The sequence below is a fragment of the Humulus lupulus genome, chromosome 1 (assembly GCF_963169125.1).
Source record: "Humulus lupulus chromosome 1, drHumLupu1.1, whole genome shotgun sequence".
NCBI classification, from domain to species: domain Eukaryota; kingdom Viridiplantae; phylum Streptophyta; class Magnoliopsida; order Rosales; family Cannabaceae; genus Humulus; species Humulus lupulus.
The window spans coordinates 53,352,871-53,497,049 of NC_084793.1; the positions used below are offsets into that span (position 1 = coordinate 53,352,871).

At 38.1% G+C, this 144,179-nt stretch overlaps 3 protein-coding genes, 3 long non-coding RNA genes and 3 other non-coding genes across 12 annotated transcripts; 1 reads left to right on the forward strand and 8 right to left on the reverse strand.

Moving 5' to 3' along the window:
- Nucleotides 1–34,177: 34,177 nt before the first annotated feature.
- Nucleotides 34,178–35,605, reverse strand: LOC133827080 (uncharacterized). Its single transcript, XR_009889832.1, has 4 exons — nucleotides 35,477–35,605; nucleotides 35,252–35,339; nucleotides 34,821–35,039; nucleotides 34,178–34,359 (listed from the first exon to the last, which is right to left on the reverse strand). It is a non-coding gene; the product is annotated as an uncharacterized LOC133827080 (long non-coding RNA).
- A 2,283-nt stretch (nucleotides 35,606–37,888) lies between these two features.
- On the reverse strand, nucleotides 37,889–38,635 carry LOC133827185 (probable UDP-N-acetylglucosamine--peptide N-acetylglucosaminyltransferase SEC). Its single transcript, XM_062258824.1, has 4 exons — nucleotides 38,557–38,635; nucleotides 38,312–38,478; nucleotides 38,060–38,170; nucleotides 37,889–37,975 (listed from the first exon to the last, which is right to left on the reverse strand). Exons 1-3 carry the CDS (start codon nucleotides 38,596–38,598, stop codon nucleotides 38,071–38,073), a joined length of 309 nt encoding a protein of 102 aa, XP_062114808.1. The 5' UTR covers nucleotides 38,599–38,635; the 3' UTR covers nucleotides 37,889–37,975; nucleotides 38,060–38,070.
- A 100-nt stretch (nucleotides 38,636–38,735) lies between these two features.
- On the reverse strand, nucleotides 38,736–39,200 carry LOC133827340 (uncharacterized). Its single transcript, XR_009890086.1, has 3 exons — nucleotides 39,119–39,200; nucleotides 38,956–39,032; nucleotides 38,736–38,845 (listed from the first exon to the last, which is right to left on the reverse strand). It is a non-coding gene; the product is annotated as an uncharacterized LOC133827340 (long non-coding RNA).
- A 356-nt stretch (nucleotides 39,201–39,556) lies between these two features.
- On the reverse strand, nucleotides 39,557–41,108 carry LOC133827446 (protein NETWORKED 1A-like). The gene is made up of 2 exons (XM_062258829.1): nucleotides 40,094–41,108; nucleotides 39,557–39,706 (listed from the first exon to the last, which is right to left on the reverse strand). The coding sequence occupies exon 1, from the start codon at nucleotides 40,699–40,701 to the stop codon at nucleotides 40,219–40,221; it is 483 nt and encodes a 160-aa protein (XP_062114813.1). The 5' UTR covers nucleotides 40,702–41,108; the 3' UTR covers nucleotides 39,557–39,706; nucleotides 40,094–40,218.
- An 11,972-nt stretch (nucleotides 41,109–53,080) lies between these two features.
- LOC133813386 (U6 spliceosomal RNA) lies at nucleotides 53,081–53,181 on the reverse strand. Its single transcript, XR_009884401.1, has one exon. It is a non-coding gene; the product is annotated as a U6 spliceosomal RNA (small nuclear RNA).
- Nucleotides 53,182–62,504: 9,323 nt separating this feature from the next.
- LOC133813517 (small nucleolar RNA R71) lies at nucleotides 62,505–62,610 on the forward strand. The gene has a single exon (XR_009884526.1). It is a non-coding gene; the product is annotated as a small nucleolar RNA R71 (small nucleolar RNA).
- Nucleotides 62,611–63,156: 546 nt separating this feature from the next.
- LOC133827602 (uncharacterized) lies at nucleotides 63,157–92,618 on the reverse strand. 4 transcript variants are annotated; one of them, XR_009890461.1, is made up of 4 exons: nucleotides 92,476–92,618; nucleotides 91,709–92,379; nucleotides 91,126–91,254; nucleotides 63,157–63,239 (listed from the first exon to the last, which is right to left on the reverse strand). It is a non-coding gene; the product is annotated as an uncharacterized LOC133827602 (long non-coding RNA). The 4 variants fall into 4 exon arrangements; XR_009890356.1 differs by lacking the exon at nucleotides 63,157–63,239 and adding an exon at nucleotides 66,721–67,386; XR_009890408.1 differs by lacking the exon at nucleotides 63,157–63,239 and having other exon boundaries at nucleotides 90,725–91,254; nucleotides 91,709–91,853; nucleotides 91,973–92,379.
- A 1,636-nt stretch (nucleotides 92,619–94,254) lies between these two features.
- Nucleotides 94,255–96,523, reverse strand: LOC133792515 (probable LRR receptor-like serine/threonine-protein kinase RKF3). Its single transcript, XM_062230427.1, has one exon. The coding sequence runs from the start codon at nucleotides 96,448–96,450 to the stop codon at nucleotides 94,579–94,581; it is 1,872 nt and encodes a 623-aa protein (XP_062086411.1). The 5' UTR covers nucleotides 96,451–96,523; the 3' UTR covers nucleotides 94,255–94,578.
- A 30,502-nt stretch (nucleotides 96,524–127,025) lies between these two features.
- LOC133813707 (small nucleolar RNA R71) lies at nucleotides 127,026–127,132 on the reverse strand. The gene has a single exon (XR_009884711.1). It is a non-coding gene; the product is annotated as a small nucleolar RNA R71 (small nucleolar RNA).
- Nucleotides 127,133–144,179: the final 17,047 nt, after the last annotated feature.

Below are 144,179 nucleotides of genomic sequence, written 5' to 3' on the forward strand. Positions count from 1 at the left end.
TTGGAACCATCTCAGATGCGAACTTGGCTAAACGGTCAAACTGACGAGCATCCTCTGCCACTGATAAATTACCCTGCTTCAAGTTGGCGAACTCCTCAACTCTCGTAGCGAGTACAGCCGAATTGTAGTACTTCTTGTGGAAGAGCTCCACAAATCGGGTCCAGGTCATGGTGGCAACATCATGGGATTCCTGGACCAAGTCCCACAATATCCTGGAATCCTTCTTGAGCAAAGACAAGACACAGGATATGCGGTCTGCATTACTGAGATTCATGTGCGTTAGAATCGGCTCCACATTCCTTAGCCACTCTTCTGCCTCAAAGGAGTCTGTAGTCCCTTCGAAGTTTGGAGCATGCTGCTTGCGGAACCTCTCATACACTGGCTCCATGTTTGGTACTGGATATGGTGCGTAGTTCATCACTGGCCATCCCCCATATGGACCAACTTGTTGGGGTGCTGGGGCCATTTGCTGTGGCTGCGGCTGCGGCTGTGGCAGAGGCTGAGGCTGAGTTTGAGCCTGTTGGCGTTGTTGCTGCAAAAGTTCCTCGACTTGCTGTTGTAGTCTGGCGATCTCCGCAGTGTTGTCAGCTGGTGGTGCCAGCGCGTTGCGGCGGGCAGTAGCACGCACTCCCCTTCGGCGAACTGGAGGGACTTCATTGGTCGCTGGGACGACGTTGGAGGTGTTTCCGTTGGTGCGTGCGGATCTTCGGAGCGACATCGTAGCAGAGTTCTAACAGTTGAAAGAAACATGTTAGAACTTTACCTAATAGGCTCTAAGGAAAAAACTTATTCTAAAACAAACATATCTCGGACCTATTTATTATGACTTCTTATGAAAAGTTATATAAGTCTTTATTTATTTTTTAGAGTGGGTTTCTATACTTAGAAAAACAAGTCATCTTTATTTTCTAAGTGTGTTTCTAATCATCCTATATGACTTTATTCTCAGGCTCGAAACTTATCTTTGTTCCAAAGTTAACCATATTGAGGGAGGGCTGGGATCAGTAAAATCGTTCCCACTACTATGGCCCCCTAACTCTCAATAAGGAAACTTGGTTCATTGATTTATATTCACCCTCACCGAACTTAGTCATTATTCATTTTATTTAGTATTTATTATGATTGCAAAATAAAATCAAACTCATACATGATAATAAAATAGCATGTTATTCATTTGGAATTTTTTTTTTCACTTATTACAATCATAAAAATAAAGAAATAAATAAAACAAACAATGAAAAACTAACTATTCTAAAAATCGGGATCTTCTACATCCGATCCTTCATCTAGCATATCATCATCTATCTCCTCATAATCGTCGTTGTCTTGAGCCTCAAAATTTCCTCGGGGAAGATTCAAGAAGATCCTATGTTGTTGCTCATTAGTGAATTGAAACTCTAAATCATAGGTGAACTTAAGTATGAAAGAATAATATCTTAGGGCTACTTGTAAGTCATCATCATTATTTATAGTCTCCCATATTTCTTCTAAAGTTGAAATTACTGAAGGAAAATCTTTTAAAAGCCTAATTACTAGGACATATTGTTCTGCAGCTCTCATCATGATTTTCTTAGTAATCTGAAGATGGTCTATCTCCTTGTGGAACAAAATCAATCTCCGAGTGATTTTCTCTAGTGTGCCTATGGTGTTCCTTGGTTCCCTTATTCTCTTTAAAGCCTTAATGGCTCGGATATCCTCATTGCTTAATGCTCCGTTCATACTTAACTGAAAACATAAACACTAAAGTTGTTAGCTATACACATAAGCAAAATAACTATAACTTAAATACTTACTTGGCGGTCAGATTCAGAGCTTTGAGCGTGTGTATCGAGGAGAACTTCATGCGAAGGAACCGTTTGCTTTGATACCAACTGTAATGACCCAACTACTCTAGACTTTTGGACCATTAACGAAAACTATACATAGACCCTAATATTTAATAGAACTTACAAGTGAAAAAGATCATACTTTATTAAAAACTTGTAAAAACCAATGTTTAAACTTACATAACTCAAAGCAGGATATGGGATCCCATTGTTTTTAAAAAAAAAACATATCTTAATTGAAATGAAAAGAGATTACATAAATAGGTGCGAAAAAATACACATAAACCATAAATAAAGACTACATCCTCGAAATCAAACTCTCGACTCCTTGAATCCATTCATCACCGATACACAATCCCCATGCATCCACGAATCTTACCCGCCACTATAGCTATTTTCCTGCACATATAAACAAAAAGGAATGAGCCTAATGCCCAGCAAGGAAAATTCTAACACATAGATCATATACATAAATTCATAAGAAACATAAAAACATATCATAACACTTATATCATACACATACTATAATGGCCATTATTACTTGGGGTCCCATAGACTAAACAAGTCATATGCCCATTAGATTAGTGGGGTCCTACTAGCTAAGCAGGTCATATGCCCAAGCCTACATACATACATAACATAACACATTACATAACATAAAAAAAAACATAAGATAACATATAAAGCATATAACATATGAATTCTATCCTATTTTCCTTACCAAAATACCGGGATAAGAGGACAGAGTTGGGACTTTGGAACACTCCTAAGAACCATTTGAAAAAGAGTGAGTATAGTGAAGAAGAGAAATGGAAGGAATGGAATGACTAAACCATTGAGAAAATACTTACCAAAAACTTATGTGCAAGCTCTTAGATTCCCTAACCAAAATAAATATTAAGGTTAGAAGGCTGAGTAGAAGACTATGAGAACTTAAAATAAAATAATACCAATGAACTAAGGTGTGGAAATACCTTGAAGACTTGTAAGACCAATCTAAACCTCGAATCGAAATACTATAAAACCTTACTTCCCCAAATGTTTGATAAGCTTGTGATGATCAAACTTATGATTCCCAACCCAAGTGTTTACACTCTCACACTCACCTAGCAACTTGCAGCCTCTGAACTTAGAGCAAAAGATGAATAATGGCTGGGTACTAGGTCCTATTTATAGATTTTAGCAATGAAAGGATCTTAATTTTACTTGAATAAAAATAATGGCTTTTTAAGTGAAAATAATTTGAATTATCGTTCAGCAGAGGCTGAAGACTCGTTCAGAAAGGTGCTGGACTTATCAAGAGGTTAAAGGGTTGAATGGAAAATGATTTCAAAAACATTCAAAATATGTTGAAGGAGGCGATATATCGCCCCCTATAGGCGATATATCGCCTGGACCATTATGCCCGAGGCAAACGTGCATCGTTTCGTGTTTTCCGTATCTACGTGCTGCGATATATCGCCCCCTATAGTTGCGATATATCGGCATACGCTGATTATTTAAACACGAAATTACACATTTTTAGCTTAATTCAAATTGAGTAAACAGCCTTGACTAAGCCCTCAAACGTATTCAAAGCTGCTGATTGACCTTAGAGCATTCAAATTTTACCCTTATTAAATTTAATCCTCAAAATACTTAATCCTTAATCACCCATACATACCATGTGCTTAAAATCCTATTGGTTCTTATCTAAACCTTATAGTATAATAAATATTATCCTCAATATCAGTCATATTAATCAAACCTTAGGTTAAAATTAATATTCTTAAACTATAGGTTAAACATAAAAAATCTACAAGTATTACTATGAGTGTCCAAATAAATCCCAGTCTGAACCAAAAATCCACAGTCATAAAGATAATACTATAATTACTATAATACTACTATCTAACTAGCTAAGTAAAGTTCTTGGACTCTACAACCAAGATTTGAGCGCTATTTTCGTGAGTGTGTGAATAGTTCTTCCCAATCAATCCCTATTCCCTAAATCAAGTTAAGCAACAATCCTAAGGTTCAATTCATGCTTTCATATGTTGAACTCAAAAACCCCTCTCCACTAATGTAGTTAGCTTAACAATCTAGATCAATATGTGTTTATTTTGGTTGTAATGTAGGCTAGGCTAAAGGTATGGATGAAATGTAAATTTGTAAGCTAAAACCTCAACCTAGCTTGTCTTGGACCTCATAAACATATTGCTTTCTATCATTTTTCTCAATTAAAATGAACCCTCAAAATCACCCAATAATTCCAGTTTTCCTATTTCTTTGAATACAAAACATATGCTCAATTATTACAAATGCAAACTATATAAAAATAACTTATTTATTTACAACACACATTTTATTTTTCTTCTTCTTTTTTCTTTGAATAAGTAATGAAAATAAAATAAAAATGACATATTCTTAACTAAATTAACATTGAGCATATGCATGTATATGAATAACAATGATAATCAAGAAAATGATACCCCAATTTTCACTCCCCCAAACTTACACAAGGTTGTGTCCAAGACAAAATAATCCTAAGGTTTGGTAGAGAAGAAAAGAAAGATATTCACAAAGGAGTGGGCTATTTGATTTCATGGTAATCAACAAAAAGATAGGCCATTAAGCTCAAGATGGGTTTGTTGGGAAAACTTATACATGATCTTTATTTATTTTCATGTAGATCTAATATTAAACAAGTTAATATGAGACAACCTAGAACAAGTTTCTAAAATTGAATTCAAAGAGAAATAGTGATAAGAACACTTACATTATACAGCGGAATGAATGAGTCATTCCTTTAGTTTCTCTAACCCTTGTATCCTTTCTGTCGTAGAGTATTACAAAGAAATTGAACCGATCTTCAATTTCTTCACAACCTTCCAAAGTATCCTTAGAATTACCTAAACTATAGTGGGCAATTCTCAACACATGAGATAGATACAAAGAGAAGAAGAGAAAATAACAATAAGGCTTAGAAAATGACTTATGTTTAGAGAGAATCTAAAACCTATTCGATACTTGTGTTTCAGAAATTTGAACTTCTGACTTGTGTTTTCAACTCTCTCTTAACATTCCTTTTATAGACACAATAAGGTCATTTATTTAATTAAAATATCAATAAAATAATAGCCAATAATTAGCCCTAGGTCGAAATTATCATGGGCTTTAGGCCTGTGAAATTTCTGATTTGATTTTAAGCCCATTGGACTTAAAATCAAGGCATGTATTGTTTTCTATTGATTTAATTAATTAAATAATTATTCAAATCCTTTATCAAATAATTTTTTTATAATTTGAACCTTGATTTAAACTTATTTATTGTTATTCCCAAAAATTTTGTTCAATGATGTGGCAATCGGATAGACAAGTGGCAATGCATGGTCAGTAAATAACACATTGATAGTCAATAAATATGTTGATTAAAGAAGTGAAAAGGTTGGGAGTTGAGTTGTGATATTACTGGCCAGGAAATAGATTTACTTGGTCAGGAAGTTGTTTGCCTGACCAGGAAATGTGTCTTGGCCAACCAGTAATGTGCCTTGGTCGACCAGTAAGGTGTCTTGGCTGACCAGTGAGGTGTCTTGGCCGACCAATCACTTTGGGGAATGGAATTGGTCAACTGGACGGATCAGAATCTCATGAGTTAACCATCTAGTGACTCTTCAATGAAGCCTCAGTAACAACTTCAACCCGAATCACTCGTAACTGCCGCATGAATCTCTCAGATATCCTGAAGTAATAGCTATATTGTAGTAATTTGAATTTATTTATATTTTATTAATTAAATTTGGTTGAAACAACCACAGACCCCATCAAAATGGGATATTTCTCATGTACGATCTATGAGCTTATAAATAAAGGGCTCATGGCATCATTCTGGGGACGAATTTTTTTGGGGGGAGACTTTTAGGACTGTGATTCTGGGAGCATTTTCTGAGAGTTTAGAGGGAGAAACCCTGTACTTTTCTACTTATACTTGAGAAACTCAGTTGACTAAGGTTCATCTGATCTTAAGTGTAGGTTACATATATCACAACTCTAAGTAGATTAGGCTATTACCAACAAATTGGGGCTGAACCACTATAGAAATTACTTGTGTTATTTATTTTCTATTTAAGGTTTATTGTCGTTTTTGCGTCTACTCGCAGTTGGCCAAAATCGTGGTCAACATTTTTGGTGCTTTCATTGAGAGCTTGAATAGAAGAAATACAATACTATCCTACCAATATGGCACCTAGCAAGCCCGGTACATCAAAAGATCCTGTTAGATCAGAAGGTCTTGGACCTCAGAATCCTGAGACTGAGCCCAAGGCCTTTCTCGAGGAGACAACTCCAATAGTCGAACAACTCCAGAAAGCAATGGGGGCTTTCCAAGAGGAGATGATGCAATTCAATGCTCAACAGGAGTCTTTCGCTGAGGAAATGGCCAGGCAGAAGGCTGCATTTGAGCAGCAAAGACGGGAGATGGATGCCAGAAGTGAAGAGATCAGGCGACGATAGGAGGAGGCCGACTGGCGACATCGCGATGCTGCACTTGCTCTAGAAGCGGCTACTCAGTTGACCCAGGCCAATGCCCAAATCGCAACACGAGGAGCAGCCACCCAGGGAGCAAGGAATAATAATGCTGGTCAGAGGACCACTGGCAGAGCCGATTCTCGGGGGTCGGACAGAAGTAGGAGTAATCCCACTGGTCGGGGAGATGATAGGGTCCGCTCTGGGACTGCCTCGACGCAAATGGAGAATTCTAGAACCCCTTCCAGAAGCCACCAGTCAGAAACTTCTAGATCAAGGAGTCACCGTTCAGGCGGTAAGAAGACTCCACCCAGGCATAATCAGATCAAGACTCCTCGAGATAAGAAAACTTCACAGTTTAAAGACGGATATGGTCGTGATGAGGCTGATAGTCATCACACCGATCAGTCAAAGGAGAAAGAGGGCAACGACCAACAAGGAGGAAAAGACTGCCCGAGATGTACCAAAAGGCCGTAACAACATCCCGGCCAGCAGCATAGTAGGAGAGAGCAGGTCCCGCACAGTAAGCCTTTTGAAAAATCTAAGAGCATAGTGTTTGATCGGTTAAGAGGACGCACTTCCCAGAAGGATCTAAGGGAAGTTATCAGCGATAAGAGGAGGACCGTCCTGGTTGAAGGGAAAGATCTGAACCGCCCTGCCAGTCAAGTAGAAATACTTATTGACAGTGCACCAAATGGAAATGTTCGACCAGGGGGTCAAGACCTTGGAGCCCCGTCGGTTGCACCAGTCATCCAAACCCAGCTTGACGCGCTAACGGCTGCAGTGCAAGGTTTATCAAAATGACATTCTGGGATGGATGTGGTATACCATAGAAGTGGCAGTCCATTCTGTGCCTGGATCAGAGCAGCCCAGTTGCCGGCAAAATATAAAGCACAGGTGCTACCAGTATATACAAAAAAGGCAGATCCCATTAGACATGTTGCGAAATTTGAGGACCAAATAGAACTGCTTGGGGGTAAGTGATGATTATCGGTGTAGAGTTTTCCCGACTACATTATCCGATACTGCCCAGGAATGGTATTGGAAATTCAAGTCAAATTCCATTACCTCTCGGGAAACTTTCAGGAAGGAGTTTTGTAGACAGTTCAGCGCTGCCCGGACTCCACCAGTTTATGCCAACCACTTGGCAGATATCAAACAAGGAAAGGATGAGTCTCTAAAGAACTATATACAGAGGTTCATGAGAGAAGCTAACTGAGCAAATGTTGTCGGAGATGAGGGAAAGATGGTTGCCATATCTTCTGGAATCACGGATAGGAGCCCTTTGTGGGATAGTATACATCGAAATCCAATTTCAACACTTCAAAAATTTCTTGACCAAGCGGACAAGTATATGAAATTGGATGACGCGATCGAGAAAGAGGAGAAAGGCATAAACAATCCAGGTGGATCAAATGACCCTCCTAAGAATGGAGGAAACGGTCAAAATGGTGGAAAAAAACATGGGAATAACGGGTCTGACCGCCATGAAGAAAAGAAGGCTAAGTTGGGTCCAAACGATAAGCCAACCGAGTATGAGCCTCAGTTCACTAATTACACCACTCTCTCAGCCAGCCGGACAGAAATATATCTCACAAGTCATCAAGAGGTTCCTTACCGGAAACCCCCACCCATCCGGAAGGAGATGAGTAAAAGAGACACAAATAAGTTTTGTCATTTCCATGGAGATTATGGTCACGACACAAATGAATGTAATCATCTCAAGGATGAGATAGAATTTCTTCTCCAGTCGAGAAAGTTAAAAAGTACCAGGCAGAGAAAGCCCAAGGAGAAGGGAGCAACAACAATCCTGGGTTCAAACGACAGCGGTCTCCACCCTTGCAACCCGAGCCTGTGGACTTCACTTTAGACACTATATGTGGAGGTCCACACTTGGCTGGAGATAGTAATAAGGCAAGGGAAAGATATGTCCGGACTCTTCGACATGAATTGGATGCAACATCAACATCAGAAGTCATGACTGTAGAGGAACGGCCTCCAAAGAATCCACGGTACGAAAGTGACTCTCTTACTTTTACGGAGGATGATGCTAAACATGTAAGGTATCCTCATAATGACTCGCTCGTCATTACAGTCCAAATTTCAAACATGAGAGTGAAGGGATGCCTAGTTTACTGGAGAAGGATTGTCACTGGCCAGAACAATCAAATTACCGGTCACAGCAGGAGACGCTCCTAGGCACGAGACGATCATGATAGAGTTTTTGATAGTACATTGTTTGTTAGCATACAATGTGGTGATTGGTCGACCACTGTTCATGGGTCTACACACGGAAATGTCTATATGGCACCTTTCCATGAAATTCTCGACCAGTGCAGGCATAGGCTATGTCCAGGGAGACCAAAGAGAAGCTAGAGAATGCTATAATGCTTCAGTGGTTAAGGCACGGAGGGGAGCCAAGGAGAATAACATGATTATGTGTGGAGAGAGAGAAGAAGTAGTAGACGAGATGGACATCGACCAATATAGCATTGTGAATTTAGCCGACCAAGAGAAAGTTTTAAAGGTTACCAGTGAGGACTGTACTCCTGGTGTCAATGAGAAACAGGTCCCATTTGGTGATGAAGTCACCAAATACGACGTTGCCCAAAGCGAGGGAATGGACATTGATCCTCACTTTGGGGATTTGGAGAGTGAAGTAGGACCTATGGAGGACTTAGAGGTGGTCCCGATAGATGAAAACGAACTGACCAGAGTGGTCAAAGTTGGACAGAATTTAAAGATGGAAGTGAGAACACAGCTGGTAGAATTTTTGTGAAGGAATCAAGATGTCTTCGCCTGGTCTCACAAGGATATGGTGGGTATCTCACCAGCTGTGATTAGCCACATGCTCAATGTGGATGAAAACTACCCAGCAGTGCAGTAGAAGAGAAGGTTTCTTGACAAGGAAGGAGCGAAAGCTCTAAAAGAAGAAGTTGAGCGACTGAAGGAAAATGGGTTCATAAGGGAAGCTTATTACCTCGCCTGGGTTTCTAACCCAGTGTTAGCGCCCAAGTCCAATGCGAAGTGGAGGACCTGCGTGGACTTCACCAATTTGAATAAAGCATGTCCCAAGGACTGTTTTCCCTTTCCCAGGATAGACCAGTTGTATGACGCAACTTCTGGTCATGAAACTTTGTCCTTCATGGATGCTTACTCTGGGTATAATCATATAAGTATGCAGCCTCCCAACGAGGATCATATCAGCTTCTGGGCAGACATAGGATTATACTATTATAAGGTTTTTCCATTTGGCTTAAAAAACGCATGAGCCACCTACCAACGTTTAGTGAATGGCATGTTCTGCGAATTGATCAGCAAAAACATGGAAGTGTACGTCGATGACATGCTAGTCAAGTGAAAGGAAGTTGGGGGGCATGTACGAGATCTGGGGGAGTGCTTTACAATACTTAGAAAGTACCGCATGAAGCTGAACCCCCTCAAATGCTCATTTGGAGTAAGTTTTGGAAAGTTTCTCGGATGTATAGTTAACTAGTGAGGGATAGAAGCCAATCCTGAGAAGATTAAGGCACTCATGGAAATGAAGTCTCCGACCGGAACCAAAGATGTACAGAGTTTGATCGGGTGGATTGCTGCTCTAAGTAGGTTTATTTCCAAATCAACGGACAAGTGTGTCCCATTTTTTAACTTACTAAGAGGAAGCAAGAAATTTGATTGGACAGAAGAATGCGAGTAGGCATTCCAAGCCATAAAAAAATATTTGGCTTAGCCTCCAGTTTTATCGAAGCCCATAGATGGAGAGGGCCAATTCATTTATTTGGCAGTCACAGAACATGCTGTCAGTGTTGCTCTAATACGGGAGGAAGAAAAGGTGCAGCATCTGGTCTACTACGTCAATAAGCAGTTGGTAGGAGCAAAGTCAAGGTACCCTAATATCGATAAGTTAACATATTGTTTAGTGCTTGCATCTCGCAAATTATGACCATACTTCTAGGTGCATCCTATAAAGGTGCTTACCGACCAGCCCTTATGCCAAGTCTTACAACAACCAGAAACCTTTGGTTGTTTACTTAAATGGGCTGCCGAATTAGGCCAATTTGAGATCAAGTATCAACCTCGATCAACCATCAAAGGACAAGCTCTAGCAGACTTCATTGCTAAATGCACCAGAATTCCTGATATTCCCGACGGGATAGAAAATGTAGTTGGGCAGAGAAAAGTTTTTCCTACTGGGCAACTTTATGTGGATGGATCTTCGAATGAGTATCGTGCAGGGGCTGGACTTATATTGATCACACCAGAGCAAAATTGAATTAATTGCGCGTTAAGGTTCAAATTCAATGCCTCCAATAATTGAGGCAGAATATGAAGCCCTGTTAGTAGGATTACGATTGGCCAGAGATGTACATGCCCAGTCGATTGAAGTAAATAATGATTCTCAGCTGGTGGTTTACCAAATTTTGGGAGAATATCAGACGAGAGGTTTGTGTATGGTGGCTAAGGACGTGTTAGCACAGTTTGAAGAGTACACATTTAAGTTGGTGCCACGAGAGCAAGACTCCAATGCAGACGCCTTGGCAAAATTAGCCAGTTCGAAGGATGCTGACACTTTGAACATAGTACTAGTTGAATACTTAGCAAACCCAAGTATTACCAAGTAGGAAGCAATGCCAATTACTGTAACTGACACTTGGATGACACTCATCATCACGTACCTCGAGCAAGGGACCTTACCAGATAACCGCAATGATGCCAAGAGGATGATGAGACAGGCTGCTCGGTATGTCATGATGGAGGGGGTGTTGTATAGAAGATGGTACTTTATGTCACTACTCAGGTGTGTGACACCCGACCAGTCAAAAAACCTGTTAGCTGGAGTACACGAGGTATTTTGTGGAGATCACGTTGGGTAGCAAAGTCTCTCTAAAACGATTTTGCGACAAGGATTTTTCTGGCCTACAATGAACGAGGACTCCATGGAATATGTGAGGAAATGTGATAAGTGTCAGAGATTTTCTGTGATAGTCAAATCCTGTGATCCGTAAGGGGAAAGATCGGGTAAAGCTATGCAATCCCACACCGCTTGGGGAAGGTCAAGTGTGATGATTCTAAGACTGTGTAGGTATGGGACTACATAGTTGAAGAGAGCTTAAATGAATTGATGGGTACTACCTATATCAACAAGATGCATCTTCTTTTCGGTAGCCCATCACTTGAGAACTCCAAAGTTAAGCGTTCTTGACTTGGAGTAATCTCAAGATGGGTGACCTCCTGGGAAGTTTTCCCAGGAAGCGTGCGAGTAAGGACAAAGCACACTGGAATGACTCGTGTTGGTTTGTAGGGCCAGTCGTCATTTCAGGAAGCAGCCATAGTGATATGGGGCGTTACATTTTCTAAGATACCCAGAGCACCTCCAAATATTTCAAAACAAATGCAAAGTCCCTGGCCCTTTGCAGTATGGGGAATTGATCTGATCGGGAGGCTATCAAAAGGAAAAGTAGGAGTGCAGTTCGCAGTAGTTGTTGTGGATTATTTCACTAAGTGGACTAAAGCTGAACCATTAGCCACAATCACGTCAAAGAAAGTGTTAGGTTTTGTGGTGAAAAATATCATATGTCGCTATGGCCTGCCAAAAAAGATAGTGTCAGATAGTGGTACACAGTTTGATAGTGATCCATTTACTGATTTTTGTGCTAGGCATGGCATCACGAAGAACTTCTCCTCGGTGGCTCACCCACATGCGAATGGGCAGGTAGAAGCGGTAAACAAAACGTTGAAGGACACCCTAAAGAAGCGGCTCGAACAAGCTAAAGGATGTTGGGCGGAAGAATTACCAAAAGTTCTCTGGTCGTACAGAACCACTGCTTAGACAGCAATTGACCATACTCTTTTTTCCTTGGCATATGTTTATGTAGCTATGATATCAGTCGAGATCAACCCCCCATCCCATCGAAGAAACACTTACGACCAGAATGAGAACAATCAATTACTGGTGAATCTTTGGATTTTATTGAAGAAAAGCGAGAAAAGGCGAGCATGAGAGTTGCTGCTCATCAACAAAAGGTGGCCTACTATTTCAATTCCAGAGTTAAAGATCAAAATTTCTAGGTTGGAGATTTGGTTCTTAGAAGAGTGTTCATCAAAGACTCAAGAGCTGGAGTGCTAGGACCAAATTGGGAAGGATCGTATCAGATTGAGCAAGTCTTACCGCCAGACACTTACAAACTTTCTAGGCTGAATGGTGAGTTGATCAGAATTTACTAGAATGGCGAGCACCTCAGGAAATATTATCAATAAATACCACTTGCACAGTGGTAGCTTAGATTCAAGTGTTTTACTTGTTATTTAAGTATGTTTATGATTTGGTTATTTGCTGACCAGTCATTTGTTTTTAAACAATTTTTGATTGTTTGAGACTCATTATTAGACACGTTTTGTCCTTTTCAAATTTATGAATAATAAAAGAGACTACACGCAGCGTGGTCGATTCTTGCTACTGTTTACCGACTTTTTCAGAAACTAGGATTATGAAAGGTAAAAGAGTTTAGAAAGTACATAATATAGATTATCACACAAGGAATTTTACGTGGTTGGGGCGTTAAATAGCCTTAGTCCACGAGTCAATTGTATTAGAGCTTTAATGGAACTTAAGCAATGAAGTCTCTCTGAATTTGAGGAGAGTGTATGCTTCTCAGAGAAAAATCTTCCTTCCCTAGTGCACCACTATTCATATTTATAGGCAAGCGAGTGCACTAGGCTTGGGCCGGACTAATCCGGGCCCAATAAGGGAATAAATATTATTTGCTCTCTGATGGAGACTTAATACAAAGTGTTGAAGTATAAAACATATATTAACCAGGGCCCATTGGGCCAGCCCAAACTGTTAGGAAAAATTGTTTTGCCTCAATGGAAATGATAATAATATGTTACAACTCTATGCAAAATATTACAATAGACAAGGATTGATTAAATAAAATGTTACAACTTTATAACTGAAAATACAAATAAAAAGGAAATGAAGAAGATGATGAAGAAGAAGAGAATAGTAAAATACAACTCTAAGCAAAAGGTTACAAATAAAGTAAGGTGTTTGAAACAAAAGTAAAGAAAAGATTACAACTCTTGAACAAGAAATACAAGTAAAAGAACAAGAGAATAAGAAGAAAACAATACAATAGAAAGAAGAACAGAAATGCAAGAAACTCTCACTTACACAACCTAAGTGAAGAGGGTTGGGGATCACCAACTTGAACAAGGTTTAAAACCTTTGTCCAAAAGCTTATTTCCCCCTAACTCAAGCACTAAGGGATCTCTCTCAGATATTGGAAAAGCTTTATGGAATTATCAAGCCTCAAGGTGTTTCTCGCCAAGTGCTCTAATGGATAGAAATGTTGTGTCTTTCAAGTGAGCTATATGCTCCTATTTATAGAGTTTAGAGACACCCTTTGAATTTAAAATTCCACCAACCCCCATGGCCGTTACCAATGTTTAATTGGATTAATATGGAATTAAAAATGAGATTTGGGAGTTATTTGGGTTTTTTGAGCCGTTCAACAAAGATTGAAAAAACTGAAAAATTGGTCAGTTTTGGCCTGTGGCCGCGGCTAGAGACATTAGTGGCCGCGGCCACTGGTCTCTGACCCACAGGCCGCGGCCACTAAATTTGTTGGTGGCCGTGGCCACCGACCAATTTCAGCACAAAAAATGTGTTGTTTTTCCAAACGGTTCCAAACCCTCCCAAATGATTTTGTAACTCCCAAAACACATTATTGGGGTTAAAATCATATCTCTAACAGCCATATCACATATGGCTTTATGAAATTCATCTCAATATTGTGTAACAACAAATTTACACAATAAAGGGTAATATTTGGAAGTTACAAATTTGTAACACCAAATATGTTACATTATTTGGATATATCTTATATATCTAAATATTGTAACTCTTTATTATATGTTACAATATGTGACACACTTTGTCACATTTATTTAATCTAAAACATTATATTATAATATAATATAATTTTACATTATATTATAAAATAATATAACACAAACATCACCACACTATAAGACTTGCGACAAACTGTTGCTCCAGTCTGGTTGTCGTGTGCTACAAAGAAGATTCGGGGGACATGATCTGTGAGTGTAGTGGCAGTATAGTTCTGAACTGACTGCGTATATTCCCCATATAACCTCCTCTGCAGGTTAAATATGGGGACATAGCTCCACACTTCTTGAGATGATGTCAGCATCGGGGATACTTTATCACGCCGAACTTGGCCATCCGATCCAGGCCCGTTTACCAACATTCCTCTTCATTTACCAGGGTCCCAGTTCGTTTACCAGGACTCAGGTTCATCTACAGTGATCCTGACCTAATCTCGGACCTGGGAGCCATGACCTCTTTTACCGCATCTTAGGAGACATCCCGGGACGCGGTCCCGGGTTTATACAACATGCCCCAGCGATGGTCCTGGCTTATATTCCCAGATGCCCTTTGGGCCTTACCGAGACTTGGGCTGCTGATATTCGTTCTCTCTTCATCTACTGGGCTTGATCTAGGCTTTAACCCCCTGGAAGGTGACCCATAAACTTATAGTGTGGATCCGTACACTTTGGAGAAACAGGGATAACAGCTACAAATATGCATACGTGTTAATTTTTGAACAGTGTTTAACTGGTCAGTAAAATTGTGCAGTGTTCAACTGCTCGGTGTGTTCAAGCAGTGTTCAACTGCTTGAATATTTTCTTTATATTCAATGTGTTTCATGAGTAGTAATTTCTCAAACATATTCGGTCAAGTAGCAAGTGACCAAGGATCTTACAACCCTCGATCACTTGGGGGGCACATGGGGTATACTGGTAAATAATGCAACACAAGCAATGAGAGCACAAATTAATATATTTCTTTTTAGGCCGACTTTTAAATTTTCGAAGTCGAAAAGGCCATTGAGCTAACTTGTTTATCAAAGCTTAAGTAACTTGGCATCTTTCAAAATTCCAAGTTAAAAGCAAATATTCGTGTGAAATTAAAACATTAGGCTCACAAAATGTTAGAGCAATAAGAGTGTGAGAAAGTATACTTAGCAGGGACTTATGAAATGTCTATAATTTCTAAGTTAGAAAACTAAGTACTCATGCAAAAAATTCATGGCATAGATCAAAGAGATTTTACTATTCACAAAAAACTTGGGACGTTTTAAGAAAAGTAAAGTAAAGTGTCAGGCAACTCGGCCCTACGAGCAAAATATAATAACTACTGAGCAGTAATTTTCTTCACAAAAGTATGAGAAAAAGAAATAAACTACTGACTAGAAACAAAGTTTTCACTAGTCAAGTTGAGCATGCTCTCTAGTCGGCCCAAAATATTCATTGGTTGGGTAGACTGTTGCCTGGTTGGTCAACACCGTCCTCAGCATCAGGGACATCCTCTGGTCGAAATGATAGAGCGGGAGAAGTAGGCACAACACCAGCTGGATTAGCTGCCTCCTCGGCAGCCTTGGCCTCACATTTGGCAAGCTCTTCCACCCTTGCCTCTTCTGAGAGAAAGTCGAGGTTGAGAGGCTTGTTTAGCTTCCATATCTGATAGAAGCAATTGAAACTGATCTCTTCATAATGGGCAAGATCAACTTCTTTGTCTTGTTTCAACTCTTCATTCTCATGAGTCATTTTCTCTAGCTAGTCAGTCAACATCTTGTTGGTTTGGATCTATTTCTTATTTTCATCAGCCAAGTCCCTTAGAGATCTGTCTCGCTCGGAAATTTTCTTCTCTACCTGCTCAGCCTTGGATTGAAGATCTTCCTTAGATTTAGTCAAAGTTTCAATCTTAGTTTGGGCTTCCTCCAACTGATCATTCAAGACCTTGATCAACTCTTTATAGTCGACTGCTCGGCGTTGGGCATGACTAACAGTGATAAGTCCCTGGAATAAATAACCAGGAAATATTAAAATAAGAGTGATCAATGAGAAAGTAAATGTTTCTGATAAGATGCTTACCCTCATAATTTAAGCAAGGCCTTTGTGGAGGACAACTTCGACCCTTTGTTAGGGTAGAGTCTCAAAGGACTGAGTTGTAGTTGCATGGTGAAGAGTATGGTCTAATAACTCTTTGTCATATTCACCAACGACGCGAAGAGGCTCACTTAAGCAAGTTGACCGAGTAGTTTATAGACTAGCAGAAAAGGGAATTAATGGAGGAGCAAAGCGTGGGATAATGATTGACTGGTCACATGGTTTCCCCTGGCTATATGGTGTAGTATTTATAACCTTGATCGGAGGAGTTAAGTTGCTACCTTCACCAGTTTTCCTCTTTTGGGCAGAGGGGGTGTTGAGTTTCTTGAACATGGTAGGATCTTCATAAAAAAAAAACAAAAATTGGGTCAGTAGAAATAATAAATGAACGTAGGTGAAAAATAAAATTCTACAAATTCATCACAAAATCTAATTATGGTTACTATCAGCAAAACCTGAGTTCAGAATTTCGTTAAAAATCTCGTCATCATCCTTTGACGATGAGCTGTCTTTTCTAAAGAGCTCGATACTTTTTCCTTTGCTAGGCCTGACGTGGAAGGCGGGTCGGTGAGGATTTTCAAAAAGAGGCTCTCTAATAATGGGACCAGCTGATCGGCGTGGATGAGGGGATGGTATAGGAGAAAACTGGTCGGTCACTACTTCGGTAAAGGCATTAGACTGATCAGTGGTGTCTGTTTCATTAGTCGTACTGGCCACCACAATATCTTGGTTGTTTGGTAACAATCCCACTGGTCGGAGATTCTCCAAGGAGACCAAATGTTCAACGTCCTTTTCTTCTAGGGGAATGTTGGCAAGTTCTTCTGCTCGAGCATGCATTTCCCTGGTTGGTAGAGGTTGATCAAAAGGGCCGGCATGTGTAAAAGCCAGGTTGTGGGCTTTAATATTTGTAGTAAGGAAGTATTCTGTATAATATTTCCCAGGATTCAATTTATGGGCTATACCTTGAAGGTACTTAACCCCTTCTTGCCTATGAAAGAGGTGGAAAAAACTTGTATTCTTGTGGCTGGGGTTAGTCCTAAAATTGAATAAATAGTATACCTCGTGAGGAATAAGCGGGTTCCAGCTTTGGAAGTGGTAGAGAATGTATAGAGCAGACAAGGCTTGTACCCCATTTGGAGCAATCTGGAAGGGAGACACATTGAAGTAATCTGCTATTGATAAAAAGAAGGGATGCAAGGGGATTGTAGCTCCGGCATAAATGTGATACTTAGACTAGACACAATAGGCTCCACCAGGATTATTGGATCTTTGGTTTGGGTGTGGCATGTCACATTCACTCCTTCGAGACCCAAGGTCTCGATATGCTTATCAAACATTTTGGAATGTAGCTTAGAAGGTTTAGCTACAAACCAGGAAGGCACACAATCTTCTTCTTTCCTTAGCTTAAGTGTAGCAATTTGTTGGATTTCTGTGGAGAAATTCTGGGTAATCTTTCTCTTGGGTTTTCCAGTTTTTTGAGCTTGGCGAGGGGGTTTTGAAGAAGCTTCAGTCTTGGCTTCTCCTAATAAATTTTCTCCCACACAGGGTACTCGTTCTACCATCTTTTTTGTTGCTCTACGAGCAACTTGGGGATCTTGTTCTTGAGGGAGTCGATTAGACTTCTTCACCCTCATTGGTTAGTGCTGGTGTTGTTGCTTAAGGAACTGATCTTCGTGAAGAAAATATAAAGCTGACCGCGAAAGGATTTTCTTGAGACGATAGAGACGGTCTTCAGGAGTTCGTTTGCTCGGGGATTTGGAAGAAGAATCACTGCTCGAAAGAATGTCTCTTGAAGCGGGAACTGAGGAATCAGAGTCTGTTTGGTTGTCACCTCCCCTGTAGTTGAAGTGATTCATCTACAAAAAATAAGGGGAGGTGTAATGACCCAACTATTTCTAAGACCTTGGACCATTAAAACTACTAGACATAGCTACTATTTTTGAGAAAACATACATAAGAAATAATCATAACTTTATTAAAAATCCAAAATAAATATTGTATCAATAACATAAAATTTAAAATTTAAAATGTAATATGTCATGGGTACCCATTGTTTATAAAACATAAAACATAACTTTAAATACTAATTGCGGAATTACATCAAAACATAATTTTAAAGACATAAAATAAATAACGTCATCCTCAATCGACACACAGTCCATTCATTCCATTCATTCTCAACACACAAGCCAAGCTGCCCAAAATCCTTCCGCCTCCATATTTATTTTCCTGCATCATACTAAAAATAAAGGAGTGAGCCTAATGCCCAGCAAGGAAAATCTAGTAACACATATAAGCATAAAACTATATCATAAACATATACTAGAAAACATATGACTATAAAAACATATATCATATAGGACTACAATATTAATGGCCATTTACTCATTAACATGGCATGTGATAAACCATCTAGGTCCTCTGTCTACTAATCGAGGTAGGTAGATCACATGGTAGTATATGATAACCCATCTAGGTCCTCTACTAGTCGAGGTAGGGTAAATCATAACTCTAACCAATGAAATGATAAATAATCTTGGGGCTTGCTATCTAAGCAAGTCATATGCCCAAGCGACTAAAAACATATCATACATATACATATCATAGCATAAACATATCATAACATATAAGCACATAAAATCTATCTTATTTTCCTTACCAAAAGCCGGGATATTTGGGAACAAGAACGGGATTAGAAACTCCTATAAACCAATAGTAAAATGGTGAGAATCTCTAAAGAATAAAGATGAAATGAGAACCTAACCATCAAGAAGAGACTTACCAAGAAGAACCTTAAATTTCAAGAACTTAAATACCTAATCAAGAATCATAAACAAGAGTTAGGATTCGAATAAAGAAAACTAAAGAACCATATAGAATTGAACTTAGGAATAGAAATACCTTGAATGACCTTATGGATTGGTCTAAACCTCAATACCGAAATCACACTATTTCTCACTTCCTAAGTGTTTATAAAAGCTTAGAATGATAATGCTTTAACCCAAAACCCAAGTGTATCTCTCTATAGTAACGCTAGCACCTTGGAGGCTCTGATCAAATGCTTGAAGAATGAAGAAAATTGTTGAGCACTAGGTCCTATTTATAGAGTTCAAGGAGTGAAACTAACCCCTTTTAATTTGAATAAATAAATGATTATAAAATGAAACAAATTTGAATTTTTGTTCAACTGACGCTCGGTCAAAATTGTTCAAAGCCAGGTCTAAGTTGTTAAGGGTAATTTTAAAATTAAAAAATCAAACTTTCAAAAATACATACATGGAGCCGATATATTGCCCCCTATAGGCGATATATTGCCTCCTCCTGTATTCCCGAGCCTCGTTCGATCGTTCGTGCAAAGTTGACGTGTTTTCTATATCTATCGTAGGTGATATATCGGCCCCTATGCTGCGATATATCGGCATACATTGATATATTAAACACATATTTTCACTTTTTCAGCATAATTTTGAATTGGATAAACAACTTTGACTAAGTCATAATATGATCCTAACAGCTGCTGGAAGGTTCTAGAGCTTCTAGATCTTTCTTTTATTAAAACTATCCAAACAATTCCGGATACCGGGCTAACATGTCTTCCTCCAACTCCCACGTTGCCTCCCGTTCTGAACTATTACTCCATGGGATCTTGACTATTGGAATACTCTTAGACCATAATTCCTTCATCCCCCTATCTAGGATGCTAATCGTTCGTTCCTCGTAACTCAAGTCTTTCTGGAGTGCTATCGTATCGTACTTGAGGATGTGAGATGGGTCTAACACATATCTACGTAGCATCGAGATTTGGAACACATTATGACTATCTGCTAGAGCTGGTGGTAGGGCTAATCTATATGCAACTGTTCCCACCTTGTCCAATATCTCAAAAGGACCTATAAACCAGGGACTAAGCTTGCCTTTCTTCCCAAACTGCTTCACACCTTTCATAGGAGATATCTTTAAGAAGACTTAATCTCCAACTTTGAATTCCACATCACACCGCTTGGCATCTGCATAACTTTTCTGACGGCTCTGAGCAGCGAGCATATGCTTTCTAATCAGTGCTACTGCATCCTGAGCTTCTCTAACAGCTTCGGGTCCAAGAAGTTGCCTTTCTCCTTCCTCGTCCCAATGTAATGGCGATTGGAACCTCCTTCCATAAAGTAATTCATAGGGTGCCATCCCGATCGTTGACTGGTAGCTATTGTTGTAGGAGAATTCTATCAGTGGCAAATACTTACTCCATGATCCTCCAAAATCAAGTACACAAGCACGCAACATATCTTCTAAAATCTGTATGGTATGCTCGAACTGACCATTGGTCTGAGGATGAAATGTCGTGCTAAGACTTAACATGGTACCCATTGCTTGCTGCAAGCTTCCCCAAAATCTCGATGTAAACATCGATCCTCTATCAGATACTATGGTCTTAGGGATTCCATGCAGTCGTACTATTTCTTGGACATAAATGTCTGCGTATTGATCTGCTGTGTACGTAGTCTTGACAGGAAGGAAGTGTGCTGACTTGGTTAGTCTATCTATTACTACCCAAGCCGAGTCGTGCTGCTTATTTGTTCGTGGTAGTACTGTCACGAAATCCATGGCTATGCCTTCCCATTTCTATTCTGGGATAATAAGCGGTTGCAATAAGCCTGCAGGTCGCTGATGTTCTGCTTTCACTTGCTGGCATACTAAGCATTTAGACACATACTCTGCTACATATTTCTTCATTCTTGGCCACCAATATAACGCTTTAAGGTCATGAGTCATCTTGGTCGACCCTGGGTGAACTAAGTATGGGGTATTGTGCTCTTCTTTTAAAATCTTCATCTTAATTCCATGATTATTTAGCACGCATACCCGATCCTTATATCTCAAGAACCCCTTTTCTGATATAGAGAAATCTGTGGCCTTGCCTTCTTTAACTGCACCTATGTGAGATACTAATGTGTCATCATGCCCTTGCCCAATCCACATATCTTCTAATAGACTTGACTAGATGGACAAGTTAGCCAGTTTACCATTAACTACTTCTATTCCGGCATTGATCAGCTCTCGCTGAAGCAGCTTTTCTATTCCGGATAACGCTGCTAGATTCCCATAACTCTTTCTACTTAGCGCATCAGCAACTACGTTTGCTTTTCCCGGGTGGTATAGGATTTCATAGTCATAATCCTTCACTAATTCCAACCACATGTGTTGCCTCATGTTGAGCTCCTTCTATGTGAAGAAATACTTTAAGCTCTTATGGTCCATATAAATCTCACACCGTTCTCCATAAAGATAGTGGCGCCAGATTTTCAATGCAAAGACTACCACTGCCAACTCCATATCGTGCGTTGGATAGCGTTGCTCGTATTCCTTCCGCTGCCTTAAGGCGTAGGCTATTACTTTGTCATTCTGTATTAGCACACAACCCAAACCTTGCTTCGATGCATCACAATAAACTACAAACGTATTGTTGGGTGTTGGTACACAAAGTACCGGTGCTAAGCATAGCTTATCCTTAAGCAACTGGAAGCTCTCTTCACACTTGTCTGTCAAGTTGAACTTTTATTGTTTCCTAGTCAGGTTGGTGAGTGGAGTGGCTATCTTAGAAAAGCCCTCTACAAACCTCCGATAATAACCTGCTAATCCCAGAAAAATTCTTACCTCTGACGCGTTCTTGGCCAATCCTTCATAGCCTCTACCTTAGATGGGTCTATAGAAACTCCTTCCTTGGATACTATGTGGCCGAGGAACGCTACTTGCGAAAGCCAAAATTCACACTTCTTGAGCTTGGCATAAAGTTGATGTTCTTTTAGTCGCAGCATGGTCATTCTTAAATGTTCCTCGTGCTCAACTTCGTCCTTAGAGTACACCAAAATATCGTCAATGAACACTACGATGAATTTGTCCAAATAATCCTTGAAGACCCTATTCATTAAGTCCATAAACGCGGCTGGAGCATTGGTAAGACCAAAAGACATAACTTGAAACTCGTAATGTCCATATCGAGTTCTAAAAGCTATTTTAGGAATATCCTCTCTCCGTACCTTGAGACGGTGGTATCCGGACCATAAATCAATCTTAGAAAACACGGTCGCTCCTCGGAGTTGATCAAACAAGTCGTCAATCCGGGGTAGCGGGTACTTATTCTTAATTGTTACCTTATTTAACTCGCGGTTGTCTATATACATCCACATGCTTTCGTCCTTCTTCTTCACAAATAGAACTGGTGCTCCCCATGGAGAATAGCTCAGTTTAATGAAACCCAAGTCTAAGAGTTCTTGTAGCTGTGTCTTTAACTCCTTGAGTTCGGTAGGTGCCATCCGGTATGGTGCCTTTGAGATAGGCTCGGTACCCGGTACTAATTCGATTGTGAAGTCTATTTCCCGAGTCGGCGGCAACCCTAGTAAATCGTCAGGAAATACTTCTTGAAATTCTTTTATGATGCGGATGTCTCCAACTTTTAGTGGTGTTTCCTTTCCTTTTTCTATCATCCTTTGAGCTTTGAGAGATTAAATAAGCGGTGTCCGTAGTCCTGAAACCTTTCCCATAAAGCATAGTCTCTGACCATCAGGAGTTTCGAACATCACTTGCTTGCGTCTGCAGTCGATGGTTATGCCATGATTTGCTAGCCAATCCATGCCCAGTATCACATTGAAGTCTTTAATCTCCAGCTCTATTATGTCTCCTTCTAGTTCTATGTCCTCAATTTTGATCGGTAGGCCTCGTACTATCTGTGATGATAGGACCACTTCGTCTGAAGGCAATTCTATCACAAACCTAGTTCTAAATCTTTCACAGGGTTTGTCTAATTTCTCCATCATTCCTAACGAGATATACGAGTGTGTTACTCACGAATTAAATTATACTGAACATATATTATCGAGGATAGGAATCTGACTTGTGACCACTTTATTACTAGCTTCCACTCCGCTTCTCCCTAGGTCAAGGCAAAGACTCTGGCAAGAATCATCTTGTCACTACAAGAAAAACTACTTTCAATAAGACCGAAAAAGTATTATCAAATATATACAATAACACTTTTTGATGTGTTAAGGAAAGCGGTGTTATAGTAGGTCAGAGCACTTTGCATAACACTTTTCCATAGTTATTGACATGTGTTATGGTATAGCCTACGATAATACTTTTGTTGTGTTATTTTAATAGTTAGATAAGTATTTCATTATGCTATTTATTAATAGATTATATAACACTTTTTGGTACTTATAAAGTAGTGTTATGATACACTTTATAATAACACACTTTCTGCATTATAGAAAATAGTTTGCATAACATAATTTTATGCTTATAAATCAATGTTATTGTAAAAGATACAATAACACATTTTTTGTATTATTCTAATATTTGGATAAGCTTGAATTATTATTAAATAAGCCAATACATCGGCTCCTATGCTGCGATATATCGGCATACGTGAATATATTAAACACGTACTTGTACTTTTTCAGCATAATTTGAATTGATTAATCAGGTTTGACTGAGTAATACGATATTCCAGCAAGTTCTAGAAGAGTCTAGAGCTTCTAAAAACTTCTATTTTTGAATTATCCACTTAAAATGCTTAAATCCTCAAATAAACAAGATTGTGACAAATGTCATGCTCTTAATGGTCTTGGAAGATTCTAGAGCTTTCTTGAACTTTCTTTTATTTAAATTATAATTAAATCCTTAAATAAACATACACACGACAAGTGTCATGATCTTATTAATTCTATCTAAACCTTATAGTATAATAAATGGCATCTTTATAATCAGCTATATTAATCAAACCTTATATTATAATTAATATTCTTAAACTATAGGTTAAACTTATAAAATATATTAGTGTTGCTACGAGTGTTCAACTAAGTCCCGAATTGAACCAAAATCCACAGTACTCCACAATACTACGACTACGACTACCACTACCACCACCACCACCACCACCACCACCACTACTACTACTAGCTAAGTAAAGTTCTGGGACTCTACATAGCCTGAAAATTTGTGCAGTGTTGTCAACCGGCGGCGACGGTGCACTTCGGTTAGCAGCAGTAGTGGTAGCACACACTCCCCTTCTGCGAACTGCAGGGGATTCATTAGTCTCAGGAGCGACACTGGAGGCATTGGCATTGGTGCGTGCAGACCTTCTGAGTGACATCTTCAGCAGAGTTCTAACAGTCAAGAAAACATATTAAAACTTACCCTAATATGCTCTAAAACAAAACTTAATCTAAGCAAACATAACTCAGACTTATTAATTATGATTTCTTATGAAAAAATTAGATAAGCCTTCTTTATTAGTAGGGTGTGTTTCTATACTAAGAAAAATAAGCCATCTTTATTATTTTCTAAGTCTGTTTCTAATCATCCTATATGACTTAATTCTCAAGCTCGAAACTCGTCGTTGTTCCAAAGTTAACCATATTGAGGGAGGGTTGGGATCAGTAAAATCATTCCCACTACTATGGCCCCCTAAACTCTCAATATAGAACTTGGTCCATTGATTTGTATCCACCCTCACCGAACTTGGTCATTATTTATTAAATTTATTATTTATTATGATTGTAAAAATAAATCAAACTCATACATGTCATTCAAAAATAACAATGATATTTATTTGGAAAAAGGTTTTCACTATGTACAATCATAAATGCAAAATAAATAAATAAATAAATAAACTAACATAACTAGGGTGAAACTAAAAATCAAGATCTTCTACATCTGACCATTTAACATATCATCATCTATCTCCTCATAATCATCATTATCTTGAGCCTTAAAATTTCCTCGGGGAAGATTCATAAAGATTCTATGTTTTTGCTCATTTGTGAATTGAAATTCTAACTTAGAGGTGAACCTAAGTATGAGAAAATAATATCTCATAGCTACCGGTAATTCATCTTCATCATCTATAGTCTCCCATATTTCTTCTAAAGCTGCAATTACAGTAGGATAATCTTTAAAAAGTCTAATCACTAAAACATATTGTTCCGTAGCTCTCATCATGATTTGCTTAGTTGTTTGGAGGTGAACTATCTCCCTGTGAAATAAGAGTAATCTCCGAATGATTCTTTCTAGCACTCCTACTGTATTTCTTGGCTCTCTAATTCTTTTCAAGACCTTAATGGCTCAGATATCCTCATAGGTCAAGACTCTATCCATTCTTAACTGAAAACATAAGGCTAAAACGTCATCTATACATATAAACATAATAACTATAACATAAACACTTACATTGGCGGTTAGATTCGGAGCTTGAGCGTGTGTATCAAGGAGAACTTCATGCATATGAACTGTTGCTCTGATACCAACTGTAATGACCCAACTATTTTTAAGACCTTGGACCATTAAAACTACTAGACATAGCTACTATTTTTGAGAAAACATACATAAGAAATAATCATAACTTTATTAAAACTCCAAAATAAATATTGTATCAATAACATAAAATTATAAATTTAAAATGTAATATGGCATGGGGGCCCATTGTTTATAAAACATAAAACATAACTTTAAATACTAAGTGTGGAATTACATTAAAACATAATTTTAAAGACATAAAATAAATAACGTCATCCTCGATCGACATGCAGTCCATTCATTCCATTCATCCTCAACACACAAGCCAAGCTGCCAAGAATCCTTCTGCCTCCATATTTATTTTCCTGCATCATACTAAAAATAAAGAAGTGAGCCTAATGCCCAGCAAGGAAAATCTACTAACACATATAAGCATAAAACTATATCATAAACATATACTAGAAAACACATGACTATAAAAACATATATCATATCGGACTACAATATTAATGGCCATTAACTCATTAACATGGCATGCGATAAACCATCTAGGTCCTTTGTCTACTAATCAAGGTAGGTGAATCACATGGTAGTATATGATAACCCATCTAGGTCCTCTACTAGTCGAGGTAGGGTAAATCATAACTCTAACCAATGAAATGATAAATAATCTTGGGGCTTGCTATCTAAGCAAGTCATATGCCCAAGTGACTAAAAACATATCATACATATACATATCATAGCATAAACATATCATAACATATAAGCACATAAAATCTATCATATTTTCCTTACCAAAAGTCGGGATATTTGGAAACAAGAACAGGATTAGAAAATCCTATAAACCAATAGTAAAATGGTGAGAATCTCTAAAGAATAAAGATGAAATGAGAACCTAACCATCCAGAAGAAACTTACGAAGAAGAACCTTAAATTTCAAGAACTTAAATACCTAATCAAGAATCATAAACAAGAGTTAGGATCTGAATAAAGAAAACTAAAGAACCATATAGAACTGAACTTAGGAATAGAAATACCTTGAATGACCTTATGGATTGGTCTAAACCTCAATACCGAAATCACACTATTTCTCACTTCCCAAGTGTTTATAAAAGCTTAGAATGATAAAGATTTAACCCAAAACTCAAGTGTATCTCTCTATAGTAACACTAGCACCTTGGAGGCTTGATCAAATGCTTGAAGAATGAAGAAAATTGTTGAGCACTAGGTCCTATTTATAAAGTTCAAGGAGTGAAACTAACCCCTTTTAATTTGAATAAATAAATGATTTTAAAATGAAAAAGATTTGAATTTTTGTTCAACTAATGCCCAAAACTCGGTCAAAATTGTTCAAAGGCAGGTCTAAGTGGTTAAGGGTAATTTTAAAATTCAAAAATCAAACTTTCAAAAATACATACAAGGAGCCGATAAATCGCACCCTATAGGCGATTTATTGCCTCCCCCTGTATTCCCGAGCCTCGTTCGATCATTCGTGCAAAGTCGACGAGTTTTCTGTATCTTCCGTAGGCGATATATCGGCCCCTATGCTGTGATATATCGGCATACGTTGATATATTAAACACGTATTTGCACTTTTTCAGCATAATATTGAATTGGATAAATAGCTTTGACTAAGTTATAATACGATCCTAACAGCTGCTGGAAGGTTCTAGAGCTTCTAGATCTTTCTTTTATTAAAACTATCCATCAAAAATACTTAATTCCTTAATAATCATAATTATGACAAGTGTCACACTCTTATTAGCTTTATCTAAGCCATAGGTTATAATAAATATATTTCTAGATCCAACAATATCAATCAAACCTTATGTTATAATTAATATTCTTAAACTATAGGTTAAACTTATAAAATCCACAACTGTTGCTATGAGTTTCCAACTAAGTCCCGACTTGAACCAAAATCCACGATAACTAACATACTACAACTAATACTAACTATTACTACTACTACTACTAATACTACTACTATCTAGCTAACTAAGTAAATATTTTGGGACACTACAGGAGGTGAGTAAACCAAACAGAAAGTGAATGAAAAACAAAAATATTCACTACACAGTGAAAAAATTTCTTTGAGAAGAGAAGTCAACTTACCCCAGATAAAGACATTTCGTGGGAAATAATGATAATTTTGAGAGATTCACAGAAAAGGCAAGAAAATTGTTTTGAATGTTTTGTGGTGTTTGGGGGTATAAGGCCTAAAGTGTGTCCGAGCGGTTGTGCGGTGCCCGAGCGACTACGGGAATGTCCGAGGAGCTTGGGACGTGTCTAAGGTGTTGGGGCATGTCCGAGGCACTGGGGCATATCCGAGGTGTTGGCGCGTGTCCGAGGAGCTGGGGCGTGTCAGAGGAGATGAGCGCATGTCCAAGGTGTTGGGCGTGTCCGAGGAGCTGGGCGTGTCTGAGGAGCTGCCATGTCCGAGCTACTGGGCGTGTCTGAGCAGTTGGGAGGCGCACTCGAGGGCCAAACAAGGATCTGAGCGGCTAAGAAATTATTTGGGTTCCGAGGGGCCAAAGGAATCTGATCGGTTAGGTATGGCAAAAGAAACAAGTTTGATGGGATAAAGGGTGTGGGGCATAGCGTGATGTATAAACACACTTTCTTAATCTTGGACTATGCAAACAAGATCAAAAAGTGGGATTCTAAGAGTTCAACAAGTCTCAAGAAAATAGCATATGCTCTTCTTAAACCCTTGCACCCAAAACTACAATGTGGAATGGGAAATCATTTTTCTTTCAAAATTTCATGAAATTGAAGGAAAAAATGACTAACCCAAAGCCTAAACTACACTATATCAGCCACAAAATCTCTATTCTACAATGTTGACCACGATTTTGGCCAATTGCAAGTAGACGCAAAAATGACAATAAACCTTGAATAGAAAATAACTAACACAAGTAATTTTTATAGTGGTTCAGTGTAGAGTCCAAGAAATTTACTTAGCTAAGTTAGATAGTAGTATAATAGTAATAATAGCATTATCTTAATGACTGTGGATTTTTGGTTCAGACCGGGATTTATTTGGACACTCATAGTAGTACTTGTAGATTTTCTAAGTTTAACCTATAGTTTAGGAATATTAATTTTAACCTAAGGTTTGATTAATATGACTGATATTGAGGATAATATTTATTATATGGGTTTATTAATGATTAAGTATTTTGAGGATTAAATTTATTAAGGTTAAAATTTGAATACCCTAAGGTCAGTCAGCAGCTTTGAAAACGTTAGAGGGCTTAGTCAAGGCTGTTTACTCATTTCAAATTAAGCTAAAAATGTGTAATTTCGTGTTTAAATAATCAGCGTATGCCGATATATCGCAGCTATAGGGGGCGATATATCGCAGCACGAAGATACGAAAAACCTGAAACGATGCACGATTGCCTCGGGCATACTGGTCCAGGCGATATATCGCCTACAGGGGGCGATATATCGCCCCTCTCAGCACATTTTGAAAGTTTATGAAATCGTTCTCCATTCAAGCCTTCAACCTCTTAATAAGTCCAGCACCTTTCTGAACGAGTCTTCAGCCTCTGCTGAATGATAATTCAAATTATTTTCACTTAAAAAGCCATTATTTTTATTCAAGTTAAATGAAGATCTCTTCATTCCTAAACTCTATAAATAGGACCTAGTACCCAGCCATTATTCATCTATTACTCTAAGTTCAGAGGCTGCAAGTTGCTAGGTGAGTGTGAGAGTGTAAACACTTGGGTTGGGAATCATAAGCTTGATCATCATAAGCTTATCAAACACTTGGGAAGTAAGGTTTTATAACATTTCGGTTCAAGGTTTAGATTGGTCTTACAAGTCTTCAAGGTATTTCCACACTCTAGTTCATTGGTATTATTTTATTTAAGTTCTCATAGTCTTCTACTCAGCCTTCTAACCTTATTCTTTATTTTGGTTAGGAAATCTAAGAACTCGCACATAAGTTTTTGGTAAGTATATTCTCAATGGTATAGTCCTCCCATTCCTTTCATTTCTTTTCTTCAATGTACTCACTCTGTTACAAATGGTTTTTAGGAGTGTTCCAAAGTCCCAACTCTGTCCTCATATCCCGGTAATTTTGGTAAGGAAAATAGGATAGAATTTATATGTTATATGCTTTTATATGTTATCTTATGGTTTTTATGTTATGAAATATGTTATGTTAAGTATGTTTGTATGCTTGGGCATATGACCTATATGACTAACAAGCCCCAAATAGATTATGGGCATATGACTTGCTTAGCTAGCAAGACCCCACTAATCCAATGGGCATATGACTTGTTTAGTCTATGGGACCCCAAGTAATAATGGCCATTATAGTATGTATGTGATATAAGTGTTATGTTATGTTTTATGTTTTTTTATGAAATTTATGTATATGGACTATGTGTTAGATTTTTCCTTGCTGGGCATTAGGCTCACTCCTTTTTGTTTATATGTGCAGGAAAATAGTCTTAGTGGCGGGAAAGGTTCTTGGAATCTTGGAGAATGTGTATTGAGGCGGAATGGATTCAAGAGTCGAGCGTTTCGATTCGAGGATGTAGTTTTGTTTCTTATGGTTTTTACATGTATTTTTCCGCATTTTGTTATGTAAATCTCATTTTAATAATGTCATGCTTTGATTTAAAAACAATGGGATCCCATATCCTAACTTGAATTTTATGTAAGTTTAACTTTTATTTTTACAAGTTTCTTAATAAAGCTATGGTCTTTTCACTTGTAAGTTTTATTAAGGATTAGTGTTTATGTATAGTTTTCGTTAATGTTCCATAAGTCTAGAATAGTTGGGTCATTACATTCAGCCTCAATTTATTGGTAATAGCCTAATCCACTTAGAGTTGTTATATATGTAGCCTACACTTAAGATCAGATGAACCTTAGTCAACTGAGTTTCTCAAGTATAATTAGAAAAGTACTGTGTTTCTCCCTCTAAACTCTCAGAAAATGCTCCCAGAATCACAGTCCTAAAAGTCTCCCCCCACAAAAATTCATTCCTAGAATGATGCCATGAGCCCTTTATTTATAAGCTCATAGATCGTATATGAGAAATATCCCATTTTGATGGGGTCTATGGTTGTTTCAACCAACTTTAATTAATAAAATATAAATAAATTCTAATTACAACAATATAGCTATTACTTTGGGATATCTGAGAGATTCCCGCGGCAGTTACGAGTGATTCGGGTTGAAGTTGTTACTGAGGCTTCACTGAAAAGTCACTGGAAAGTTAACTCCTGAGATTCTGATCCATCTGGTCGACCAATTCCATTCCCCGAAGTGACTGGTCGGCCAAGACACCTCATTGGTCAGCCAAGGCACATTACTGGTAGGCCAAGACACCTTACTGGTCGGCCATGGTACATTACTGGTCGGCCAAGACACCTTACTAGTCAGCCAAGGCACATTACTGGTCGGCCAAGACACCTTTCTTGGTCGGGCAAACCACTTCCTGACCAGGTAAATCTATTTCTTGACCAGTAATATCACAACTCAACTCCCAACCTTTTCACTTGTTTAATCAACACTTTTATTTATTATCAATGTGTTATTTACTGACCATGCATTGCCAAATTTCTATCCGATTTCCACGTCATTGAACAAAATTTTTGGGGATAACATAGAAAGACTTATCACAAAAAATCCAAGAATGTATTCCAAAAAGAGTTTTGGCATGTGCATGTTCTAACAAGTTTTTGTGTACATTTTTTAAGTTTAAAAAGCTTAAAGATGAATTTTTATGAAGGAGAAACTTACCCAAATGTATTGAAGAGCCTTTGATTTCTTGAAAGAGCTTGGATTTGCTTGGAGAAATTGAAGTGCCTTGGAATTTTGTGGAGGTTTCGGCCAAAAGAAAGGAAGAGTTTTGTTGATGATGAACTTTTTGCTTATGAGTAGTGGGCATCCGTGGGTCTATTTAAAGGGGAGAGAGGAAAACTCCCACTTACCCTGAAAACTCTTGGTATTCTCTCTCCCACGATTGGGAACGGGTAACTGCCATTTTCGTGGGCTGGAAAATTTAATTATACCTTTATTTGCAAAAGGCGGGAGAATGCCAAAGGTCATTTTTGGAATTTTAGGACACAGTAATTATTAAATTTACTACGGATCCTTACGAGGAGTAAGAGGAAAAGTTTATCATATGAGAAAATCATATAATAAACTTAGGGGGCAAATGTTATCCCCTAAAATTTTGCTCAATGAAGTGGCAATCGAATAGACAAGTGGCAATGCATGGTCAGTAAATAACACATTGATAGTCAATAAATGTGTTGATTAAAGAAGTGAAAAGGTTGGGAGTTGAGTTATGATATTACTGGTCAGGAAATAGATTTACCTAGTCAGGAAGTGGTTTGCTCGACCAGGAAAGGTGTCTTGGCCGACCAGTAATGTGCCTTGGCCGACCAGTGATGTGTCTTGGCCGGCCAGTAAGGTGTCTTGGCCGCCCAGTAATGTGCCTTGGCTGAGCAGTGAGGTGTCTTGGCCGACCAGTCACTTCGGGGAATGGAATTGGTCGACTAGACGGATCAGAATCTCAGGTGTTAACCGTCCAGTGACTCTTCAGTGAAGCCTCAGTAACAACTTCAATCTGAATCACTCGTAACTACCGCGAGAATCTCTCAGATGCCCCGAAGTAATAGCTATATTTTTGTAATTTTAACTTATTTATATTTTATAAATTAAAGTTGGTTGAAATAACCACAGACCCCATCAAAATGGGATATTTCTCATGTACGATCTATGAGCTTAAAAATAAAGGGCACATGGCATCATTCTGGGGATGAATTTTTTTTAGGGAGACTTAGAGACTTTTAGGACTGTGATTCTAGGAGCATTTTCTGAGAGTTTAGAGGGAGAAACATTGTACTTTTATACTTATACTTAAGAAACTCAGTTGACTAAGGTTCATCTGATATTAAGTGTAGGCTACATATATCACAACTCTAAGTGGATTAGGCTATTACAAACAAATTGGGGTTGTGTTAATTATTTTCTATTCAAGGTTTATTGCCATTTTTGCGTCTACTCGCAGTTGGCCAAAATTGTGGTAATCATTTATTAGTTTAGATACCAATTTATCTTAATTAATAAATATGCCCTAATTTCTCTTTTATTCTCTAAACAACATAACTCTGTGAAACTATCAAAAATTGACCTGGTCAACTTTGATAATTCTAATTGATAATTAAATCAATTAATTGAGACTATCTAGATGAATTTATCCAAGGTACAGTGGGGACCATGGGCCTATGAAATCAAGCTCCAATAAGTTATCATAAATCTAACAAATAAATTTACTAACTTATTAATTCCTCGTGACTCCGCTAAAGACTCGGAATTGCACTCTTGAATGCATAGAATGATCTATAAGCAATATAGATACGTTATTAATTATCCATTGTTACAACCATAATTGTCACTCAATCCTCTATAGACGGTCTACAATGAGATGGGACTAAAATACTGTTATACCCCTCATTGTATTTTATCCTTAAAACACTTAGTTCCTTGTAAATGATATTTCAGTAAACTAATATTATTTACTGAAATGAGATCTCTATCATTTAACACCTAGAACCAAACTAAAAGGAAACCATCATTTCACTTCTTCATCAGAAGCTATAGATGTTCATATCTATGATTAACACTCCTACTCAATTATACTATCCAGTTCCCAAGATGTAAGTATGGGCTAGTACGTAGGGTAAGCTGGTAATGAACAAGTCAAAGAACTCAAATAATACAATCAGTTAGAATACTAACCACTCAGAATGGAGATTGAATTGACTTATGGTCAATTATATGATATGAAAAAAATAGATAACAACGATATGTTTACTTATCCTATCTACTGTCAATATCAGTCCTGTCCGATGTAACAATTACACCCGATCTTATCTACTTTGCTAATGTTTTGGAAAGAACATAACACTCACTACAAGAAAAAATGCTTTTAATAACACCGAAAATGTGTTATCAAAACATACGATAACACTTTCTGATGTGTTAAGACCGACTATGTTATCGTAGGTCAGGGTACTTTACATAACACTTTATCAGTGTTATACAGATGTGTTATTGTACTATCAACGGTAACACAATTTCTGTGTTATTTTAATATATAGATAAGTGTTTAATTATGTTATTTATAGTCGATTATATAACACTTTTTTTGTGTTATACTACACTTTAGTATAACATTTTTTTTGTGTTATACTACACTTTAGTATAACATATTTTTTGTGTTATATTATACTTTAGTATAACACATTATTTGTCTTATACTACACTTTAGTATAACACATTATTTATGTTATATAATGAAGTTTGCATAACACAATTCTTTGCAGAAAAAGTGTTATTGTAATAGATATTATAACACATTTTTTGTATTATTTTAATATTTAGATAAGTTTAAATTCTCATTATATATTTCATTTATATCACTAATTTATTCTGTTATATTTTAATTTTTTTTTATATAATTAAAATTAGCTTTCTAATATATACTAGCATCATCCAATGAACTTGATTTTCAAATAACAAAAAGTAAAAACATTCAACATTGAATTAACAATCCACAAATTAGTTTAAAACATTCAACATTGTCATCAACAACAAAATATTCTTTAAGTATTCAATTAGTCTTAAATATTCAACATATTGAAAAGATACTACTTTCAGCACAAAATATTCTACTGCTGCCCAACACAAAGCCTTCAAAATTAAGTATCATTTTCTATTTCGCTTGTCACATCTACAAAATAAACAAAAAAATATTTTATTGTTATTATCTAGCATCACAAATTAATTCAAGAAAAATGTTATGGAAATTATTTCCAAGAAAGGACACCACATACAAAAGACAATCACAAATGCAAAGCCAAGGACAATAAAAAATGCAAATACAAAAGCAATGGAAATTCCCTCTGATTTCTCTTTTCCAGAAAAAGAAAATTTTCTATCAAACTTTATAATGTATTTCCAAACTAAAAAAAGTCAAGGGCCCAATTTAATTGAACACAGAAATCAAATCCCTTTTATAAATAATAAACTAAGCAATATTGATGATATAATTGTTTCACAAGTACTATTTTTCTCTACTGTATGCACACAAAGCTTGATTAATTAATAGTAAGAAATCAATTATATAGAAAGCTCAATCAATGATATATACATACAATGAGTTTTCTAAATATTGAATGTTCAGCTCTGTACCTGCAGCTTCTGCTTGTTTTGATAGGGTGCTGAAAGAGGTTGGATTTGGGCACCCTGGCTTAGATAATATTACAGTAGTGACTAATTTAAAGAGACTGAGAATTGGACTATCTCCACCATCTTGAGAATGTAATACTTGCCCATCAGCACTGGGAAGTAAACCCAGCCAAGGGGCTGTTTACATGAAGTGCCAGGTATCTACTTCTCTCTGTTCAGCATCTGAGATAGCAACAATAAGATTCAAGTGGCCAGAAACACTTATTTCAACTTTAACTAACCAATTAGATGATATACATCATGATTCAGACATCTCTAGTTCATTTTGAAGACTTCAGTAAAATTATAGCAAAAGCAAGGACACCGGCAACCTTAATTTTATAAACAAACTCTAAAGAAAAGTCTTCAAGTTCAAGTATAAAGACATCATGTACCTGCCACACCTCCATAAAAAGGAAGCAATCCAATGGACTTTGGCAATGATTCTTGCAATCCAGTGATCATTGGTTCAAGTGTTGTTAGCTGAAGCAAGCAGGAAGAGATCATTATGCTAAATAAAAGATATCAAGAGCTACGTTAGATTTAAATAAATATTTTAATATAATGCCATGTAACCACAACATCACCAAACTAAAGTTCAACACCACAAAAAGAAATACCTGCTGCCGCCGTGAAGTTGAGAACCGCACCAGCCAGCCCCGCGCCCAGCCACCGTCCTTGCCGAGCCCCTCCTTGTACATCATTAAAACACAAACTTGTTCCACTTTATGAAGCAGTCAACTAGAAAAAATTGAAGAAAGACATTTTCCCAAGTTAACAGTTAGAAAAAGAATATTATTACATACCAGCCAGTTATCCATGAAGCAAATGGTGACCACACACTTTATCTACCTCATACCGCACCAGCCAGCCAGCCAGAAACTAGAGCTTATGCACTACAATATATATCAATGCCATATTAGAGCAATATGCATTTAGAAACTTTTCTTATAATTTTTTATATGAACTATTTAGACAAACAAAACAAGTAGATATGATTCAAGACACCACCTAAACTAATTTTGTACATGTCAAATGCAAAACAGATAACAAAATTTCACATATATTATAGAAACATTTAAATCTCTTGTGAAAATTTTTCCTTACAAAAACCAAACCCCAAAAGATTCATTTTCAAGTACTCAACTACATGCCCAAAGTTTATTTGCTTAGTTTATATAAACTCACACAAAAAGCATAAATATAATTCAAATATTCAGCAAAGAAATTAACAAAAATAAGACAAAGAGTACTTATGATTAGCCTAATCCACTACAAGCACAAAAGGAAAAATTTAGAACAACATTAGCCCAAACTTACAAGGAGAGGAAACTAATCAAAGCTTAATACTAGAAAAAAAATAAGAATGAAACAACAAGCTACAAACTGACACCACACAAACCTAAAACATAACCTAATTCATAGAAGAGAAATTGCTCTGCAATTATTGAAGAGGAGAGGGATGAAGATAAAAATTAGTTAGAGAAATGATGTCCAACAATGATAATGTATGAGTTATATTCTTTGGCAATCACTTGTATTGGTAGTCTATGCACATAGATAAAGCATTAAAACGAACATAAATAAAGCATTAAACTAGTTGCGACTACAAGAGCCCCACGTGGGACACTACAAGAACAACAAAGTTAATATCCCAATGAAAAAGGATTCACAAGACAAAAACAAAGAAAAGAAAAAAAACGAAAAAGAATCATTTAATCATTAGCAAAGCAAAAAGTCTATTGTTCTATTAGAAGCAAAAACATACATGAACTTAATGAGACAACTAAAGCTAGAACCCAATAGGATTAATTTGTCCCCTGTTTTAGACTACTATAGTTCACATAGTTTATTTTGTTATCATACACATTTTTTCTTATGTGTATGTATATAAGAATCATCACTCAACATCATCCAAAAATATGTAGGTCAATATTTGTTTATATAAACACATCATTATTGAGATTTATTGTAGAAAACGTTGAACAAACATATATATAGATATATAAAGGAATTCAATGATAAATAAGCAATATTAATAAACAATATCTTGCTCCTAAAAAACAGAATATATATTATTTATAATTATGCCAAGCACTAACATTTCTAACTCTAGAAATTAAAAAAAAAAAAAGAGCTGTTATTATTAGCCAATAGTCCAACATCACTAAATAATTGTGCCATACAACTATGGAGCTTTTTGAGTAGCTTGAAAAAACTAAAGGCAATGAATGAATAAATATTTTATTACTCTACAAAGAAAAATATCATACTAAAATTTTATTACTCGACAACATGAAAATTGGTCTCTAGCCATAAGAACAAGAATGAGGCCAAAAATTTTCTTATATTTTTTTCTTCATTTAGTTTTAAATGTTGGTCAAAGTTATGCAGAACAAACTCATTAATCTCAACCAACAACAAATAATGAGTCTATAAAATGAAGAGAGAAACAAATAATAAGTGTATAAAATGCAGAACAAACTCATTAATCTCAACCAAATCTAGTTCATTTAGGGTATTTTGGTATTCAAATTGAGTGAGTTACCACAATCATTTTTTACCAAATTGAGTGAGCTTATTTTAACCAAATTGTAAGTTTGTTTTAAGTCATTACCTGTTAACTATCATTTCCTCTCCTACACCAGTTGCCAGACACAGTGAACCAGCTACTCGCGTAGCCATTTTCTCAAGTGGAAGGGTCACCATTGGAAGACCAGCCCATAGAACATCAGTGCCTGTGGTGTGCGCATTGCATAGTGGCCTACTCGGGCAGAAGCCATACATCAAATGTCAAAATAAAGTTACATATTGTATTGTACTAAGATAAATACACTTGAATAATACAAAAAATAGAAAAAAAAAGTATTAGGCATGCTTACGTGTCCAAGAATAAATCTGCTAAAGCACTGCGCTTGATATGTTCACCCTTCATGGAAACATCGGTGAAAATAATCTGATCTGGTTGTACACCTCTTTAAACAGCATCTGGAACACCAATAGTTTATCAGTTACTAATTTACACAACAAACCTGCTTGTAATCATTTACAAAGTAACAATGAGGAAGATGGACAATCTTTTCTGAATAAATATGACTGAATTGAGAAGGTGACACAAACTGTAATTGGGAATGTCGAAGTTATACATCAAACAGGAAACAAAATAAAATTCAATAAAGGTTAGGGGTTACAAACTCTCCAACCTCATCAGTAACTAGGTAATGTATATAGTCTGCGCCTGTAGTTCCAGGAAATCCCATGTAAGAAATCTGTATAGGGGCCGGCTGCATGGCAAATATTTCATTTCTTGCCCCCTGCACAACACAGAGCATCAATTCTGAAACAAACTAAACTGGTGCATCGAGAAAAAAAGAGCAAATTCATACTAAATCTTAATAATTATGTTTCAAGGTTCTTTGACCCAATGTCAATGGCTAACTCAAGTGATACTATACCTTAGTATAACCATTAAGATTGACAAGGATCTGTATTTATCCTCATTAATCATCTTGGCAATCATATCAGATGACATGGATGAGACATCTATAAAATGCTCCACTTCTGATTGGATACGCAGCCTCCATTCAGATCCATCATTTGCACTTAAAGCATAGCAAAAGACCTGCCAATAGATTTGTTTAAGTGCATGGTAGTTGAAGGAAATGGGAAAATTCATTAATCTTTGGAACAATCAACCAACCTCAACATTCTCTCTATCATGCATACCAAAGACAGAACCCATCAGATGAGACAGAGGATGGTTACCAAAGTCGCTGCTAAAATACTTGAATTCAAAACCAGTAAGAGCGAATGAAAATAGGCATAGGCAGTATGTACATACAAAGGAAGAGAGAATATATATCTCAAACTTACCCGACCCTTAGCCTTTTACTTCCACCTTCGCTCTTTATGGGCAAGGCTGTAGGATAATTGAACGAAGGAAGAGAATAATGAGATGCAATGACAAGCAGTGTGCAGCATATTTACGACTACAAGACCAAAAAGACAGTAAATAAAGTGAACAGACTACTACAAGACAAAAAAAGACAGTAAATAATGAGAACAGACTAATGCAATATATAGGCAATAGAATACTTACCTTATCTCCAGTGCAAGCATTGGATCAATTGAATAGGCTATTGCATGGAAAGGTTGCACACTAGGAATAAGAGACATCTAAAAGCAAAGATAGAGTGATTTAGAGTGGAACCTGACTGGTAAAGTGGTAATTAGCATAAAATTAAACAACACAAAACCTTTACCTTTATCTGTCTTCTCAGAATTCCTTCAACTTCAATAAACTTATTTTCACGATCATCCCAATCACAAACACACTGTAGAGTGGCACAAATGCAAATATCAGATTAGATAAACCAACGAAGAATAGTAATAAAATCCAGACAAAGTTTCACATAGCAATATAAAGAGTACAACATAGAAACTATAGGCTAAGTCAATAATGTGTAAAAATGTACACTATTGAATTAAAAGTGCATTTTCCAAACAGCAAAAAGGAATGGTCGTTTCACCACACATGAGGCCTTTAATTTCGCAAAAACCATAATGGCCGTTTCACCACACATTGCTTCAGGGAGAAAATGAAAACTCCGGTAAGTAAAACTGAAATTCCCCAACAAAAACATATAAATAAATTGGGCAAATACTAATTCCAAATACGTAACAAAGAGATAGATTTTACCCAATCCATTTCAGAGACTCCAATAGAGAATGTGTGATGGCTGGAGTGAAGAGGCACTTTGAGAATGGGATGTTGGATGCTATTGCAGGGGAAAACACAACATTTAGAGACTTAGCAGCATCAGTGGCATCAAATCCGAATATATTATCCCCTGTTGGACAATATAAAAATAGGTCCCCAAATTAAGATCAAGTGGCAGTTAAAAGAGATTGAGTCGATTGGGCAACTGGGTATTAACAGAGCAGAGCTAAAACATAATTAATTCTAAGAAAACAAACTAGCACAAGGTATAGACTTACAGTCACGGACTGAACAACCCAACTAGCTATTACCATGTACATGTTATTTTCAAAACTGGGTTGTCAATTTTCATGGCTAGCAAAATTCGCTAAAAATCTCACTATCAAATACAAACCCTATTAAATTTTTTTGTAAAGTAGACAAATCACTTTGCTAATAATTATAGAAAGAAAAACAACCCCAACTTAAGGATACCAAGTCAGTAAAAAAGAAACGAAGAAGGAAAAGAGAATATTACCAGTGAAAACGATGAAATTGGGTTTCTCGGCAATGATCATGCGGTGGATGAAGGCGGAGGTGTTGAGATCAGAGCAACCCTTCTCCTGTCTTGGGAGCACATCAAGACAAGCAGTGGACTTTCCATCACCAAAGTGCATCAAGATTCTTCTGTGATATGTTGCTTGAAAGGTTGAGTTCAGAGAGATTCTTGTTTTCTTCTTTAACTCGTTGCAGTTTGTCTTCCATGCCATGTTGGCGCATCTCCAGGTCATTCAACATTTGGAGCCCGTTCTTCAGTTCCAATGCCAAGGCTCTTTGGTCCTCTTGAGATTCAGAATGCAACTTTTGTAGAGCTTGGAGCGTTGCTTCAACTTGTAGAAACCTTGAGTGCTCCTCTTGCATCATGGTCTGAAATTTCTTTAATTCATCATTTTTTTCTGTAAGTTGTTGGTCTTTCCTAGATATCTTCTGCAACAAATCATCTGCCTCTGATTGCAGAGTTTTGTTTGATCTCTCCAACTGAACACACTGTTCTTCAACACTTTTCAATCTAGCAGCTCCCATTAAAATTTCATCATTCAGACGTTCTACATTCACTTTAGCTTGAGAAATTTCAGCTTCCATCATAGCAATAATCTCCTAGCACTGCTTGTACTGAAGTGCTGCAGCTTCTTTCTCAGCATTCAGCCCAGCGACAACTTTCTTTAGTGCTTCAACTTTAGCTTCTGCTCTTTCAATTTGCTCATTAAGTAACCTGGCATTTTCCTCAGCAAGTGATAGTTTAAATTCCAAAATAGAAATTTTCTTAAGACAATATTTGTATTGAACAAGCCCAGCTTCTTTCTCAGCCTCTAATCTACAAAGTTCTTGGTTAAGATTCTGACATTCAGCTTCTGCCCTTAGAGCTCGTTCATTTTTCCCCTTTCCTTCCTCTTGTGCTTGAGATAACAGATTCTCTAGGCTAGATATCTTCTATAAACACTGATTGAATTGAAGAAGACCAGCATCTCTCTCAGCTTCTAGTTCTGAAAGGGATTCCTATTTTGATTTTGATTTCAGCTTTGCTTGCTCATTCATCTAGTAGGCCAACATCTTTTTGTGCATGCTTAAGTTCTCTATCCATATTAGATAACTTCTCTACACTTTGCTGATATTGAAAAAGGAGAGTATCCTTTTTAGCTTGCACCTTTGCCAAAATTTTCTTTAAAGTTTGAACCTCAGTTTCAGCTTTTGATGCCCGTTCAAACTCAAATAGGACCTAGTTTTTCAGCTTCTGGCTTCCAATTGATATCTGCGAAACACTATCAAAATTTTGTCCACTCTCTTCTGCTACAGATAAACTTTGGCCTTTTTTCGTCCTTCCGTATGCAACCTTTGGGTTTTCTGGCACTACTCCTTCTGAATTAAACATCTCATGCAGCTGTTTTAGACCCCTTTTGCTTATCCCCAACTCAGAGTCTTCTAAATTTCCACCTGTGCTTTTCACTGTAAATAAGTCGGTTGATGGGTATTGTTCAATGTAAATTTCCACCACTGAAAGTCCACTTGTCATATCTTAAACTCACCATTGGACCCAAATCTGAGCTTCTTTTGATGATGGGTATTGTTCGGTTGGGCAGCTAAAACACCTGTCGAAAGCAACGACACTGAAGCTATTAACAACACCATAAACGTTATACTAAGATTGAAATAAAAACCTCAACAAGCTAATAACAAGATATTATACAGATTCTTTACGAAATAAAAACCAGAAATGTATATAGTTTGACAATCAAAATTATTTCAAAATATAAACTAAACAATTTAAGACATTTACCTTACGGTTTCAGTGAACTGTGAGACTCATCCCGTGTCCTTGAGTTATAAAGTGGGGTTGAGAAGAAAGTTGTCGATGGAGGGCTGGAACAGGGTGAACGACTGTCGAGATGAAAGCTGTCAATGGAATAGAGTGGAAGGTCGTCACCGAAGATGAAGAGAGTCCTCGCACATTATCGGGAGATGGGGAAATGGGTCAAACTGTCGATGGAGAAAGATTGAAGAAATGGGTATAGGGGAAATGGGTACATGAGAAAGGGGAGTTACTCTAGAAAAAACTTAGGGATTTGGCGCTATTTTATTTTACCTTGCCGCCTGAAACTTTTCTCATATACAATAACTCTTTTTAAATACTATTATAATGATGTGTTATGGTAATGGGTGTTTGGTGTAGTGACTACAATGTTTAAGTAGATCATATCGTAGATTGGCAAGTCAGTGTAAATCTTGTGCACTGACTAATCTTAGGACTAACGTAATTTGAACATATAATCATATTTATATTCCATTGTGATTACGTCGCTATAAATATGATTAGCTATATGCTTGGGATTTAATATAAGTTTATATTAAACAAATAATCATGAAAATAAAACATGTGAGCAAAGTGATTGACCAAGTCAAAAAATGATTTATATTCTTTTATTGACAATAAATGAGATTACAAAGAAATTGAGTTTTAATTAGGGTATAAAATCCCAACAAAGTCCCACTTGCACTAATTGAAATTAATGTCTTAATTCTACTAATCCCATTTTTTTGTTATGCTTATCAAATGTAGCTTCCGATAGTATCTTTGTAAACGAATCTGCAAGATTGTCTTCAGATGCAATCTTCATAACCTTCACATCTCCCCTAGCCACATATTCTCGGATAATGTGATACTTCCTTTCTATATGCTTACTCCTCTTGTGACTACGAGGTTCTTTCGAGTTGGCTATCGCTCCTGTATTGTCACAAAACAACACAAGTGATTTACCCATTTCTGGAATAACACCAAGATTTGAATAGAACTTCTTTAGCCAGACTATTTCCTTAGCTACTTCTAACGCGGCTATGTACTCAGCCTCCATGGTGGAATTTGAGATTGCAGACTGCTTTACACTTCTCCATATCATAGCTCTACCCCCAGGAGTAAACACCATTCCAGAAGTAGACTTCCTGTCATCGACATCAATCTGAAAAATCTAAATCGGTGTAGCCTACAGGGTTCAGAACACCACCCTTGTAGACTAACATATAACCCCTAGTCCACCTTAAATACTTCAGGATATGCTTAATTGCTATCCAATGTTCCGGTCCTGGGTTTGACTGATACCTGCCCACTACTCCCACAGCATAGCATATATCCGGTCTAGTACACAACATAGCATACATCAGATTTCCAACTGCAGATGCGTAAGGAACTTTTCTCATTGCATCTTCCTCTTCAGTAGTCTGAGGAGACTGCTTCTTTAAAAGATGAATTTCATGGTGGGACGGTAAACGTCCTTTCTTGGAATTTGTCATCGAGAATCGTTCAAGCACTTTATCTATGTAAGTTGCTTGAGGTAGAGCTAAGAGTATGTTCTTTCTATCCCTAATGATCTGGATACCTAGAACATACTTGCTTCACCCAAATCCTTCATCTAGATTGAGTGCTCAGCCAATTCTTCACATTTGACAATTTCTTAACATTGTTTCCAATGAGTAAGATATCATCTACATAAAGAACCAAGAATACCACTATTTGATTTGCCTTCAGTTGGTAAACACAGGGCTCATCAATATTTTGTTCAAAGCCACAAGTTTTGATTATTTCATCAAACCTAAGATTCCAGGAACGAGAAGCTTGCTTAAGTCCATAGATGGACCTATTCAACTTGCAAACTTTTCTTTCTTGTCTAGCTACTTTAAATCCTTATGGATGATCCATATAAATGACTTCGTCAAGCTTTCAATTAAGAAAAGCTGTCTTGACGTCTATTTTCCAGATCTCATAGTCGAGAGCGGCTGCTATGGATATGAGGATGAGAATGGACTTGAGCATGGCTACCAGACTAAAAGTTTCCTTTTAGTCCATGCCTTCTCTTTGGGTATAACCCTTTGCCACTAATTGAGCTTTATAAGTCTCAATATTTCCATCAACACCTCATTTCTTCTTGTAGATCCACTTGCACCAAATGGTCCTAAAGTCACTAGGTGCTTCCACAAGATCCCAGACGGAATTTGAGTACATGGACTCCATTTCATGTTTCATGGCTTCGAGCCATAGTTCCTTATTAGGGCTAGCCATTGCCTATTTGAAAGACAACGAATCATCATTACTAGTGTCACCAACAACCATATTAGTTTCACCATCCAAACCATAGTGAATTAGGTTCCTAGAAACCCTCCCACTACGACGAGGCTCCCCGACTATTTGCTCAGGAACAGTATTACTTTTGTCATTTAAATTGACTTGCGTCGGTTGGACATGAAGAGTGGGAATTTCATCATCAACTCACGTTGATGACGATGGAATATTGGTTGGAGTCAATTCTTTAACCATCTCCTCTAAAACTACTTTTCTGCGTGGTTTGAAGTTTTGGACTGTCATTTTCTAGAAAAGTAGCATTTGTAGAAGTAAACACTTTCTTTTCTGAAGGACTATAGAAAATTCCACCTCAATTACCTTTAGGATAGCCAAAAAATATGCAAACTTCAGTTCGTGTTTCTAGCATTCCTTCCTTTTTCCTTAGGACGTGGGCAGGACATCCCCAGATTCTATAATGGCGTAAACTAGGTTCACGACCATTCCAGCATTCTAAAGGTGTTTTGGGGATTGATTTAGACGGTACGACATTGAGAATGTCGTTCGCGGTTTCAATTGCATGTCCCCAGAATGAAGTTGGTAGAGTTGAGTAACTAAGCATGCATCTAACCATTTCCAATAAAGTTCTGCTCCTGCGTTCAGCTACACCATTTTGTTGCGGAGTACCTAGGGCAATAAGTTGTGATAAAATCTCAAGTTCAGTTAAATGATATTGGAACTGCATATCCAAATATTCTCCACCCCAATCAGATCGCAAGATCTTTAACGTTTTACCTAATTGGTTCTGAGTCATCGCTAGGAATTCCTGAAACTTTGAAAATGTTTCTTATTTCCTATGCATTAGGTAAAGACATGAGTATCTAGAGTAATCGTCAATGAAAGTGATGAAATACTCAAAACCACCCCTAGCTTGTACATTCAAAGGCCCACAAACATCTGAATGCACAAGTCCAAGTGGTTGTTTGGCCCTATCACCCTTTGCAGAGAATGGACTCTTGGTCAGTTTACCTTCTAGACAAGATTCACAGATGGTAATTCACCTAAGGTGAGTTCTCTCAAAGGCCCATTCTTTGTAGGTATTTGAATCCTATCATATCCAATGTGACCTAGTCTCAAGTGCCATAAATACGTCATATTATTGTTATCGGTCTTTTGACGTTTACTGGTCCTAGGTTTAGCTACTTTGAATAAATCATTGTAACGAGCGAGGGGTTCGTTAGGTTGCAGAATATAAAGCCTGTTTTCCAAACATGCAATACACAATTGTGATCCATTGAAGGAAATAGATATATTAGAACTTGTGAAAGTCATAACAAATTGTTCTAATTGCAACATGGAAACCAAAGTTGAATTTCTACTAAAATTCGGAGTAAAAAATACATCATTTAAAATTAAGTATTTATTTTCGAACTTCAGATGAGCTCTTCCTCTAGCTTGGATCACAACGAATGCACCCTTCCCAACTCTAAGCTTTAAGCCGCCTTCGTCCACTTCCTCCCATGATTCAAGAAGCTGTAAAGAGTTGCAAATATAGTTGGTAGATGCAGAATCAATAATCCAAACGGATTTATCATTATCTAAAACACACGTTTCTAAGATAAATGAACTATTATCATTACCTTTGTTTTTCGCTGCTAGAAACTTGGGGCAATCCAGTTTCCAATGTCCCTTCTCTTTGCAGTGAAAACACTTACCTTTACCTTTCTTGTTTTTCTTGTTCTCCCCTTTAGGCATCTGTGCATTTGGTTTTGCACTCGTCTTTGCAGCCTTTGCAGGCTTGGGGTTGTTGTTTTGTCAACCTTTCCTCTTGTTTCCAGCTTTCAAAGATGAAGCTTGGTTTGCTTCAGCCTTAGCTGGATCGGCAGCAGTAGTAGTAGTTGTCTTCTTTTCTCCTCCCATACTCGGTCCACCCATGATAGACTTAAAAGTCTGAAGCTTGTTCATGAGCTGCATCAGACCATAGTTGAGTTTATTCAACACATAGTTGGTGGTGAACGGCAAGAAAGCTGGAGAGAGACTGTTGCGAATTAAGCCAACTTGAGTTTCCTCATCTATTGTTGCTCCATGCAGTTCAACTCCCTCAAAGTAGTTTTGAGAAGGTGCCATCCAAGCATTGGCATATTTCTTAGTGGCCTCAAAACGAGTCTTCGCTGACTTGGCACCAAACATGTCTTGGAGCTGATCCATGATTTCATAGGCCTTCTCTACATTCTCCATCTTTGTCTTGAGAGTGTCGACCATACTAGTCAACATGTAGTACCGCGCCTTGTTGTTAGCGCCTGCCAATGCTCATACTTATCCCTCACAGACTTGGTAGCTCCTTCAGCTGGAACTTCTGGGGATTCCTCAGTCATGACGAACTTGGAGTTGTCACCAATCAACACAATGTTAATGTTTTGCTTCCATTTAAGAGAAGTTTTCTCCAGTGAGTTTATCCATCAAAAGTTGAGGAAGGATGGGAATAGACACAACCATAATTATACTACAAATTATCATTAAAATAGAAATCAATCACTTTTGCTCAATAAAACTCATATTCACACAAATTTCAAGAAATAACACAACATATACCAAAAATATGTAAGATATGAGAAAAAATACCAAAATAATCATATCTCTGTTTCTTTAGGTTTTTAACTAATCTATGATATTCTTGTCCCGGTTGGCGAGAGTAAAAAATAACACTAGTTAAATAAAGTTGTAAACTTATTTAATAATGGACACCATTATTAACAACCTACTATTCGATCAAAATAAGAAAACAAATCTCTTATTTTATGAGCTAGACCTACGGTTTCGATAATCAATAGATTTAGTCATAGTAGTCACCATAGGGGTGGGTCTAGTAGAATTTGACCTATAATTATCTATCTTTCGAAATCTAACCTTGCCAAAATAACTAATGAACATCTTTCGTAGGGGGACGAATCGAAGTGTCTCGAGGCACCATTAAGTTATTGACTTTGTTAAACCAACGGTGGAGATCGAATATAATTCTTAAAATAAGCTCATTATAAAATTAAAAATAGTATTTTTATTATTTATTCTTAGAAAATTAATGACTATGGTTCTCCAAAAAAAATTAAAAAAATTAAATTTTTAAAACCAAAGTCCTATAATTTCCTATTAATTCTAAAGTGTCGCATTGAAACAAATTCAATTAATTTAGAATTAATTTGTTGCTAATCAATATTTAGGTTTAACTAATATAATGAACCTATACAATTAAGTCCAACTCAAGTAAATGGACCTTAACAATTGGGCTTGTATGGAGGAGGGCTGGGTCCAGTATGTCGTATCCACTACTAAGGCCCACATACTTCCATACAAGGTCCAAAAGATAGGAATTTAAACCTTCGTTTTATTAATTGCTATTAATTGATCAGGTGCACTATATTTATGAAAAGCAAATGAGCCTTCACAAGTGGAATCACATACAAGAGAGGAATTTAAACTTTACATTTTCTAATGGGCCCAAATAAAACCTATCATTTATGAATATTTTATTTGGAAAAATCCATATATCTAGCAAACATATGGGCCACTATATGCATCTAAGCCCAATTGCAAAAATATCACATATAGTGCAAACAAATATGTTATAATTGGATGGGCCTAATCATGTTACTATATGAGCAAGTCTATGAATTTATGCAAAAATACCATAATTTATTTCATTTGCAAAAATATCACAATTAATTATTTAGAATTTATCAAAAAATTTGAATTAATTAAATTTTTACAAAAAATAAGTCAATTCAAATTAAATTTATCAACAATTTACAATAGTTAATTTAAATTTTATTTATAAAAAATCAACTTAGTTTAGGTTAATTTGAAAAAAAAAATCAATTTAATTTAAATAGGATTTATCAACAATTAACCAAAGTTAATTTAAATCACATTTATTAAAAAAATTATTAATTGGTTGAAAAAATATCTTAACTGTTTTTCAAAAAATATCTTGTGTTGTTACAACAATAAGCTAATATTTTAACAATTTAAAAAAATATATTAATAGCTATAACAACCCTAAAATATCGTAAAACTGTTAAATAAATTCAAATATCCATGAAAATATCAAACTATCAAATTTCAAATAATTTAAATATTAAAAACTATAGAATAAACAGATATTTATATTTTCAAATAAAGATTTACTAAAAATAACAAGTATTTAAAAGAAAATATCTTAAATATCTGATATCTTAATTCTAATATTTTAATATATTAAAATATTTCAAATTAAGTTGTTAGTTTACTTTAAATTTAAATTTGAATCTTTGTAGAAAATATCTAATTATTTAAATCTCAAACAACAAAAATATCTTATTTTAAAAAACATTTAAAAATAATAAAACAAATCTGATATTTTTGGCTTTGATTATAAATAATCAATTTCAAAATTTTTATTTTTTAAAAAAAAATTAATTCGAATGAACAGTACCTGAGACGGATACTGTTCATCGTGCGCGCTGATGGCTGGGCATGCGTGTGCGCACGCAGGAGCTGCACGCAAGGCGCGAGAGCGGAGGCTGGGTGACAGCATCAAGGGATGTGCACGGAGGTGCGCGCGGTTGTAGGGTGGTGTGCGCATTAGCATGCGTGGGTGCTGGCAGCTAGACCAAAAAATATTTGAAATTTTTTTTGTGCAATTTTTCAAACCAAAATCATTTTCTAATTAATTTTATCGTGTTTTACACAAAATAAAGCATATACAAAAATTAATGGCATAGAAAACTCAACAAAATAACCTAAAAATTGCTAATAATCACATAGAATTCAATATGCTTCATAAAATCATGAAATCCATCCAATTACTCAAACACATAAAATAATCCAATTTTAACATGTTCATACATGAAAATAAAGATTACCAAAGTCTCTGAGACTAGTTGTTGGAAAAACTTATACATGATCTTTATTTATTTTCATGTAGATCTAATATTAAACAAGTTAATATGAGACAACCTAAAACAAGTTTCTAAAATTGAATTCAAAGAGAAATAATGATAAGAACACTTACATTATACGCAACGGAATGAATGAGTTCTTCTTTTAGTTTCTCTAACCTTTGTATCCTTTCTGTCGCAGAGTATTACCAAGAAACTGAACTGATCTTCAATTTCTTCACAGCCTTCCAAAGTATCCTTAGAATCACCTAGACTAGAGTGAGAAATTCTCAAAACATGAGATAGATACAAAGAGAACAAGAGAAAAGAACAATAAGACTTAGAAAATGACTTATGTTTAGAGAGAATCTAAAACCTATCAGAAACTTGTGTTTCAGAAATCTGAACTTCTGACTTGTGTTTTCAACTCTCTCTTAACATTCATTTTATTGACTCAATTAGGTCATTTATTTAATTAAAAAAAATCAATAAAATAATAGCCAATAATCAGCCCTAGGTCGAAATTATCATGGGCTTTAGGCTCGTGAAATTTTCCATTTGATTATAAGCCCATTGGACTTAAAATCAAGGCATGTATTATTTTCTATTGATATAATTAATTAAATAATTATTCACATCCTTTATCAAATTAATTATTTATAATTTGAACCTTGTTTTAAACTTTTTTATTAATTTAGATACCACTTTATCTTAATTAATAAATCTGCCCTAATTTTTATTTACTTCTCTAAATAACATAACTCTATGAAACTATCAAAAATTGATCTGCTCAACTTTGATAATTCTAATTGATAATTAAATCAATTAATTGAGACTATCTAGATGATTTTATCCAAGATACAGTGGGGACCTTGGGCCTATGAAATCAAGCTCCAATAAGTTATCATAAATCTAAAAATAAATTTACTAACTTATTAATTCCTTGTGACTCCACTAAAGACTCGAAATTGCACTCTTGAATTCATAGAACACTCTATAAGAAATATAGAAACGTTATTAATTATCCATTATTACAACCATAATTGTCACTCAATCCTTTATAGACGGTCTACAATGAGATGAGACTAAAATACTGTTTTACCTGTCATTGTATTTTATCCTTAAAATACTTAGTTCCTTTTAAATGATATTTCAATAAACTAATATTAATTACTGAAATGAGATCTCTATCATTTAACACCTTGAACCAAACTAAGAGGAAACCATTGTTTCTCTTCTTCATCAGAAGCTATAGATGTTCATATCTATGATTAACACTCACACTCAATTATACTACCGAGTTCCCAAGATGTAAGTATTGGCTAGTACGCAAGGTAAGTTGGTAACGAACAAGTCAAAGAGCTCAAATTATACAATCAGTTTGAATACTAACCACTCAGAATTGAGATTGAATCGACCTATGGTCAACTATGTGATATGACTAGAATAGCTAACATCGGTATGTTTACTTATCTTATCTACTGTCAATATCGGTCGTGTCTGATGTAACAAATACGTCCAATTTATCTGCTTTGCTAATGTTCTGCAAAGAACATAACACTACAATGTGTAAGTAGATCATATCGTAGATTGGCTAGTCATTATAATTCCTGGGCACTGACTAATCTTAAGACTAACTTATTTTGAACATACAATCATATTTATATTCCACTGTGATCACGTCACTATAAATATGATTAGCTATATGCTCATGAAAATAAAACATGTGAGTAAAGTGATTGATCAAGTCAAAAAATGATTTCTATTCTTTTATTGATAATAAATGAGATTACAAAGAAATTGAGTTTTAATTAGGGCATAAAACCCCAACAGGGTTAACTAGGGATAATATTCAACAAGGTAGTCTTAAAAAGCTCAAACGAACCAACAAAATTGCCTAAATCCTTTCTAAATTGCTAAGCCCCCTAGGATTTCGCCTTAAGGGAATTATCGAGCCAATTCTAAAAGTTGAACCTTTATGCATACTTAACTTTTCCTAGGGTTTTGGGATTTCAAGGTTGAATGCATAGATTTGGATTCACACTTTCACTAGAGTTTGGTAGCATAAAAAACTTCAAGTACTAAAGACTTATTTACACACAAAAGTTATCAAATATTTATATTTTGTTTGAAATTTTATCATCGAGCCCCCCCTAAAACTTTTCCACAACCATTACTTAAATTGATTCCATTATAACCTAGACTCTAGACTCAACACAAAACACTAATAAGAAATTAAAATGGCAATTTAGACAAACCCCCCCCCCCCCCCCCCCCCCAAACTTAAGAGAACACAATGTCCTCATTGCTACACAACCCACAATAATAACCACAAGTATTAAGAAAGAAACTAGAAATAAAGCATCATCAAATAAAAAGAATATAAAATAAACAAGACAAAAGGCAAAGAAAAACTCCCTCTACATCACTGGTGGCTGCTGAACGGCTGAAACCCCCACTCTTGCGGATAGCTCTCTGATTGAGCTCCAATTTTTTTTTCCGCCCAGTTTCAATGCTGCAGCATCGCAAAATTTCTCAACAGCATAGCTACTGTATTGGCCCATAATTGCTCCAGGATTTTCAGCATAAAAAAAAGCACTTTCTTGAACTCATTTTCCCAACTTCAATGCATCCAAAAGATCCTTTAATAATCAAGTAACAACCCCACAACAACAAGGTAGCCTCTAAATAGCCCTGAATTCAGTTCAAACCACAAAAAACCAGTATTGAAAGAGAGGTAAATGAACAAAACAATTTTTTTTAAGTAAGTATAGATGAAACTAGCTGCCCTCATGATTCATCTTTAAGCACAACAACTCTATTAACTTCATTATTCAAGGATCCATCAAAATGAGCGAGGTCTTGTTTTGCTTAACCTCGCCACCCCCAAACTTAAGTTTTTTCCCCTTCACCTTAAACTTTCTTCTTGAAATTTCATCACGCAAGTCCAATGTACCACAAGGAAAGACTTTAATTATCAAGAATGAATCAGAGAAACTTGATATTAGATGTCCAGAACTTTCTTTTATTTGAGAATTAGAGAAACACACCCTCTGCCCCACTTCGAACCTTTGGCAATGAGCTTTCCTACCACACTTCTTTTTCTTTTTCTTCTTTCTATGTGACTTTCAAATGAGACGATGCCTTCTTTATACTTGCCCCTAGCTCATTGTTTCTCTCAAATTCTTAAGGAGGTAGCCTCATCCTCACTTTCTTGCTACACCTTGTGGGTACCTCTTCTTCCATATTAGAGTCCATGACATGAATGACCAAACACTCCCCCAACTCATCTGGAGAATGTATAGGATTGAATACCTTGAACGTTACTTGCTCATCTTGAGCTCACATTGTGAGCTTCCTTTTTTCCACATCGATCAAAGTTCTACCATAGCAAGAAATGGCCTCCCCAAAATAATAGGCACCTATATATCTGCCTCATAGTCTAGAACAATAAAGTCAGCGGGGAAAATGAATTTTTCAACTCTTACTAATACATCTTCAATTTTTTCATCAGGGTGAGCGAGGGATCTATCAGCTAGTTGAAGAGTAACTATTGTAGGTCTAACCTCTCCAATCCCTATGTGACGCCCCACGTCACTATGGCTGCTTCCTGGAATGATGACTGGCCCTACAAACCAACACGAGTCTTTCCAGCGTGCTTTGTCCTCACTCGCACGCTTCCTGGAAAAACTTCCCAGGAGGTCACCCATCCCTAGATTACCCCAGGTCAAGCACGCTTAACTTTGGAGTTCTCAAGTGATGGGCTACCGAAAAGAAGATGCATCTTGTTGATATAGGTAGTACCCATCAATCCATTTAAGCCCTCTTCAACTATGTAGTCCCATACCTACACAGTCTTAGAATCATCACACTTGACCTTCCCCAGGCGGTGTGGGATTGCACAGCTTACCCGATCTTTCCCCTTACGGATCACGGGATTTTGACTGTCACAATCAACCCCCCTTATGGGCCCGACGTCCCCGTCGGCCACACTTCCGGCTGGGTCAAGGCTCTGATACCATTTCTCGATTTGTGCGTGTCATCCTTGCGCAGGGGCCATGCTAATCTTCTCTGTATCGTTCCAATTTTATCGTTCCAACTTGTAACACCCTCACTTATTTTAGTTAACACTATATCTGAGGTGTTACGTTTTAAAATTATATCATAATTTATTTCTGCGGAAGTCTGGACATTTTTTTTTTAAAACTTGAAAACCTATTTCACATTATTTACATTAAACATAAATTGTGTCTCAAACATATTATACATAAGTATTAAATAACCCAATTTTTTTCAAAACATAACTTCACACTTTATTACAAATATCACATTGGTAAACTGAAATAACCCACAAAAGGTCAATGTGTTCATATGTACAAATCAGGGTCAGGACCATGCTTCCGTTCTCCTTATGTCATTCTCTCATTTCTTTCTCTACCTGCAACACAAGACAACTGTGAGCCTAAAGCTCAGTAAGCAAAGTAATGCATGCAATGCTAATGATTACCCAATGTCAATGGACATACACAACTCCTTTTTAAATTTTGGGCCCCTTAATATTGTGCACACTGTTTGAATTGGTCAATGCCTGCAGGGCTTGTTACACATATAATATAAAATCTCATGGGTTCTCCTCCGGCTAGCCATCACCACAGTAGGGCGCATTAAAAACCTTATTCCATCGTTGCCCCATTGGGCTCAAGAGTTAAGGCGGCCACACATTGTGGTGTCAATACATATAACAATAACTCATATGGAGGAGAAATAAAAACAGAAACATGGCAAACAATATAATTGGTTCACTAAAACCTAGCCCAAATTATTGGGCAGCCACTATAAGCCTACTATAGGCCTCCGTTTACACTTATTAACACTTTCATTTGCCTTTTCAAAACAGTGGCACTGAACTTAAACTTCTTATTACAACTTTCTTTTATGTTGCACAAAACTTGCAAAGGCATCATATAATTAATCATCATAATATCATGCATGGTCTTATATCATATAATAATTTACCATATCACTATTATGCCATGCATACAAATTTACGATGAAGTGTCAATGTATGTTAATACCACTTACTCACAAAATATTCATATAATGCATAATTTCACATAATATGTAATTCTTGTGTTGCAGTTGAGTACTTTACTTACCTTCTGTCCAAAATATATTTCACCGTGTAACAAGTGGTGTCTTAGGTGTTAATGTGCTTATCCTGACAATGGCATGGATTTCTCATCATAATGATGGCAGTAATACATTGAACTCTCATTTAAAAATACCCATAAAACATCATACCAAATTTCATATCCAATTCATGCCTAAAATGCCTTAAACCACCTAGATCGAGCGTTAAATTTATCTTAGACATTTGGAGAAATTTTGACAGAGTTTCCCCTTAATTTTGGCTATCCTCAAATATCAAAATCAACCAATAATTAACATCAAATAACCTTCCATAACCATATATCCCAAATACCAACATGATTCATCATAAAGTTATCATATACCGATTTTGATAAAATTCTAATATCCTAGATCATCACCCAAATTAAATGAGTCTCCACATCTATTCAAACATTTATAAACATATATACTCTCTTATAAACTCAATAAAATAACCAAAAATCAATTTGTACTCCAAGAACCCCAAAAACCTCATAAAACACAAAATTTCACTTACCGAGCAACTTTTCGGCGAAAACAATCTCTTCTAGCTTTTCTAAACCTCAAACCACTTGGAAACCACCAAGAAATATCTTAACAAGAGATAAAGCACCATAGATAAGCTCTCAGTAAAATTCAAAAACATAATTTAACTTCCAAGTACAAGAACGTACCATAAAAATGCTAGAACTAAGCTTAATCCACTTCTTTGGCTTTGATTTCACTTGGATCTCCTTAGAATTTCTTCAAACCAGCCAAGAAATTGTTTTTGGTTTTCTTTTCTCTCTGTTTTTCAGAGTAATGGTCGTGCAAAGTGATAAGGTTGATGAAAATTCTTTATTTTCAATGATTTGCCCTTATTGTATCAAAATTTGACACCGTTCACCTCATCATTTCACCTTTTGACTTATGAAAACCTTATCACTTCAATAATTTCAACTTAATCATCTGCTAGGCCTACTATCCTTATGTGTAAAACACTCACACCAAACCTTAGGTCCATATGAGTTCATACCCAATAGTTATGCTTACCCGATCGAGCGTAGCATACTTATGCTAAGCTCGTTTTCACTTTGCATCAATACCACTGATTATGTATACCTCCCATCGAGAATTGATCTAATGGTTCTAAAACCATTTTTACTTCATCAATGAGACCTTAATCATACCTCAATTATATTTGGTAAATCCACTAATACTCAATTTTACCCCGAAATACTAGTAATCGACATTGTACTATTTTTCACCACTTAACATCTTTTGCCTTCAATATCTCACTTTCCTCACTTAATTCCATGCCTTGTCCATATTTTTCATACTTTCTTATATCTTAAGCACATCAAACACCCATAAAAGACAACTCAAATGCCACAAGGTTAATAATATTTGAATATTAAAATATTGTGACAGTCAGAATCCCGTGATCCGTAAGGGGAATTTGTGACGCCCCACGTCACTATGGCTGCTTTCTGGAATGACGACTGGCCCTACAAGCCAACACAAGTCTTTTCAGCGTGCTTTGTCCTCACTCACATGCTTCCTAGGAAAACTTCCCAGGAGGTCACCCATCCCTAGATTACCCCAGGTCAAGCACGCTTAACTTTGAAGTTCTCAAGTGATGGGCTATCGAAAAGAAGATGCATCTTGTTGATATAGGTAGTACCCATCAATCGATTTAAGCCATCTTCAACTGTGTAGTCCCATACCTACATAGTCTTAGAATAATCACACTTGACCTTCCCCAGGCGGTGTGGGATTGCACAGCTTACCCGGTCTTTCCCCTTACGGATCACGGGATTCTGACTGTCACAATCACCCCCCTTACGGGCCCGACGTCCCCGTCGGCCACACTTCCGGCTGGCTCAAGGCTCTGATACCATTTCTAACGTCCCTAAGGTAGGGTACGTCTGCCACATACTCGTAATTCTAGGGTTTACGAGTATGTTAGGCACTTGACCAAAAGAATTAAATAAAATGATACGAAGAAATACAGAAAAATTTTAAACTTTTATATAAACTTATTAGTAGAAATTATTACACGTATGAATACTTTAAATTTAATGTAGCCATATGAAAACTCTAAACCATTATTGCATTGCTACTGAGTCTGTGCTCCACAAGTTGCTCAACAGCTAAAGCCACACCTGGAAAAATGTTGGAAAATAACATAATGAGCTAACGCTTAGTAAGCAAATCTCATGCATACACATACACATGAATGTCGTGAGTTTGTAGTGCACATATACTAATATGCTGACTTATATACTTATGCATTTCATTTATTGCTCATGCACTTTCAAACTTTACTTTTATGCTCTTTCTTTTAGTTTCACATTTTTATGGGCCCAATATCACTTGTGCACACTGTTTGATTCGGCCAATGCCTGCAGGGCTTGTTACACATATCATATAGATTCCCATGGGTTCTCCTCCGGCTAGCCATCATCGCAGCTAGGCTCATCATAACACTCATTTCATCATTGCCATAACTGCCATACTTATTACACATATGGAGGAGAAAGACGGAAACATGACAAACATATCTGAATGGTCAACTCTGACCTAGTCCATACCAGTGGGCAGCCACTATAAGCCTTATAGACCTCCCTCTTCTTTACTGAACTTACTTAATTGCTTCATTGAAACAATGGCACCCTTTTTAACATCTTATTATCACTTTGCTTAAGCCTTGTGTCATTAAAATGTTCAACTTTACATAAGACTTTTTCAAGGCATTACATAACTTTTCTCATATTCATATGCATGGTCTTATATCACATAATAATGTATCACATAACTATACATGCCATGCATACATGTAGATGCTGAAATGCCAATGTTCATGTTCATGATTCATGTTTGATGGCATTCAATTAAGGCATTGTATCACATCTCATATAACTCAAAACATCTTTAGTCATAATACATGAAGCTTTGGGTTGGTGGCGTTGTTATACCTTAACGTAGAGCTATGGCTCAGGTCTACGGTTTCCAGCCTAAAAACTTAAATGCTTCATATATCATAACACATAACAAAAATCATGAACATAATAGTAATCCACATATTCATCAACATAAGAACACATACTTGCACATAATTCATATCAATCTTAACCAAGTAAGACATATTTCACATATCACGAAATTCATCAATTACATATCACACAACACCTTTATGATATTCATATGACCATTCTTCACATACTTATCATATGCATCATCATCATACCATACTTAACTCATCAGATGTACACAATCAATGTAGTCATGCATCTTACACTTAAGCACAAAAGGTGAGATTTACTTACCTTAGGGCCTTAGCTTATTTTAAAACAGCTCACCAAGAGTCAATCAATCAAATCCATACAAATCCTATTCAAGGCACATCATATATTAAATTCTATCAAAATCGTAAATATACACTATTGATAGTGTATATTAACAATACCAGAAACTATATAAATGATAATAATAATTATTATCAACGTAATGCAAATAACTCTTCATATAAAACCATGTTTTAAACCTTGCTAATAAGATAATGTACTCTTATGATAATAATAATAATAATAATAATAATAATAATAATAATAATAATACCCAATTAAAATTACATGACATTTGGGTCCAATACTTGACTACTCAAGTTTCTCTCTCTTTAATCTCATTAACAATATAAAATCATATTTTAAATACTATTTTTCCATTACTATTTCTTAAATTTGTAAACTTGTACATTTTATGTATTGAAACTCTGATTTATAATAAAGAAATGTATTATGAAAATGTTGGATATTACAATCCTTCCCCCATTAAAAATAATTTTGTCCTCGAAATTTCAAAATAAATTAGATAATCGGAGACAAGAACTACCATTACAAATAAACAGAACAACATTACACAGCATAAGATTTTATACACAACACTTACTTTCACCCCGAAAAACGAAACTTATTCTTGACTTGCAATCCTTATCATATATAAAAAGACGAGGATGTGTAAACACCTCTAAAACACAATCAATCTCAAGCTTTTGAAAACCAAATCATTATTACTTCTGTCCATTACTCAAGCTAAGCAACACATGGCATCATCATCATCTCAGATGAACTTAGACCTAACTTTAGCTTTACCTGAGCCAAATCTACCCACTATCGAACCTTCACAAAAAATTTCTGCACCCCTACCACAGCTAATGGTGTATCCTACAGTACACATCCCAGAACGAAATACTCAATTTCCCAGAGTTTGGCTTCCCAAATTTTACTCTGATACTGGCCTTGTCACGGTGGAGGATTCAGCTATGCTCGATAAAAAGGTGGCCATTAGTATAGGTCAAAGCATACTCACCCCTAAAGACCAAACAATTTTATCCCATAGGTCAGACCTACAAGCTGTAAAAGATTCCTTAGTTCTTACCATTCAGGCGGCAGCATCGGTCTCAAACCTAGGCCAACGGGTTCTTGCAAGAGAACAAGAGGTTGACCACTTGAAAAGGTATATAGAAACACAAAAACAAGAGAGGCTAACCATTAGAAATGCTAACAAGGGATTGACTCGAGAGAAGGAGAAGTTGGTTAAGGAGAATGGGACTTTAACTAAACTTCTTGCTAACTACTCAGTCGATATGAAGGAAAAATTTCAGACACTGCAAACTACTGGGGAGACCCTTATAGTTGAACAACAAAAGTTGATCAACGAGGTAGAACGTGTCCAAAACCCCAATCCTTAATGTATTATGTATTTTTTTTTTTATATATCTATATATTTACGACTGTTTCACTAAAGTTTCTTATTGTGTGCTCTCAGCGACGACTTAAAACTCTGCTCTCCAAAACACTAACCTGACATATTAACCCTTTAACATACTAACAGAACTGATAGGTCATTTTCAAAGCTTGAGAATATCAAATAACAACCCAACTTCAACATCAATAAGTCATCAATTATTTATCACGTTAATAATAAAGACATGCATTCAGATAAATAACAAATTTAAGTTTCTCTATCAAGTATGGGAATAATCGTTTAATCCAAACTCATACTTATATCATATGGAAACTCAAACACACAATGAGTTTCTAATACAATTATACAACATCATTAACATACATTAACTAAAATATGGATAGATTATACTAACCATTCCTGTGTGGCTTGTCTTGTGGCGGAACTCAGTAGCATTTCGGATCTCAAAATTTAATAACATAACGAGTATACAACATCTACAAACTCAAGGATACAGAGAATCCCGTGATCCGTAAGGGGAAAGATCGGGTAAGCTGTGCAATCCCACACCGCCTGGGGAAGGTCAAGTGTGATGATTCTAAGACTGTGTAGGTATGGGACTACACAGTTGAAGAAGGCTTAAATAGATTGATGGGTACTACCTATATCAGCAAGATGCATCTTCTTTTCGGGGGCCCATCACTTGAGAATTCCAAAGTTAAGCGTGCTTGACCTGGGGTAATCTAGGGATGGGTGAACTCCTGGGAAGTTTTCCTAGGAAGCATGTGAGTGAGGACAAAACACGCTGAAAAGACTCGTGTTGGTTTGTAGGGCCAGTCGTTATTCCAGAGAGCAGCCATAGTGACGTGGGGTGTCATAAATGGTATCAGAGCCTTGACCCAGCCGGAAGTGTGGCCGACGGGGACGTCGAGCCCGTAAGGGGGGTTGATTGTGACAGTCAAAATCCCGTGATTCGTAAGGGGAAAGACTGGGTAAGCTGTGCAATCCCACACCGCCTGGGGAAGGTCAAGTGTGATGATTCTAAGACTGTGTAGGTATGGGACTACACAGTTGAAGATGGCTTAAATGGATTGATGGGTAATACCTATATCAACAAGATGCATCTTCTTTTCGGTAGCCCATCACTTGAGAACTCCAAAGTTAAGTGTGCTTAACCTGGGGTAATCTAGGGATGGGTGACCTCCTGGGAAGTTTTTCCAGGAAGCGTGCGAGTGAGGACAAAGCACGCTGGAAAGACTCGTGTTGGTTTGTAAGGCCAGTCATCATTCCAGGAAGCAGCCATAGTGATGTGGGGCGTCACAAATGGTATCCGAGCCTTGACCCAGCCGGAAGTGTGGCCGACGGGGACGTCAGGCCCGTAAGGGGGGTGATTGTGACAGTCAGAATCCCGTGATCCGTAAGAGGAAAGATCGGGTAAGCTGTGCAATCCCACACTGCCTGGGGAAGGTCAAGTGTGATGATTCTAAGACTGTGTAGGTATGGGACTACATAGTTGAAGATGGCTTAAATAGATTAATGGGTACTACCTATATCAGCAAGATGCATCTTCTTTTCGGTGGCCCATCGCTTGAGAACTCCAAAGTTAAATGTGCTTGACCTGGGGTAATCTAGGGATGGGTGACCTCCTGGGAAGTTTTCCTAGGAAGCATGTGAGTGTGGACAAAACACGCTGAAAAGACTCGTGTTGGTTTGTAGGGCCAGTCGTAATTCCAGAAAGCAGCCATAGTGACGTGGGGTGTCATAAATGGTATCAGAGCCTTGATCCAGCCGGAAGTGTGGCCGACGGGGACGTCGAGCCCGTAAGGGGGGTTGATTGTGACAGTCAAAATCCCGTGATCCGTAAGGAGAAAGACCGGGTAAGTTGTGCAATCTCACACCGCCTGGGGAAGGTCAAGTGTGATGATTCTAAGACTATGTAGGTATGGGACTACACAGTTGAAGAGGGCTTAAATGGATTGATGGGTAATACCTATATCAACAAGATGCATCTTCTTTTCGGTAGCCCATCACTTGAGAACTCCAAAGTTAAGCGTGCTTAACCTGGGGTAATCTAGGGATGGGTGACCTCCTGGGAAGTTTTCCTAGGAAGCATGTGAGTGAGGACAAAACACGCTGAAAAGACTCATGTTGGTTTGTAGGGCCAGTCGTCATTCCAGAAAGTTTCCATAGTGACATGGGGCGTCACACCCTGACCGCTTGAACACAGACTTTGGCATCAAGTTTATGCTAGCACCCAAATCACACAAAGCCATTCCACAATAAGAGTCTCCAATAGTACATGGAATGGTGAAACTTCCTGGATCTTTCATTTTAGGAGGCAACTTGTTCTGCAAGAATGAGCTACACTCCTTGGTTAGAGCTACAATTTCAAACTCCCCCAACCTCTCTTCTTTGTAAGAATATCTTTCAAAAATTCTGCATAGTTAGGCATTTGTTCAAGGGCTTCCACAAGTGGGATGTTAATATGAAACTGCTTCAAAAACATCTAGAAATTTTTTGAATTGAGCTTCTTGCTTTTGCTTCTCAAACTGTTTGGGAAATGGAGATGGCTACGTTGAAATTGAGTTGTCTGGGCAACTATGCTGCGGCATTCCTGCAGCATTCTGGGCAGAGGCAGATTTTTGTACAATAGGAATTTCAACATATTTTTGAATTTCCTCATTTATTTAGATTGAAGTGGGCTCACCCTCATGCCCAGAGTTTGTCTTGTTATTCTTCAACTCCTTACCACTTCTCAAATTAATTGCTTTGCACTCCTCTTTACCTTCTCGTCTTGGATTTATGGTGTCACTTGGCAATGAACATTGGGGTCGACTTTGCATCTCATTAGCAAGTTGTCCAACTTGAATCTCCAAGTTTCTAATAGATGCTGCTTGACTTTGGATCATTGCATCCTTTTTTTTTTTCCATATAATCCTTTAACATATTATCCAATGGACTAGGTGGGGATGCTTGTGTCATAGGGATTTGTTTTTAAGAAAAACTAGGTGGATAAGTAGGCCTAGGAGGCATAGATGTAGTGTTAAAGACCAGCCCCTTGATTGCTCCATGGGAAATTAGGGTGTTGCCGCCATGTTTGATTGTAAGAATTTGAATTAACACCACTTCTATTATGATTTCCCATGTAACACACAGATACAGGATTAGACGGACAATTGTCAAAAGTGTGACCATCACCACAATACACACAAGAAACTTCTATAAGCTGCCCCCTTTGTTGACCCAATTGTGGACTCATACCTATGCTCATATTCTTAAGAATATTCGACATGGAAGAAACTTGGGCCGCCAATGAAGTCAGTGCATCAACCTCATGAACACCGACCACTTTTCTCCCCGTAAGTGCTCTAGTAGTTGGCCATTGATAGTTATTATTGGAGATCCTCTCTAGAATTTCATAAGCTTCATTGTATGACTTGGCCAAAAATGCCCCATTTGTCGAAGCATCAACCACCATTCTTGTATGAGCATTTAGAACATTATAGAAGGTCTTCATTTGGATGCAATGAGGGATGCCATGGTGAGGGCATTTTCTTAGTAACTCTTTAAACCACTCCCATGCTTCATATAAAACTCTTCCTCTAGTTGTTGGAAAAAAGTGATCGAATTTCGCAACTTGGCATTCTTGGTGGGTGGGAAGTATTTCATCAAGAATTTCTCAGCTAATTCTTGCCAAGTAGTCACTGAATCTGATGGGAGGGAGTTCAACCAAGCCCTTGCTCTGTCTCTCAAAGAGTATGGAAACAACTTCAGTCTCAAGACATTTCTGTAACTCCGGGCAACTTGAAAGAATCACTCACTTCAATGAACAAGCGAAGATGAAGGTGAGGATCTTCTGTTGGCATCCCACTGAACTGGCCTTTGAAGCATTTGGAACATAACGGGCTTCAACTCAAACTGTGTAGCCTGAACTTCTGGTCTCACAATGCTCGGATGAAGCTCATTGAAGAGAGGGGGGGGGGGGGGGGGGATATTTCCTAATAGCATGATCTCTGTCATCAGTCACAATCACTGCATTTTGCCCATTATTGGCAGCTACTCCCCCTTGAACTACTCTCTCTTGAGCAACTCCATCTTCATTTGCTGCCCTTTGAGCGGCTCCCTGTTGAGCTCCTTGCTCAACATCCATCACTACTACTTCCTTATTTTTTTTTTGTATCCTTCACCTTCTTCTAAATGTACGCTCGATTTCTGGATCAATGGGAAGTAGTTCAGGGTCTTGATTCTCGTTCATACACTGTGTAAACCTGAAATTGCACGAGAATCACAAAGTTAGCACAAAAGAAAATTTAAACCAAATTGCAATATACTTAATTTCACAATAAATGACTGTAAACAATCCCCGGCAACAGCACAAAAAACTTGTTGCGTAAAATAAAACTAAGTGCAAGTGTACACTGTCAACAAGTAATATAGTAACAAGTACCAAATATCGTATCCACAATGACTGTTTTCTTAAGTTTTAATTGTGAAAATTAATTCTAACAAAATGGTTCAAGAATACAAAAATTAATTAAAATGGATGGTAATCTAAGAACTAGGTCATTAAGAACTAATTAAATGCAACGAAATAAAATGAAACAAGCTGGAAAAATAGTAGCAAAAAGTAAAATTGATGAGATGTTAAGCTAGAATAATTATTCCTCTAATATGTAAATTCTGGTAGCGATGCTGGATTGATGCTGCAACATGTTGTTTATTAGTCAAGAATTCCAATTAATTTCTAGGCTTCTGTCGAAGTCACTACGGTTTCAATCCCTCAATCAACCGACATATGTCTATGCTAATTAAATTTCAAGGATACAAATTTAAGCATAAATTCCCTAAGATTATGCATGGTAATAATATATGTCTACATTACTACAATCTTGAAATCAAAGAGTTCAAGCATGCACCATTCAAATTGTGTGTCAATTAATTTCAACATTTTCGGAATTGAAAATTAACCCAACTACCTACTAAAGGTGATCAATCAATAGCAAGCATTACCAATGATAAATATTTGAATGAATAAATGTAATGCCCCAAATTTCCTAACAAGGTTTAGGACCTTGATTAGGAGGCCGGGAGGGTCATAATTGATTTATTATAGTATTTAATGATTATATGCATGTTTACGTGAATTATATTATTATATGATGGTGAATGCATGCATATGGGAGAATTTATTATTGTGAGGGTATTTTGGTAATTTGACCACTGTGGGCGTAATTGTATATTGTGGGTGCATGGTTGTGATTAATTAATATAGCCACATTATAAGGTGGATTGGTTCGAGCTAATCGACATGAGACGATCATGAGATGTAAGTGTTCGGTCTAGTCATAACGGGTTTAAGTTCGGGGCTCGGGGTGAGTCTCGGGGTGAATTTAATGATTAGAGCATTACCGGGAATTAAAGGGTAATGGGATATGATTTATTGGTATTTGTGAATATTGAGAATAGCGGGAATTGGAGAGCGTTAATTATAATTAACGAGATAGGCGGGAAAGGACGGTTTTACCCTCGGAAGATTTTAGAGGGATTTATTTGGCTTAAGGGCATTATGGTATTTTAACCCTAAGGATATATATGACATGAAGGCTGTAGAAACACAGAACTAAAACAGAGAGCCCCATCCTCATCTCTCCCTTTCTTCCCGTACAAGCTTCTCCCTTCACTTTTCTTTGAATTTTGAGAGCCCAAATTGAGGAGTTGAGCTAGGAGATCAAAGGTGGGAGCTAGGGAACTTGATTCAGACATTTAAGGGGATTCAAAATCGTTTTTAAGGTGAGTTCTAGCCATTGAATTCAGGTTATGCTCTGTTTTCCTTTTGGTTTTCAGCTTATGGTTTTTGATGTAGAAAGTGGGAATCAAGGGGAGTTTTTGTGTATGTGTTGGTTGGGTTTTGGTGAGGGGGAGTTATGGGTGATGTTTAGAGGTTTAATTGTGTGTTTGGAGAAGGTTTGGAACTGGTTTGAAGGCTTGGTTCTAGGGGAATATGCAGGGGAGGTCGAGCTGGTGCGTTGCTGATTTTTGGCTGATCTGGGTAATGAGCCGTGGCCTGGCTTTTGTGTGCCGCGACCTAGGGTGGCTTCTGAGGCAAATATGCCTCTATCAAGGAGATGAGTCGCGGCATGGCTCTGGTGAGCCGCGGCCCATCAGGGCATTTTTGGCTGAAATTGTGTTTTTAGCCTAGGCATGCTTATCATAGGCCTCGGGGTTGGTCCTACTACTTGGTTAAGTGGGGATTGATGTCTCGGAGGCTAGATATTGGTTTGGGAACTTATATTGATCATTTTTATTAATGGTATCCTATATGTTTGGTTATGACTAGGTGACCGCTAAAGGATTAAAAGTTTATCGTTCTCAAGGGTCGTTTTTGTTATCATTCTAGCTCGAATTTGAGGTAAGAAAACTGCACCCTGTGTATATGTGACATGCATGGCTGTCATTGATGCATGTTGGTTGATTATTGAGTATGACATGCATGGCTATTATGATGCATGTTGGTTGATTATTAAGTATGACATGCATGGCTATTCTTGATGCATGTTGGTTGATTATTAAGCATGACATGCATGGCTGTTATTGGTGCATGTTGGAATTGCTGGACATATTGCATATGATGCATGAGAAACATGTGATTAGGACATGCTTGTATACTGAGTATGATATCGTTCAGAGCTTGAGCCTCTGTGTTTATGCATGGTCCTAATTGTGCTAATACCTGTTTAGTAAGCATGCAGAATACCTTGCTTATGGATATGGAACATGTGATATATGATTGGTGGCATGACTTACTTGTGTATGACAGTGACTAGTCAGGGACTCTAAAGTCGAGAATCATGCATTGAATGGCTCCACGACATTAATGCTGGACCGACTCTAAGGTCGAGAATCACGCATTGAGTGGCTTTATGGCACTAATGCTAGACCGACCCTAAGGTCGATGATCACGCATTGAATAGCTCCATGGCATTAATGCGGGACCGACCCTAAGGTCGAAGAACTTATAAGTGCTTGCCTGGTCTATGACCAGATGTTTATAGCCAAGGTATTTGACCCCGGTGACTGTTTGTCACATGGCTAGGGGACGCTGTCCATAGCACGACTCTAGAGTCGGGAGGAAGGTTATGTTAGTGACCATTCACCATGCACCTTTCCTGATCAAACTTATGAAATAATCTCTCATCAGTTAAGCCCTGGTGACCCTATCGTCACATGGCTAGAGGAAGCTGAGCTCATTATTGTGACTTTTGGCTATTGTCACCTATTTGTTTGGACTGATAGTCCTGAATGGTTATTATGATCGTTGTTGATATTATATCATGTTATATTGTGTTTTCTTGCTGGGCTTCGGCTCACGGGTGCTACGTGGTGCAGGTAAAGGCAAGAGGAAGCTGGACCATCCTTGAGTTGGAGAGCTTAGGTGATGACGTGTACATATGCAGCTGCTCGTCCGTCACGGCCGAGGTTTAAAGTGCAACTAGGGTTGAACCCTGTTTTGCCCCTTAGAACGGCCTGTTGTAATATTTTCTGTAATAAACTCTGAAACTTTATTTTCGGGATCCCAATGTATATATTAAACGTTCTAGTGAAACGTTACATCTTAACCAAATTGTTTAAACCCTAAACCGCTAATCATACATAGTTACACGATTTGGCGAAATGACTCGATTAGCGAGTTTAGCACTGTTGACAAGGCACACCGTAACGGTCCCAGGAGTTGGGGCGTTACAATAAACATAAAATTGCATAAGCATCAATATAAAAGTACCAAGAAAATTCACATAATAGGGTTCAAATTATCCTAGCTATTTAAAGTTTAGCTCATGAATATAATCTAAAAAATACCCAAATAATAACAATCCATAATCAGAAATTTTAAAGAAAAACTAAGAGTGAAGTAAGAATGGCAAGCCAATTGGATGTCTCCAAGTTGTCTTTTTCTTCTAGCTTTTTCTCTTTGCTTTTCTTCTTCTCCTTCACGTTAATAGCTTTCCAAAATTAGGTCTGAAAATTGCCTCAGCTGCTGCCCCCTTTCTAGGTCTGGTTCGTGTATTCCTTTCCCAAAGGGGAAAGATGATGACGTATATAAAACTTAGGGCATCTCTCCTCTTGTCACGTGGGCCTTGTCCACTCATCTCCTTTAATTGAATGTCTTTTTTTTTTTTATCAAAAATGGATACAAGGCAAAATGAAGCCCAATCATATATTATCTATTTATCATTCAGCCCAATTCAAATAATTCCAAAAGTGAGCTGGAGAAATAAATAGTGGCTTCCAACGTGGGTCATCCAAATAGATTAGTTGGCAGAATGTGATGCTGCTACAATACAACAACATTCCTCAAATCCTGATTCCACTTTAAGCTTCAAATCCTTCTCAAAATGCCAAAAGTTCACAAACCACCTATCAAGACAATAATTCAACATTTTTAGAGATATTTTCCAATATCACTGTAATATTTAATATTATCTAACTACAATTAATATTTAATCAAAGCATAATAAAAATAACTACAAAATACTCAAATCACTATTTTCTTGATTAAAAAAAGAGTTAAAAAGTAATAAAATAACTCTAAATCATAGAGTTATCAAACACCGAAAGGCATAGGAAGGACCTCGTGTCGCCTCCGTTTGCAGCCCCCCTGAGGAAAGGCTTCCGAATGTTTATTTATCTGAAGGTTGACTTCTCTTATGAGAATATAATTAGTGATGTATTTCAAGTTTGATTGACCCTAAGGCACACTCTTGAGTTAATTCATTGATTGAAAATAATGGGTTACACTCCAAATGTGTATCTAGGATTTCGAGCACGACAAGTGCATCTTGACCAAACTAGCGGTAGTTCATAAGTCAAAAGAGAAAAAGACGTTTTTAAGTTTTCACTTATAAAATTGAGATTTGTCTCAAAATTAATTTAGAGTTAGCCTGACCTACCCCAAGGCGGTCCATTAATTTTCAAATTAATTTATTGTGGGTTAGTATATATTTTTGTGTGCTTTTATATGTTGCATTCATGCATCATGTTTACTTTTCCAAATAAAATATGATATTTATTATATGTTTTAATTCATTATATTTATTTATTTATTTCCAGCAACAATGGTTAATTCTCTTACTCTTGATCATGTACTTGACAACTTGGGAAATCAAACATACCTCATTGATAAACTCTTGGAAATGATTCAATTTAGCCTTAACCACATAAGAAGATGGTACGAAGGGATTGACATTGTCTTCGGAACACATAACTTGTATGGAGCGATCTATGATCTACAACTAGAGGATCCAAGCTTTTCATCCAGCTTTGACGAACATGAAAAATATGGTGAATGGATGAGATCGAATCACCTGGCATGTCAATGCATGTTATCGACCATGCATGGTGACATTAAAGAAAGATATGTGATTATTGAAACTGCATACGAGATGTGGGCCATGATGAAGGATGATGCTATAGCACAAGCTCAGTTTTTGAAATACGGGGTAAATTCGATTTACTCAAAAACTATTCTTTAATATTTTTGAATGGTTGATTCAAAATTATGCCACTAATATTATTTTTCATATGTTTTTGTTTTTCAAGGATGCAAAAATCTATTGAGAAAAAGAGTAGTTGCATTGAAACCAAAGCGAAGAAGAAATGATAAAGAAAATTGAAGATAGAAAAGATTAGTTTAGAAATTTATTTGTTTAGTTTAAAACAATTTAAATTTTTAGTCATTTTGAAATAGTTGATTTTCCTTATGAAATAAATTAATAGGTTATTTCTTTAAAGTAGTTCTAGAATTCTTTCTAGAAACTATGTTTTTAGATTCCTTTATTTGATGAATGAACAAGTTTAATATTTCTTTTGAATAATAAATTCATTTGTTATTTTTGAAATGTACTTTTTCCACCTATTTCATCAATGAGTATTGTTACACCCAAATTTTGAGAATAGAAATTTTGATCTCGAAAGTCAGGCTTGTAAAGTGTAAGCTCGAAATAAGAAAATTAGTCATGAGATCAGCCTTAATTAGAATCGAGTTTGACAGTCTCATTCAATATTAAAACGACGACGTCATAGGTGGTAAGCTCGGAACCACATGATCTCGAAGAATCGAGCGAAGCTTGAAGTTACAGTGACATGGGTTCAACACTTGTTTAATTTTCTTGGTCTGTTTGTATTAGCATCAGTCAAGAAGGTTCGAGCCCGAATATTGCAAGCTCGGAGGAGACGGCCTTGATAAAGATACTTAATTAGACCGAGGGAAGCCGAGCTGGAAAGCTCGTGGTGATTTGCTGATCTCGAAGATATGTAAGTCGAACGTGTGAGGTCGATGGCCAAGTGTGGACGCGGTTACTGTTTAAAAATCCCTATATCTAAGGGATTTGTCGTAATCTGTTAATGAATCCCGAATATCATGGGATTTATACGTGTATTGTATATTTATATGCATTTAATTGTATTTATTTTGAGATTTGAATCATAACTCCACGAAATGTGAGGGGAGATATTTTGTAAACCAGTCTATAAATAGATTGGATAAATTCATTTGTAGACACACTGAAATGGGCACTGGGAATACTCTGTCAATTCGCTCCCTTAAAAAGAGCTTTGAGAGAATTCCATAGTTGAATAACATCAACTCATGGACTAGGCAGATTTCAATTGCTGAACCACGTAAAAAATCACGTGTTTCCTCTTTATTTTTCTAATTTTATGTTTAGTGCTCTACATTTCTAAGTTGACGAAAAACGACGTCAACAGTTTGGTGATTTCATTGAGAGCCATTAAACAAGATGTTAGCCTGTTTAATCAGAAAACCTCCCGAGTAATAAATGGTCGCCGTAAACAATCCCAACACTGGTGGGCAGCCATTTCCTCGAATACTGGAGGAGCAAACTCCTCGTACCGAAGACTATCCGCGACGACTGGGAAAGTAATCCATGGATGACCCAAGCCCTGAAGAAAGAAGTGATTCATTTGATTCTCAGGGCCCAGCAGCTCCCAGGCCTGATGAAGATCTGTACTACAATCCTGAAAGGTATGTTCCTATTGTGGAACTCGAAAATCACCAACTGCGAAAGCAGTAGCCAGAGGCGACAAAATGCAATGAGAAATTAGCCAGGCAGGCTGCGGAAGTCTAGGCACCTCCCCGGAGGCCTAGAGGACGTCCCAGTGGGAGCACGGCTGCCAGGAGGTCGAAACAAGTGCCATAGCCGAATTAGCCGAGGCCCCGGAGAAGTACCCAGATTGAGGCCACTGCCAACCTGAATGCAGTATTATCAACAGGAATAGGTAATAACCGAAGCCCTCTGGTGGCGCGGAAACCGAATCCTGAAGCTGCAAGAAACCCGGAACCTGTCTGGGCAAACTCTGGGTCATCCAAGCCCAACAATGGGAGACAGCCGTCGTCGCCCATAAGGCATCCACCATCACCAATAAGGCACCCCTCACCAGTCCAAGAGGTCCCCTGACCTGCACCACGAAGACCGTCTTGCAGTGGCAATCAGGATGGAAATCGACAGGCCAGACCTGGACGAGGAAATGAAAGGGAGGCTACCTGAGAGCACAGAGCTCCTCAACCTTCAGGAAGCCGAATTTCAAGATCACAATCTGCTGGGTTAGGGAGATTGACAAGGGACCCATCCCGTAATTATCGAGCATCACAGCCAGAAAGGGCTGCTAGCTACGCAAGCAGGAGCTCGGATTACACTCAATCCGTAAGCAATTATAATACTGAGCATAGACATACAGGAAATCGAGGGAATCATCCTGATCTGCAGGATCACCTGAACCATAATCGAGAACGAGTTGATCCCCCGAACCCTGATCTGCGAGACCATTTGAATGGTCGTAAGCAGTCAGCACATAATCCCATGCCAAGACCAGGAGCTTGAATTTTTATTAACGAAAACCAACCCCATCAAGTCCAGGCTCGACCCCTAGTGGATCTGGTCCAGGAAAGGATTGATCAGTTGGAAAGAGCACTTAGGCTCCTGCAAGACGAGCGGAGTAGGGATAAGGCTGAAGTGTCCGACAAGGAACTCGAGCCTTTTGCCCCGCATATATCTAGCACTCCATTTCCCCAAGGATTCAAAATACCTCACATAGCACCATTCGATGGGAACTCAGACTTGTACAATCATTTGAGCACCTTTAATACCATCATGCGAGCCAGCAATGTTGGCTACGAGCTCAGGTGTATGCTGTTTCCTGCAAGTCTTACGAGACCAGCAAAAAACTGGTTTGAAAAGTTAGGGAGACACTCGATCTCGTCTTGGGATCAATTAGCAAGAGAATTTAAAAAGCAATTCAAGGCTATGGTTGGCGTCAGGCCTGAAGCTTCGGCCTTAACCAATGTCCGACAATAGCAAGACGAGTCACTAAAGAGTTACCTTACGAGGTTTAACCTAGAAGTAGCCCGAGTCTGAAATGTCGATGATAGTGGCCACCTGATGGCCGTTAGAGCTGGTATTTTACCAGGGAGTCCCATTTGGGAAGATTTACAAAGAAAGCCCATTAGGTCACTAACGAAGTTCAATCGAAGGGCCTAGAGGTTTGTCAATGTAGAAGAGGCGAGGTTAGCACTGAACCTGACCTCTCAGCCCATAACTACAACGACAAACGTTAACTCTGCCTCGATCTCGGCGGCCCCATCAACTTCGAAACCCTCTGGGGATAATCCTTCTAAAAGGGAGAAGAACGGAGAGAATAACCCTGAGGCTAATGGAGGGAAAAAGAAGAAAGGAGATAAATATTTCTCCGTTTACACAGTATATACCGAGCTCAAAGAGGCTTGGGAAAAAATATTTTTGACCAATGAAAATCAGGTGTCGTTCAGACGACTTGACCCCATTCAGAATCAGAAGGCGAAAAGGGACTCAAATAAATACTGTAGATTCCACAAAGATATCAGACACACAACCGATGAATGTTGACAGCTGAAGGACAAGATCGAAGGCTTGATCTCGAGAGGATATCTCGAACAATATGTTAGAAGCCAAAATTACAACCAAGCCTCAACAAGTCAGAGGGCGGCAGCTGCACAACCTGCCCAACATAACAACCCCGAGTTCAGGAGGATGAGCGACCCCCTCCGATTGATGGAGAAGATGTAGTAACCATCTCAGGGGACCTCATATTGCAGGTTTGGGAAAGAATGCCCAAAAGAGGTATGTAAACGAGCTCAAGACTGGAGACGGTTCTCCATACGAACCTGAACCACGAGCTCCAAAACAACAGAGGACTGAGACTCAACCCATTACATTTACTGAAGAAGACACATCACACGTCCAATTTCCTCACAACGACCCTCTGGTCATTACTCTCCAGCTCACGAACAAGAGGGTACGTCGAGTCCTAATTGATAATGGGAGCTCGGTGAATATCCTTTACAAAGCCACTCTAGAAAAGATGGGACTCGCGCTTTGCGATTTGAAAGCATGTGCAACAACATTGTACGGTTTTTCAGGAGAAGGAATTGCCTGTATGGGATCCATTGAACTCCTCGTAACCTTGGGAGACTATCCATTCTCGGTAACCAAGATGATGGAGTTTGTAGTGGTGGGCCTCCCGTTGGCCTACAACGTACTGCTCGGGAGACCCGCCTTAATTGGGCTGGGGCACTGTCGTCTGTCAGGCACTTGGCCATCAAGTTCCCGACTTCTAGTAGCATCGAGACGTTGAAGGGAGACTAGCTCGCAGGAAGGGAGTGCCACAATATTTCCATAAGATGAAAAAATTAAACGAGTGCGCAGACACTGGTAGTTGTTCAGGAGACAGATGGGCCCGTCTTCGAGATAGATGAGGAAATCGACCCAAGAATGGAAGAAAGGGCCGACCTCAAACCTCTGGAAGAGCTCGAGGAAGTGACACTCAAAGGAACAGATGCCACAAATGCGGTAAAGGTGGGGAAGAATCTTTCCGAAAAGGCAAAATAGCAATTAATTTGCTTCTTAAAAGAAAACTAGGACGTGTTCGCATGGTCACACTCGGACATGGTCGGAATCAGTCCAAATGTCATTGAACATTGACAAAAGCTTCCCCAGAAGCAGCAAAAATGAAGGCTCATGGACGATGATAGAAAGAAAACCCTCAAAGAAGAAGTCGATAGGTTATACGAGATGCCTTTTATCCAGATTGGATCGCCAACCCAGTGTTGGTCCCAAAGCCCAACGATAAATGGCGAACCTGCATCAACTACTCAGATCTTAACAATGCAAGCCCAAAAGATTGTTTTCCCTTACCTCGAATAGATCAGCTCATAGACGCCATTGCAGGTCATGGCATCATGTCATTCAAGGACGCTTATTCTGGATATAACCAGATCGCCATGCATGCACTAGATCAAGAACATACGAGCTTCGTAACCGACAAAGGGTTATACTGCTACAATGTCATGCCTTTCGGGCTCAAAAACGCTGGAGCCACATACCAAAGGCTGGTGAACAGGATGTTTGCCGAGTAGATAGGAAATAACATGGAAGTTTATGTTAACGACATGTTGGTCAAGTCTAAACGTAACGATAACCATGTGGATGATCTTGTAGAATGTTTTGTTGTGCTTCGGAAATAAAACATGAAACTTAACCCACAAAAGTGCTAATTTGGAGTGTCTTCGGGAAAGTTTCTTGAATTCGTAGTAAATGCACAGGGAATAGAGGTGAATCCAGACAAGATTAAGGCATTAATCAATATGCCTTCACCTCGAAAGCATAAGGATGTCCAGAGCCTAACTGGACGAATGGCGACTTTAAGTAGGTTTATCTCGAAATCTACAGATCGATGCCTCCCATTCTTTAATCTTTTGAGAGGGAGTAAAAAATTCGAATGGACAGAGGAGTGCGAGCTCGCGTTTCAGAATCTTAAGAAGCACCTCGCCAAGCCACCAATCTTGTCCAAGCCAATCACAGGAGAGATTTTGTATATATACCTAGCTACAACTGAGCACGCCATTAGTGCAGTACTAGTGCGAGAAGAGAAAAAAGTACAAAAACTTGTGTATTACGTCAACAAAAGATTACTAGGGGCAGAATCAAGATATCCATTAATGGAAAAACTAGCTCTGAGCCTGATACATGCATCTCGAAAGCTCCGACCTTACTTCCAGGCACACCCTATTTATGTGTTGACCGACCAGCCATTGCGACAAGTTTTGTCCAAGCCAGAAGCATCAGGAAGATTGTTAAAGTGAGTTGTCGAGCTCGGGCAATTCTAGAGCACATATCACCTAAGAATAACTATGAAAGGGCAGGCCCTGGCAGATTTCATTGTCGAATGTACCGAGATCTCAGATGACGAAGTTGTAACCCCAGCCCACGAGCTGTGGAAACTTTATGTCGATGGATCCTCTAATGAAAATGGATCGGGGGCAGGTATCATCTTAATGACCCTGATGGGAAACCGATTCCACTCAGCTTTAAGGTTCGGCTTCGAAACATCAAACAACGATGCTGAATACAAGGCTTTACTAGCAGGGCTTCGGGTAGCCAGAGAGCTCAAAGCAAAGGCTATACATTGCTATAGTGACTCATAGATAGAGGTTAACCAAGTCTTGGGTGAATATCAGGCTCATGGCATCAAAATGGTCGTGTACCTAGAGAAAGCGAAAGCTGCACTCAGACAGTTTGAATTCTACACTGTAGAGCAGGTCCCCCGAGAACAAAATTCAAATGCAGACGCATTGGCCAGGCTCGCCACAACTAACGAGGCCGATACACTGAATGTGGTCCCAGTGGAGTTTCTTCTGACTCCGAGTATTAACGAGTCTAACGAAGAAGATGTATGAATGGTTGACTCGCAACCAACCTGGATGACCCCAATAGTTGACTACCTCGAAATTGGAAGTCTCCCAGCAGACCAGAACGAGGCTAGAAATTTGATGTATCAGATCCCAAGATACACTATTGTGGAAGGAAGGTTGTATAGAAGAATATACTCTATATCATTACTCCGATGTGTCACTCCACCCGAGGCAAAGAAAATTTTGGGAGAAATCCATGAAGGATTTTGTGGAGACCACACTGGGGGCATAATCTATCCAAAAAGGTGATAAGACAAGGGTATTTCTGGCCCACAGTCAAGGCAGACTCGTTCGAATATGTCAAACGATGTGATAAATGTCAACGGTTTGCCTCAGTTCCACGAGCTCCACCTACCGAACTCACCATGATGAGCTCCCCATGGCCATTCGCAGTATGGGGAATTGACCTCATAGGATCATTGCCAACTGGAAAGGGCGGAGTACGATACGCTGTGGTCGTGGTTGACTATTTCACAAAATGGACCGAAGCGAAACCATTGGCCACTATTACCTCGAAGAAAGTCTTAGATTTTGTTGTAAAAAATATCGTTTGTCGATATGGGATGCCCAAAAAATAGTATCAAACAATGGAACCCAGTTCGACAGTGACCTTTTTACTCATTTCTATGAGAGAAATGGGATAATAAAAAGTTTCTCCTCCGTGGCCCATCCCCAGTCAAACGGCTAGGTCGAAGCGGTGAATAAAACGTTAAAGAGCTCCATAAAGAAAAGGTTGGAGGAGGCAAAAGGGAGGTGGCCTGAAGAATTGCCTCAAGTCTTGTGGGCTTATAGAACCACAACGCGGACTTCAACGAGACATACTCCCTTCTCCCTAGCTTATGGATGCGAGGCCATGTTGCCTATTGAGGTCGAAATCCCTACAATACAGAGCCATGCATACAATCAGGCATCGAACCAATCCCAACTCGAAGAAAGTTTAGACCTTACTGAAGAAAAATGAGATGAAACACAATTGAAAAATGCTGCTATCAACTGTGAGCCACTAGATACTTCAACAAGAGGGTTCGAGATAGGAAGTTTAGATTGTGAGACTTGATACTGAGACGTGTATTTTTAGCTACACGAGATCCGTCTGTCGGGGTACTTGAACCTAACTGGGAAGGACCTTACCAAATCGAGTCCATCATTCGACCTGGGGTGTACAAACTGGCAAGGTTAAACGGAGAGTTGGTGCCACGAGCTTGGAATGGCGAACATTTGCGACCTTATTATCAATAATATAGGAACATCAAGCAAGTTTTTTTTTTTTTTTGCTTTTCATCAATAAATTCTAAGTTTTGTTCAAAAAAGTTGTATTCTCTTTTAATGTTGTATTTTTTGCATACTCTCTTAATTTAATAACCTATGATCACACTCACAGGATATTAAGGGGGGGCATAAGTGGTATATGATCATACCATAGGTTTGAAAAAATAAATAACATAAAATAAAATGTCTGGATCAGTAACCCGACATGAAAGTTTATAAGTACACACACGAGCTAAAACTGTCTCGACTTAACCCGACAATAAATTTTTTAAGTGTATGGATCACTAACCAGACACGAGCTAATTTAGTTTGGAACAAACCGACCTAAGCAACAATAAAAGAAGTTGGAATTAAACCAACTGTGAATTAAATTCGATCCCAAGGTTGGAAAGTTTTGCCAAATAAGTCTCGACCTCGTAACCTAGAGGATATACTCAAGGGTGAGAAAAAGGGACTAAAAAAGCAAGATATAACTAAACTATTAAAATTACATGCCAATTGAGTACTTTCGGGTGCATGGTAAAAGTAAGGCTCGACCTTGACATTAACGAAGTCGAACGTGGATACTCTGAATAAAATTGTGCATGAGTGCATTGAAATTCGAGCTTAAATCCAACAGATGTATTTGTACAAATAAAACAAATATAAAAGCAAGCCTTTAATATAATATGCTCAAAATATTTCAACCCATAGATGTAAATCATAATATTAAGGCAAAAAGCTTAGAATAAAATCAAATGCATAAAAAGCTTTCGAGCTATGCATAAAGATTAAAGTTAATATTTAATAAAAATAGCTCTAAATCGAGCTATGTATTGTCTCCGCCCCAAGGGCACATATAAAATAAATAATAGATTAAGTTATAAAAATTTTAATGGGACGCAGCCCATGACCTCGTCTTCACGAGGTAGATGCCTCCCCACCAGCAGCACCTGGTGCCTCCCCCGTCTTCTCGGCCTCAAGCTTATCCTCCTCTTCCTCAAGCCGAGCTTGCCACTTGTCAACAAACTCGGCCTCTAAGCTGTCTAGGAAGCTGGTATCGAAATCAAGGTTGTTGACCCAAATTCGATACATCGCCATGTCTACGACACAATCTTTCTTGGTCTTAAACTCCTCAAGAAGGCGGGCCTTCTCACCTTCAATTATCTCGAAGATTGCCCTCTTTTCCTCCTCAAACTTGGTGTTCAGCTCCTAAAGTTCCTTGATTTTGGAGTCCTTTTCCTGAATCTCGGAATTTTTGGCCTCAACTTCTTTCAAGGTTACCACCATAGTTGACTCAAGGTCAGACACCTTCTGGGCAGTCTCCAGGGAAACCTTCAACTTCAGCTTTAGCTTAGCCTCGCTGCTTTGAGCTCGTCCGCGAGCTTCAGCTGGGCATCCCTGGCCGCTTGAGCATGCGCCTTGCTCGTTGCCACTTCATTGTTCAACTTAAAGTTGTGTTGAACAAAAGAAGCAAATGCCTGTACACAAAAATAAACATGGGTTATTAAAGGACTTATAAGTCAGAATAACGTAAAAAGGTTACAACAAAAGTAACTTACCAAGGAAAGGAGCTCGCTGCCTTTGTCAAAGACAGTGTTGGCATCGTGGCAGGAGGTGAGGAACTCCCACTAGGGGGCGCCGAGATTATTGAGACTTTGGCCCACGCAGGACATGATGTCCGAGCCCAGATTTACTCCATGAGACCTAGCAGCATTGTCGACCACGTATTCCGGGACATGGGTGGAGATCGTCCATACTCATTCTCATGTGGGAGCTCTTTTTTGGGCAGCAGGAGCTCGATTAAAGAATTGGGCCGGAGGAAGATACAGGGGGTTTGGGGGCGCCACTGGCTCAACTTCAGTAGCTACCCTCACCTCGGAAACTTCAGTTGTTACCCTGACCTCGGGAGTAGATGTGATGGCCAGGGTCGGGCTTTGAGCGGTCGAGGCTGGAGGGACCACCTCGGGTCTTTTGAGTACCTTAGAGGGATGCTCCCCTCTTTGAGACACCCTTTGGCGTTTTCTCGCCTTGGCCACCGAGGGACGACTAAGTACGTTGTCGAGATCAGAATCCATGGCACTTGCAAAATACACAAGTCATACTTTAGTGATCAAGCTAAGATTTCTAAAAGGAACAAGACCAAGGATAAAAGAAACCTAACTGGTATACTCAACCGAGCTTGAACTCGATGATCAGGAAATTTCCCTATCTTCTGAGGACGCTGAGGGAGTCCCATCGATATATGTGCGAGATAGCCTCGAAAGATCTATATACATGTTTGTTCCGTACTAAACAGCGACCCCATCCTAGACCTCATTCAAACTATACATGGTTTGATACTGACCTAACCAGCTATCAAACCTACGCACTCTATAATCTACCCATGACCATACATGAAAATTATCCCTAGGATCCGGGAAGAGGATCAGTACATCGGGTTTATGCTTAAGCATGGAGGAGACCACATAGAGGAGCTGAGCACGACTTTACCTCCATCATCCAAGTACGGTGAGGCTTCGTCTTGGGCTTCGTTTCCCGAAGAAGGTCGATCCTGTCGGTGAGCCACTGGGGCGCGAGCCTGCAAGCTCGAGTACCTCCACCTAGGGGGGAGTCTGGCACTAGGAAGCGGCACGTGGTCCCACCTCGAGTACTTGCGGTAAGTCGAGTCGTCCGTAGACTGGCCCTCCTCTAGGAGGTCGCAGGCTCGGAGCTAGTCCTCATGGAGAAGGTAGGACAAGGACCTCCAACCATAGGGCAGTTGGAGCAGGGCTGCCCTATGCTCCAACATCGTTTCTGATGGGATGGGGCGATGATAATTGGTTGCAGGAACAACTAAGTATCAATATTCCAAGCTCAGCTAGTTAATAAAAGGAAAGGGGGGGGGGGGGGGGGGTAAGTGTGATAAGATACTTATGGATACGTTGAAAGGACTAAAATCTGGATGGAGCGAGACCGTACGTCCAGAAGAAGGCGAGTTTGAAATTCAGGGGATGGTTTGGCATGTCTTCGAAGAGCTTTTTCTCCTTGGGGTAGCTCGATAGGTAATAAAAGTTGTCCCCACCACGAGCTCGAGATGGGTTGCTTTTGAGACAAAAGAGATATAATATCTCTTGAGCGAGGGCCCATCCCAGTTCAACTCATGGTATAGCGACCTGAGGGCTGATAGGACCCTGAAGGAATTGGTCTGGAGCTGGAATGGGGCAAGCCCCACAAAGTCCAGAAAATACTTGAAATACGTTTTCAGAGGTAGTAAAGCCTCTGCCTTCATATGCTCGCGACTCCATGCGACGAGCTTGATTTTGTTATTGGGATTTCCATCTCCCAGGGCGAAGCAGCTCCGTTCGTTCGAAGTCGCAGGCCGACACATCAAGGTGCCAGAAAGTTTAAGTCCATGGAAAGCCAATATCTCAGATATCTGGCTAATAGAAGTGACTGAGCTCCAATAGTGCTCAGCCTCGAAGAATTCCTCTCTCGAGGTAGGAATGGAAATGGCTTGGGAGGTGGAAGGACGATGTGAAAGGTCTTCCATCAGTAAGAAAGAAAGTGCACAGGCTTGAAGGTGACGGTGACGGTGACTTTGAGCTTGGGGTCTAGTGGGATTGGTCTGATTTCGAGGTCCGGGTCTGGATAAACCGCGACCCAGAGTACTCTTCTCTTTCTTTCCTCGACCTCATCAATTTGACATCGAAACCGATCTTGGATGTCTTCTTGTTCGCACTTTTCTCTATGCTCGCGTATCAGGCGCTGGTTCCGTGTAAAAGGTGATTCAGGACTGGGAGTTGATGAGGAGTAAGGAATAGCGAGCTTGGGCCCCCACCGGGTCTCAAGGTACTGCAACATCTAATAAGAAAGAAAAGGGTGAGGGCCCAGTACAAGGGAAATCACAAAGAAAGTGTAGTTTTGGCGATCTAAGCTCGAAGGTTCGAGACGCGAATTTACCTCAATTGAGACTGAAGTCTCGAAAGGGTAAGATGAGTTCGTTGGTGAGCCCCGAACTATTATACAGTTCGAATTTCGAGCGTGTACCCACACAAGAGGGTGGGGAAGTGGATATCAGTTTTAAGAATCCCGAATTTCCAGAGATAAAGCTGACGGTTACCCAAAAGAGTGATATTTTTGGGATTTGTGCAGTTAAAACCCAAAATCAAAATCCCTATTTCTTGGCTTACACGAAACGTTATTTCTAATCAGAATATCCCCATTTTTACATATGTACACTAAAAATTCTAGGGTCTAAAACAGTGGCTATAACTACAACAACATCATTCAGATCAAAAGTTTGCCTAAGCATTAACGTAAAACTGATAAAAACCAGTAAATGTTTTCTCAGACAGAAAGAAGAAGTGAAAAATAATATATATACATACCAAAGGAAAGAATTAAGGACGTGAACTTACACAAAGTTGTTCGTGGGAATGATGAAATCGTCGACTAGAATGTTGGTAGAAGGAAGGACGTCACAAAATCGAGAGTGTTGGAGGTATATTGTTTCCGTGGTTTGGAGAACATGCAAAGAAATCTCTGGTTTGTCTTTCTTCTTTCTCTGGTACGAGTTTTTTTCTGGAAAGAGATTAAAAGTAAAATGAGGAAGACGAAGTGGGCATATTTATAGACCCCAGGGGATGTCAAGGGTCAGACTAATCTGGGTCGTTGGTTTGATTTGGAGTCTGATCCAATGGATGGGGTGTAAATATGGTAACGGCGGCAAAAAAGAGACACAAAAAGACGTGGGCAGATGTAAAAGGTACTCAAGTACTCTAACTGTGCAATCCTTGGCTGACGCATGTCCACACTCGAGTGTGTTAGGTGGCCCGATTTTCGAAAGTAGCAGTTCAAAAGTTTCCTTCTCATAGGATTCGAACTAATACTTTTCAGGGGGAAAAATGTTACACCCGAATTTTGATAATAGAAATTTTGATCTCGAAAGTCAGGTAAAGTGTAAGCTCGAAATAAGCAAAGTAGTCATGAGATCATCATTAATGAGAATCGAGTTTGACAGTCTCATTCAATATTAAAACGATGACGTCGTAGGTGGTAAGCTTGGAACCACGTGATCTCGAAGGTTCGATCCAAGCTTGAAGTTATAGTGACATGGGTTCAACACTTGTTTAATTTTCCTGGTCTGTTTGTATTAGCATCAGTCAAGAAGGTTTGAGCCTGAATATCGCATGCTCTGAGGAGGCGACCTCGATAAAGATACTTAATTAGACCAAGGGAAGCCGAGCTGGCAAGCTCGTGATGATTTGTTGATCTCGAAGATATGTAAATTGAACGTGTGAGGTCGATGGCCAAGTGTGGACGCGGTTATCGTTTAAAAATCCCTATATCTAAGGGATTTGTTGTAATCTGTTAATGAATCTCGAATATCATGGGATTTATACGCGTATTATATATTTATATGCATTTAATTGTATTTATTTTGATATTTGAATCATAACTCCACGAAATGTGAGGGAGATATTCTGTAAACCAGTCTATAAATAGATTGGAGAAATTCATTTGTAGACACACTGAAATGGGCACTGGGAATACTCTGCTGAATCGCTCCCTTAAAAAGAGTTTTGAGAGAATTCCATAGTTGAATAATATTGACTCGTGGACTAGGCAGATTTTAACTGCTGAACCACGTAAAAAATCGTGTGTTTCCTCTTTATGTTTATGATTTTGTGTTTAGTGCTCTTCATTTCTAAATTGACGAAAAATGGCGTCAATAAGTATAAATGATAATTATGAATTATTTATTATTGTGCAAATCATAGATTTAATAAGACATCTTATTCCAACCACAATTAAGTGAAACATATATGTGAATTATTTTTGAGATTGACTTGTAATTAATTAGACACATAAAATAAATAAAAGACAGTCTTTTATCGGAACCATTCATTGGTTCTCTTCTTGTTTGTATAGTCTGTTGATTAAAATTAACCAAAAGACATTTCTCTAATAAAGGCTCAAAAATCACATAATTGTTTAGCTAATACATAGAGATGTATGTTGAACATTTTGATGTTCAAAGATAAAAGAAATAATAAATTGTGAGTCAATATTGATTGTATTTAAGATATGTTTAACTTTGATTGAATGCAAATAAAATTTCTAGGAATTTTCGTGCAACATTCATAGCAAAGTCACTTAGAGACTTATTTGATCTGATCAAAAGGAAGTCTAAACTTGAACTTGGAATTCAAGTAATTTGCATGTGAACTTGAAATTCAAAACCAACTCACATAGAACTAGAATACTAAGCAAAATTAGTATTTTGGAAATGAAATATAATCATATCAGATAAGATTAAATAAATAATGAGTAATCATTATCGTTTTTATTATTTCTATAATTTTAACACTTGTTATACTCTGTACATATTTGATTGTACAACATCAAAGACTTAAAAAGTTGGGATTCACAAGTGGTTATGTGAATAGATTGAAAATTTTCCATGGAGTCATTTAGTGAAATGGTTTAATAATCATAAAAGATTACAAAAGAGTTTGTATCTCTTTAATACTACTTCAATGAAGAATAATTATTATAATCACTATATTTTCGAGTTAAATTTTACTAGAAATAATTGTTGTAGTGGTAGTGTTAGTTAGTAACTACTCCATTACAAATGTACAGATAGTTACATTGTGTGTAACACAATCTAACTATACTTCATTCACATACTAGTATATGAAATTAAAAAGGATTTTACGGAAAACAATGGTTGAAACACCATGAATCTAGAAATGGAATTTTGAATTCTATGACATCTGGATTCTTGAACATCTAACGAAAGTTCATTGAACTTCAGTTTAAAACAGGATATTCAAGATGAAGAGGAGAACAGAGGAAAGTATAGACTTTTCAAAATTAGGTAATAGCCTAAGGCTATGAACAGAAAGAAGAATTTATTACTTGAATAAATATCTTCTACTGTAATCAAACTTAAATTTGTTTACATACTCTTATCCACTTCTTTATGCATGGATTATGAGATAAATTTAAATGGATGTCTAAGTAGTTTTTACTGAATGACTGACATGCCAAAATCATTTGAAGATATCGACCAGAAAGATTCTGTTGTGATTCTTATTCTTGAAATTGATAACGTTCTAATCATTAGGAATGATGTAGAGAAATCGTCAATAGAAGAGAAATAGTTAGCTAAATTTTTTCTAAATATTAGATTTAGAAAAGCCAAGAATATTCTATACATTCAAGTCTATAGAGATTGAAAGAACAATCTTTAGGCTCTGTCTCAAGCGACTTATATGGATAAGAAGCTTAAATGCTTTAGTTTACAAAAATCCAAGAAATGTTTTTATGCCTTCCCCGTCAAGAGGATGTAATGTATTATCTAAATAATAATGTCTATTTATTCTTTTACTATAAAAGAATGACATGAGACAATTATTCTTACAACTCAGAGATAGACTGTTTAATGTATCGAATGTTATGTTTTGACATTTGTTAAACGATGCGAATAGTTAGCAATTGTCAATCCAATGATGGATTGAGTCATTGAATAATTATAAGAACTTAATTTTGAGTATTTTGAATATAATAGAGATTATATGTATGTGCATTTAGGCAAAGACCTAAAATCCCAAAGGATGAACTAGTTTTAAATCTTCAAAGATTGATATCAGAATCAGCTTCCATAATTGTAAAGGAGACACATTAATCTGTAAATGTATTGGACATTTCAGATTTGTATGTTTCACCACAAAAGCCGAAATATAACAGCTATGAGCAATTAAATAGACTGTTTAATTTAGTTAAGTTCTTTGTCATTCTGGAAAGGTTTTCAAACTAGAATAAACAACTAGTATCTCATCGCAAAAGCAATGGAGATACAACTATTCTAGAAGAACTAGAAATCATGAGAGGGTAAAATCACATGAAATGAAGTATCATTTAATTCAAGACAATTTTACATAATTAATGTAATAATCTTGATGATAACTTCAAAACAATTTCTTACAGAACTGTTACAAAGACTTTGTTAGACAAATTGAGTTTGGAGAATGTGATTGACATATTAAAAAGAGATGCCTCAATTTGTTTTAGGGCAAGTGGGAGATTGTTGGGAATAGTGTCCTTAAAGCAATTGTAGTTGACAAATGTTTAAATGAAATAAATAATTGAATTGAATTATTATATAAATAGACTATATTTGATATTATATTGATAATGTTAAGTAAATTTCAAAAAAATCTAAAGTTTATCTATGTGGTCTTAATCTCATATTGGTATAAGAAGATCGATATTAAAATAGCTCGCAGTAAAATAAAGTTATGGAATCTTTAGATTAATTACTGCTAGTACGGTTTGCTAGTATTATGAATACAAGTGACTTAGATCCGGGTCACTAGTGTAGTAGGACACTTTAATGAATGTACTTTATATATAGTGATATATAAAATTGGACCAAATTCGATTTGTTAATGCTTCTTTAAACACTGTTATATAGTATTAATCAAACACATCAAATGATGATCATATACACGATGATCTTACTCTCGAGGTTACTATAAACTCCTATATATGTCATCTGATCATTTGATTCATGCGTTAAGGTTTGTTAGAATGATCAGGCTAAGAACAATTGTTTTGGGGACTCGGTGATATATATGGCTGGGGACGTAGTTTAACAGATATAGGATCTATACCTTCTTACAAATTGAATAATGGTTCCTTATTAGGTTGACTTTTGGAACTGAAAATGTTATGAGCGCTCGCATCGCAAACTTGTTGTGACACAACCTTCACTAGTAAAGTCAATGGTACTCTAGGAACATGATATAACTAAAAGGGTAAAGCAACAATTTTATTCCCTTTTAATTATGAATCATTAATAGAGGATTAACGTTGTATGTAATGATTATATCAACGCATACTTTATTCTTAAATAAAGTACTCTATAATTATCAAGAGTTCAATCTCATATTTATAGTCGAGTAATCATGAAATTAATAAATATTATTAGTTAATCAAAGATCTTTGATTAATAATTTAATATTTATTGGAGCTTTATATATTATATGTTCATAGGTCCGTAGGTCCGTAGGTCCGTAGGGTGGCTCAATCAACAACATATCAAGGTAAGAGTTGATACAAGATTAAAACTGTAATTTGAGAATTTGAGAAGAATTTTATTATTTGAGACAAGTACGCAATTATATGATAATTGAGGTTGAATAATTAATTTGTAATTAATTATTAATTTTTAAAAATATATTTATTAATTTAAATATATAATTTTCGAATTCATATATATATAAATTAATTAATTAATCTTTGAAATTAATTATTTTATTTGAGTAGAAGAAAATAAAATTGACAAGTCAAAAATAATTTTTGATTTATTGAATTTTAAAAGATGATGATAATGATGATCATCAATTTGAATTTTGAATTTAAAATTTAAATTTTGAAATATAGTTGTAATCTTTTCCTTAAAAAGACTAATATCTTATTTTATGGAAGATTGATTTTAATTAAATAAATAAATAAAAGAAAAATGCAATATCCCTGAAAAAGGAAATAGCAGTTCACGCATGACACGGTCCAAGGACTGTGCCATGCGTGTACTACTACACTGATATTGTATCAGTGTTGTTTTTTATTTTATTTATTTAATTAATTAATAATTTGAAAATATATTTTTCAAATTTGGTAAGTTAGATATTTACATAAATCAATTTCAATCATCATTATGATATCACTATTATATTACTATTATTATTAGGAATAATAAGATAATAAAATAATCTCTATATATATGATATAGAATAATAATAAAACAAGAGAGAAAAGAGAAAAAGAGAATAACAACACAATACAATTCAGAATAGTTATGAGAATTTTTTGTCAGACAAAGTTTATCATCTTCTTCTTTATTCTAACAATTCTCAGACCATAATCCAAGTTCTCATATGTTGAGAAATACTTGTGATTCCAAAATTGCAAACTCATATTCTCTATTTTCCCACACATATCTTGAGGTGTAGAGAACACTCTGGAAGATCGTGATTTGAGTGCTCAAAGCATTGGATAGGAAGATCAATAAATATACGAAAAAACTCAAGGACACTCGATAGGCTTCAAGAGGTAAATGCTTATGTTCTTGAATATTCATATGTTTATGTGTTTATATGTTATATATAAATATATTGTATATTTATATATATGTTGCATGATTAATAATATTGTATGTTAATGTTTCTGTGAGGATGTTTTCTTGTTCATATAAACTGTTTATATGAATGATGAAATTTTTTGTTGTTCTAAACAATGGGTCCACCACACCTATTTCACTGCGTACTCTATATGTTTTTCCAACAGTTAGTGGAAAAGTCACAATGGAGTAAATACCCAGCTTGGGGTGGGATTAGGGATATTTTAGTAATTTTGTAAATTATTGGGGTTTATTGAGTAACGAGAATTAATTTGGTGAGTACTCGGGTTTAGTGGATTAAGTGGGAATTCATGGTAATTTGAGATTAATGGGAGTTATGCCAAAAGACTAAAATGCCCTTGGTTTTGGTTATGGGGCATTGATTTGGCTAGGGGAAAAATGGTCAATTACCTTATATCTAGAGAAAGGGAAACCTTAGCTGAAGGTTTAGATCACTCACGTACACATCTCTGTTTTTCCTCTCTTTGTGTGGATTTTTGGAAGCTAAGACAACAAGTGAAGCAAGTGTGTCCTTGAGGAATTTTGCTTGACGAATTTAAGCTCCCTTGGGAGATTAGGAGCTAGCAAGGATCAACAAGTGGTGGGGATTTCGAATTCTATAGTTGAGGTAAAGATTTCTGGACCTTTCTTGGTGTTCTTCCTTCCACTTTGGTGTTTTGGGTTTAAAGTTTGATTTTGGGGATTTTAAGGAGGTTTGGTTGTATTTATGTGGTTATTTAGTGTTGGGCATAGTTTATTTAGGTTGTATGTGGTCATTTATGGTCAAATTTTGCTGGAAGTACCTGTGTTGGTCGAATTTTTGGGACTGGTTTCGCAGGGGGTCGCGACTTTGGTAATTGGGGAAGAACACCAATATTTTGGGCTCGATTTGCATTTATGGCGACCTAGCGCGACTGCGCTAGGTTGGGTGCGACCGCGCTAGTGTCCCGGAAAGGGTGAAATTGAACTTCGATTTGGGGACTTGAGTGGCGCGACATTGCCAAGGCCCTGGAAACCCCAAATTTTCTGTGGGCGCGATCGCGCCAAGGGCACGCACTACCGCGCCAGGAGCACTGAACGACTGATTTGCTGAATTTTAAGATTAAAGCTCGAGGGCTTGGGAATTTGGTTTGAGAGCTTGCGTGGGGGCTCGGGGAACATTTTAGCGCCACGTTAACTAGGAACAATGGTTTTAAGAATTAAAGTTCAGTTTGGAACTCGGGATCTGAGGTTGATTCCTGATGAACGTATACTTGTGTTGTGACTAGGAATTTTGCTAGGCTCAGGTCAGGGATAGCGCTCGAGGTCGTCTCTTTATTCACGCGAAGCTCGAGGTAAGAAAACTGCACTCAATGCGTGAGACACGTGATTAGGACTCGGCCCGATTGTTAAATGTAAATATGATTAGGGCTTGGCCCGATTCTAAAATGTAAATATGATTAGGGCTCGGGCCCTTGTTAATGAGCATGATTATAATTATGTATGTGAATATCTGTTTAAGCACAATGGAATGTGTTGTATTCGTTTATATGGTGAATATATTATATGTATGATTGACCTAATTGGAAAGCTCAACGTATAAGCCGTGGTCGGCACTATGCGTGTTGAACGCAGGCCGTTATGGCTAGGCCACCCTGAGAGTGTATTATGCACTTGTTTGGCTCAGATGCCACTTGAATAAATACAAGTGTGATACACACTTGTGCGACTCTATGGTCACATACTTGTACAATGTGTTTGCTTAGATACAATTATTATTGTTAAGCATGTTGTTTATATTATGTTGATTATCTTAATATGTTTAAATATGTTTTCTTTCTGAGCCTTGGCTCACGAGTGCTATGTGGTTCAAGTAAGGGTAAAGAGAAGCTTGGCTAGCCATGAGTTGGAGAGCGTTAGGGGTGGTGTGTACGTATACAGTTCGCTCGACCGCCACGACTGAGATATCGCAGAGGAACTAGGGTTGGACCCTGTTTTGCCGCCTAGGTCGACTTATTTTGTAATCCCTGAGTTTTAAACTTCTATTTTGGGATCCCTTGTAAAGACTAAAGTTTGTAATGGAAATGTTTATTCTTTTGACCAAAATTTTTAATACCTGAACCATTAGTTACTTAATCACATGTTTTAGTCCAAATGACTCAATTAGCAAGTCCAGTACTATTTTAAACACACGTTGTAACAGACACTGATTAGTAGGGTGTTACAATTTCACTAAAGTCAACATGTGTGAGTTGACTTTTGGTATAAGCATCTATAAATTATCTTTTTGGGTCCAAAGTGTTTCTTTGGAGTATTTAAGAGTACTGAAAAAGTTTGGAGGCATTTGGAGATGTTTTGGGGCGCCAAGTCAGTGGGACCTATAGTGTGTCACCTCTGGGAGGCAACGCATCACCTGCATGGTGGCGAACGATGCATCGCCTGGGTGCAGGTGACCCATCGTCAGGGTGGTCCATACAGGACCGTACAAAATTCAAATTCAAATGACGTGTTTTTGGTTCCAAAATTCAAATTAAAATGCTCTAATCTCATTAGTTGAGTCTAATGAAGGTTCCTATACTATTTAAATGGATCATTTGAGTTTATTAGTTTGTAGATCACTCACACCTCTCTCCCTAAAAACCCTATCTCTTTCTCTAGCTTTCAATATTACTAGTTTTCTCCAAGATCTTTATCAAGAAAGCTTGATTTGTTTGAAGATTCAAGGCTTGTAAATCTCAATCTCATTCCATTGTCGTAGCTTCAAGCAATCTCAATGGGGAGGATAGAGATTTTTGGACAACAAATCTCAATTTGTGTCAAGCATTTGCAGTATCAATTTATGTGACTAAGGTTCTACAACTCAAATGTCCACTCTACTACTTGATCTTATTTGTATTATTTCCCTTGTACTATTCCTCCATTGAAGAGTAGATTATCTTTGGTTTATTCTTTTTAATTGTAACATTCAAAGTTTGTGTATAGTCATATCCCCCAAAATACATACGTGTTCCTATGCTTGACTTTACTTTCAATCAAATTGTGAAACTCATAAAGTTGTTCTTCGGTGTGATTATGACCAAAATCACCGGAAAATGGTAAATATGATCAAATATAATTCTCTTTCATCTCTGTTTAACTTGTTCTTCAGAAGAACCAAACTTCATAAGGGAAGGGAGACTTGACTTGAGCACTCGGCTTCACTTCCCTAATCTTTCCCAAAATTGGGCCACCATCAACGACTTGTATAGCACCAAACACAACAATAGACACTTGCTTGTATCCTCCAAAGAAGTGCTGCCTTTGAGCGGTCTCTCAACTGATTTATTAATAACTTTTCACATTTCATTAGACACGTGAAATGTAGGAGTTTGAGGAGTAGAGCATACAATTGATTCACCTTTAATTTGTCTCTCAAAAAAATAAATAAGGAATCAATAATTTATAACAAATAACAAATCAAAAAAGAAAGTAGTTACTGATTAGTGGTGAAAAATGCATATTTATTGATTTTAATATTCAAAATAAATTAAGTTTTAATTAATATTTTCATTGAATTAATATGATTTATTTTATAAATTAAAATATTTGATTATGATTTAATTTATTATTATTTTGTAGGAATTAAAGTTGCATTTTGGCATAAAGAAAATAAAGAATAAATAAAACTGACGAAATGATGAAAAGTTGGTATTTTTGCAACTTTAAGCCCAACATAGGCCCAGAATTCGGCCCAGGCCCGCCAGCCTCTTTGCACCCCAGCGCGCCACTTGGCGTGTTCCTCGCCTGCCACCTGTCCGCAAGCCTCCAAGCCATCTCCAGCTAAAGCCCACGCAGGCCCAACACTTTTAGCCCCAGCTCCTTTCAGCAACTCAACTTGAAACCCAAACGTGATCACAAAGAAGCTCCAACGTAGCTCCCTAGCCTCTCCCAAGCAACCAGCCAGGCCTAGGCCTAGCAAAGTCATCTCCAGCTGAAGCCCAACCCTCCCAGCCAGCGCCTATGTGGCGCATCCCCATTGGTTGGGAATGGGTCAAAACCCTCCTCTGCCACCAGCCACTTTCAACCCATGTTTTGTGGGTATTGGGTCTTGCAAAATTGCTATTTTGAGCTTTAAAGTTCACACTTTGTGGTATTTTAAAAAAATGGCATTTTGATCATACACCAAAATAACTAGGTTAATATTTATAATAAGATTTGATTTTTCAAAATCATATTTTATTATTAATATTTCAGATTTATTTTGTAAACCCCAAATTGTTGTTTAATTTATTTTTAGTCATTTTCTCCCTCTATAAATAGGGACTCTTCTTTTACATTTTCTATGTAATTTTTAGGTAGCAAAACTCTACCAAATTTTAGTCTTATTTCTCATATTTTCTCTCTAGAATTTCATGAGAATGTCTAGCATAATATGTTAACATTCTTAGGAAGGTAAGAATGTTAGGATGATCCTATATGCACTATGACTTTGTTTGGTATTTTTGATTCACCATGTGCTTAAAGTTTATATATTTTAGTGATTTAAATAAAAATAGACAAAGGAACCAGCAACCTCTAATATACTGAACGACAGTTAGTATCTGGTTACTTATCATTGATAAAGCATTGATAAATAGATAAAACTATTTCAAAGTAACTAGGTACAAATTAAAAACACTAAACATCATAAAGTAATTGTGAACTTATCAACCAAAAAAAAATGGTGGACAACATAAAGTAAGTGATTACTTAACATTAAAATAAAACATATAAATAGAAATATAAAAAAATAATAATAACAAAACAATACTAAATTAACTTTTTACTCAACATTGAAACAACACAAGCAAAAAATATAACAAGCACAATAAAGTAACCAGTTAACTATAAAAAAAACAAAATTTAAAAAAAGTAACTAAAAAAATGAATAAACAACATAAAAATTTGAATATACAACACTTAAACACTAGCTGACCTTAACTTTGCTCCCATGATCTTTCTTTGACCTAACAGCCGTGGTCTTGAAATTTGATGACCCATTAGCTCGGGGTGAAGAACGCAAACCACCACTAACAAATGACGATGAAGCACTAACATTACCTCCCTGCTTTACAGAAACATAAAATAAAAACTATTAATACCAAAGAAAAAATAGATGAGAATAGTTCTAATTAACATAGTTTATGAAAAAAAAATACTAACAAATATTTCAAGAACCAAAACAGCCAAACACAAAATATAATAATACAACAGGGTAAATACAATAGATAAGGAAAATTAAAATAGGAACTGGTTACTTATCATATGAATCATCATTGTATTCAAGTAATCAATAACATTAACAAATAACAACTCATGGAAAACAAGAAAATTCAAACTCACAAAGATAACCAGTTACCAATAAACAAACAAAAAAATACCAAAGAACCTAAAGTAACTAGTTTATCATAATTCAAACCAACAACTATAAAAATATCATTAAAAATAAATAAAATAAACACCAACTCAAAATACAAAAAAAAAATCAGCCAAAATCAAAACTTAAAACATTGAAATACCTTAATGTTAGTGTCTTTATAGTTCATAGGTCCCGGGCACTTCAATCCTTCCCCCGACTTCAAAGAGAACGACGCAAATTTAATGAAGAACCAGTCTCATCAAGGCATTTAAAAGGACCAACATTCTCTCACTTTTTAACCATTTCTAATACACATAAAAATTATTTAAAAGATGATGAATATAAATCAAACTACTACATAAAAACTAAATACTAAAAACAGAGATAAAAATGACAAACACCAAATAGAGATAGATCAAAATACCTCAAAATGCAAACAACTTCAAAACTCGCCACCCCTAAAAAAAAATGTAGCTAGCAAGTGAAAATGCAAAAAAGTAACCAATGAATAATATGGTTATGGCATAACAGAGAGTATGACACAAAGCAAAAAAAAACATAGTACTACGTTAAACTAAATACTAAAACAGAGATACCAATGGCAAAATCTAAAAATAGATCGAACAATACCTCAAAATCCAAACAGAGATGGAACAGTCAGTCACTCTAAAATGTATTTGACATTGAAAATCCAATCAAAATAACCAATGAACAATAGAGTGGGGGCATTACAGAGAGTATCACCAAAAGAAAAGAGAAAAAAAAAAAACTAAAGACCTCCACCCTACGCACTCCGATCCTCGCACCACCGTTCGCCACCGAAGACAGTCTCTGCAATTGTGAGACCAGCAAAACCGACGAAGGATGAAGAAAGAAAATGAAGATGGCGAGAGGCAAAAATGGAGAGCATGAACGAGATAGACTTACCTTCGCCATGAACAATATAGATGACGCCGCACTCAGCTGTTCACCCACACCATCGTTCCCGTCCGTTTCTCGCCGAGCTTGCAGAGATAAGAATACCAAAAGCCGAAAAAAGGAAGAAGATGAATAGTAATAGTGAAAGAGGAATTGTGAAGTTGGTAAAGTTTAATATGAAATAAAACAAGTAAATAATGATTAATAATAGTGAAATTTAAAAAATATGGCATAATCATGAATTATTACCAAAAAAAATAATAGTGAAATTACATAAATACTATTACAATTAAGCAAAACCTGATTAATAGTAAAAATATGGCATACTCATGAATTATTACCAAAAAAAAATAAACCAATAAAATTGATAATGGTTTAAAAAAACCATAAATTAACTATTTTGAAAGAAAAAAAAGTCATATTTTGTAAATTGTTTAAAAAGTTCATATAATATAATATGTAATTTCTTAATTAATATATAGATAGATATAGTTTTATGATTATAATAAAATTTGGTGTACTTAAAATTATCATAAATTAATTTAAAATATTTATGATTGTATATTTTGGTTATTTTAAGTAATAATAAAAATAAATGGTGTTTACTTGATATAACTTTCGGATGATTCCCTATAACTTTAATGCCAAAAAAATCAAACGTAGGATTTGAAAATACCAATTTTGCTTCTCATTTGAATATAATTCATATTAACAATTCATGTTAGTTGAGAGTCAAACATTTCATCGTCTATATAAATATATATAATAAGTCTATTGTTGAGGACAAGATGATATTTCCATAAATCATTACCTATTTGTACTAAGTGTCTGATTTTAATTGGAGTAGAAAAGCGAAATGGGCAAGAGCCAATGAGATACAGAAAAGTTTCCCAACCAAACAAACCCTTTTTTAAGTTTTGAGGATTGCAAATCTAATTATTTTTGGTTCTCGCTAAAAACTACGAAAGGGAAGTACCAACTACCATCATTTTATTTATTTCAGAACTGTTTGCTTCATTGCGTTTGATTTACTATTAAATTACCTAAATCAAACTTGGTGCTGTCAGGGTTGTGAAAAAAACATACATTTAAAACCACAATTATTGGCTGATAAAAGACAGCTTGGACCCAAGTGATGTCAGAACCTTGGCCTGTGAATACTTTTATTTATGAGAACCTTCCCAGAATATGATCATAAGAGTGGCGATTTTAACTGGGAAAACAGAACTTAATGAGCAAAACTTGTAAACTTTTCCAGAGTCCGGCCTCAGGGCCATGAACTTGTTTGAAAATTCCGAAGGAGCTGAACTCTCTTAAGTTCACCTTAGCTGATGAGAAAAATAGAAATGTATGTCAACTCTAAATCATTCTTAAATTTCTCATGCAAAGCATTCTATGTCTAGGGTTATAAGCTTGTCACTAGAAATTTGTTATTTATGTTTCAGCCTGTTCCCGTAATGAAAAGGGAAATACTACACTGAAGCTGAACCAATCATAACCGTTCATTCGATGCTGACCAATCTTAGCCGTTTATTACAATGAATTGAAGAGGCCAAATCTGTCTGTTGCAGTCCTATTATTAAATAGAGAAAAGGAATGTATTATTATTCCCTTTTCTCCCACATTTGTCATAATAAAGTGTTGATAGGTTTGCTATAATAAATTAATAATCCAAAGGTCAACTCATGGATCAATATGATACTACGGTATACATAACGTCTTGCAGACCAAGCATGCACAAGAAAAGATCCAAAAACAAGAGGCATCAGCTTCACAAAAATCACTAGATGCACCAGAAAATGAATGTGTTTGATATAGCACAATTATATACAATTCTAATGCTCTATCCAATCAGGCTATTGAATATGATACAAATGAAACTGAAACGTCAGTGGTATGTTTAAAATCATTATCTGTTTAATTTAAAAGCTTTAAGAAGAATGAACTAATGATACAGAACAGCTATCTCCAGAATCAGGAACCGTGCAGCCCCGACAAGAATATCCGGCAAGCATACCAATCAGGACCTGATATTTTAGATTTAGTTTCATTGCCACCATTCTATACTGGAAGTTCTGCCTTTTTCCTTTTCGTACTAGCAACCAAAGGATGTCAACTGTGATATTGATGAAAGCCAGAACTCGAGAGATTACCCGAGCCACTACTGCTGACAGATCTTTCAATGTCATCAAGATCAGCTACTAGAGGAATTGGTCTTTCCGGGATACTGGGCACTGACAAGTCTGTTTCTAACATTTTCACAACCTGATCCATAGTTGGCCTGGCATACAACTGTGGATGAGAACAGAGAACAGCAACTAACACATACTTCTCTAAGATTTCAGGCACACCCTTTTCTGGCATATTATCTTCAATAACATCTAAAGCTCTCCCTTCCCTTACTAAAGACCATGCCCAATCTGTTACAAGAGAGGGTTGACTCTCATCATTCACAAGGAGTGCTTTCTTCCCACTTAGAAGCTCAAGAAGCACAACACCAAAGCTGTACACATCACTTCTCTCTGTCAACTGGCCATACAAGGCATACTCTGGAGCTACATATCCCATGGTTCCAGCTACCCTCGTGCTCAAATGTGTCATTCCCTCAGGTGTGAACTTTGCAAGTCCAAAATCCGCTACCTTGGCTTCAAAAGTCTCATCCAAAAGTATATTGTTAGCTTTAATATCTCTGTGGATGATTGAGGGTTGTGCCCCATAATGCAAATATGCCAAACCCCTTGCGGTCCCCAGGGCAATATTTTGTCGATTAGGCCAACTGAGCTTGTTATCAGGAGATCCAAACAAGTGGTCATAAAGACTACCATTTTTCATCAAATCACACACAATGATTCTTTGATGACCCTCAAAGGGAGTAGTAGCAATACAATAACCTCTCAAAGCAACAAGGTTGACATGTCTAACACTAGCAATAACCTCAACCTCATGAGCAAAATTGGCATCACCTGAAGCTGAACAATTCTTAAATCTCTTCAAAGCAACTTCACTACCATCAAGCAATACTCCTTTATAAACATTCCCATACCCTCCTCTCCCAACTATGTTATCCCTAGAGAAGTTTCTAGTTGCCTTCTTAATCTCATCAAAAGTAAACTTTATCAAATTAGTACTACCACTAATGGACTCCAAAGCCGAGCCCAAACCTCTCTCTCTATCTTTAGAGAGTTCCTCCTTCCTCTTCTTCACCTTATACTCCATATGTTTATGCCATAACAACCAAACCCCACCAATTATCACCAGCAACCCTAAACCAGAACCAATCAAAGCGATCAAAATCACAATTTTCTTCCGTTTTTTCATACCTGCTGAGCTCTGAGTCGTCAAATCGAGCAAAAACAAGCAGTTGGCCGTTCCTATATCGGTGGGTCCAAATTGGTTGGCGAAAGCCGCCGCATAAATCGACGGGTACGCCGTGCAATCGGAGACGTTCCCGATGGAGGTTCCGGTCAAATACAAGGCCCGCAAATTGGACAGGCTGGTTGTGCAAGCGGCGCAGGGCGAACCATTAAGAAGCGACTGGTTACAATTATCAACGATACCATTCACCACCGACTTGGGGACGACGGCTTCGAACTGCGCCCTGGTGGTGATGTTCATGCAACCCTGGGAGATCCAGCTGGTTTGAAAGCCACACTTGGATCGAATATCAAAATTAGGAACGTAATCCTTAAGCAGGGTTTGGTAATCGGACCAGCACGAGTCAGACGAGTTGAGAGGAGGGACAAACGAGTTGGTGAGTCGGAGATAGTTAGACTGGACGAGTCGGAGACTTTGGAGGACATACCGGCACTCGTTGGTGACGTCGAGAGAACGTCGTCTAGGGCTTGGGGCCAGTTGCCGAAGGACGGTGAAGTTCAAAGGGCACGAAGCGGCATCGTTTTGAAGCTGAGATAGGGCGACGAAGTTGAAGAAGGAGAGCAGTAATAAGGCCCGGACGGCGATGAGGAAGAGGGCAGAGAAGGACATTTGGGCCTAGGGTTTCATGGAAGAGAAAGAGAAACGAGGGAGGACGAAGAAGAAGAAGAAGGGAAGAGTTTGGTGGTGGAAGAAGAATAATGGTGGGTTTGAGTGAAGTAAGGCAGCCAGCCAGTTATGACAGTTGAATATGGGGAGTTGGAGCGGAGCTGAGGGAAATTGACATGAAACTTCCCCTCGAAACGACACCGTTCCTTTTCACCTAACCGTACTTGCTCATCGAATTGGGCCTGGCCCAGTCCATTAACTCTTTCAAAGCTCAGCTGGCCCAGCCGATGCCGGCCTTGCTTTATCTTGGAATATTTATATATCAACTTTTTTTTTGTTTCTTTTTTTAATGGTGATGCGTGTTTTAAGTTTGTATAATGTTAATGGAATATCAAAACTGAGTACTATAATGGTTTATATAGGTGCGTACAACTTGTTTGTTGATTGATAACTTTTTCGTCATGGCTTACAAATTGTCGATATGAATGAATGAATGAAAGAAAAGATGTAATTCCCTGATTTTGGATGTAAGTTTCGTTTAAAGTCATAATAATTCGTCATTGACACTATTTTTGGTAAACGAGAAAAGTGGATGGAAGAACAAAAACATGTATGATTGGTTTGAAAGAAAAGAAGGTGGAAGAGAAAAATAGATGGTTAAAAAAGTATTAGGAAAGAAATTTTTGGAGAGGATAGTGGATGGAAGAATAAAAACATGCATATTTGGTTAAAGAAAATAAGGTGGAAGAGAAAGATAGATTGTAAAAAAAATAGTGGGAAAGAAAAATTTGGAAAGGAAAGTTCATGGAAGTAAAAAACAAAATGTGTGTTTGGTTAGAAAGAAAAGGTGGAAGAGAAAAATGTTATATTATTTATAATATAATGTTTAAATTAAATAAATGTAACAAAGTGTTTCACAATAATATAATATATATGAGAGTTACATTTTTTAGTGTGAATATCCAAAGAGAATTTGATTTTTAATGCATTAAGTAGTACTGTATAATAAAATTATACCAAGCCAAAAAAACATCACATTTTTATTATAGTATTATTTAGATTCTCGAAAATGCTCCTATCATAAATTTCCCTCTCTTTTTCTCCCATTGTCTTCTCCCTCTCTATCTCTCACGTTTTCCCTCTCTATCTCTCAAGCTATTGTACACAAAAAAAATAAGGCAGCTTAATCTATACAAATTTTCGAGGTTGGATTTCAGGGCAAGTCGTGAATCATTTCAAGGCAAGGACTTCATTTTGGATTTCGGATAAAAAATCGTATGGGTAAGTATATAGTTTTTATATATAGTGAGGAAACTTGTTTATCAACATTGCTTTTGCTATTTCGAACAGATCTGTGCATGCCTTCATGTTTTATTGTAATTTTTCACTGTCGGAATTGATTTTCGTTCCTGTCTTGGTTTTTTTTCCTGGGTTTTTTATCTGTCTCGATAGGACTCGATGGTCCTCGATAAACCCCTCATTTGTTTATATCATTTGTCTACCTCGATATGCCTCGATGAGATTCAATGGTCCTCGATTGACCTCGATAAAACCCTCACATCAAGGGAAAATGGATACCTCGATGAGACTCGATGGACCTCGATAGAGGCATAGAACTTAATTTATGTAGTGTTTGCCTCGATGGGACTCGATTGGATTCGATGGAACTTGATGGGCCTCGATGGGTTGACCTCGATAGTTTGATAGTTTGACCTCGATATGAATCGATTTTATGTTGTTTGATGTTATAGTTTTAATTTTTGACCTATTTTTTTGTTTTTTTTTATCCAGATTCGTCTGTTTCCATATTTGTTGCATTTAATGGTGTTTGGGAATTAGAAAATAAGGATTGGATTTTCAGGGATGGTGAAAATCAAGTTCTGCCTTTGGAGAAGGGTGTGACGTATGAGCAACTGCTTGACATTCTGTACGATGAGCTTGAAGTGGATAAATGTGTGCATGACTTGAGAATTCAGGTCCCGTACACATGCCTATCACAATCCGTCAAACCTACCGTTATAAAAAATGATAGGCATGTGCGTGCATTCATTAGGTTAGCATCGAAATCTGTAGAGAAGATGATTCCTCTATGTGTGACATTGATTAAGAAGGGAGGTATAAGAAATGCATCGGCTTCTGCCAGCGTTAATAAAGAAGTTCAATTTGAAGAGAAAGTTTCTCCTCCATGTCATGGTTTCAAAGAAACTCAAGGTGAGGTTGGAACATTTGTTCACGAGATAAATCCAGACGTCATAGTCCATGATGATATCCCGGTTAGAGATCCACCATATTTGCATGACACGGCAGAGTACGATCCCTATGGCTATGATCCTTATGTCAACGGCAATCCTGTTGTTGATGCAACAGATCTTGGTGGGCCAGATATTAGGGCAGATTTGCCAACACAGAGTTCAGATGTTATGGTAGCTGAGGAGCGCAGAATAGAAGATCGGCAAATACTTGGGACCAGCAGTAGTCGTCCAGGTCCAAGTAGAACCGATGATAGTTTTAGATGGAGTTCTCCATTGGACTTAGGTGAAGATCGTAGAACATGGAGTGCTCCCATGTTCACCAAAGAGGATATAGAGGCCTCACATCAACATCATTCCTCAACCACCAAAGCTTCAGGAGAATTGCACCTTGGCAAGTTCTTTCAGAACAAGCTTGAATTGAAAACCAAAGCATCCACATTTGCGATGAAGAATAATTTTGAGTTTATGGTGAAGAAATCTGGGACTGATGTGTGGTACATTACCTGCAAGGATCTTGATTGTGGTTGGAGATTGAGGGGTAAGAAAAAAATGCGATCTGAAATGTTCGAGATTACTATATACAACGAAGTACACACTTGCTCACAAGAAATTCGAGATAAGGACCACCGTCAAGCATCATCGTGGGTTGTTGAGCACCTAATCAAGAGGAAATTTTCTACCGATGGTACTCAGTACATGGAAAACAACATAAGGGAGGACACGAAGCACCATTTTGGGGTCGAAATGAGCTATGAGAAGGCGTGGAGATGCAGAGAAAGGGCTCTTATGTATGTCAGAGGGACACCTGAGGAATCATACTCCAAGTTACCTGGATACCTGTGTCAGTTGGAGCATAAGAACCCAGGTACAATTACTGATTTTGTAGCAGAAGATGGTCATTTCTTGTATTGCTTCTTTTCCCTCGATGTTTCTAGGCGTGGTTTCCAGTACTATTGTCCTGTAATTTGTGTGGATGGCACATTCTTGAAGAATAAGTATGGTGGCCACATGCTCTGTGCTGTTGCGTTGGATGCAAACAACCAGTTGTGTTCCAATTGTGTTTGCATTGGTGGACAGTGAGAACCATAACTCTTGGACTTATTTCATGAGAAAATTGAAGGAAGCCATAGGGGACGATGAGAACCTTGCTTTTGTATTGGACAAGCATAAAAGCATTAATCATGCTTTGGAGCTTGTGTTCCCAGATGCCTATCACGGTGCATGTTACCATCACATCTGTATGAATGTGGTGGCAAAATTCAAAACTGACCACTATCAAGACATCATGGGGTGTGCAGCGTACGCGTTTCGAAGAACGGAATTTCACAAGTTCTTTGACAAGATTAAGGTAATTGATCCGCCCATTGCTCAATATCTAGAAGGAATTGGCTTTGAAAGGTGGAGTAGCGCTTATTTTCCTGGTAACCGATACAATATCATGACGAGTAACTACGCAGAAAGCTTTAACAATAAAACCAAGGAGGCAAGGAGCTTTCCAGTCACTACTACAAAAAAGGGTTTTTAGGACTAGCATTGCGAGTCCTAAAAAAGTTTTTAGGACTCGCGGGGCGCGAGTCCTCTATTTGAGAGCCCTTAAAAACTGGGGTTGCGAGTCCTAAAAGAATGTTGCGAGTCCTAAAAAATGTGCGAGCCCTAAAAAGTTTTATTATTAATTTTTAAAAATGAATTGGTGGCCAAAGCTCCCGCCGGAGCTCCGACAATAGCAGCGGCGCCACCACCGATGACGGTGGTTCGAGAAAACATTGATTGGCTTTCGAAGCCTAAGGCTCGGGGAACGTCGTGGTGGTGGTGGTTCTTCGTGGAACGGAATGTGGTGGCCGGATTTGAGGTAAAAAGTTTCGGACTCCATAGATTCCGACGAACACCAAAAATGAAATCCGACGACTTCTAACCCGATCCTTGGTTGGGTTTTGCTCGCATGAAAGTGTTGAGTACGATGGTGGTGGTGGCTCGACTCACAACGACCCAAGGTGGTCAGAATCTCGTCGGAAACTTTGGGAAAACCCAAAACCTATCTTCTCTGTTGTCCGTCTTAGGAGGCGCGTGAGGGCTCGAGCTCGCGGGGGTCGAAGCTTCGGTGGCCTCCGAAGCTCCCTGGCTGGCGCGTGTTGCAGGTGGCGGCAGGGAAGGCGACGGTCGGGCTCAGCAAACTTTCAGGCGAGAGAGAGGGAAGGAGAGAGAGGAGAGAGAAAGAAGAGGGGCCTGATAAGTGTGGGTTTGTTTTTTTTAATTTAGTTATTTATAAAACTTTAATTTTTTGTAGGACACGCATTAGTTTTTAGGACTTGCGTTGCGAGTCCTAAAAGAAATTCTTTAAGGACTCTCAACGCGAGTCCTAAAAAGTCCAGGAGATTGGAGGGAATTTGTGATTTTTTAAAATTCAAATTTTTAGGAGACACATAAGTTTTTAGGACTCGCAATAAGTGTCCTAAAAATATTCTTTAAGGATTCGCAATGCGAGTCCTAAAAAGTCCAGGAGGTGTTTTTTTAAATCCCAAAATCAAACTTTTCGAGTCCTAAAAAGTCCAGGAGGTGTTTTTTTAAAACCCAAAATCAAACTTTTTTAGGACACACAGAGATTTTAGGACTCGCGACCCCGCTTCCATATTGTTCTTGTATTGTTTTTTATTTTTTTTTCATCTTTGATACTGCATAATTTTCTTCAATATCTTTTCCTTGGTTTGACAGAGTTGAGTCAAAATTTTCTTGAACTGTGAATTCTTTTTCTCTTTGATTTTGGTTTTCTAATTCAAGATATATTTTTTTCATTTGAAAATATTGATAGAAAAATATTTCTTCTTTTCTTGCCAGCGGTGCTTTTATTTTCCCTAACATTTTCATTCAAATTTAATTAAGGACTCACAACGCGAGTCCTAAAAAGTCTAGAAGTTGTTTTTAGGACTCGCATATATGTGAGTGTCCTAAAAAAGTGTCCTAAAAGGATGTTTTTGTAGTAGTGAGTCGCCACTTTTCTTGAATTCATAAGATTCACTCTTCAGTCTTGGTTTGCAGATAGACGTGAAAGAGCTGAAAAAGCAACAACTGTGTTATCACCTGAGATGGAAAAGGATTTGAAGCAAATAGGTGATAAATCAATTTTCCTGGATGTCCAAGTCCTTGGTCATCATGAATTTCTTGTGGTCGATGGTAATGGTGATGGTGAGGTGAACTTGGCCACAGAATCATGCTCTTGTTGCATGTTCCAAACCATTGGGATACCCTGTGTACATGCTTTTGCTGCAGCCAGAAAAAGAAGCATAAACATTTACTCATTGTGTTCCCCTCTATAGAATCGAGGCATTGAGGGACACTTATAAAGATATTATTTACCCTGTTGGGAACGAGGATGAATGGGTAATCCCTGATCACATCAGAGATACGGTTGTTGGCGTCCCCGTTGAGAAAACCCCTGTAGGAAGGCCCAGGAAGTAGAAAGTGGGTAGGCGAAAGACAAACCGCTATGCTTCACACGGGGAAAAGATCGTCAAGCCACGTAAGTGGGCGCAATAGGAAGTCATGTAAGGATAGGATTTAAAAATTTGTGTTATGTAATTATTCAATTGATTTTGCTGCATTTATTATATTCAGTACTTCTTTTAATACTTTGTTGGTTTTGATCTAAATATATGCATTTATTATTATGACTTATCGAGGCCTATCAAGGCAGATTTGGTTAGTATTATTTTTTAGCTATCGAGGTAGTTCGTTTGACCCATCAAGTTTTGTCGAGGTAGACACATTATGTGAATTTAGTAGTTTTTTATTTAATAACTTTTTCAAAAAATAATGTTTGAAAACAAATATTGTACAAAACTAACTATATGCTATACTATACAAGAGGTGCATCAAGAAAATGTAAAGAGCATCATGGGGAAAAATTCTGATAGAATAGGTCCACACACCACTTGGTCCTGAAATGCTGGATGTTCTCATCGATAACGGTATCGAGTGGTAGCCTGGCAACCAAATGCTCGATATGTTTGATGGCAAACATACCACAATCCCCACTACATATAATCAATTTTGTGTCAATAGAAGATAAAAATAACTTTAATATTCAGATTTCAAAATACACTAATTAAATAGGGGAATACCTTGTCTTAGTCTGAGGACACTCCTCAGGAGGAATACGACAATATGAAAAAGGCTTCGCATTCTGCTCAGGATATGTATGGAGGTCATCATGGTCGTCAAACATGCCAGAACACCATACCAACGAAGGCAACAGAAAGCACCAAGGCTTGATCACTTCCTCCAACATAGTTGTACTAAGCACGCTATTGTTGGAATCATAAATGTTGATGCACCACGTTGGAATGGAGACTTCAATGGCGATCCAATGTGCGGCTTTCTCGACGTGCAAGGAAAAATATACTTCACTCATATTTTGCCAGGATACGAGGAATTGATTATCATCGCCCTTCAACATTTTTAGCACATTGTCGTCCCGTGTATACTTAGTGTCGGTGTAATGCCCCGAATTCTCCGATATGGTTTAGTGGCGATTTAGTAAGCCGGGAGGGCCGTAATTGTTTAATTGCGCCATTAAATGAATACATGCATGTGTTATGTGAATTATATTATGATATAATGATATATGCATGCATGTGGGTCCACATTTGATATATTATGATGTCTTGATAATTTGGCCCATTGAGGGTGATTTGTGTATTTGGGTGCATGATGTGATTTGTGAATGATATTCCATTATTATGGAGATATATTCAAGCTATTCAGCGTGAGACGGTCATATTTAGTGGATTAGCGGTTTTGTCATAACGGGGTCAATTTTGGGGTAATAGGAATGTTTATTTGATGATAAATTGGGAATATTTGAGATCAGGGTGAAATTCTGGAAGTTTTGACTATAATGTCCCCGGGGGTGTTTTCGGGACCCCGACCATTAGGTTTTATTTGAGGTTACTTAAGCTTGAAGTAGCTGTCAGATAGAACATACGATAAGAAAACCTCTTGTTCTCCTTCGTTAGTTCATTTTTGCCACCTGAAGCATTTTCGAAGAAATCTTGAGTTCTAGGAGTCAGAATCAAGTGAGGATCAAGACATAGCGATCCTAGGAAAGATTAGAAGCTTCTTGACCAAAGGATTTGACAGAAAACAACCTAATCAAAGGTAATCTAAGTTTAAAGTTTTGAGTTTTTAGAGTTTCTAAGCTTTGAATTGGACTTTGTGAATTGTTGGGTTTTCGATTCGTTTGAACCTTGGGTTTCGAGGGTTTTGATGCATTGGGAAGCTTGGGAACCTTGTTTTGATGATTGGGGCAGGTTTAGGGATGATTTTGGAGGTTTTGAGAAGTTGAAAACGCGTTTGAGAATGGCCCAGGGTTGGGGGTCGCGGCTCTGTTCTTGGGCGCCGCGGCCCTAGCTCGAGGTAGGGGGAGAGGTTCTGTTTGCGCTGGGCGCCGCGGTCCTTGGGTTGGGCGCCGCGGCGCTTGCCTCTAGAATTTCTAGGGGCCGCGGCTCAGGTGCAGGGTTGAGCCCATTTGCATGTTTTGACCCCGGGATCATGGTTTTAGGCCTTGGGATCACTCCTACTACCCGGATTAGTGAGGATTGAAGTCTCGGAGGCTAAATCTTGGTTTGTGAACCCTTGATTATCATGTTATTGATGGTATCTTATGATGTGTTGTGATTAGGTAACCGCTAAAGGACTAAAAGCTAAACCGTTCTCAAGGGTCGTTCTTTTGTTCATTCTAGCTCGAATCAGAGGTAAGAAAACTGCACCCAAAATGTGACATGCGTGGTTATTCATGAATCATGTTGGTTGTATAAATGTGGACATGAATTGATTGTGGAATACTTAGCAAATGTTGCTCACTTGTGCATGGTACTGACTCATTAGTCAGATTTGGCAAAGGTGCTAGTATCAACTGTGAAGCTGTGACTCATTAGTCAGGTTCGGCAGTGGTGCTGGGCACTGGTCACATTGGGCTGACTCATTAGCCAGGACGGCCTTAGCGTGTTCAACGCAAGCCAATAAAGATTAAATCTAATCGACTTTCTGCATTGAATGACTCAAAGAGCATTAATGCCGGACCGACCTCAAGTTTGAGGAACATTATAAGCGCTTGAAGGCTAGTGGCTTACCCATCAGCCACTCTTCCATTTGAATTAGTGACTTGCTTGTTAGTCACTCAGTATGGTTTACCAGAACCTGTTGAAGGCTACTGGCTTACCTAGCAGCCACTCTTCCATTCGAATTAGTGACTTGCTTGTCAGTCACTCAGTATGGTTTATCAGAACCTCAAGTGATATTCACTCATTTTTTTGAAAGCTATGAGATCTGTGTGATTATAATGATAATCATTTGATGATGTTTACATATAATACTGTGTTTTCTTGCTGGGCTTTGGCTCATGGGTGCTATGTGGTGCATGTAAAGGAAAAGAAAAGCTCACCTAGCCTTGAGTGGAGAGCTTAGGTGGTGATGTGTACATATGCGGCCGCTTGACCACCACGACCAAGGAGTTCTCAGAGGGACTAGGGGGTTTACCCTATTTTTGCCGCTTAGGTCGGCGGGGTTTGAAATTTTGGAACAGTAATGGCCTTTTGAGTTGTAAATAACTTGTAAATGTTCTTGTGGGCCCATAAACAGTTTTATGTATCAGTAAAACATATCCTTTCCTTTTTACTGGCTTTCACCTTAACCTGTTAATAACACTTAGATCACGATTTTAACCAAAGGACTCAGGCAATGAGTCAAATTTTCGGTTCACCGTTCACCGTAACTGTTATGGGGTAACCAGGGCATTATAGTCGATCTCTCTGAACTGATTCCAACGACCTAGGCACACTTGGGGGAAGGTGGTGTTCATGATCGCAGCATCCTGCTGAAATGCAGCATGATAAAAGTGGTGTTGGCGGCGTAGCATGTGCAAAGCGGCATTAATATGCTGAAAAAACATGAAAATTCGTTAGTACCATCAATATATTTTAAGATTGAATTGAAAACATAAATGTAATTTATATACCAAATCCCAAAGCCAAGTCTGGACTGTGTGCAACTGCAAGAACCATGCCACACCGTGCATCCCAGTATGGACGTTCCGATCTCTCTTGTTGTCGATCTTCCCGATGATCCACTTATGGAAGCTCTTCTCCTACTGCGGGTCACACTTCCTCAAAGGTTCAGCAACTAGCCCCTGTTTATCTTGTCTCTTCCTCTTCGTTGGGTTGGTGAAGTTATCGAAACACTTGGGCCTGCGTTTTTTCCTGACAACTTCAAGGCTAGCTGCCTCCTCAAGCTGTAGTACTCATACACTGGGACTGTCAGCATCACTGGCAACTACAGATTTCTGGGCCTATGGAGTGGAGGGTTGATCACCGGGCTCGTATTCCATAGGCAAGATATCAGACTCTGTATCTGATTTTAACGTGGTTGGATCAACCTGAGACCACTGAAAGCAGCTGCGCCAACTGAGCCATGACCATAGTCTGATTCTGAAGTAAGGTTGCCTGGCCCTCCTCAACCCTCTTGAGCCTTTGCATCAATTGCTCATAATCAAGCTGGGCAACCTGACTAGAGGAAGGTGCACAAGCCTGTGAAGTGCCCTCCTCAACCCTCAGGACATCCTCGTAAAAAATGGAGGCTTCCTTTGCAACTTTGGCCAGCTTCTCTACCTCCTTCTCAGGTACTACTTCCTCCGCTGCAATCCAAGCCTCCCCCATAGTTGATTCCAACTCAGGGAATAACCTGAAATCAACTTCTGGGAGGCTATTGTAGTAGACTACCTCATCGGGACGTGGCTTCAGCATGGAAAATATCACTAACTGCATGGCTGAATAACACGTGTCAGAAAAAATTTAATAAAATAAATCGTTAATCACTTAATTTGTGACATTTAACAAGATAAAATGGAACTTACTCGATGGTTGGCGAATATAGGAACCAACTGAGCCGTCGAAATAGTGATATCGGTCTTCGTAGCCCAGCTAAGTATCCTCGGAATCTGGCTCCCACTGTTCACACCGAACTTACTCCCGAGAGCTAGCATGGCCTCAAAAGGCCAGTAAAGAAGTGCGGGTGCATAGCCATAGAAACTATATTTCGCCTCCTTCTGTTTTTCTCTTGAACCCTCTTTCTTCTTCTCCTCGTAGTGTTTCAATTGTTTCTTCATGTCCTTCTGAACTCCTATAATAACCTTCTTAAATGACAACTTCCCCCATGGATACTTGAAAAAGTAATCAAGATCCTCAACCATCTTCAGGGAATCATCCCATATTGTCGTTGTCTTCTCTGGGGCATTCAGTACCCCCTCTATCAAATAGCACAATCCTAGCTTAAATGCATCTTCTGGGTTTGTCGAGGCCTTCAAAGCATCTTCCAACTGACCGAAACTAACCTTCGAATTACCATTAAAGTATTCATGGATGATCTGATCACTTGAAAGATGCTCTCTCAACTCGTCTGGGGACGGGGTGTTCCCAAAATTCAGCCCGGTGATTAGGGCAAACTCTACAATCCCAAATTTTTAAAGAATGTTGCCAAAGTAGAAGTGGCCCTCTTCAGCCTTCTTGCTTTCCACCTTCCGCAACATAAGCTGATGCAGTAGAACCCTAGAAAAATTAAACGACTTAGCCTTGAAGAATTGTCCCAAAGGGCATGCCTGTGCCCGTTCAATTAGCCCATGCCTCTTAAATTGCTCTATAAGGGTTTCCAAGTAAGCACTACCCCTATAAGTGACACGACCAGGAAAGTGCTTCTCTAATGGCACAATCAATTCAGGCATCTGAAAAAAAAAACAAAAAAAATGTTAAAAATGTAAAACAATCTGGTAACTATCGAGTCCTATAGAGGCCTATCGAGGTATGTGCTAAGATCAACCATATGCCTAATATCAGCTGGTTACTATCGAGGCAGGTGCTAAAATCATCCATATGCATAATATCATTTGGTTACTATCGAGGCCTATCAAGGCAGGTGCTAAAATCAGCCATGTACCCAATATCATCAAGTCCTACTGAGGCCTATCGATTCCTATCGAGGCAGAGGCTAAATTAGCCGTATGGCCAATAGCATTGAGTCCTATCGAGTTCCATCGAGGTATAGGCTAAAATTTGTCTATATGCCTAAAATATCATTGAGTCCTATCGAGTCCTATCGAGTCCCATCGAGACCTATCGAGGCACAATCAAATCCAGACCCTAACATATACTATCGAGTCCTATCGATTTTTATCGAGGTGCATAAAAAATCTTGGAAAAACCCAGATTTCGTCATACCCCATCCCCGATCTATCCTATGAACAAAAAATTAACAAATAAACCAGGCCCAGACAATTAATTGCAGAATAAACAAGTAAATCCCTGACCTTTGCCTATTTCGGGGTTGTTTAGTCTCATGGGTTTTCTAGCAAAAATACCCTACTTCGGTCACTTTCTGTGCTGCCGTGGTCGTGGAAGACAATGTGGGAAACACTGTGCGAAAGGAGAGATGAGAGTTTATGGGGATTTTGGTATTTTGGTTTTGGGCCGAGAAAAGAGAGAGTCGAGAGAGTAGAGAGAGAAAGTGGGAAACAAATGAGAGGGGTATTTTTAGAACTAATGTAAATACTAGCATCAAATGCATATGTATACAGTGGGTAGGGTAGTTTTGCTACTGTTATCCCCAAAAATTTGAGATCGATGACGTGGCAATAGAGGTGACAAGTGGCAGTGCATGGTCAGTAAAAGACACATTAATAGTCAATAAATATATTGGCTCCTCAGAGTTGTGATAAAATTTTGACTGGCTTGAAAAGTGTCATGACCGACCAGGCAGACCTTGTCCGACCAGTAGTGACATTACTGCCCAGGAGTGACATTGCTGCCCAGGAGTGACATTGCTGCCCAGGAATGACATTGCTGCCCAGTAATGACTTTGCTGCCCAGAAATGTCATGCTAGACCAGTGTGCCATGTTAGACTAGAGATATGGCATGCTAGACCAGAGTGCCATGTTAGACCAGAGATATGGCATGCTAGACCAGAGTGCCATGGTAGACCAGAGTGCCATGGTAGACCAGAGACATGGCATGCTAGACCAGAGTGCCATGTTAGACCAGAGACATGGCATGCTAGACCAGAGTGCCATGTTAGACCAGAGGAGTGCGTGTCCTACCAGCCAAGTGCGTGACTGTCCAATAGATGTGTGTTCGACCAGATTGAAGGTGATATGGATCAACCAGGTAGAATAGACTATGTCAAGATTCCCAGAAACGGCTTCAACAAGAATCGGTCTTGGCATACGCGGGAATATCTCATTTTTCCCACAAATTGGGTGTTCTGTTACATTTTGAATATTTTTGTAATTTAAATATAATAAGAATAATAAAATATCCCGATTCTAGGGGAGAGCAGATGTATGATCCTAAGCCTATAAATATATGGCTTATGGGATTAGAAAGGGACTTTGGGGAAATTTTGGGTCTGAGTTTTCTAAAGAGAGAAAGTGCTTGTATCTGAAAGAATTCTTGTATTCTTGTAATTTGTACTAAAGAAACTCAGTTGGCTCAGTTCATCTGATCTTGAGTGCAGATCTATAATCACAACTCTAAGTGGATTAGGCTATTACCAACATATTGGGGCTGAACCACTATAAAAATTGCGCGTGTTATTTATTTTCTTTTCAAACCCGTCTGTGTCGTTTTATTTCTCTTGAAGGTTTCATCATTTTTGACGTTCTCACGTCGTTGGCCAAAAACGCGGTCAACAGCTACGGTACCCCATTTAATGCATGAATAGTCAAATTTCCCTATCCAAAGTGTAACATATTTGGGGTTACAAAAACAATTACAAATTTGTAACTCCCAAATATTACTCAATAATGTATAGATTGGATGTTACACATTTTGATTTGAATTTGTCAAAGTCAAAAGTGATATGGCTCTTGAAGACATGATTTTAACCCCCATAATGTGTTTGGAGGTTACAAAGTCATGTGGGAAGAGTATAGAACCGTTTGGAAAAATTGCATAAAAGTATGTGTTGAAAATGGGTTGTGGCTGCGGCCGGAAGTGTTCCTGGGCGTGGCCTGTGAAATAGAGGCTCACGAGTGCGGCCAGGAATAGCTCTGGCCGCGGCTAGTGAGGCTGACAACCAAAGCTATTTTTTCATTTCCATTTTGAACGGTTCCAACAACTTATGTAACTCCTAAACCTCCTTTTTAATTCCATAAACATCCAATTAAACATTGGTAACAGCCATTGTAACGCCCTGGTTACCCCAGAACAGTTACGGTGAATGGTGGACCAGAAATTTGACTCGCTACCCGAGTCCTTTAGTAAAAAACGTGCTCTAAGTGTAATTAACAGGTTAAGGTACTAAACCAATAAAAAGGAAATGGATATTTTCATTACAAACTCCTCTGTAGAGCTAATCAAAACATTTACAAGTTGTTCTCAGTACAAAATGGTCACTACTGTTTTAAATTTACAATCCCGCCGACCTAAGCGGCAAAATAGGGTAAACCCCCTAGTTCCTGTGAGAACTCCTTGGCCGTGGTGGTCAAGCGGCCGCATATGTACATATCACCACCTAAGCTCTCCACTCAAGGCTAGGTGAGCTTTTCTTTTCCTTTACCTGCACCACATAGCACCCATGAGCCAAAGCCCAGCAAGAAAACATAACACTATACATAAACATTATCAAATGATTATCATTATAATCACACTGAGCATAAAGCTTTCAAACAAATGAGTGAACATCACATGAGGTCCTGATAAACCATACTGAGTGACTGACAAGCATGTCACTGTTTCAAATGGGAGAGTGGCTGCTAGGTAAGCCACTAGCCTCCAAGCGCTTATTTCATTCATCGACCCTCGAGGTCGGTCTGCATTAATGCTCCTTGAGTCATTCAATGCTGATGGTTGATTAGATCTAATCTTTGTTGGCTTGCGTTAACACGCTAAGGCCGTCCTGACTAATGAGTCAGCGCAGTGTGACTAGTGACTAATCTTTGAAGGGCTGAGTTGAGAGGAAAAACGCAGGAGGAGGTTGCTGGTGCGTGCTGATTTCTGGGCTGTTAGGCATAATGAGCCGCGGCCTGGCATAGGTGACCCGCGGCCCATGGTCCCTTTCAGGAGGGTGGCCGCCTCTGTTTGGAGGTGTGGCGCGGCGCAGCTGGGAAGGGTCGCGGGCCAACAGGGCAATTTTGGCCAGAATAGTGTTTTTAGCATGGGGATTCAAACCTAAGGCCTCGGGGTTGAACCTACTACCCGGTTGAGTAGTGTTTGATGTCCCGGAGGTTAGGTTTTGGTTTGGGAACCTTTTATTATTCATTTTATTGATGGAATCCCATAATTGGTTATGACCAGGTAACCGCTAAAGGACCAAAAGGTTGATCGTTCTTAAGGTTGTTCTTTTATTCATTCTAGCTCGAACCAGAGGTAAGAAAATTGCACCCCAAGTGTGACATGCATGGATATTCGTGAGGCATGTTGGTTGTGTGAATATGGACATGGATTGAATACAGAATGCTTAGCATATATTGCTCACTTGTGCATGGTACTGACTCATTAGTCAGATTTGGCAAAGGTGTTAGTATCAACTGTGAAGCTGTGACTCATTAGTCAGGTTCGGCAGTGATACTGGGCACTGGTCACGTTGCACTGAATCGTCAGTCAGAATTGGCAAAGGTGTTAGTATCAGCTGTGAAGCTGTGACTTATTAGTCAGGTTCGGCAGTGATACTGGACACTGGTCACATAGCGCTGACTCATTAGTCAGAACGGCCTTAGCGTGGATCACGCAAGCCAACAGAGATTAGATTTAATCGACTATTAGCATTGAATGACTCAAAGAGCATTAATGCCAGACCGACCCCGAGGGTCGATGAATGAAATAAGTGCTTGGAGGCTAGTGGCTTACCTAGTAGCCACTCTCCCCCGCCAGAATCATGTGATGTTCACTCACTTGTTTGAAAGCTTTATGTTCAGTGTGATTATAATGATAATCATTTGATAATGTTTATGAAAAGTATTATGTTTTCTTGCTGGGCTTTGGCTCACGGGTGCTATGTGGTGCAGGTAAAGGGAAAGAAAAGCTCACCTAGCCTTGAGTGGAGAGCTGATGTGCTGATGTGTACATATGCGGCCACTTGACCACCACGGCCAAGGCGTTCTCAGAGGAACTAGGGGGTTTACCCTATTTTTGCCGCTTAGGTTGGCGGGATTGTAAATTTAAAACTGTAGTGACCATTTTGTACTGAGAACAACTTGTAAACGTTTTGTTTAGCTCTGCAGAACAGTTTGTAAAGAAAATCTCCATTTCCTTTTTATTGGTTTAATACCTTAACCTGTTAATTACACTTAGAGCACGTTTTTGACCAAAGGACTCGGGTAGCGAGTCAAATTTCCGGTCCACCGTTCACCGTAACTGTTCTGGGGTAGCCAGGGCGTTACAAAAAAGTCACAGCTTCACAGTTGATACTAGCACCTTTGCCAAATCTGACTAATGAGTCAGTACCATGCACAAGTGAGCAACATATGCTAAGCATTCTATATTCAATCCATATCCATATTTACACAACCAACATGCCTCGTGAACATCCATGCATGTCACACTTGGGGCGCAGTTTTCTTACCTTTGATTCGAGCTAGAATGAACAAAAGAACGACCCTTGAGAACGATTTAGCTTTTAGTCCTTTAGCGGTTACCTAATCATAACACATATAGGATACCATCAATAATCATGATAATCAAGGGTTCTCAAACCATTATCTAGCCTCCAAGAGATCAGTCCAAACTAATCCAAGTAGTAAGGACACTCCCAAGGCCTAAAACTAGGTTCCCGGGGTCCAAACGAGCAAACGGGGCGAAAACAGGGCAAGGGCTGCGGCCCTAGCACCTTGGGCCGCGGCCCCCAGGGTTCTCTGAGGCAAGGGCCGCGGCGCCCCAAGAACAGGGCCGCGACCCTTCACCCTGGACCATTCCCAACCGCGTTTTTAACACTCCAAAGCCTCCAAAATCATACCTAAACATTCCCCAATCATCAAACACAAAGTTACCAAGCTTCCCCATGCATCAAAACCCTCAAAACCCAAGGTTCAAATGAATCGAAAGCTCAACAATTCACAAAATCAATTCAAAGCTTAGAAACTCGGAAAAAACTCAAAACTTAAACTTCGATTACCTTCGATTGGGTTGTTTTCCATCGAATCCTTCAGTTAAGAAGCTTCTAATCTTTCCTAGGAACGCTATGCCTCGATCCTCACTTCATTCTGACTCCTAGAACTCAAGATTTTGTCAAATATGCTCCGGGTGGCGAAAATGAACTAACGAAGGGGAACGAGAGGTTTTCTATCGTATGTTCTATCTGATAAGCTACTTCAACCTTAAGTAACCTCAAATAAAACCTAATGCTCAGGGTCCCGAAAACACCCCCGGGGACATTATAGTCAAAACCTCAAGAATTTCACCCTGATCTCAAATATTCCCAATTTATCATCAAATGAACATTTCTATTACCCCAAAATTGACCCCGTTATGACAAAACCGCTAATCCACTAAAAATGACCGTCTCATGCCGAATAGCTCGAATATATCTCCATAATAATGGAATCTCATTCACAAATCACATCACGCACCCAAATACACAAATTACCCTCAATGGGCCAAATTATCATTACACCCCTGTAATTAGAAATATGGCCTCACATGCATGCATTTCACATCATATTATAATATAATCAACATATAAATGCATTTTATCAATTAATAACATAATTAAGCAAGTATGGCCCTCCCGGCCTACTATTCACGCCGTTAAACACATCGGAGAATTCGGGGCATTACAGCCATGGGGGTTGGTGGAATTTGAAATTCAAAGGGTGTCTCAAAACTATATAAAAGGAGCCTATTGCTCACTTGTAAGATACACTAATTTTTATCCACTAGAGCACTTGGCTAGAAATTTATCATAGAGACTTGTTTATTCCAGAAAGTTATGTCATTTGTGAGAGTTCCCTTAGTGCTTGAGACAGGGGAAATAAGCTTTTTTGACAAAGGTTGTAAACCTTGTTCAAGTTGGTGATCCCCAAGCTCTTCACTTTGGTTGTGTGAGTGAGAGTGTTTGCTTTTGCTCTTATTCTTCTATTGTTTTCATGTCTTCTTTGTCTATTTACATATTTAGTTGTATTGTATGCTATAGAATTGTACTTCCATCTTTATCTCTTGTTCTTCATCCTTTAGTTTATTTGTATTATTTTGTTATAGAGTTGTATTTTCTATTACTCTCTTCTTCTACATCCTTCTACATTTACTTGTAATTTTTGTTATTGAGTTGTAATCATATTTAATCAATCACCTTGCCATTTGTATTATGTTGCTTAGAGTTTTAAGAGTCTTACTTTTTCATTGAGGCAATTTATATAACATTCAAAAGCTTAACCCTTGTTTGTTTCAATGGAAGGTGAGACTATCAAGATCATGAACCAAAACCTAGTAAGGTTTGATAGGTTTGATGGATCCAATTTCACTAGGTGGCAAGACAAGGTGAGATTCCTCTTGATCACTCTCAAGATCGCCTACATCCTAGAGTCCACCCTTGAACCTCTCCTGGGGCCATCTGACAAAGACACTCCCGAGGTGGTGGAGAAAAGAAGGAAGAGAGAGGAGGACAATCTTCTTTGTAGGGGTCATATCCTCAACGCTCTATGTAATAGGCTCTATGACCTCTATACCGAGACCAAGTCGACAAAGGAGATTTGGGATGCACTTGAGACAAAATTCAAGGAGAAAGAGGAAGGTACCAAAAAGTTTTTGATTTCTCAATACATTGATTTCAAATTTTTTGGTGATAAACCTATTCTTCCTTAAATTCATGAGCTTTAAATAATTGTTAATGTAACGTCCCAAACTACCTAATAAGGCTTAGGGCCTTGATTAAGGGGCCAGGATGGAAAACTATGGAAATTATGTGTTTATATGGTATATATGTGTGTCATTGTATGATTATGTGAGTTATATTATAATATGACTTGAGGTGCATGTTTAGGTGCATTAAATATGCTTGTGGGCCCATTTCTTATCAGAAGGGCAATTTTCATAATTTGGCTTGTTATGAGTATATTTGGCATATGTGTGATGTATGTGTGAGACCACATTATTATTTGGATATATTGGGTTACTCAGCACAAGGCGATCCTAGGGAGCAAGTTAGCATGAAAGTCATAACGGGACCAATACTTGACTTGTGGTGAGTCAATGGGTATTTTTGGTACATAGGACATTACTGGGATATTGGGTAATGGGATTGAATAATTGAGGATATATTCAGAGTTAGTGAGATTAGGAGGGAGTTCTGGGAATTTTGACTATTTTATCCTCAGGGACATTTTTGGGGTACCACGAGCCTTGGGATTCGCTTAAGGTTACTTGAGCTCGAAGTAATCTGGCTTAAACAGAAACAAGTTCAACTCTATCGTTCTCTTCTTTTTGACACTCCATAGCATTTTCGAAGGAAACTCGAGTTTTAGAACTCAGATTGAAGTGAGGTTAGAGTCATAACGATTATAGGAAAGATTAGAAGCTTGATAGCCTGAGAATTTAGCTGGAAAACAACTTAATCAGAGGTAATCTAAGCTTTATGTTATGAGATTTTGAGTTCTTAAGCTTTGAATGGATTTTATGGTTTTTGTAACGCCCTGGTTACTCCAAGACCATTACTGTGGACATTATACAGTGCTTAACTCGCTAAACGAGTCATTTGGTTATAAACGTGCATCTAGGTGTTATTAATAGGCTAAGGTGAAAATTTTCGATAAAAAAGAAATGATATATTTTATTTAAAACATAAAATTGCATATGGGCCCATAAAAGCATTTACAAAGTTATTTACAATCCAAAATGGTCATTATAGTGTAAAAATTACAACGCACCGACCTAAGCGACAAAAGAAAGGTTAACCCCTAGTTCCTCTGAGAAACACCTTGGTCGTGGTGGTCAAGCGGCCGCATATGTACACATCGCCACCTAAGCTCTCCACTTAAGGCTGTGTGAGCTTTTCTTTCCCTTTACCTGCACCACATAGCACCTGTGAGCCAAGGCTCACCAAGGAAACTCATTACTGCATGTATATAATATCAAATGATGATTATGACAATCATATTGGGCTTATAGCCCTAGATAGATAAGTGAATATCACTTCAAGATTATAGTAACCATGCTGGGGGCTTGTAGCCCTAATTAGATAATATCGAGATTCTAATAATCATGCTGGGGCATGTAGCCCTAATCAGACAAGTGACTGATGAGTAAGTCACAAACTTGAACCAGATGAGTGACTATGGAGTCACAAACTTGAATCGGATAAGTGACTGATGAGTAAGTCACGAACTTGGGCTCTGCACCCATAGCTGTGTGACAATGCAGTCACCTGGGCTTTCCGGCCCCGACTCTAAGTAACTAGCCATTAGACTAGACAAGCGCTTTTGTTTTCATCAAACTTAAGGTCGGTCAAGCATTTCATGCTTATGACGATAACGCTTATGTCGATTAGATCTAATATTTTCGGCTTGCGTTAAACATGCTAATACCGTTCTTGACTCATAAGCCAATACCATACGACCAGTGCTCAGTACTACTGCCGAACTGTACTAATGAGTCACAACTTCACAGTCAATACTGACACCATTACCAATTCTGACTAATAAGTCAGTACCATTAATAGATAAGCAAGATTGCTAAGCATTTAATATGCAATCAATGTCCACATATAGAGCACTCAACATACTTCATTAATAACCATGCATGTCACATACTGGGTGCAGTTTCTTACCTCTGGTTTGAGCGAGAAATAATAAAAGAACGACCCTTGAGAACGATCGATCATTTGATTCCTTATCAGTCACCTAGTCATAACCAAATATAACTTCCATCAATGAAAATGAGCAATAAAAGGTTCTTGACCTAAACCTCACTCCCGGGACCTCGAATCGTACTCAAACAGTTAGTAGATTCGATCCCGAGCCTTAGGAATTGAAACCTCGAGCCAAAAACCCTCAAAAGTGCCCAAAATAGGACCCTGGAAAAATAGGGTAGCACTGCCCCCCTAGCGCCTAGGCGCTACAAGCAGTGATGCATTGCCCTGGACAGCGTTGTAGTGCTAGAACCAGGGTAATTCAACCCTGGTTTTTCCCCCTTCGACTTCTCCACTTTCCAAACTTCAAAACCTGATTCCAAACTTCAACCAAACTCACAAATGAGCCCAAATACCCATTCTACAAGTCCTAGGCATCAAAACCCAATCAATCTTTGCTAAAAACTTCCATCAATTCTCAACTATCCAATCCAAAGTTCCAGCTGAAAACCAATAGGAAAAAAGAGTATAAACCAGAGTTTATATGGTTAAAATATTACCTCAAGCTCAGAATTACACCCTCTTCAATAGTAGAACACAACCCTAGACCTTCAAGGCTTGATTCCCTAGCTTGAATCCTCAATTAGAGTTCAAAAATTCCAAGAAAGAAGATGAGCTCTGTTTTGGTTCAGCTTAAGTCCTTCCACAACCTTCTACTTACTTCACATATAACCTCAGGTCAAAAGAACAAAATACCCCTAGGTCATTTAATTCCCTCTTAAGGCTACCAAGGGTAAAACCGTCTTTTCCCATCTTTCTCGTTAATCATAATTAACGCCCTCCAATTCCCGTTACTCCCAATATTCTCAAATGCTAATAAATCATATCCCATTACCCTTTAATTCCCGGTAATGTATTAATCATCAAATTACCCCGAGACTCACCCCGAGCCCCGAAATTAACCCCGTTATGACCAAACCGCTAACTTGCATTAAAAGATCGTCTCATGCCGAATAACTCGAACAAATCCACATTATAATGTGGCCTCATCAATAATTCACCAACATGCATGAAAATATACAATTACGCCCTCAATGGGCCAAATTACCAAAATACCCCTATGATGAAAAGTGGACCCACATACATGCATTTATCATCATATAATAATATAATTCACATAAACATGCATATAATCATTTAATGGAATAATAAATCAATTATGGCCCTCCCGGCCTACTAATCCGACCATTAAACCTCATTAGGGATTTTGGGGCATTACAACTATCCCCTCCTTAAAGAAATTTTGTCCTCGAAATTTACCTGAAATACTCGGGATACTGACTCTACATATCTGACTCCAGCTCCCAAGTCGCTTCCTCAACCTTGTTGTTCCTCCATAATACCTTAACCAAAGGTATTGTTTTATTCTTGAGGACATTGTCTGTCAAGTCTCTGGATTGGCTGTTCCTCATAGGAGAGATCTGCCTCAAGCTCCAGATCTTCGTAACTCAAGACATGAGTCACATCAGATACATACCTCCGAAGAGCTGAAACATGAAATACATTATGCACGGCTGGCAATGCCAGTCGTAAGGCCAACCTATAAGCCACTTGACCAATCCTCTCCAGGATCTCAAATGGACCCACATATCTAGGGCTCAGCTTGCCCTTCTTCCCAAATATTCTCACCCCTTTCCATGGCGAGACTCTAAGGAAGACGTAGTCTCCCACTTGGAACTCCACTTTCCTACATTTGGGATCTGCATAACTTTTCTGTCTACTTTAAGAAACAAGCATCCGAGCTCTAATCTTCTCAATGGCCTCACTGGTCCTCTGAACTGCATCAAGACCCAAGTATCTCCTTTAACCTGTCTCATCCCAATGAATGGGATATCTGCATTTCCTACCATACAACATCTCATAAGGTGCCACCCCAATGGTAGACTGGTAACTATTGTTGTTGGAAAACTCTATCAAAGGTAGATACTTACTCCAGGATCCACCAAAGTCCAGCACACATGCTCGCAACATGTCTTCTAATATCTGAATCGTCTCCTCAGATTGTCCATCTGTCTGAGGATTATAAGTAGTACTGAGCTTCAACTGTGTTCCCATGGCCTTTTGTAAACTCCCCCAGAACTTGGAAGTGAAATTGGGTCCCAATCTGACACGATCGACCTCGGTGCTCCATGGAGGCGCACGATCTCTCTCACATAGAGATCTGCGTACTGGTCAACCGTATAAGTAGTCCTCACTGGTAAGAAGTGAGCTAACTTGGTATAGTGATCCATAATAACCCAAATGGAATCATGTTGACCAACAATCCTGTGTAACCCCACCACAAAATCCATTGTAATGTCTTCCCATTTCCACTCTGGGATGTCTAGAGGTTGCAATAACCCTGTTGGCCTCTGATGCTCAGGCTTGACCTGTTTACATGTCAAGCACTTAGCTACATACTCCACTACATCCATCTTCATCCCAGGGCACTAATACAATGTCCTCACATCCTGATACATCTTCGTGGTGCCTGGATGCAAAGAGTAAGGTGTAGTATGAGATTCATCCAGAATCTCTCGCCTCATAGCAGTGTCTAACGGAACATATATCCGACCTTTGTATCTTAACAAGCCCATCTCAGACACTGTATAATCTCTGGACACTCCAGCTAAAACATCATCTCTGATCTTGGTTAGCTGTGGATCACCCAATTGACCCTCCTTGATTCTTTCCAATAGTGTAGACTGTAGCGTAATATTGGTCAATTGGCCCACCAGCAACTCTATACCAGCTCTGGTCATATCATCTGCTAACTCTCTGGCTATCAACCTTGCACTATAAATCTGTCCCGGACCCTTCTGGCTTAAAGCATCAACTACCAAGTTGGCCTTTCCAGGATGATAAAAAATCTCATAGTCATAATCCTTTACTAGTTCCAGCCAACGTCTTTGTCTCATGTTCAAATCTTTCTGCGTGAAGAAGTACTTCAGGATCTTGTGGTCAGTGTAGATCTCACACTTATCCCCATAAAGGTAATGCCTCCATACCTTCAAAGCAAAGACCACAATTGCCAACTCTAGATCATGAGTGGGATATCTCTGTTCATACTCCTTCAGCTGACATGAGGCATAAGCAATCACCTTCCCTGACTGCATCAGAACACAACCTAAACCTTGATGTGAGGCATCACAATATATCAAAAACTTCTCCTGATCTGTTGGAAGACTCAGAACTGGAGCTGTAATCAATCTCTGTTTCAGTTCCTGGAAGTTATTCTCACACCTGTCTAACCACACAAACTTCTGATTCTTGTGTGTCAGCTCAGTCAATGAAGTAGCAATCTTAGAGAACCCTTCCACGAAACGTCCGTAATAACCTGCCAACCCAATGAAACTTCTAACCTCAAAAGCATTCTTTGGCCTTGACCAATCTCTGACTGCCTCAATCTTGGTTGGATCTACTTTAATCCCCTCCTTACTGGCAATGTTCCCAAGGAAAGATACCTGAGATAACCAAAACTCACATTTCTTGAACTTTGCAAACAATCTGTGTTCCCTCAGTCTCTGTAGAACTAACCTTAGATGTTGTTCATGCTCTGACTCCGACTGAGAATAAACCACAATATCATCGATGAAGACTGTAACGCCCCAACTCTAGGGACCGCTACAGTGCACATTGCAAACAGTGCTAAACTCGCTAATCGAGTCATTTGGCCATAAACGTGTAACTAAGTATGATTAGCGGTTTAGGGATTAAAAGCTTTGGTTAAGATATAACATTTCATTAGAACGTTTACTATATACATTGGGAATCCCAAAAATATAATTTCAGAGTCTATTACAAGAAAATATTTACAACAGGCCGTTCTAAGCGGCAAAACAGGGTTTAACCCTAGTTCCACTTTCAAACCTCGCCCAAGTATTGGTCGAGCAGCTGCATATGTACACATCATCACCTAAGCTCTCCAACTCAAGGATGGTCCAACTTTCTTTTGCCTTTACCTGCACCACAAAGCACCCATGAGTCGAAGCCCAGCAAGAAAACTCATATGCTCATAAACAGTCATATCATGATATCAAATCATATCTGGCATGCCTAGCAACCATAGCTTAATCAAGCATGCAAAAGAATTCAAACAATGTTGGGGTATCCAGGATCAAAAATCCTGCCCATCTGATTGGAGGACTATCAAGTCAATCCTAATTAGATAAGTGTCTCAACACTTGAGGTTCTGGTAAACCATGCGGAGTGACTGACCAGCAAGTCACTACGGGGCCGGTGCCCATAGCCATGCATATGATGATCAAAAAGATCATACAGAGCTCGCAGCTCTGATAAGATGAGTGAATATCACTTGAGGTTCTGTTAAACCATACTGAGTGACTGACAAACAAGTCACTAATTCAAATGGAAGAGTGGCTGCTGGGTAAGCCACTAGCCTTCAACAGGTTCTGGTAAACCATACTGAGTGACCGACAAGCAGGTCACTAATTCAAATAGAAGAGTGGCTGCTGGGTAAGCCACTAGCCTTCAAGCGCTTACAATATTCATCGAACTTGAGGTCAATCCGGCATTAATGCTCTTTGAGTCATTCAATGCAGATGTCGATTAGATCTAATCTTTGTTGGCTTGCGTGGAACACGCTAAGGCCGTCCTGACTAATGAGCCAGCGCAATGTGACCAGTGCCCAGTACCACTGCCGAACCTAACTAATGAGTCACAGCTTCACAGTTGATACTAACACCTTTGTCAATTCTGACTAATGAGTCAGTACCATGCACAAGTAAGCATTGCTACCAAACATATATCATATGCCAAACATCCAAAGACGGGGTATTCAGCATGCTTACTTAACAGTTGCTAGCATAATAACGATCATGCACAAGCACAGAGACTCAAGCTCTGACCAATCTCATATTCATCATTCATGGCATGCCCTAATCACATGTTTCTCGTGCATAACATGCATCACATTTAACCATCCAGCATGCCTCAATAATAATCATATGCAAATGGGCAAAATTGCCAAGCATTCATTATGCTATCAATGTTTACATTTAAAAATCCAACATGCATCAAACATAACCATGCATGTCACATATGGGGTGCAGTTCTCTTACCTCGGGTTCGAGAAAAAATGATTAAAAGAACGACCCTTGAGAACGATCAACTTTTAGTCCTTTAGCGGTCACCTAGTCATAACCAAAAATATAGGATTCATCAATGAAAATGAAAACAAAGGTTCCCAAACCAATATCTAGCCTCCGGGACATCAATCCACACTTAACCGGGTAGTAGGATCGACCCCAAGGCCTAAAGCTAGCATCCCCAAGTCAAAAACCCATTTCTGGCCAAAACTGCCTCTATGGGCCGCGGCCCTCCCTTGCCATGCCGCGGCTCACCCTCAGACAGAGGCAAAACCTCCCCAGAAAACTACGCAGGCCGCGGCTCACCATAGCCATGCCGCGACACATTAAGAAAAACAGCAATAAACTAGATTTCTTCCCCTGCTTTTCTCCTCAAAACCAGCCCTTCAAACCAATCCCAAACATCAACCTAACACCCAATTCAACCACTCAACTTCATCTATAACTCACCCTCATCAAAACCTAAGTTAAACACCAACCAAACTTCCATTAATTCCAACTAACCACCAAGAAATCACAAGCTGAAACTTAAAAAGAAAAAAGAGTATAACAAGACTTTCATGGCTGAGTTTCCTTACCTCAAGCTTGGTTTTCAATCCCCTTCAATGGCTGAATCAAGTTCCTAAGCTCAAACCTTGATTTCCTAGCTTATTCCTTCAAATTGGCTTCAAAATTCCAAAGGGAGAAAAAAGGGAAATGGTGCACGGATGAGGGAGAGAGAGAGGGTTGATGATGCTCTGTTTTTTAACAATTCCACAGCTTTCTAAACTCAAAGGGCTGATATATATCTTAGGGGTGAAAAGACTATTTTTCCCCTAGGTCAAATAAAGGCTTCTAAACACTCCCAAGGGTAAAATCGTCATTTCCCACCTATCTCGTTAGTATAATTAACACCCTCCAATTCCCATTATTCTCAATATTCTCAAATACCAATAATTCACATCCCGTTACCCTTTAATTCTCGGCAACGTTCTAATCATCAAATTACCCTGAGACTCACTCCGAGCCTCGAACTTAATCCGGTTATGACTAGACCGAAAACCTGCATTTCCATGATCGTCTCATGCCGAATGGCTATAGCCAATCCACATATAATGTGGTAATATTCATAATTCACCCATATGCATAAAAATACACAATCACGCCCTCAACAGGCCAAATTACCAAAATGCCTTTGCAATTAAAATATGAACCCATATGCATGCATTCACCATCATATAATAACATAGTTCACATAAACATGCGTATAATAATTAAATATCATAATAAATCAATTATGGCCCTCCCGGCCTCCTAATCAAGGTCCTAAACCTTATTAGGAAATTTGGGGCATTACAAAGACGATCACAAACTGGTCCAAATAATCCTTGAACACCCCGTTCATCAAATCCATAAAAACAGCTGGGGCATTAGTCAATCCAAAGGACATGACTAAGAACTCATAATGCCCATATCTAGTGCGAAAAGCAGTCTTTGGTATGTTTCCCTCCTTGACCCTCAACTGATGATAACCAGAATGAAGGTCTATCTTTGAGAATACCCTTTTACCTTGCAATTGATCAAACAGCTCATCTATCCTTAGCAGAGGATACTTGTTCTTAATTGTTAACTTATTAAATTCTCTGTAATCAATACACATCCTCAGAGAACCATCATTCTTCTTCACAAACAGAACTGGTGCACCCCAAGGTGAGAAACTAGGTCTGATAAAACCCAAATCTAACAGCTCCTGCAGCTGTACTTTCAATTCTTTTAATTCTGCTGGGGCCATTCTATAAGGTGCTCTAGACGCTGGCTCCGTCCTTGGTGCAAGTTCTATCATAGAATCAATCTATTGCAACCTCTTTGCAATAGATCTCTAGCCCTTAAAACATATATCATAGGTATACGAGGTCCATGCACAGTGCCAACAAACACAAAAGGATCCTCACCTTCAGGCTCAAAGGTGACCATCTTCCTTCTGCAATCTATGTGATAACTCTACAAAATAGAGTTATTTTACCACATTTTATATGCTAATTGTTGCTTAGTTCTTGAGTTTTTAATTAATTTATTAAGTTTTTAAGTAATTTTGAATTTATTAGTCTTATCATGATTTTATATATTTTTTGGTGTGTTTTATAGATATTTTATTATAATATGTTGTAGTTTAATTATTTGAAATTTGTGTTGTTAGATTAAAAGTTAAAAATGTGATTTTTTTGAACTTAATTGCCAAAGTAAATTAAATTTTAATTAATATTTTCATGGACTTAATATGAGTTATTTTATAATTGAAAACATTTGATTCTAATTTAATGTTTACTTATTTTGTGGGATGCACTTTGCAAAGAAAAGTGGTAGTTTTGAAAGAAAAGAAAGACAAAATGGTGATCTTGCGTCAACCACCTCCACCAGGCCTAGCAAGCTTCGGGCCCAATGCCCAGCCCATGCTCCAGCTGCCATCCTCCTGGACCCGCCTCTTCCCTGTGCTTCCCAAGGCCCGTCAGCTGCCCAGCCCAAGCCATCTAACAGCCCACTCGGCCCAGGCGTTTCCTCTATGCCCAATGTTGCCTCCAATCCCCCAGCCCATTTCACCCAGGCCCGAATTCCTCCTCAGCAAAGCTCCTTCACGCCTGACACTTCACCTAGACCACGGGCCCGCCTACCTCCAGCCTTCCCAGGCCCACGCCTGCCTCCTTCCCTTGCACACCACGGGCCGCACCTGCCCAGTCGAAGCCCACCACGTCAGCCCAGCCCAGCCACGGCCCAACCGAGCCAGCCCACCCTCCAGCCACCTGGGTCCGCCTGCCACCAGTAGCCAACAAGCCACCCTCCTTTCCTCTTGAGCCCATTTTGTCCCTCTGTCCCCTTGTCCTTAAAATGCCATTTTTACCCAATTTTTACACACATTTCACAACAAAAATCATTATTACACCCTATAATTTACCCATATATGCCATATTTACTTCATTTAATTAATCTAATCAATTTAATTAATTTAAGTTGATTATTTTAATACTCTCATTTTGGCTATAAATATGCAATTTCAAAACCATTTTGGGGTGCTTAATTTTGGTTACCATCTTCTTTCTACCATTTTCTCTCTACCATTCTCTCTTCCATTTTAGGTTTTTCAAGAGCATTTTCAAGTATGTATTTTGTTTATTTTGTAATTTTTATTCTAGTTATGTGCTTCTAATCTTTTTCATAAGATTATTAAGATGATGATGAAGCAACTTGTAACTAGATAATATTTATGTTGTATGTTAATTTCCCTTGTAATGAAACAAAGCTTATGGATTTTTCTTCTTCATATATGTCTTTCATCTTTAATGTCTCATATTTTGGATTGTTAGATAATATGCACTTTGTTCTTCATTTTGCAAAACATAATATTCTTTGTGTAAGATGTGTCATTAAATTGTACACATCCAATGCTTAGAACAAAAATATTATGTTTTGTCTTATAAATAATGTTATTTGATTTTTTGTTGTTTCATTAGGTTGATTCACATTAAATACTTTGAAATTATACTTTTTGAAAATTAAAGAAAAATCCTATCTTTTAAGAAGTAATTTATGCTTAAAATTATAAATCTATTTGGAAAATGATAGTTTAACTTATTTTAACTATCACTAAACTTGGGAATCAATATACTAATAAGTATTATTAAACTTACATTTTGTGGATTCTAGTATCTTAATAATCTTTTTTTTAACACATTTTCAAATAATTATTGGTTTATTTTTATTCTCTTAAATAGTTTTATTTTCAATCTTTTATTTTATGTTCATAACATTAAAACTCATCAATCTTTGGAGCTAGGTTAGAATTTATTAATTTTGGTTTAAAGTAGTTTTCTTTTTTATTTTAGACAACTCATTTGGGTTCGATCTCGTGCTTACACGAACACTATATTTCATATACGATTCGTGCGCTTGCGAGTATAAATTTTTAAAACATACCCATTTTGGGTCCATCAAGTTTTTGGTGCCGTTGCCGGGGAGTTGCAAGAAAAAAGAAACGAAATTTATCTCAAGGTTAGTAAATTCTTCTACTAGTTATTTTAATTTTTGCACTTAAAAAAAAGAAAAAAAAACTATATATACAAATATATATCTATAAAAAAAAGATAAAAAGAAAATTTGGGACGGTTCTACCACCCATATAAAAAAACTTATATTTATATATTTTTTTATAGTTGACGGCACTTGTGCCTTCTATCTATCTTTTCAATTTTTATAGTTGATGGCACTTGTGCCTCTTAATTTCGTTATAATTTTTTTTATAGTTTTATTCATTGTATTTCTTTGTTAGTTGACAGCACTTGTGCCTCCTAACCTTTGTTGTAATTTTCTTTATTTATCTTATTGTTATATTTTTGTGCAATTTATTAGTTGATGGCAATTTTGCCTCCTAGTCTTTTATCTTATGTTTTAGTTAATGACACTTGTGCCTCCTAATTTTTACCTTAATTTTGTTATGGTTGATGGCATGCTATGCCTCCCTACTCTTGCCTAAATTTTAGTCTTATTTAATTTTGCCTTATTTTTCTTTATCTTTTATCATATTATTCTGTAATTGTGAAAGAAAAAATACTTGAAAAAAAACATAAATCTTGTCCTTTCATCATAAACAATTTTTGCTTAAAGGAAATTTGAACAAAATTCCAAATCTACCTCTACTAATTAACCTCGGGGAGTTGTTAGTAGTGTGCGAGTAAGTGGAATCAAATAGGCCTGGGGACAAGTGAACCATAAAAAATATATTGTTGTGAAATCTCTAAAAAAAAAAAAAATCTAAGTATGCTCTGTGGTTGCTGTTTTTACTGATCTTCCACATTAGAAAATTGTTTGTTTGAGATTATCTCTGTTGCTTTTTGAAAATTGTATGCATCATTGGGAATGTAACTCTAAAAATTGATTAGTAAAAAGACGTTTATCTTTGTTTAAAATTGAAAGTGTTTGTAAAAATTTGAGCATCATGAAACTAATTGCTAATCCTGTTGATGAAAATGTTGTGCCTGAAAAAGCTTTGCTTGAATATTTTGCACATATTTCATCTAATGCTCCTTCATGTATTGTTCTTCCAACCACTTCTGCTACCCATTTTGAGCTTAAACCATCAACCATTCAATTGTTACAATCTTTTTATGGGTTAGATAGAGAGGATCCTTACATGCATGTCAAAAATTTAGAAATTTGCTCAACATTTAAATTTCAAATTTTTTCTGATGAGTCGGTCAAACTAAGATTGTTCCCTTTTTCATTAAAAGACAAATCAAAAGCTTGGTTAAATTCCCTTCCCACGGGATCTATAACTACATGGGATCAACTTTATAATAAATTCTTGCTGAAGTTTTTTCCTCTGCTAAAACTGATAGTCTAAGGAGAGAAATCTCCGAATTTTTTAAAAAAGATAATGAAGAGTTTTATGAATGTTGAGAAAGATTTAAAGATTTATTATTAAAATGTCCTCATCATGGTTTTGAAAAATGGAGACTTGTAAAATATTTTTATGATGATTTAACTCCCTCTAATCGTCAAATGATTCAATCTATGCATACCGGAATTTTTTTAAAATTTCAAGGACAAGAGGTTTGGGACGCCCTTGAAGATTTGTTTGTCAATTCACAACAATGGAATTATTTTGATCCTAGGTCTAGGTCAACTAATTCACCAAAAAGAGGAGGAATGTATGAAGTAAAAGATGAATTAGACTTAAGAACATCCTTAGACAAATTAGCGAGAAAAGTAGAAGCTTTAGCCATAAGCCAAACTATAAATTCTCCAATACAACCAAGAAAAGATGTTTGTTCTATATGTTCTAGTCCTTACCATAATGCCCAATCATGTCCTTCCTACCAAGAAGCCTTTTTCTGAGGAGGCCAATGCTCTTCATTCTTATGGAAATCCAAATGATAGCCCGTTTTCATCTACTTATAATCCAAATTGGAGAAACCATCCAAACTTTTCATGGAGACAAAACCAACCTCAAATGAATCAATGGCACCAATACAACACGCAAAACCAAACTCATACCCCACAAAATCAACCATATCCTCAACAAAGAAAACCTTCCTTAGAAGATACCCTACAACAATTTATGAAATCCTACAACAAATCCTACAAAATCAGTCTCAATCAATTACCAAACTCGAGACACAAGTAGGACAACTTGCCACTGCTTTAGCTGATAGAGAAAAAGGAACATTTCCTAGTCAACCTATCCCTAATCCAAAAGGTCAATATGAGATAGGAAAGTCTAGTCATAATGGAGAAGTCAAATCAATTTCAACTCTTAGGTCTGGAAAGAACATTGTCAAACCCGAGGTTGAAGAAGAAAAAGAAAAAGAAAGAGTCAGCCTTCTAGTTTTAATGACTCTTCAAACAAGGAAACTCCAATTCATCCTTTCACTCCAAAAGCTCCATTCCCACAAAGATTACTTCCAATTAAAAAAAGCGGCCAATATAATGACATCTTAGAAGTTTTCAAACAAGTTAGTGTCAATATCCCTTTCTTAGATGCCATTAAACAAATTCCTGCCTACTCTAAATTTGTAAAGGATCTTTGTATTGTTAAAAGAAATACTAATGTTCCTAAAAAGGAGATTTTAACTGAACAAGCTAGTTCCATTATTCAATATAAGAGTCTTGTTAAAATATAAAGATCATGGGTGTCCCACAATTTCATGCATTATTGGTGATCATTTTATTAACAAGGCTTTACTTGATTTGGGTGCTAGTGTGAATTTATTTCCTTATTCGGTTTATAAGCAACTTGGTCTTGGTGAACTAAAACCTACTTCTATAAGTCTTCAATTAGCCGATCATTCTGTGAAAATTCCTAGAGGCATTATAGAGGATGTTTTGATAAAATTTGATAAATTTTACTTTACTGTTGACTTCATTGTTCTTGATACTCAACTTGTGGAAAATGTGCATGCTCAAATTTCTATCATTTTAGGTAAACCATTCTTAGCTACATCTAATTCAATCATTAATTGTCGTAATGGTGTTTTGAAATTATCCTTTGGAAATATGACTGTTGAATTTAATGTATTTAATGTTGTTAAATATGTTGAGTGTGAGGAAGTGCATGAAGTTAACATGATAGATAGTATTTGTGAAAATGATGGGAATGCCTTACTTGACTTTTGTGAAAAATACTTTGGTATGAACTTGTATGTTGATGATTCTAATGATGATGTGAATTCTTTTCTAGAGTCTATACCCTTAAATGAAACCAAAGTTGAACCTTTTTCATCCTTAGATCACGTTCAATCAATTTCCGAGTCTCCAAAATTAGACCTTAAACCTTTGCCAGAAAATTTAAAATATGCTTTTTTAGGAGAGTCTGAAACCTTACCTGTTATCATAGCATCCACTTTAGATAAAGAACAAGAAGATAAATTGTTAGATATCCTTAGAAAACATAAAGAAGCCATAGGTTGGACCATTGGAGACATTAAAGGAATTAGCCCATCCATATGTATGCATAGAATCCATCTAGAAGAGAATGTTAAAACCTCTCGGGAATGTCAAAGAAGGTTAAATCCAAATATGAAAGAAGTGGTTAGAGAAGAGGTCATAAAATTATTAGATGTAGGTATCATTTGCCCTATTTTTGATAGTCAATGGGTTAGTCCAGTTCAAGCTGTACCTAAGAAGTTTGGGATCACAGTTGTTGAAAACGAGAAAAATGAATTAATCCCTACTAGAGTACAAACGGGGTGGAGAGTGTGCATAGACTATAGAAAGCTGAATAATGTTACTAGAAAAGACCATTTTCCATTACCCTTTATTGATCAAATGCTTGAACGTTTAGCTGGCCATGCATATTATTGTTTTCTTGATGGGTATTCGGGATATAACCAAATCCCCATTGCCCCAAAAGATCAAGAAAAGACTACATTTACATGCCCTTTCGGAACTTTTGCAAATCGTCGCATGCCTTTTGGATTATGCAATGCACCTGCGACTTTTCAAAGGTGTATGATTTCAATTTTTTCTGCCATGGTTGAAAGATTTCTTGAAGTGTTTATGGATGATTTCTCCGTGTTTGGTTCCTCCTTTGATGAATGTTTGCACCATCTTTCACTTGTTTTGATTCGTTGCAAAGAGAAAAACCTTGTGCTTAACTGGGACAAATGTCATTTTATGGTTAAAAAAGGAATTGTTTTAGGTCATGTAATCTCATCTGGGGGAATAGAAGTTGATAAAGCAAAAGTTGATCTTATTTCAAAACTTCCCCCACCTAAACTGTGAAATAAATTAGATCATTCTTAGGCCATGCCGGTTTTTATAGAAGACTTATAAAAGACTTTAGCACAATTTCTCGGCCTTTATGCCATTTACTTGGAAAAGAAAATGCTTGTCTTTAATAATGATTGCCATGTTGCCTTTGAAAAATTAAAAAAATTGTTGACTACTACACCCATTATTCGACCTCCTGATTGGAAAATTCATTTTGAAATAATGTGTGATGCTTCTGATTATGCTATAGGTGCTGTCTTAGGACAAAGACTTGAAAAAATACCTCATGTAATTTACTATGCTTGCAAAAATTTAAATGACGCTCAATTAAATTATTCCACAACCGAGAAAGAATTGCTTGCTGTTGTTTATGCATTGGAGAAAATTCTGTCTTATCTGTTAGGATCTAAAATTATTGCCTATTCTGATCATGCTGCATTAAAATATCTCTTGTCGAAAAAAGATGCCAAGTCTCGTTTGATCCATTGGATCCTACTTTTACAAGAATTCGACTTAGAAATACTTGATAAAAAGGGATCTGAAAATGTTGTTGCTGATCATTTATCTAGACTAGTTGTTGAAACTATACATGAATCCACTCCTATCACTAAAACTTTTCCTGATGAACAATTGATGCATGTTTCTTCTTTGCCTTGGTATGCTTATATTGTTAATTATTTAGTCACTAAAGAAATACCATCTCATTGGTCTAAGCAGGATAAATATAAATTTTATTCTGAGGTGAAAATTTTAATTTGGGATGATCCTTACTTGTTTAAATACTACCATGATCAAATAATTAGAAGATGCATTCCAAATTGTGACCAATCTAAAATCATATATTTTTGTCACGATCATGCATGTGGAGGACATTTTAGTGGCAAGAAAACAGCTGCTAAAGTTTTACATTGTGGTTTTTATTGACCTACTATCTTTCATGATACATATGTTTATTGTAAAGTTGTGAACGTTGCCAGAAGTTAGGAAGTTTAACTAAAAGAAACATGATGCCTTTAAATCCTATTCTTATTATTGACATATTTGATGTTTGGGGCATTGATTTTATGGGACCATTTCCTAACTCTTTTGGTAATCTTTATATTCTTGTTGGAGTTGATTATGTGTCTAAATGGGTTGAAGCTATTGCATGCCACACTAATGACCACAAAGTTGTGCTTCGGTTTTTAAAAGAAAATATATTTTCCCGTTTTGGTTCACCACGTGCTATCATTAGTGATAACGGTACACACTTTTGTAATAAACCATTTGAACATTTGATGAAACAATATGGCATTACACATAAAGTCTCAACACCATATCACCACAAACTAGTGGTCAAGTCGAAGTGTCTAATAGGGAAGTTAAGCACATTTTAGAAAAAACTGTGAATCCAACTAGGAAAGATTGGTCCTTAAGACTCACTGATGCATTATGGGCGTATCGTACCGCGTACAAAACGTCCATTGGTATGTCACCCTACAGACTTGTGTATGGGAAGGAGTTCCACTTACCTGTTGAGTTAGAACATAGAGCCTTTTGGGAAATTAAGCAGTTAAACTTTTCTTTAGACAAGGCAAGTGAAAAAAGAAAACTTCAATTGAATGAGCTAGACAAAATTAGGAATGATGCATATGACTATTCAAAAAAAATACAAGGATCATATGAAATTTTACCATGACAAAAATATTTTGAGAAAATATTTTTCTCCAGGTCAGAAAGTTATTTTATACAACTCTCGTTTGCATTTATTCCCGGGAAAATTACACTCTAGGTGGACCAGTCCTTATATTGTTCGAGTTGTTTTTCCACATGGAGCTATTGAAATTGAAAATCCTAAAAATGGTGATATATTTAAAGTTAATAGACAAAAATTAAAACTATTTTTAGAATTAAAAACTGATGAAGTGGATGAGATCCTCCTTGAGGACCCTGTTTACCAAGCTCTTTGAATCCTATTGATCTTGATAACTTGTGTTTTATTTGTTTTATGTGTGATTTAATTTTTGTTTGTTGTGTCTTTTACTCTCTTCATGTTGCACCACGATGAGGTATGACCATTTTAAACTCTAACTAGTAATTTTAATTTATATTTATATGTTGACACATTGAGGATAATGTTTAAATTAAGTTCGGGGGTATTAAGTTTATATGGTTATTATCATTTTGTGTTGTTTTTATTGTTTATGTTTTGTGCTAATTTTTATTTTATTGTGTTTTGTTAAAAAAAAACTTTATTAATTTTTGTGTTTGCTTGAAAAAAAAAGGAAAAATAAAAAATATATATTTATTTATATTGTTTTCTTGTTAAAAAAAAACATTTCAAAATTGTTCATTTTCATAAAAATTAAAAAAAAATATTTGGTGATATTTTTCATTTTCGATGATAAAAATCTTGATTGAGTTTGAGTTTAATTCTCTTAAAAATATGAATAATTTTTAAGCTTTGTCTTTAATTATTGGGTCAATTTTGCTTATAACAAAAATTATATTTTTCATAACAAGAACACTCTTATTTCCTATAAGTTTAAGTGAAAAAATAATTTTAATGAAAACCTATTTTTAAAAGCGAAATTGACAATTTAACTAATTACATAAGCTTAACTTTTATTCATAATAATTTTTTAGAATTATTTTCATTGTGCAATTTTTGAGAAAATCCTTCTTATATCACCAATAAAAAAAATGTGTGTTTTAATTTTTTTTTTGCTTGAGGACTAACAAAACTTTAAGTTTGGGGGTGTGATAACTCTACAAAATAGAGTTATTTTGCTACATTTTATATGCTAATTGTTGCTTAGTTCTTGAGTTTTTATAAATTTATTAAGTTTTTAAGTAATTTTGAATTTATTAGTCTTATCATGATTTTATATATTTTTTGGTGTGTTTTTATAGATATTTCATTATAATATGTTATAGTTTAATTATTTGAAATTTGTGTTGTTAGATTAAAAGATAAAAATGCGATTTTATTGAACTTAATTGCTAAAGTAAATTAAATTTTAATTAATATTTTCATGGACTTAATATGAGTTATTTTATAATTGAAAACATTTGATTCTAATTTAATGTTTACTTATTTTGTGGGATGCACTTTGCAAAGAAAAGTGGTAGTTTTGAAAGAAAAGAAAGACAAAATGGTGATCTTGCGTCAGCCACCTCCACCAGGCCCAGCAAGCTTCGGGTCCAATGCCCAGCCCATGCTCCAGCTGCATCCTCCTGGGCCCGCCTCTTCCCTGTGCTTCCTCAGGCCCGTCAACTGCCCAGCCGAAGCCATCCAACAGCCCACTCGGCCCAGGCGTTTCCTCTAGGCCCAATGCTGCCTCCAACCCCCCAGCCCATTTCACCCAGGCCCGAATTCCTCCTCAACAAAGCTCCTTCACGCCTGGCACTTCACTTAGACCATGGGCCCGCCTACCTCTAGCCTTCCCAGGCCCACGCCTGCCTCCTTTGCTTGCACCCCACGTGCCGCACCTGCCCAGCCGAAGCCCACCACGCCAGGCCAGCCCAACCACGTCCCAACCGAGCCAGCCCACCCTCCAGCCACTTGGGCCCGCTTGCCACCAGCAACCAACAAGCCACCCTCCTTTCCTCTTGAGCCCATTTTGTCCCCTTGTCCTTAAAATGCCATTTTTTACCCATTTTTTTACACACATTTCACCACAAAAATCATTATTATACCCTATAATTTACCCCTATATGCCATATTTACTTCATTTAATTAATCTAATCAATCTAATTAATTTAAGTTGATTATTTTAATACTCTCATTTTGGCTATAAATATGCAATTTCAAGACCATTTTGGGGTGCTTAATTTTGGTTACCATCTTCTTTCTACAATTTTCTCTCTACCATTGTCTCTTCCATTTTGGGTTTTTCAAGAGCATTTTCAAGTATGTATTTTGTTTATTTTTTAATTTTTATTCTAGTTATGTGCTTCTAATTTTTTTCATAAGATTATTAAGATGATGATGAAGCAACTTGTAACTAGATAATATTTATGTTGTATGTTGATTTCCCTTGTAATGCAACAAAGTTTATGAATTTTTCTTCTTCATATATGTCTTTCATCTTTAATGTCTCATATTTTGGATTGTTAGATAATATGCACTTTGTTCTTCATTTTGCAAAACATAATATTCTTTGTGTAAGATGTGTCATTAAATTGTACACATCCAATGCTTAGAACAAAAATATTATGTTTTTTCTTATAAATAATGTTATTTGATTTTTTGTTGTTTCATTAGGTTGATTCACATTAAATACTTTGAAATTATACTTTTTGAAAAGTGAAGAAAAATCCTATCTTTTTAGAAGTAATTTATACTTAAAATTACAAATCTATTTGGAAAATGATAGTTTAACTTATTTTAACTATCACTAAACTTGAGAATCAATATACTAATAAGTATTATTAAACTTACATTTTGTGGATTCTAGTATCTTAATAATATTTTTTTTAACACATATTTTCAAATCATTATTGGTTTATTTTTATTATCTTAAATAGCTTTATTTTCAATCTTTTATTTTATGTTCATAACATTAAAACTCATCAATCTTTGGAGCTAGGTTAGAATTTATTAATTTTGGTTTAAAGTAGTTTTCTTTTTTTTATTTATTTTAGAAATATCCTTTGGGTTCGATCTCGTGCTTACACGAACACTATATTTCATATACGATTCGTGCGCTTGCAAGTATAAATTTTTAAAACATACCTGTTTTGGGTCCATCACTATGGTTGCCCCATACTTCACTAACCACTCCATACCCAGAATTATGTCAAAGTCAGTCATAACTAACTCTATCAAATCCACTAACAACTCTCTGCCCTCCACTGTCACTGGCAAAGATCTGACCCATCTCCTGGATACTACTAACTCCCTAGTGGGTAATAAGGTCCCGAACCCCACAACATAATAATCACATGGTCTACACAGTCTATCAATAATTCTCTTAGCAAAAAAATAATGTGTAGCACCAGAATCAATCAAAATAGTATAAGGGGTTCCAACACTAAGAAGTTGACTTGTAACTATTGAGGGTGAACACTTGAGCTGGGGCTGAGCTGTCCGCCTTTCTGGGTTCTTCCTTTCTTGCTTTAGGGAAATCTTTCTTGAAATGACCCATTGTTCCACATAAGAAGCAGGCTTCTGCCCTACACTCTCCCAAATGGCGCCTCTTGCACCTAGGGCACTCTAGATAAGTCTTCCAGGCCTCACTGCCTCCTTGGCAGCCAATTGCAATACAACGTGGTCACCTGTTAGGGCTTGGAGCTGGAAAGGTATCAAGAACCTTCCTCTTCTGATCACTGGGGCCTCCACCCTTACCTGAACCAACAAATGGAGGACCTGTCCTCCTCAACTCTCTTCTGGCTGCATTGTCCTGCCAGATCTTGTTCTCTGTGCTCTCAGTTGTGAGTGCCTTCTCCACCACCTGTGCATAAGTAGTAACTCCAGCCGCAGTGGCGATATGAACATCCTGGGCTAATCTAGGTTGTAGCCCCTGGAGAAACCTCTCCCTTCTGGTCCCATCAATGGGCACCAATTCCATGACAAACTTTGCCAGTCTATCAAAATTCATGGCATATTCAATCACTGATAAACTCCCCTGAAGTAATCTGATGAACTCTTCAGCTTTAGCAGCCCTGATGGAAACATTATAGTACTTCTCATTGAATAGAGTCTGAAACTCTTCCCAACTCAGGGCATTGACATTTCTGGTCTGGGATATAACCTCCCACAAAATTCGGGCATCCTCCCAAAACATGTAAGTGGCACAGGCCACCCTCTCATTACCAGACACCCTCATGAAGTCAAGGATGGGGGTAATCATACTCATCCACTGCTCAGCCTTAGCAGGATCTGCACTGCCCTCAAATACTGGAGGTTGCTGTTTCCTGAACCTTTCATAAAGAGGTTCCCATTTGCTTCCAACCTCTGGCAGCTGCTCAACTGTTGGCACCGCTATAGGTGGTGCCTATGGTAGAACGTTCCCTGCAAGAACTTGTTGTTGTCTCAGGAGGCAGATTTCTTCTTCCTGCCTCAATACTCTGGCCTGTAAGTCATTAAACAGTTGTTATTAGTTATCAGGAGCTGGCTGTGGAATCTGATTCTGGTCATTCTCTTGACCATGTCTGTTATTATGGCCTTGATTTGACTAGCTAGCTGATATATTTGTCTTTCTTGTAATCATAATATAAACTTAAACCTTGCTGAAACAATCAAAGCAACTAGTTAGGCAGTGATAACTAAACCTCTTGCCGCCTCACGGTCCAAGATCAACAAATAATCACTCATATTCCACAATTATACAGATATACAAATGGATACATGATCATAGCATTTAGCATTTAACACGTATCAATTGATAATTCACAATGAACAATACTAATAAGTATGTTCTAGCAATATCAGTTTAATAAGCACTGCAACGCCCTGGTTACTCCAAGACTATTACTATGAACTTTGAACCGTGCTTAACTCGCTAAATGAGTCATTTGGTTATAAATGTGCATCTAGGTGTTATTAATAGGCCAGAGTGAAAAAAATCTCGATCAAAAGGAAATGATATATTTTATTTAAAACATAAAACTGTACATGGACCCATAAAAACATTACAAGTTATTTACAATCCAAAATGGTCATTACAGTGTAAAAATTACAACCCGCCGACCTAAGCGGCAAAATATAAGGTTAGCCCCTAGTTCCTCTGAGAAACACCTTGGCCGTGGTGGTCAAGCGGCCGCATATGTGCACATCACCACCTAAGCTCTCCATTCAAGGCTGGGTGAGCTTCTCTTTCCCTTTACCTGCACCACATAGCACCCGTGAGCCAAGGCTCAGCAAGAAAACTTATTGCTGCATGTATACAATATCAATTGATGATTATGACAATCATACTGGGCTTGTAGCCCCAATAAGATAATATCAAGATTCTAATAATCATGCTGCAGCGTGTAGCCCTGTCAGATAAGTGACTATTAAGTCATATTATGAATAAATGACTAATAAGTCTTTCTCTAGGACTCTGCACCCTAATCAGATGAGTGACTATGGAGTCACAACTTGGGCAGGTGACTAATAAGTCAACCTCTAAGGATCTGTTCCCTGTATAGATGACTAATAAGTCCATCACTAGATTTTTGCTCCTTAAATAGATGGCTAATAAGTCCATCTCTGGGGATCCGCTCCCTAAGCCATGTGGCGTGTCGGTCACCTTAGCTTTTTGGCTTTGGCTCTAAGTAACTAGCCTTTAGACTAGACAAGCGCTTTTGTTTTCATCGAACTTAAGGCCGGTCAAGCATTTCATGCTTATGATGATAATGCTTATGTTGATTAGATATAATCTTTTCGGCTTGCGTTAAACATGCTAATACCATTCTTGACTCATAAGTTAATACCATACGACTAGTGCTCAGTACTACTGCTGAACTTGACTAATAAGTCACAGCTTCACAATCAATATTGAAACCATTGCCGATTCCTGACTCATAGGTCAGTGCCATTCACAGATAAGCAAGATTGCTCAACATTTAATATGCAATCAATGTCCACATATATAACACTCAACTTGCCTCATTAATAACCATGCATGTCACATACTGGGTGCAGTTTTCTTACCTCTGGTTCAAGCGTTGAATAATAAAAGAATGACCTTTGAGAACGATCGATCCTTTGATTCCTTAGCGGTCACCTAGTCATAACCAAATATAACTTCCATCAATGAAAATGAGCAATAAAAGGTTCTTGACCTAAACCTCACTCCCGGGATCTCGAATCGTACCCAAACAACTAGTAGATTCGATCCCGAGCCTTGGGAATTGAAACCCCGAGCAAAAAACCCTAAAAATATCCCAAAATAGGAACCTGGAAAAATAGCGTAACACTATAGCGCTGCACCCCTAGCGCCTAGGCGCTACAAGCAGGGATGAATGGCCCTGGACAGTGCTGTAGTGCCCTCCCTTGGGCGCTGTAGCGCTAGAACCAGGCTGATTAGCCCTGGTTTTTCCTCCTTCGATTTCTCCACTTTCCAACCATCAAAACTTGATTCCAAACTCCATCCAAACTTACAAAAGAACCCAAAAACCAAACATACAAGTCCTAGGAATCATAACCCAATCAATCTTTGCCAAAAACTCCCATCAATTCTCAATTATCCAGTCATAAATCCTAACTAAAAATCAAAAGGAAAACAGAGCATAACCAGAGTTTCTATGGTTAAAAACTTACCTCAAGCTCAATATGGAACCCTCTTAAATGGTGGAACACAACCCTAGACCCTCAAGGCTTGATTCCTCAAATGGAGTTCAAAAATTCAAAGAGAAAAGAGGAGGAAAAGATGAATGGGAGAAGAAGGAGAAGAAGCTCTGTTTTTCTTCAGCTTCTACTGTAATGCCCTAAAATCCCTAATGTGGTTTAATGGTTGGATTAGTAGGCCGGGAGGGCCATAATTGATTTATTATGCCATTAAATGATTATGTGCATGTTTATGTGAATTATATTATAATATGATGTTAAATGCATGCATGTGGGTCCACATTTCATTATAGGGGCATTTTGGTAATTTGGCCCGTTGAGGGCGTAATTGTGTATTTTCATGCATGTTGGTGAATCATTGTTGAGGCCACATAATAATGTGGATTTGTTCGAGCCATTCGGCATGAGACGATCTATGAGTAACAAGTTATCGGTTTGGTCATAACTGGGTTGAATTCAAGGCTCGGGGTGAGTCTCGGGGTGATTTGATGATTAGAGCATTATCGGGAATTAAAGGGTAATGGGATATGATTTTATTAGTATTTGAGAATAACGGGAATTGGAGAGTGTTAATTATGATTAACGAGATAGGTGGGAAAGGACGGTTTTGCCCTTGGGGGCTGTTAAAGGATGAACTTAGTATGGGGGGTATTTTGGTCATTTGACCTAGGATATATTTAAGCTGAAGGTCGTGGAAGGTTAGCCAAAACAAAGCTTTGTCTATCACCCTCATAATCATCATCTTTCTCTTCTCCTTCGTTTGAATTTTGAAGCAAGTTTGGGGATTCAAACTTGGAGATTGAAGCTTGAGGTCTTAGGCTAGTGTTCAGCCATTGAAGAGGATTCAACCTAAGCTTAAGGTAAGGTTTTAGTTCCATTTTATAGTTCCTTGCCCTGTTTTTGTGCTGGTTTTAGGGTTTGGAGTTTTGATCATTATAATGGGGAATTTGATGAAGTTTTGATTGGTGTAAGGCTTAGGTTTTGATGCTTATATGGTAGATAAGTTGTGGTAATAGTTGGTGGCTTTGCTTTGTGATATTGGGAGAGATTTTATGGGGTTTTGAAATGAGTTCGAAGGGGAAAAACAGGGGTTTTTGGCAGAGTTTCAGGTGGGGCTGCGACTCTATTCTAGAGCGCCGCGGCCCAAGCTCATTGAAGAGGAAGGGAGAAGCTGCTGGGTCGTTGGGCCACGACATGGAGAAGGAGGGTCGTGACTCGTGTTGGGGAATGAGTGTGTGGCCGCTTCTGGTTGAGGAGGCGGGCCACGACATGGTGAGGTAGGGTCGCGGTCCTTAGTGGCATTTTGGCCAAAAGTGTGTTTTTGGCTTGGGGATTCAAACCTTAGGCCTCGGGATCATTCTTACTACCCGGTTTAGTAGGATTCGATGTCCCGGAGGCTAGGTTTTGGTCCGGGAACCTTTGTTCTTCATTTTATTGAGGAAATCCCATAATTGGTTATGACCAGGTGACCGTCAAAGAACTAAAAGGTTGATCATTCTCAAGGGTAGTTATTTTATTAATTCTCGTTCGAACCAGAGGTAAGAAAATTGCACTCCATATGTGACATGCATGGTTATTCATGAGGCATGTTGAGTGTTTAAATGTGGACATTGATTGCATATCAAATGCTTAGAAAATCTTGCTCACTTGTGCATGGCACTGACTAAATAGTTAGAAGGTGTCAGTCTTAACTATGAAGCTGTGACTCATTAGTCAAGTTCGGCAGTAGTACTGAGCACTAGTCACATGGTATTGGCTAATAACTCAAGAGCGATCTTAGCGTGTTTAACGCAAGCCGAGAAAGATTAGATCTAATCGACATCTGCATTGAATGACTCAAATGAGCATTAATGCTGGACCGACCTCAAGTTCGATGAAAACTAAAAGCGCTTGTCTAGCCTATGGCTAGTCACTTAGAGGCAGGGCCAGTGAGCCCAGGTGACTGCTTCGTCACATGGCTATGGGTGTTGAGCTCGAAGTGACTTAACCAACGGTCATTCATTTGATTGGTGCCAGGGCCAGAAGGTCCAGGTGACTGGATTGTCACATAGCTGTGGGTGCTGAACCCTGTAGTGACTTGCTCGCCAGTCACTCATTTTGGTTTACCAGAACCTCAAGTGTTAAATCACTCATCTGATTAGAGCTATATGCTCCATCATGGTTAATGGAACCAAAAAGTGATATTCACTCATCTGTTCAGGGCTATAAGCTCTGTATGATTATAATGATCATCATTTGATAATCGGACATGCCATCCCTGACCATGCATGCTTTTATTACGTGTCCGAGATTTTAGGGATCCGCGGACATGCTATGTCTGACCATGCACGTCTATGTAACGTATCCAGGTTTCTAAAGACTCAAGGATACGTCAAGTCCCTAGCATACCCCGAGTTGAATATATCGTGAGCTCGTGTTACGAGTACTATGCCTTATAAACATTACAAGCTCGTGCTTATCGCTTTGCATTCCCCAGCTCGTGTCATTGTCCTGGGGAAAATACGGACTTATGGATCATCTGCTACAGTTCTTTACTCGCCAGCTGTACACGAGCTAAAATAAAAGACTCGTGTTGAATTTTAGGACGTACATTTCCCCCCCAAGTCTCTGCTCGTGTTTTATGACGTCACCTTCTGATTTACACGGTGGGGACTTTTAAACTTCTGTCGCGATTATCCAGGCTTGCTCGCTACTCGAGTACTGGACACGTGGAACACGTCGATTGGTGTCTGTTCAGGTTTTGAGGACTGCATTAATGTTCTGACCAACTTTTTTTCGCCATTTCGCCTTTCAAAACACTACCCTTGGATCTTGGACTGGTTTGATCGGATGGTCCACATTGTTTTATGTCTTTTACATATAAAAAGGGACAGGTAAATTCCACAGTTTACCACCTTTCATTCAAAAAATTTCCTCATCTTCTATCTTCTGTGTTTTCAAATCTTCTTCCTTTTTAGAGAAAAGAAAAACCTTCAAAAACCCTCTGTTCCCAAACTCTTTCGAAGACCCAGTCGTTCAGCTGCTCAGGAGTGAATTTTCCAATCCTTACGAAGCACACCTCTTCTATCGACGATCATATTGTAAGTCCTATCACCTTCTGTTGAAGTATCTCTTCCTGAAGCATGAATGGGAGGTCCCCACTCCAACAGACATCCTTTACTTTTTCTGCCTCAAGGCCAGTCCGGAACAACGAGGGCGAGGTGACGGGTTCTATTATTTGACCCAATTCCCAAACTCACCCTCGGTCATCGAGCTCCCCATCCATCCCAACGACTATAAAGATCAATTCTTTATGTTGAATGGGTTCCGCAACTGTGAACACCGATATTTCAACCATCCTCATAAGTCTTCTTTCCTTTCCTTTCTTATCTCATGAAATCATTCTCTTTGTTCCTGGATTAACTTCTCGTGCATATAGTACTTTAGTATTTTTGTGCAGCCATATTCATGAGGAAGGATAAGTTCGTGACCCTCGGGGGTCAATATGATACGCTATCCAGGCTTCCACTTAGCGATAAGGACTACTGCTAGCTCATGTCAGACGACACGATGCTGGTGTGTAAGTTAATTGCTGAAGGCCAGACTCTGGCTTTGAGAAGAACACAGGCTAACCTCCCGGCGGTCCGCGAGCTTCAGCCTACCCATGAAGGGGATGGCGAGACCGCTGAAGTCGAGGAGCAAGAAGAAGTGGAAGTACCTCTTGTGCAGAAGAGGCGTGCTCCCGAGGCTGCTCGAGACCCTGAGCTAGAGCGAGCTTCTTTGGGGGCAGCAGCTGGCCCCTCCGGCCAAGGTAACCCATACCCCTATAGGGATTTAGATATGGTTGTTACTGGCCTTAGGTTAGTTAGGTTTAATCCAAACCAGTTCGTCCATCGCCACCCTAGGGACCCAGACCGTAATATAACCCTGCTCCTGTGCGTGGACCACTTAGTGTTACGCCATGACATGGGCTACCCTAAGGGCACCGTTGTCATAGACAATACCCTATCCTTTAGGTCGGCCTTTTTTGAAGAGTACGGGACCAATCTCAGGTCGTGGCCTTCTCTGCTCCAGGGTATCCTTGCCCCTGGACTTAGGCAATATGTAGAGGAGTCCAGCCTCGAGATAGAACCTGAACCTGAACCTTCCCTAATCCAAGAAATTGTAGACTTAGACTCCCCTTCTCCTCCAGCAGTTCCAAGGCCGGAGGTTGTGACAATAGACTCCTCCTCTAGCCCGGAGGGTAGGACTTTTTATTATATTGTATGTGTATACATATTTTATGTAAACTGATGACTTTATATATATTAGCACCCTTCTCATTATTTTCAGGCGAGGAGATGGCACCACCAGGAGCTCTCGATATCTGCACTACTTTTCGGGAGGGAAAGACCAGCTCGGGGCCTACCATAAAGAAGCCGCGATTCACAGCAAAGAGGACGCCTCCTGCGACAGGTACTACCTCCAAATCCCCGGCTAAGGGGAAAGGCACGAGCTCCGCCGTTGCGACTGCTGCCCCGATGGAAAAAAGGGGCGCTCCTCCGCCTCCTCCTCGATTTCCATCAGCTCCTGCTCGAGATCAGACAGCACAAGCTGATCCCACAACTTCTATTGTCCCCGCCACCACTGTACGCATTCCAGTCAATGCTCAGGACTTGGAGAAAATCCCTGATACCTTTCGGGGGACTCTCTATGAGATAGCGAACCACGTGGTGGAACATATATACAAGGCCAACCCAAAGGACCTGAGGGTAATCGAGGAGAGGAGCCCAGGAGTCCGCACTGGGGATGAATCTCACAGTAAGCCAGCTTTCCTCAGTTGAACATACATAAATTATTTTTTCTTTTGATTTTAACTTAGTATGTGCCTAACTTGTTTCCTTATTTTTTTGCAGTCGGTCTTGGCTCAGCACTGCAGCATAGCTCTGGTTAGGGCTAGGAATGAAGAGCTTCAGGCTTAGCTCCAGGCTTCTCAGACCACCCTGACTGCTGCCCAAGCTTCCCTCGTGGTTGCTCAACAAGGCGAGCTCGATGCCAAGGCTGCCCTTGCATCCTCTCAAGAGAGCGAGCAGGCTACAAAGGTTGCCTTGGCCACTCTTCAGGTCGAGGTCGCAGAGGCCAAATCCAAGCAGCTGGAGGCCGAGGTTGCTATTAAGGAGGAGAAAGCGGCCTCACTGACTTCCATGGAGAGCATGCTGTATCACTGCTGGGCCTTCAACCAGGATGGTAACTTCTCCTTCTTGGCTCCTAAAGTGTGGGATCCCTACCTCAAGAAGTTCAAAGCTTGGATCCTACAAGAGCAGTCTGAGACCGGGGATGCTTCCACCGCGGGCGAGCAGGATACTGAAGATGTTACATCCTCAGAGCGCCCTGGAGAGCTTGATGGCGTTTTCCCTTCTTTTGTTTGTTTGTTTTTTTTTTTTTTGTAAACATTTTCCATTTGGCCTGGTGTGAGGTTATTTTTCCTCGAGTCAATTTACTTATAATTCATATACCTACCTTTTTATCTATTTGTCTTTTCCTCGATTGTCTCTCATGTTTATGTTTTTTTTAGACTTTCACATTCAAAATCTTAGGAATCAACTTTTAGATCGGGATAGATATTTTGAACTTGGTTATATCCAAAATTAATTTGTTGATTTATATCATACTTGTTAAGTATCAGGCCTTGGACCCGGTTATATCCAGGATTTTAAATATTTCAAACTTAGTCCTTGTTAGGTTTATTGCTATCTCGAGCTTCTAAGGAAGCCATCGAATTTTCAATTTTGCTAAATTCTAAGTTGCGGACCTGGTTATATCTAGTATTTTAAATGGTTTAAAACTCAGTTCGTGCTAGGTTTATTGACACCTCATGTTTTTAGAAAAACCATTGGTTAATCAATTTTACTAACTTCTATGTTTTGGACCTGGTTGTATCTAGGATAGTTTTGTACCTGGTTGTATCCAGGATTTTAAGTGCTTCGAATATTCTGATCCGTCTCGGGTTATATGCCCCCCAAGTAACCAGAAAGTGAACTTTCTCGGTTGCTTGGAAAAATGTT

Excerpts from the sequence above, each read along its gene's own strand:
- LOC133827185 (XM_062258824.1), bottom strand. The coding sequence starts at position 38,598 with ATGGGTTCTGTCTTTGGTATGCATGATAGAGAGAATGTTGAG. Across the intron at positions 38,479-38,556 it reads ATGATAGAGAGAATGTTGAG|GTCTTTTGCTATGCTTTAAG; the intron begins GTTGGTTGATTG and ends ATCTATTGGCAG. Across the intron at positions 38,171-38,311 it reads ATCTTAATGGTTATACTAAG|GGGGCAAGAAATGAAATATT; the intron begins GTATAGTATCAC and ends TGTGTTGTGCAG.
- LOC133827446 (XM_062258829.1), bottom strand. The coding sequence starts at position 40,701 with ATGATGGAAGCTGAAATTTCTCAAGCTAAAGTGAATGTAGAACGTCTG.
- LOC133792515 (XM_062230427.1), bottom strand. The coding sequence starts at position 96,450 with ATGTCCTTCTCTGCCCTCTTCCTCATCGCCGTCCGGGCCTTATTACTG.